This window comes from Falco rusticolus, chromosome 4, assembly GCF_015220075.1.
Source record: "Falco rusticolus isolate bFalRus1 chromosome 4, bFalRus1.pri, whole genome shotgun sequence".
In the NCBI taxonomy this organism is placed as follows: Eukaryota; Metazoa; Chordata; class Aves; order Falconiformes; family Falconidae; genus Falco; species Falco rusticolus.
Genome location: NC_051190.1, coordinates 107,441,379 through 107,585,557, shown reverse-complemented (window position 1 = coordinate 107,585,557; position 144,179 = coordinate 107,441,379). Strand labels below are relative to the sequence as shown.

The 144,179-nt window shown below is 39.5% G+C and overlaps 1 protein-coding gene across 4 annotated transcripts; it reads left to right on the top strand.

Moving 5' to 3' along the window:
• The first annotated feature begins 35,258 nt into the window (after window positions 1-35,258).
• Window positions 35,259-140,294, top strand: PLCL2 (phospholipase C like 2). 4 transcript variants are annotated; one of them, XM_037385672.1, is made up of 7 exons: window positions 35,268-35,666; window positions 36,329-36,852; window positions 90,807-93,293; window positions 96,731-96,934; window positions 113,698-113,773; window positions 128,294-128,403; window positions 137,733-140,294. In XM_037385672.1, the coding sequence occupies exons 2-7, from the start codon at window positions 36,538-36,540 to the stop codon at window positions 137,910-137,912; spliced, it is 3,372 nt and encodes a 1,123-aa protein (XP_037241569.1). In that variant the 5' UTR covers window positions 35,268-35,666; window positions 36,329-36,537; the 3' UTR covers window positions 137,913-140,294. The 4 variants fall into 4 exon arrangements, 3 of the variants coding, with proteins under 3 accessions (XP_037241571.1, XP_037241570.1, XP_037241569.1); XR_005103948.1 differs by lacking the exons at window positions 128,294-128,403; window positions 137,733-140,294 and having other exon boundaries at window positions 35,261-35,666; window positions 96,777-96,934; XM_037385673.1 differs by lacking the exons at window positions 113,698-113,773; window positions 128,294-128,403; window positions 137,733-140,294 and adding an exon at window positions 100,079-100,185 and having other exon boundaries at window positions 35,261-35,666.
• The last annotated feature ends 3,885 nt before the right edge of the window (window positions 140,295-144,179 follow it).

Sequence of the window (144,179 nt, the reverse complement as noted above, 5' to 3'; positions counted from 1 at the left end):
AATTGGATGACAATAGAAGGTTTTGGAGAGAATTCAGATAATTTAGTTTCATTATTTAATCAGAGCATGACAGGCATATGCATTTATTGATGTAATACTGCTGACTAGAAGAGTCAATGCGTGCAGAAAGACCGTTGCAAGCAGCAGCTGCCACTGTCAACAGATTAAAGTCAAGGGAGAATTTTAAGCATGTTTCTATTAATTGAATATGTAATCATTTTAGTTAGAAGGATTTTAATTACACTCAATCTCAGGGTCCTCATTATGCACTTACATGGACTAGATATCTGTGATCCTGGAATAAAATACACTTAGAAAGAGAAGAAAATGGGACAATAGCAGAAAAGACAGAGCACTTCTGTAGCTCATGTTCCTTGAGAGAGTTGTTTTTATTAACTTGTTTCAGAGAAAAAAAAAGTTAAAAATCAATTAAAAAATCACACGCTGAGTGAAACAGATTTCTGTTTTATTCCATGGCTTTGATTGAACTCTGGGGCGGCAGAAAAAACACTGAGTGGAAACAAAGCAGTATGAGAGAAAGCAATGCTTGCGAGTGATCTAAGGCAGGAAAGCCAGTTTGCAACTAAGGACAGGGGACAGAGATCCTATTAAAAGAGCCCAGATTGTGGCTGGGACACCACAGGGAGAGACTGCTTCCAGACAGGGAAATAAATCTTGTAGGCAGCTTCAAACCATGCACAGTCTGGGCAGTGCCGCAGACAGCAACCCTTCCCAGAACTACTGGAGAGCATTGCTGCAGAAACCGAGCGGGCTGTCATTTGCCAAGCAAATAGAAAGTGCTTTGTTAATTTTAAGCAGGAGCCAAGTGCACCAGTCGCTGCTGCAGCTGTAACAGCCGCCTTAGCTTGGGAAGAAAAGCCACTGTCAGCAGAAGGTAAACGGGTGAAACTTGAGTCTTATTTTTGAAGTTGAGAAGATGTGCAGACGAAGAGGGGAAATGTTTGCCTCGTCTCACTGCCACCATGGAAGGAAGCTGTCTTGCTGCAGAGGTGTGAAATCTGGAGTGCAGCACTTGAGCATCATAGTCGATACTAAAAAGTGAAAGCCGGTAGGCACGCAGCAGGGCTGCAGGCTCTGACAGGCATCTGCAGGCAGAAAGGCCTTCTGTCTTTGTGTGTGAGAGGTTAACATTAGGCAGGGCTGGTCATAAACTGTTCATGTCAAAAAGACCTTGCTGAAAACCTCCCTAAGAATGCAGGGGACCTGTTTTCATCTACAAATACATGTTTACAAGCAGACCGCACCTCCAGAATAAACTTCAGTGGCGGCAAACACTCTGTCTTCAGCATTGGATAGCAGTTCAGTGGAATAAACTGCTTTATAGACTCGTTAATACATACATTAATCTGAAAAGAAAAAAAACAATCAAATAAACCTGGCTGGACATAGGTGAAATGTGGAGTCTAGTTAACTAAATTACTTGTGAAGTCCTAAAGATTTGTCCTATAGGTATTATTGTGGAGTGACCAGAACAGTGTTACACAGCTCCGACTTGACAATTAAAGGGGCAGGTTTCAATTTTATCCATGTTTTGAAGGAAAAAGGACAGAGATTCATAAGGTGTTACATTAAAATACATTAAAATGGATACATGAAGTAGAGACAAGCAAAAGAGTCCAAGCTGGTAGCAGGGAAATTGCTGGCCTCTTAAAGCAAAACAGGTATAGATTTATTGAGACAGGTTGAAAAAATAATCTAGCCTCATTTGTCGCGCACTAGCAGCAGACTGCTGCCGTTCCGCAGTCCATCCAGACAATTAAAGGAAGATTTTCAGTCCACTCACCAGCTGGTTTTTAAAAGGAAGAGGGCGAGGGAATCCCTTGTGATGCTCGATATTGATACTCCTCCGTAAGGGTGAATAGCAGTTCCATCTTGCCACACCACTTCAAAGGAAAAGCAGAGATGGAGTGACATACTGTGTCCCCTGAGGTGTGAACTGATTGCCAGCAGCTGAAGGCTACATCAAATTGACACTCTGCCTACTCCAGATCAGAAAATCTGTGGGTGAGATTTGATCGGACCTTACACATCTTATGCACCTGGATTCTTCTGTTCCTTGCATCCTGGAGGACGGGATGGTATTTGGGCCAGGTCCTTCTTTTCCGTTTTCTCCTCTCCATTTCACACCCATCAGTCACTCTTTACACCTGCCAGGGAAGGCTGTTCCTTGGGGACTGGGGCACCAGGAGCGGGGGATCCCCTCAGAGGGCCAACAGGGCAGGTGCGGGGGGCAGCTGAAGTCAGCCCAGAGTCCCCATCGCCAGGCATATCCCCGCTAGCACGCAGGGACAAGCTCAATCCACAGGGTCAGGATTGGGATCCAGGTAGGTGGGTCCCTGGCCAGGCACAGAGGCAGCTGTGACACAGCTCAGGCAGGAACCGAGGGCAGGAGCCTCAGCTTCCTGGGAAGCAGGACAGCCCTTGCTGAGGTTTCTTCTCTTTCTCTCAAGACCACCAGCTGCACTATCTCAAAACTGGCCTTGAGCCCAGGAGGCTGAACGCGCAGGAGCTCCTGGGTGCTCCGCAGAACTCATTTCATCTATTTGGTGAGGGACTCTATCCTACCTGCCGCTGACGGCTGGCCTGGCTTTCATCGCTTTGTCCTTGCTGCGGTCTTCAGAACTGCCTCACCTGCTCCATGCTACCGCTGAACTGGGTTCAAGGCAAGTTAACGCTTTCTTTGCTGCAAGGTCAGCTTTTCCCCAGTCATTTTCTTGCCCGTTTATCTAGTCAGGTGGCTCTTTGAGCCTGCAGCACCACAAGAATAACAGTGCTTTCTGTTGAATCTATAACGTGTGTGTACAACTTCAATTGCAGATACATCTTTGAGGAAATCTGTCTACAAAGTAAGTATATTCTGGTTTGCCACAAGCTACGGTTTATTGGGCGTGAATTTAAGTAGTTTGCAGAGGAGTTCAGTTGAGCTGTACAAATATGGGTTACCCTGATTGTCAATATTATGGGTTGGTGGGAATGTCAAACAAACAATTAAAAATATGTGAAGTTAAACTTTGAATCATATTTAGCAGGACCGAGTTAGAGAACAGGAGGAGTGAAACCTAGATTTTCAGTACTTACAATTCATTCAGCGTTTGGGTTCATAAACCAAATGTGACCATATGATTGGGAACCGGTGTCAGAAATGCCAGGGACTCACAGAAAGATGGAGACAGGTAGATGGAGCAAACCACCAGTCTGATTTGGCGCTTGAAGCCTGCCATTTCCTTGTGAAAATGACACCCTGCGCATACCTACTGTAGAAAAGAATGTTTGAAAAAGCAGTGCTACCACAAGAAACAGCCAATGGCTACATCGTTGTTTTTACATCAGAAGGATGCAGATTATGGAGATCTAGTGTCTTATTTAAATACCAGGAAGGAGGGAGATAAGGGCATCGATTCAAGGATTTTGTATGAGAAAGTCGCAGGCAGCAAGTCCAGTTATGGAGCAGCCTTAACAGCAAGAGGTGACTGTTCCTAAACACAGCAGCAGCGGATTCAGGGCCACCTGACAAAGCTGGTGTTGATGCTTCAAGGCAGCACCTGTAGGCTCAGGCAGCATTTCAAAGTGATGGAAATATCATGAGCTAATATATCAACCAGTATGTGAAATTCTGAAGTATGTTAATGTTGTCTGTTAGCATTGCTCTGGTTAGGAAAGGAAGTTATGAGTAACTGTCTCCCAAAGGGGCTTTCCTATAAACCCCTTGGCTTTACTATAAATGCCTTGGGTTTGCTATAAACCCCTTGGGAACAGATTTTATTCAGAATTTCATATGGAGGACTGGAACTGAAACTATGAAAGAAATAGATCTCTTTCATTTTCTCTTTCTTTAAAGCATCATAACTAAACAGACCCTGTACAAAGAAAAGTCTAGGCAAGGTGGGATTTGGAGTCTCGTGCTCTCTATGCAATTTAAATGGTTTTGAAAATCCTACTTATTGCAAAATACATATATTAATGGATATCAGAAAGACTGATAAAATGAACAGAACTTAAAGGAACCGCTTTGGGGCTTAGCTGGGTAACTTCTGTTTTGCAGAGTAGGAGGTGTGGTGTATTGAGTCAGAGAGAACAACATTACCAAGGCTACAGCCTCTGGCAAGTGCAAGGTCATGTTCTTGTGTCCACCATGCATATCTGTGTGCACCGTGGACATACATGAGTCTTCATAGAAGATCGATGTCTCAATCTACTGGCTGAGAATAGGTACCTATTTGCAACTTCTTTCAGTAGTTTTTTAAATAGATTTTCCCTCCAGATGACTAGGCTACGACACTGTCTGTGCCATGGACACATTTTAACCAGTACCATTTGTGAGTGCAATTGGAAATACCGGCTAACTTGGAATTTCAATGCTGTGCATGATGAAGGATGCTTGGGTGCTAGATGGCACAGTTCTTTATGTGTACTGAAGATGACTTCCCTGTCATGTATTTTGCACTTTAAAAATACTAATGGATGTAAATAAAACCACGATTAGCAATTAAAATAACATTTTCAAAATCAAGTAAAGCCCTTATCTGTTAAATCAATAAGTAGTGATTTGATTCATCTGATTCTGAGGATTAATTCTGTAAGCCAGCTTACTGTTCAGATCTGTAGAGAAAAAGGAAACTTGAATGCTATATTAAGGTAAGTTCCACTCAGAGCAATAAATGTGTTTTAAAACTTGTCTGCATCAGAAAAGCAAGTTTAGCTGGCCTGAAATTTTTCAAGCTTTTGGTCTATTAGGTTATACTGGTGGCAAAAGAATTAGTATTCAATTTAGGAAGCAAATGCTACAAATCCTAATACTTCTTTGACTGAAATACAAGTGAATACAAAATGCAAGTTTATGTAACAGGAAAAGTAACCAAAATTCTTCTTTGCATATGAAAGGAAACAACCTCGCTCAGTAAAGATCTTTCCTTTAAGTTATGGGATAACATCTGCAATTATTATAAGTTTTGGCCAGACATTTGTTTTTAAAAGGGCTATTTGTCCTTCTCAAACTGAGACAGGAGAGCAGCTCTGTTGTTAGAAGATATTCTCTGAATGAATGAGGTGAGTTATTCCAGCAGACAGAGAGCAGATGTACTGCAGATGAAATCATTGCCCTGCAGAAAAACTGAGGAATGTTACACGGTACGTAATGCGTTGTACTGGGGCTTGTACGGGGTGAGTGAGCTCTTGTGTTACTCGTAACGTCCAAGGGTTGGTCCGCTCTGGATGCAGACACTGATGAATAGTTTCCTGCTAGGAAGACACATATGCAAAAAGTTTCAAGTGACTGAGCACCTAACTTTGGATAAGCGTTCATATTACTGAAATCAGATCTGTAAAGATGCATATACATATTTCAAAATCCATTTGTATGTTGCTTTGGTTAGAGTATTTAGAGGTGAAAATATAATGTAAATTCTTTATTCCTTTCAAATGCCTAGTGAGTCCTTGGGCTGTGAAGTGCTATATTCCAGCAGTGACCTCTGCCCAGGGAAAGCTGCTGTCCTTCTCTGCCACTGTGATGGCTTTTCTATACGCTGCTAGGGCTTTGTGTTCAATCAAGGTATCTGACTCTTGAAAATTGTCTGGATATTTTTCTCTTCAAAAAATAACCGTAGGTGAGTCAATAATAGGTTGATTAGCTTTCTCTAGAGATGTACCTTTTTAGTGTCTCTTTATTGATTTCTTCTTCTAGCTACAGCACAATAAAATAAAATGACAGAAACAATATGCCCAATTTGCTGATTCCCACTTAAGCAGTACACAAAAAAGGAATTAATTTTTCCTCTCTATCATTGAAATCAGACAGTACATGAAGGACGTTCACATTTTAGAACTACTCCTTATACCAATCCTGAAGTCTTTCATGTTCATTTGGCCATGTATTCATGTTATCACTGGGCAACACAGAGGGGAAAAAATCAATCAATTTAAAACCTTTTTTTCATACAGTCCCATTACTCCAGCTTCATCTTCCCGACTGTGCTTGCCACAAGTTGCTGTATACAGACTTTTTGTATTTCTGCCATTACACTGTTGCCTAATTATAAGGGGAAAAAAACCCCAAAGTGAAACTCAAACAACCCTGCGTCTCATCCAGGCCTTTCGTTAGTCCACCAAATAACTTCTTTGCCCATCAACAACCAAAAGAAAGTTTGGATCCTTTGTGGCTTGGGTGGTTGCTATGTGCCACCCTGCAAAGTAGCAAATAGTCCAGAGGTGATTTTTTTTCTTGCGGCCGGTCAGTTACACAGACAACACCCAGTTCTTGGCTGTGGGGGCCACCTCCAAGAAATGGTGTTTTCCCCAGTCCTCTGACGGGAAGGTGCTTGTGGGCGAGATGTCTGTCTGACATGAGCACTGGTTGCCTGGGGAGAAGGCACGGGAGGCCTGGGAGCCCCTGCTGGGCTTCCCCTCAGGTATGTCCTTCCAGGCAACATCTTCCTGGTCCTCCAGCAGCAGTCAGACCTACGGGAAGGCTTGCTGGGGAACACCATGTGGGAAGTGTGCGGAGGAGAACGGGGAGGTCCTCACCCTGCTGAGCTGCGTCTTTAGTGGTCCACCCTCATTATTTGTGTTGTATATTGTTGTGCTACTCTATTTCTTTTTCCACTTTTCTTCCCAGCTTGATGGACTTTCAACAAGCTACTTTCCCACCAAAGAACTTGTTTCCCAATTTGCCGACTGGTTTTACTTATATGAAGTCTCTTCTGAGCTCATCTAGGTTCACTTCACAGAAAGGGTGTTGATGTGCTGTAAATGCTATCAAATGCTTCCTGGACAAGTCTCAGCATCTCATTTGTCCACCCTGTGTAATTTTTTAATTTATCTTTTCTCTCTTTGTGATGTAAAATGCATTTGTGGCTTTTCCTTAGTCCACAGAAATCCCAGAATTTACTTTCCTTTTCTCCTGATTGATGCAGCTTTTAGACTGGTGTAGGACTTGTGGCTGAAGTTGACCCACTCCAGACTTATTCTAGCATAATCAACATCAAATTTGGACACGCTATTCACTTGCTGTGAGGCTGTTATGCTTCTAATCCTGTTTTTCTCTTCCTCCTGTTTGTTTTTATTATTTATAAGCAACAGTAGACTGAAGTTCTTTGCAACAAAAAGCATTTCCTCGTATGTATTTGTACAACCTCTGACATAAAGGTACCTTGTCTTAGGATCTTTGTGTAATGCCTGTGGTACTATGTAATACACTACAAAACCAATAAAAATACAATAAAAACAATAAAATACAACTGGTGGTAAATAAAATTGGGTACACTAGGGAGGCAAAGTTTTCATTTAATTTCTGAACAAGATTTTAGGGAGTCTTGTTTTGATCTCCCATCCCCTGACCTAGGTAAAGATACAGGCTCAGCTTTAAAAAGGGGTCAGCAGACCTCGTATGCAGGCAGCCAGGAGAGCTGTGGTTCTACCTGTCACACCTACATCATCTCATCCCTTTTGGCACCGAGCATTTCTGAAGAGCATTTCAGTGCCATCCACCCTCTACCTCTGCTCAGCGTATATATGTATATATAAGCCCAGAAAACATTCCTCACATACTTTTTCCCCTCTTCTCTTGAGGCATTTCATGTAAAAGCTTGGCAGAGTCTTGCCCAAATTACCTGAAGTCATACAAAACAAACAGCTGGAAGGTGGAGAAATACAAATCGTGGTTTCGGTTTTCTTGCTTATTTATACTGAGTGAACTGAGTTGAGGGCAATTCTGCAGTAGGTCAAGATGGGAATTTGATAGTAGCAATTGTAACTCCTGGTACACTGCTCAGAGTTTTATTTGGTCTTGTGGGCTTTGATTTGTTCCATGTAGAGCTTCAAAACTCTCAAAAAAATTGTTATTCTTTTCTGCCTTCCTTAGCTTAAGTTTAGCTTAGTTCAAGTTTGTAGCACTAGTGGTCCACATTAAAGTTTTGTTGTTGTTGGTGGTGGTGTTGGTGTTGTTGGTGGTGGTTTTTTGGGTGTTTTTTGTTGTTGTTTCTTGCTTGGGTTTGTTTTGGTTTTGTTTTTGTTTTTTTTTTAAATGCAGGCAAAAAGCTGGATATAGGCTTTTTCACAAAGTAAGTGAAACTGATCTTTTTTTCCCCTGTAGTTTCTACCTATGCTAACCCAGATTTTCACCAAAATCAAAACATTAACCTGTCTATATTATTTCACAGCCTACATTTCTAGGGACGAGGCATTATGTCTGACCTGGGATGTCAATCAAGCCTTGTCCTTCTATTTGAAAAGGAATAAATCTTTCCTTTTTTTGTCTGTGCCTGTGGCCTACAACGAGCATGGCAGTCTGTGCACAGATCCGCTCTGTAAACAGGAATCTTGAAGATACATTGTCTATATGCACTTCCATAATTTACTTTCCATCCTCTCAGGGTCTCTAATTCCTTGGGATTCTGCAAGTGAGCAGGCGTAATGCACACTAGATACCTGTGCTTGCTGCAGAAGGAGAGACAATATGTGTATACATCCTAAAGATACTGCTAACTGAAAAGCACTTGACCTTCAATGTCTATGGCAACGAGCTTGAGGACGACATGCCTGAAAGAATTCCAGATACCTTTTTTCTCTCTAATTGCACCTCACAAATTTTATTCCTCGAAGTCTACACCAGCCACGCATCCTGAAATGTCAAATTTCAGCTATATTTTAACTTTTTTAGCAGATTCCCAGACACAACACAATGGAACAAGTGGAATTTCAGAAACTCTGGACAACCACAAAACCATATTCTTCCCACTTACACAGACATTTCTCAGACATTGAGAATAATTAGAGGTAAAATTGCTGCAAGTATTAACCAAGCGCAGTTTAACCCTGAATGCGCTTCATCTCCAGCTGCTGGAAGAATGGGTGGTATTCCCTCCCTTGTAGTTTCAGATTACCATATTCCTCAAAATAGAACTATAAAACCCAAATTGTAACCAGAGTAACATCCAAGCTAGTAAAAATGGCTTTTAATTGGAAGGGCACTTTTGAAATCCCTGTCCTGAAAAGCCTGAAATCATTTATGGGTGTCTTGGAGGGGAGGGAAGGAGGAAATGTTTCCAAGCAGAGCACACTTTTTCCAATAATAAAATATAATCAAACCTACTGTTTAACATTTAGAATTTACAAGCTGGCAGTGGCATGCTACATGCTATATAGACAGTAATGAAAGTAATTGGTCAGGCTCTTTAATGCAGAACAACCACTTTGTGCTATAAAATAATGCAAGTAGCTGCCCCCCGACAGAGTCACTGGCACAGGGGGATCACTTCACTGGAAGTGCCTGTGAGCTGCACAGACCATCTAGCAATGTCACTGCTTCCCTCTCCTCGTGGTTGGTATATCAAAGCAAGGGAAGGGGGCTGAAGGAAAGGAATTCTCTGGCCGGGTTTATTTGGAGACTTTTCCATTTTCTGTGACCTACAAGAAGCTTCCTTTAAGATAAGAGGGGTAGCCCTTAGCAACAAGGAGCAGCGGCGATCACAAGTGCAAATGATGTGCAGGTTTAATCTTCAGGTTCCTATCCTAACTTTAGAATTGGCAGCACTGAAAAACAGTGGAGGGTGCATCCCTGGTTATTGTCGCAGACACATTTCGAAGAAGTTGAGATGAATATCTGTCTATAGTGAAGGCAGTTTGGATAAGACCTTTTCAGCAATTGTTAGGGGAAAATGCAGAATTTGCCTTCATTGAGAAGTAACGTCTTAACATTAATATACTAGATATGATGTGACCGGACTTTCTAATCACTGGGTTTGGGGTTTTTTATTTGTTTGTTTGTTTGGTTTTTTTTTTTATTTTGTTTTAGCCTACTTGCTGATCATGAATCATAACTTTGTTCCAAGAGGAAAGGCAGATTCCAAACTTTTTGCTTTTCAGATACTTTTGCAGTGACTTTCAGGGTAAGAGCCCTCAGGACCGGTGCTTACTGAATCTCATAAATACAGTTTGACTTTGAAGTCTAGACTAGAGGAGTTACCTGTAAACCCAAGTGAAATGTTTTTTTTTCTCCTTGAACATGAAAGGTTATGATCAAAATTATGTATAAGGCAGTGACCTTATAAGCAGAAGTGACCAAAACAGCAGTTATCACCTAAAAGATCTTTGATATTTACAAGGAACATTGACATATGAATGAGGAAATGAGGGAAAAACAAGATATACAGAGAAAATAACTACTAGTTCTTTGAGGATTTTAATGGGGCCAACATGCTAATGCAAATTTCTGTTATTGGTTTAAATGCAAAACACTGCAGAACACCAAACTTCATTGAATAGGATTTTCAAGTGTACCTTGGAGAGTTAGTGATTTCCATACAGAGGAAAACGTCAGTCATTATTCTACAGTGAAACTTGACCTATAAATAATTTCTCTAGCAAGAACTGTGTCTCACTAAATCTGTACTCTGGGAGGAGTTTGAGGTAAGTTGGTTATCTGTATTTGATGTTGGATTAGTTATACATAAAAAAGGCAGCTATACATTAAGGGTAAATGATGCTGTGATACCTGAACCTCTAAATGACAGAAAGCAAGGCAGAAATTTAAGAACTGCTAGGACTGGTGAGCAACAAAAGTGGAATATAAAAGAGAGACATTTGATGGTGAAATTGTATCCAGGAAGTGAGACAGGAGATGGAGATTGTTTCCTTGCCCAGGAATATGAGAACTAGATCATTTTCTGGCAGCAGAAATAGCCAGAGTATAGAGCAGAATCTGGATGGGCTTCAAGAGCTTGAATGAATAGTGGAAGGGATAATAGGAGAAGATTGCAGGGTATGCATGTACAGAAAGCGTTCTGAGGAATAGGGGACAGGGGGAGGCTCTGAGAAGGGAGTGAAAGATGCAGGCAGACATTTATGGTATTTCTGATACTGTGTGGAGGTAGGGAATAACGAACAGTACAGAAGGAATGATTTTGTTTAGGGTGGTAGTACCCATGAAGTTCCCGGATGTCAAAAGAAAGAACAAAGATAACAAAAACAGTGCAAAAAGCTGGGGAAATGGAGACTGGAGGGAGGGAGGGAGAGCATGGGGGCCAGGAAATGTGGGAGGTATTTAAAAATACGGAAAGGAGTGGAAAAGGCAAATAAGGACAGTAGGGAGAAGGGGGAGGAGAAATTTTACAATTATTTACTTCATACCTGTAAGTATGAATCCACTGAAAAAAGCAATTTGTCTCAAAAAATTGTATCAAATACAATATCAATATACAATACAATATACAATTTATTACATCTTTTATCAGCTACTCCCTAAGCAGCCCTTTGCAGGGCTGGAATGCATAGGATTTGAATTCTCTGCAGTATAAACTGTCTTAGAGAGGTAGGCAATAAATTAACCATTTAAACAATAATCCCGCTCTATTAATTCAAATCCCAGTTTTTGGAGTTTGTGTGATATGGCATTTAGTTAGTTGTAACATCTGTGTAGATAGACTCCACTCCAGTAAAATGCACTGCTTCTCTTTGTGGCTTGTGGTAAATTTTAAAGCTATGCTACTATTTATTATTATATTTTAAAATTATGTAATAAAGGGGAAAAAAAATCAAATGCAATCTCTCAGTTGATGGACCCCACCGGCAAGGAAATGAGTCACACGGCTCCTGTGTCCTTAGCATTACAAATTATTTCAGCCTGCTGGAGAAGAAGAAAAGAGGAGGGGAAGAGCACTAAAACTAGAGTGAAGAACTAGTATCTTTGTTGGACATAACCCAAAAAGAGTATCCAGGCTTGATGCATAGATGGCTGTGTAAGGTTCTCTGACCTGTCATGCCTGTGGTCAGACTAAACAGACTCGCCCAATACATTCAGTAGAAGATAACATGGAAGATAAGAAGGCAAACAGTGAGAAATGGGATACATGAAAGAGTAATAGGATGAAAAACTGATACTAGGACTTATCTGTTAAAAAAGTCCCTTCAATTAATAGATTTGAAATAACTTTTCCAAAAAATTATTGAAAACTTTCATTATTCTCATTACAAACGGGAAAACTACGCTGAATATTTGATTCTTTTATAAATCGCTAGGTAGAATCATAGAAACATAGAATTGCTTAGGCTGGAAAACACCTTTAAGATCATCAAGTCCAACTGTAAACCAAGCACTGCCAAGTCCACCACTAAACCATGTCCCTAAGTGCCACATCTACACCTTTTTTAAATACCTCCAGGGCTGGTGACTCAACCACTTCCATGGGCAGCCCGTTCCAATGCTTGACAGCCCTTTTGGTGAAGAAATTTTCCTAATATCCAATTTAAGCCACGCCTGGTGCAACTGGAGGCCATTTCTTCTTGTCCCATCCCTTGTTACTTGGAGAAGAAATGGACACCACCTCGCTACAACCTCCTTTCAAGTAGTTGTAAAAAGCAATAATGTCCCCCCCGAGTCTTCTCCAGACTAAACAACCCCAGTTCCCCCAGCCGCTCCTCACAGGACTTGTGCTCTAGACCCTTCACCAGCTTCATTGCCCTTTGGACATGCTCCAGCATCTCGATGTCTGTCTTGTAGTGAGGGGCCCAAAACTGAACACAGAATTCGAGGTGTGGCCTCACCAGTGCCGAGTACTGGGGGGATGATTGCCACCCTAGTCCTGCTGGCCACACTGTTTTGGATACAAACCAGGATGCTGTTGGCCTTGGCCACCTGGGCACACTGCTGGCTCATGTTCAGCCGGCTGCTGACCAGCACCCCCAGGTCCTTTTCCACCAGGCACTTTCCAGCCACCCTTTCCCAAGCCTGCAGCACTGCATGGGGTCATTGTGACCCAGGTGGAGGACCCAGCACTTTGCCTTCTTGAACCTCATACAGTTGGCCTTGGCCCATTGATCCTGCCTGTCCAAATCCCCTCTGTAGACCCTTCTTACGCTCAAGCAGATCAACACTCCCCCACAACTTGGTGTTTTCTGCAGACTTACTGGACCCTCATCCAGATCATTGATAAAGATATTAAACTGAATTGGCCCCAGCACTGAGCCCTGGGGAGCACCACTTGTGACAGGCCACACACTGGATGTAACTCCATCCACCACCATTCTTCCAGCACAGCCACCCAGCCAATTTTTCACTCAGCAAAGTGCATGCCCATCTAAGCCATGAGTCACCAGTTTCTCCAGGAGAATGCTGAGGGAAAGTGTCAAAGGCTTTTGACACTAAGGTCCAGGTAGACAACATCCACAGCCCTTCCCTCATCCACTAAGAAGGTCACGTAGAAGGAGATCAGGTTTGTCAAGCAGGACCTGCCTTTCATAAACCCACACTGGCTGGGCCTGATCCCCTGGTTGATTCTGCATGTGCTGTGTGATGGTGCTCAGGATGATCTGCTCCATAACCTCTCTGGCACTGAGATCAGGCTGACACGCCTGTAGTTCCCCAGGTTCTTCTTCTGGCCATTCTTGTGGATGGGTGTCACATTTGCAAATCTTCAGTCACCTGGGATCTCCTGGGTTAGCAGGACTGCTGGTAAATTGTAGAGGAATGAAGCTGGTTAATTAGCATTGACAATATACAGCTGTGGGTGGGCTTCAGGGGCGGCGGGTTGGTGGATGTAGATAAGGTGCAGGTGAGGCTGGTTCTGTTAAATGGTTGAGAGCCGATGAAGAGGGAGCAGCTGAGGAAGGGAAGAAGAGAGAGAGGCAGAAGCAAGAGAAGAGAGACCGGGCTCTGGATGAGGCAAGATGAGGAGAAGGCAGCAGAGGGACTGGCATGAAGAGTGTGCTGGTATGAGATGGTAGAGAACTTGTTTCGGCTTGATAGTTTGGAGAGTGCTGCGACAATAAGTGATGGAAAGCGGCTCATTGAGCACTTCTGCCAGCTCCCTCAGTACCCTTGGGTGATCCCAGCCAGCCCCACAGACCTGTGTGTGTCTGAAGTGGAACAGCAGGTCACTGGCCATTTCCCCTTGGTTTGTGGGGCTTCATTCTGCTGCCTGTCCCTGTCTTCCAGCTCGGGGGCTGGGTACCCCAAGAACGACTGGTCTTACTGTTACGGACTGAGGCAAAGCTGGCATCAAGTACCTCAGCCTTTCCCTCATCCTTTGTCACTATGTTGCCCCCACATCCAATACGGGATGGAGATTCTCCTTAGCTCTCCTTTTGTGGCCAGTGTGTTTACAGAAACATTTTTTTTTTATTGTCTTTGATGGCAGCAACCACATGAAGTTCTAGTTGGGCCTTTGCCCTTCTAATTTTCTCCCTGCATAACCTCGTGACATCCTTGTAGTCCTTCTGGGTTGCCTGCCCCTTCTTCCAAACTTTATAAACTCTCCCTTTTTGTCCTGAGTTCCAGCCAAAGCTCTCTGTTCAACCAGGCTGATGGTCTTCCCTGATACCTTGTCTTTGGGCATGTGGGGACAGCCTGATCCTGCGCCTTAAGATTTCCTTCCTGAGGAATGTCCAGCCTTCCTGCACTCCTTTGCCCTTCAGGACTGTGTCCTTCTGAGGGACTTTGCCAACCAATCTCCTAAACAGGCCATAGTCTGCCCTCTGGAAGGCCAAGGCAGCAGCTCTGCTGACCCCTCTCCTTCTCCAAGAACTGAAAACTCTGTTATTTTGCGATCACTATGCCCAGGACGGCCTCCAGCCAACACATCACCCACCAGTCCTTCTCTGTTTGCAAACAACAGGTCCGGCGGGGCACCTTTCCTAGTTGGCTTACCAACCAGCTGTGTCAGGAAGGTATCTTCCACACATTCCAGGAACCTCGTAGGCTGTTTCCTCTCTGCTGTACTGTATTTCTAGCAGTCGTGTGGTAAGTTGAAGTCCCCCATAAGAGGAAGGGCTGGCGATTGGGAGATTCTCCCAGCTGCTCGTAGAATGTTTCATCTGCCTCTTCATCCTGGTTGGGCAGTCTGTAACAGGCTCCCAGGAGGATATCTGCCTTGTTGGCTTTCCTGCTGAGTCTTATCTAGAAACACTCAACCTGATGATCACCATCATTAAGCTCTGGACCGTTAAAACACTCCCTTACGGAACTACCTCACCTCCTCTCCTTCCCTGCCCATCCCTTCCGAAAAATTTAGGGCCATCCACTGCAGCACTCTAGTTGTGTGAGTCATCTCACCATGTTTCTGTGATGGCAACTGTGTCAGGGTTTTACTGCTGTGCAAAGGCTTCCAGCTCCTCCATGTGGCATTCATTGGTGTAGATGCAATTCAGCTGGGCTATTGATCCTGCCACCTTTTTTGGGGGAGAAGCCCTAATTCCTACATGACCATTCTCAGACGCTTCCATGGTTTCTAACACATCGATAAGCCCTGTGTCTTTGCTGCCGCATGGATCTCCATCCCCTACCTCCTTTGAGATGGCAGACTGAAAGACCTTGCTAGCACACTGTCCCTCAAACATTGGCATGCTGCCCTGAGGTTTATCTGTAGCCAGCCTGGTTTCATCCTCTTCCCCTTCAAATCTCCATCGGGTGATACTAGGGATATTCTTCAGCATCAGGATGTGTAGTGATACTGACATCTCACAGCTCCTTTGCGACTCCTAATGTATGTAAGTCTTGGGCCAGTGCTCACTATACACAGGGGGAAGATTCACCCTAACTTTGCTGGTGTTACAGAATCATGTCCTGGTTGCAGAAGTCTTTTCTATCTCAACAAAAATAAAAGGAATACTGTGGTTTCTACCTTTGCCTTATTCAAATCCAAACTTACTGGTAACACAGTAATTTTGTTGAATCATAGACAAACAAAATAGCTTCACCAAGTTACAGAAGCACAAGATGTTAGAGGAATACCATCAGGGTAGATTTTGATAGCTCGATTCTTTCTAGTCTTTTATGGTGACATCTCCAGCCATATGTTTGTTGGCTTGTTTATCTATCGATTACATCTATTGGGGATTAAAGCATTATCAACAGATTTTCTTTAACAGATTATATTTGTTCTTGGCATCTGTTTGAATACTGGCTGGGACTGTTTCCTGGTTAGCTTTGGAGCACAAACTGCTTGGGGAGATAGGGGGTAGGTGTAATTTCTCATGACCGTTTTGTCCTCAAAATGCTTCACAAAGCAAGGATTTCCAAACTGTCAGTCATAAATTTCTCTCTCTTCCTTTACCAGGGAGAAAAAAACCACATTTTGAAATAATAGAGGTTCAAAAGTTCAGTAGGAAAATACTGGTTTTCATTGCTCATTGAAAAAGCTTTTAATAATATGTAACTGTAATTCAGCATCATGTTAACGTCATCAGGGTCCATCACACAGTAAATGCTTGCATGTTTTAACTAAAACTCCAGCTAATTCTAAGCTAATTAGTAAAATATGTTGATGGTTTCTATGGCATTCTACATCATGTTCTTGCCGGTTTGCTCAGGCTTCTCCAAGTCATTTTTGTTTGGATTAGGATGCTGGTATTTTTCCTTGAAATACCCCTGTCCAGAGTGACTGTATTAGCTGACTGTGACAGCTAAGAGTCTCAGTTTCTTGGCAGTGTAATTCCAAAAAATGCATCTGGAAATTTTCATGGTCCTGTAATCAAATAAAAAAGATTCTAAGTAGGCTATTTTTAAAAAGGTTTGGGACATACTGCTGGAGTTTAGGCTTCTGATTGTGAAACTAAGAGGGAGAATAATAACTGCTAGAGTAAGGGAAAGATCTGACATATACGTTTGTAAAAAGCATATTAGATTTCTCTAGTATGAAAATGCAAATTCTGAGCAGGTTTCCTTCCCACATGGACACTGCCCCTTCCTAGTGCCTTCTGCTAAGCTTTGATTTTGCTCTCCGATTGGAAATAAACCTTCCCTTGAACATTAGTGTTATTCCCAAGCCTGGATTCTTTCTCTCTCTGCTCTGCTGTTCCACTCTGCATCTTCTGTCACAGAAGCCAGCAGTTGTGACATTTAGGGAAACATAGCTCTTATATAGTGTGTATTGCTCCATTCCTTTGCCTCCATTCCTGCTTCTCGCTACAGTGTGACAGTGCACGGTGTTAGGCTCCCTAACTGATGCAAGACATCCAGCCGAAACCTCTCCCTGCAGCTGCAGGGAATGGAAGCCTCTCCTGAGCCAGCTCCTGAGCCTTGCTGTCCTTGGGGTGGTCTGGCTGTGGCTGGGACAGCCTGGTTGTGGCTGTGCTTGAAATGCACAGATAGAGCTCCAGAAGTGCTGTAGGCTCCTGGGAGTGTGCTCACTGTGAAGACGGATGTTTTGAGAGGGTGGCAGGTGTCTGCTTCTTCCTAAAAATCCTAAAACTGGGATGGGGGGGAAGGGAGGAAGAACACAGTACTTAGCTAGAAAGAGGGTTTTTTTTCTCTTTCTTCAGCTTATAGTTTTCTTTCTCTCAGTGCAATGCTCTGCAGCCTTCCTGCTGCTGCAGTCTTCCTGAGACACCTCTATGTCTCCCGGCTCTGTGCCTCCAGGGCTATGGCTTCTCTGCTCAGCACCAGCAGCCCACAGCTCGGAAGAAGCCTTTGGAGAAGGCAGCCAGGCCCCCAGGGCGTTTGCTGGCAGTGATCATCCCCTCAGGCTCTACCAGCCTCCAGCTGGCAGCTGTGTGCTCCTGGGAGCATTCAGTGAAGCCACCAAAATACAGATGCTGCAGAGCCATCAGGCTGTAAAAATCCCACAGGAGTTAACTATGCTGTTGCTCTTTTGCCCCACTAGGCAAGCCTGCCCAATATGTCTGAATCAGTCACTACTGGGATCTTTGCATTTTCCCCAATATAGTAGAAATCCAGATTATAACCAGTAGCTGAAAAATAGCCAAACTGTTGGTTTGACTGCAGTGCTCAAACCAACTCCTCTATTAATCCACTAAGAGAAGACATTAATCTACAAGAAAAGCTCTCAATGTTTTTAACCTTTCTCTGTGCCCTAGTCTTTGCTAAAATACCCTGTTTCTCCTTCTCCCTGGTGTTCAGGGCTACGGACAGGAGTAAATGATACCTGACTTTTCCTTCCTGGACCTGAAAAATGAGTGGAGAACCTACGTAAGTGCAGGTGGCCAGAGATGGACAGTGGACAAGATAGGATGATGAAGCTCATTATAGGCTACAGGTACTAATGCTGGGAGAGACCAGTATGAACTATAGGACTGGTATGTATGATTGCAGCTATCACCATAAAAGACAGTTTGAGTTCAAGATGAAGTGTGTCAGTGTGAATTATGAGGCACTGTAATTATTGTCAGGCTGAAAGGGCCAAAATAATTTATGGGACTGAGAAGGTACAGGGTTGAGAAGCATACAGTTAATTAATGTTGAGATGGTAGGCATGTGAGAACCTCTGAGTGAGGATAAGTGATCCAGAATTAGCTATTTGGAATTTAGGGAAAAAAATGAGGCTTTTGTGTAACCAAACAGATGTCTGTGCAAGTATATGTAATTTATGTGAGTTATAAGATATTTGTCATTGTTGCAAAATATTGCCTGTTTTGAAATGCTAATGGCATCTTGCATCACTTGGCCAAATTCTGCTTCATTTACACTACTGTGCTGATAAATTCACCAGAACTGCTCAGACAAGAGAGTGAAATGTAAGCAATTGACTTTTTAATTTTTGGAGTCATGTTGCCTAGCAGTCATTGAGAGCATGTTAAAAACATCTACATTGCAGTTATTTAATCAGTATTTTTTCCAAGCTACAGAAAACTTGTGAAAATTCCTACTGTCTGACTCTGAAATCACTTCCATGCATTTCACGCTAACGTAGAACTAAAGATGCCCCAAAAGTTACTGCAGAATTATATGATAAAGGGGAACTATTCTCTATACAACCATATTATGCAAAATCAAATGCAAAGGAAATGTCGACTATTTAATAACCGCAGGTACCTCACAAAGATATTTGAATCCTTACTACATGAATGTAAATGGAAAGAGGTACTATTTACAGTTGAAAAGACATGCATCCATAGTTTTCCATGTAAAAACTCGTGCTGCCCACTATCTCTAGGACCTCGTGCAGCAGCACATCTAGCAAACACTATTGCAGAAACAGGAAACGCAGTGGTGTGGGATGGGGCAATGGCAGCCCCATCTCAGATCTCCAAGGCCAAGCTGCCTGCTGCTGCTCTCGAACCTACCAGGGAGGATCTGCCTAGGACCTGTCTTCTAGGGCAGCATATGGTTTGCTAAACATTTTTGCAACTGTAGGATGGAACACATCCAGGCGGCTTTCATTCCCTGCCAGAATTTTAAAGAAATGTTAACAATGTTTACACTTTTCAGTTTTGACAGTCTCTAAAAATTACCTTTTTAAACCTTCTCTCTCTCTCTCTCTGACAACACAAGATCCAGCTCCTCCTTCAGATGCGAAGTACCACAGTACTTACTCAGTTCTCACTGCAGGACTCACAGGAGAGGAATCCTGTCAGCAGCGCCGCTCCCCCTCTGCCACACCAGTGGAGCTTTGGTCAGTGCTCGGGCTGCAGGAGAGCCTGTGCCCGTGCCACCCACAACTGAGAAATGGGAACATTTCTGCACTCAACAAATTCTGTGCCTCAGATCTCTTTGGGGGAGCAGCAGTGAGTTTTTAACAGCTGAGGGGTTTGTGTATTGTTCAGCCTTCTGTTTCTCAAAAAAAGGATGATCAGTTTTAGAAGGAGATCCATCCGTAATATAGGTGCAAAAGAGAAGCATGCTTGCTTGACCAGGGTGTGAGTCTTGACAGTCAACTCTCTTTAAAGATAAGTAACTGCCCCTCATTGCTAAGTCAGGAACTTTCCCCTCATCCCCTTCTGAATAAACTCTCAAATAAATAAATAAGTAAAATCTCTACTGTCAGAACGACGAAGGCTGTATGATGTGGGGTGGACTAATGAAAGCCATGGAAAGTACCTCCCTCACTATGTTTGGTAAAGGAAGGTAACGAGGCTTCGGGGAGATGCTGTTAGTGGAATATTACAGCACACCAGGGGACGTTTAAATGAAATGTAAAGACCAATAGTTTTTGTGAGGTTAAGGACAGAGACCATAGCCAGAATGTTTTGTTTCCAAATGGACATCTGGCGGATATTGATCTACAATTGTATTTAGTGTGGAATGGAAAGTACAGGTTGTGACATGAGCAGTCAATAGTTTTTTAGACTATTGATCCTTACAGTGGCTATTGATTGGTTTTTAGGAGATAGCACAATTTATTTTTTTCATTTAGCTTAGCTTAAAATAATTGGATTGCAAGTGTGTGTCTGTATGTGTGGAAAAAGACTCAATATGCAAATATTGTTTCTCATCATTGGCAAAGTAAAAAAAATAAATACTCATTTTTAAGTGTTTTTTTTTTCTCCCCTGTTATTTAGTAAGACTACTCAAATATAACTTTGATAAGATAAAAAGTGAAGTTGGCTTCAGGGGAGTCCAGATGCCATCATCTCCCCTCTGCTGTCTCTCTTGAACTTCTTTCTCAAAAAAATTGTACTTCCATGAATAAAATCAACTGTTAGAATGAACACGTAAGGGATCTAGCTGATTTCTGTAGACACATCATCTTTTCAGTCGCTCTCATCCCATCTAATTTAATTGTTTGCTTTCTTCTGCAGAGAAAATATGCTGTTGCCTACCACTTGGGGATTTTATATAAGGTTCAGTAAGTACTCTGGAGTGTACTGGATTTTACGAATTGTAAAATAAGCTGATGATATTTTTTGTTCAGTTAAAAGAAGCTGTACATGGGGAAGGACTGGCATACAAGAAACGGCAGTAAACTACAAGCCAGGTCATGCCTTGAGGTGTTAGTTCTTGTGATTGCTATTTATATTTCAGTCCAGACTGGAGTCTTTCTTTTGACCAAGGCATAACATTCCTACTACAGGCAATAGCCAGCTAATGCTCCAGCCATTCTGTAAATAAGTTAGTAAACCAGCGTTTGCATTTGGTCCCTCTTGTGAGAGCTAGAAACAGAACTGACATGTTTATTGTACAGACTCAATGCTCATCTATGCTGACTTTTGGAGTAAATAAAGTGTCAAATGTATGCATTGAGCAATGCTATTTCTGTTATCTAGACAAGCTGACAATGCATCATTATGCTGTACTGCACATTCCCAAATCCAAGAAAGCAAACCACAAATCTTTCTGCTGTTACCTAGCAAGTAGTTGTATACCACCTCTACATCAACAGCAGTAGGAATGGAACTATTTTTTTCAGGTGTGATACATATATTCTGACGCACTGCCTGTCCTGAAGGTCATGATTCAAATCACTCTGGTAACAGATTTTTTTCTAGTCTGAAAACATTAATCACTTACAGTTTTACATCTAATATAAAGCAAACAAAAAAAAGTCTAATAGAAGTGTAACAAAAATGAAAGCTACCCTTATAAATTTGAATAAAAAATGTCTTATAAAATGATGCAATTTCACCACTGCAGAATCAAAAACCAGGCTGTTGAGTATTCTGAGACTTCACCCTTGACATCATTTTAAGACGACTTTGTGTAACACCTGTGAGGGCTATTCACTAACACTGCTGCATACCTTTTTAGTATTTGAGAATTAGGGATTAAGAATACAGTACATTGCATATTTTGATGGGATTACATGGGATATTTGTTTGTAATTACAGACTTCTGTTTTGAGAGTGAAAAAGTTGCAAAGGCCTTTAATTTCTTATCTTAGTATTAAATAAAGGTGAATTTGACCTACAATGTGAAATCTGAAACTGAATCACACAAATGGACCTAGAGTTACTTAGGTCAGGACCTAGAATCAGATCTTTCTTGAATGCAACTTAATTCCAGATGAAGGGCTGCAAACCATGCCTCCATCTCAGTGATGATTTGGGTTAAGGGAAGGTGTGTGGTTAGATTGGATCTGGGCCGATCTTTCATAACTGGTATAAAACTCATAGATTTTTAGGCAAACTGCTGCACTCTTTTGACTTTTATCAACAGCAAACAAAACAGGTGAAAAAAGAGCTTTGTCATACAGGCAGCATTTTAGTCTTTTGGACACTGAAAAGAACTTTAACTTGATGTCTTAGCTGCTTTTTTTTTAAATTAGTTTTGCCTTGATTATAAGATAAGGGTTTGCTCAAGTGGCTGTAGAACCTAAAGGTTGTTAATTGTCTGAAATAATTACTGAAGCAGCAATCTTCTGCAGTGTGGTCTGTTTTAGTGTTACACATTCACTTCGCATGGGAGTTCCTCTATTAGGAAAGTTGGGTGGATTTTTTTTTTCCAATCTCTGCATTTCTATGATGAAAGAAATCAGCATTTTAAGCATTTAAATGTCTTCTGGGCAGTGGCTATTTATCACATAAGAGTACTTCAGGACATCTTTATTTTCTTTGAGAAACTCTGCAGAAATACAGTATAATGTCAGTTATTGCTGGATGTGCATGCAGAGCAATATTGTTCTGTTGCCTGGTAACCAGTGAGAGGGAGGCACTTTGGAAACACTGATAGAAAAAGAGAAAGAGAAAGCTTGACTGCACACACTTGAGCAGAAGACTTATAAAACTGCTATTTGTTTCCATGTAGGTTTGAAGAGGAGTTTGGGTCCAGATTCTCATTGGGTTTTGTGAGGCTTTTTCCCATTAAAAAAATCCAGTAGGTTATTTTCTTGTGCTAGAATTTAATGACTAGGATTGTTTTTTCAAACCATGTTTAAAATTTGCATACTTTGGAAAGAGGAATGTTCCTTTTTCTTGACACACATTCTTGAATACTTTTGGAAGGTGTGTTCTCCTTAGAATAGTACACTGATAGTGTAACAAAACAAATACACAGAAGTGTTTCGAACTGATACTGTTAACGACTCTGAATGATCATGAATGTATTTTCAAAGCTCTGACAGTTCCTGGATTACGGAAGTGCTAGGTATTGTAGTAAAAACAATTTAACAAACAATAGATTTGCTGAGTCAAACAAACAGAGAAAGAAAAACAGAAAATACTTTAGCTGGAATTCAGTCTGGCCATTGCTTCCTGTTTTACTTTCAACAGAAAGTCAGCATAAAATCAAGGCAGAGATTAGCTCATAGGAACCAGTTTAACCTTTAGCCAAGCTCAGACAAAGTGCTTGTGAGGACTTTACCAGGCTGGGTTATGGTGTTTTTCTCTGATGCCTCCCTGACTTCCTGCTTCTGCCCCGTGTCAGAGGCAGACGGGCTGTTCGGTGTGGTCTTTCGTATCATAGAGCCAGCAGGAAGTGCTCAATGCCTGCGAGGCAGTTTATTGCTGCAAGATTTACAACACTGTTTTGAGAAGTTCAAAGGGTTGTGTAGCCCAAGTGTGATTCGAGATAGTCTTCGAATTTCAGGGTGTTACTTTGAATGGAACCGAATGAAACATTTATTTTTTCCGGGAGCTAGTTAAACTCAACAGCTTTGTAAACTTTGCTGGTTTTACCCATGGAATAATGTTTTACTTCATGCTGAACATCGGTATACTATGAAGGAGTGACACATCTTTAGATGTTGATCAGTCCACTGATTATTGTGTAGCAGAAAAATTAAGGTCAGAGATCAACACCTCCGTAATAACCTTCTGTGGCATTCAGCTGGTGGCAGAGAATTCAAGTGCAGGATGAAGAACGCATGAAGAAGATGATACCCTTCAAAGCAGTGTGTTAGCTTTTCATTTTTCCTCTTCCAGAACAACTGGGATATCAGAAAAAAAATAAAAGTACACAAGCACTGGGACATTCTTACTTAGGATGCCACTGATTAGTATTTCCTGATTACTTATATAGGTAATGTATACATATCAGGACCAAGAAGAAATTTTGCTCTAATAGAAGGCCTTGGAATTTTTGCTAAATTGATTGATCTAAGTAATTTGATGAAAGTCTGAAGGAAGCTGAAAGATGAGCACTGTTGTTCTGACTCCATGATTGTGTCACTTGTTAACAAATTAATTCCCTCTGATAGAGTAGTTCACTGAGCCCTTCAAGCCTTGTGCCCTGCACCCTTTGCAGCAGAAACAAGCAGCACTGGAGAGGACTGTCAGGGCCAGATGTGGCTGGACTTCCCTGTCAGGCCTCATAAAAGGTGCAGACTTTTTCCCTTCTGTGCTTGGTACCTCAAAGAGAGAACTGGTAGGTGACCACAAAACCTCATTCTTTGTGAATTTCTGCTAATGATGCTACACAGGAAAAATGTAACGGTAATGAGGGCAGCCAGCCATTCAGTTACTGTAGAGGAAGAACAGAAAACTAAATCTAAGCTATGATTTACACTGAATAGTCGACTTGCTGGATTATAGGGCAAAGAGCCAACATTCAGCTGCCATCCTACAATACTAGTTTATGATTAGACAGGCAACATAATGCTGGGGTATCTTGATGTTCTGTTTCCATCAAAAATGTTAGCAAGTTTGGGGTCTAGACATTTGCTTTGTTTTAAAAAAAGCTCCCTCACATGCAGGAACTAGCACTGCTGTAAGCATTTGCCAGAGAGCAAACTAGGGGTGACAGAGACTTAGCCAGTCCTATCCTTTCAATCTCCACACCTCACAACACAGCAGAAATACAGAATGACAATTAGAAACACCTTATACTTATTGGAAGTAATCACATACGTTTTCCATGGGACTGGATTGAAACTTGATGCAGTAATTGTACACTCAATTGTTCACTGACATATTTCAAACAATTTGGAAGGCAATTGTTATTGCATGAAGTGTTTGTGCAGTAATAATTGTGTGTGATCTCATGAAGGGTTCAATCACTCAAAGTGCTGAGTAGTCTGCGTCCATCAAACAAAATATTTAAGGACAGGTTTAGCTTTACACAAGTAAGTAGTCCAGTTGACCTCACTAAGGCCACTCATCTACTTAAATGTCAACATGCATCTAAGTGCTTTCCTGGATTAGGGCCAGAACATTTTGTCTTTTGTAAGACAAGGCCCTAAGAAGACCTGTTGCAAATGGCTGTAGTCTGCAGAGCCCTGGAAAGGTGAAGTAAAATAAAAAGGACAGCATCACATTACAACATAGCTGTTCATTTATTTAAGGAATGTAGTTTATCGTTAATGATTGGCATTACTGCAAAGAAGACTATTACTCTATAAAGACAGCGATACTAGGGAATGGAGAGGTAACATCATTAGGTATTTGAAATGTGGAGTATGCCTGGAAAGCAGAGGGACTTGGGCTGACGATGATTATTTTGTTAGTGACTCAGAGTTACAGGGTTCTTTGGCACCCATTTTGCAGTGAGGGACTATTTTGTGCATTACTGCTTCTGGAGTCCCAGCAGTTATTATTACAGCTTCAAAATTGGCTTGCCTGAAGGATTGACTACACCCTTTTGCTCCTGATCCTTAGTTTTCTGAAGGGTCTGAAGCCCTTGAACTGCAGTCCATAAAGGTTCAGCTGAGTGCTCTTTGCCCCATTAAAAAATGGATAAATCTAAATACAAGCTATCCTCTACCTTGATCAAATTGAATATAATGTGAGACCCGGCATGTCACTATGAATCAAATAGAATTCCCTTCAAGGTAGCTAAATGTAGCTGTGGAATGTAAGAAGGTCATACTCTCAGATGGTGTAGCCAACCTAACTTAATGTATGTAGACAGGCATATGTTCATGTATGTAGACAGACAGTCTTCAATTTATGTGTTGAATTTCTCAACTGCTGCCTTTTTACAAGAAAATAAAATCCTGCATGTAATTCATTTTAGTTGAAAGCATGATAAAGAATACCCTGAGAGTAGGTTACAGAACAAAATACAGATATTCAGGTAATTTCTGTAAGTTTTAACTAAGCAATCACTTGCAACGTGTAAACTATGTAATGTCAAGCTGCCGCTCAGCACTTTTTGCTTCCCTGGGAACAACTGTCATCCTGTTTGTATTATACCAACTTTTTTGCCAGTCTGACAACCAAGGAACCCATATATCAACTTAGCTAGCACTCCTCTTTTAGGCTAAGGTAGAGCAGAAGGGAGGCTATAGCTAATTATAGTCTGCATTTGAAAGAAAAGCAGCTCCGTATGTAGAACAGTATGTTTTAATACTTGGTGGATTTGTAATGTTCAAAGTGTTGTATTAAAGTGTACTATCAAGATGGAAGCTTTGCTTTACCTAGCAGATATTTAAGAGAAAGTTGTGCTAGTGAACTGAAAGGTCAGTCTAACTACAAGGAAAAGGAAAAACTACTATGCAGTTTGTATATCTTACATTACTCCTATTTAAATTTAAGAATATACTAGGCAATTTCAGGAAAACTAGTTCATATATAATGGAACAATCTCAGTGCCTTAGGGTAAAGACCTTTTTTGCTGAATTAATTGTGGATTCCCATTGGATTTGTAAGTCATTCACATATTAAAATCTTAAGTTGATTCCAAAACCCAGAAATTCAAATAAAGTACCTATTTATGGAATCTACTGTTTTTCTGGCCATTTTTTCTCTTTTCCTTTGGCAACTCATGTTTACATTTACAACCAGTATTTGTGATGTGATTCCCATGCTTGGTGCTGGAGAACAATGCTGTGTGTTATTCTTAAGCTTTATTTGGTTCTTTCACATAGTTTGTCTTGCTGGAAACCTGTATTTCATCTGCTTCATCTAACTTTTTCTGGTTTTTTTCCAGAGCACAACTTTGTTTTTTATTGGGAAAAACAAAGGATACTCACCACAGAATGTGGTAACAAAGAAAATAGTCATAAACATGTGTGTGTGTGCATAGTCATCATCCAGAAACCATGCTGATAAACAATGTGAAACAAAGCATTATTAATAATTCAACAAACTAGATTAAAAAAAAACCAAACAAAGAAACTGGTTTTTTTCCAGTTGAATTATATTTAAACATTTTAAGTGGTATCTCCTCAGTCAGAAGTAATGACTGAAATCAGCAGAATTGAAAGTTCTGAGATAATTGGTCAGAAAAAGAGCTGAGCTTAGTTCTGAGGAGTTGGAATAAACACACCTGCATTTCTAAATGCCCAGGGTACCTTTGTGAGGCTTTAAAAGATAGGAAGTAAATCAGTCCCTGAAATTCATTGCCTATCCTATGATAAAATGCTGCACTTAATGAAGATTAATCAAGATCATTTTCCTTTCATTGACACCACCCCCCTTTGCACTTGTACAGAATCACTTCTGTAAAATGGCTGGTATTATTATAGCGCCTCTTACTTGAGACTTCGAATAAGCTTAGTGTATGAGCTGCCTAAAAATAATTAAACCAAATGAAAATACAAAGATGCAGACTGATAGAAATCAGTGAAGCCCATTGATGTACACTGGTGGATCCTTTGGGCACACACAGTGCTTCAGTTCTTCACTGCTCTTTGTTCTAAATGCCTTCTAGCTACACATGTATGCACCAGAAGACATTTTTCTCCAGAGGAAAAAGATGATCAAGTGCTTAGAAAGGGAGTCAGGAATTTTGGAGGTCTTGGATCCATTTTCAACTGTTAGACATTTACTAAATTACCCAAAGAGTGTTTGTGGTCTTTTGTGAGCAGATGCAAGATCACACTGTCTGTGTTCCAAGCTGGATGGCTAGGTGCCAGCTCTGAACTGGATGATGCCATGTATTTATCCAGTGTCAGTGTCAGTAAGCCTCGATCTTGACTGGGGCCCTGAGTCTTCTCTGTAACACAGATATAAATACCATTAATTTAAAAAAGATTAAAATCAGTAATCTGATTGTATTCTTTGTAGATATGCAAATTCATGTTCTGTTTCTTGCTTAGGAAGAACTTAGGAACTGACGTGGGAAAAAAGAGGAATTTTAAATGGAGCAAAACCCCAACATCCCCTTGTCCCAGAAAGTGACTTTATTAAGTACTGAAATGACTAATGTAAAATAGTCAAGTAGCGTGCATTTAGGCCTCAGCTGCTTCTGCTGGACAAAATGCATACGGAACATATTAATGTATGCAGTCTGAAAGAGAAAATCCCTACTTCAGCCTGTGTCTGTTACTTCCTGATTGCATCTGAATGTAAGGAGCTCTTGCATTCATAATTATTTCATGAGATTGGTCTGGTTTTCTTCTTCCCCTGTACAGTCATAACCCTTGACAACTACGCTTGTTCTTTGAATTTTATTGTAATATTGGATCTCAAGACAGTCTTTGCATTAGTATGTTTTTCTTCCAACTGATCAACTTTTTATTATTTCCCCCTCTTGTCTTCTGTCTTCCAGTCTATTTTCCAATTCCAGTGGCTAGCAGTTCTTGTTCCCTTTGTTCTACCATAGCTTTCCATTTACAAATTCCTTGGCTTCATTTCCCTCTCCAGTTTTGGTTTGTCCTTTACCTTACAGTTCACTCTTTTCTTTCTCCCTGTCGCTATATTAGTGCTATGGAATATGATGACAGGAATCCTAAAAATTGCTATAAGTAAATGTTAATAGTTTCTACCATAATCTACTTTTATTCTTCCCTGCTGTCCCTTTTCATTAGTTTTCTTCATTCATCCTCTTCCCCTATATACTATTTTCCTAACTTTTCTGGGGTTTCTTCTTTCTGTCCTTGAGCAGTGCCTTAGGAATGCTTAGGGGATCAAACTTGGCGGTAGATTCTTAGACGAAGGAGGAAGCAGCACTTTGTACAATGAGTTTCAAGAAAAGTGAAATGTATAGATCCCTAACAAAAAGGAGGAGCTGGATGGGAGGATGAAGTATGGAAGTATTTTTTCTGTACAAAAAGGAGTTAGAGGAGTGCCAGCTGGAACAGCTTTGTTTTCCAGACTCCTGATGCAGGCAAAAAGGTGAGAGAAATAGAAATTCTTTAAGTACTGCTTAGACTTAACCATCGTCCCACTAGAGATTCCCCTTCCTGGTGACTCTTCTTCCAGGAGTACATTGTCATAGCAAAGAACAGAAGCAGAGAATTTCCCTTCTGTTTTTTTGGCAGAAGTGGTGCTTTCCCCTTACTTGAGCTGCTGTTTACTCAGAAAACGAAGTTGCCATATATTAACAGTGAGATTTTGTATATATACATTGATCTGAAAATCCAGAGAATATAGGAAAAGTGACATTAAAAGTCAAGACCCTGATGTTCATGGGTGGTTTATGCAAAATGTAAATGTTTCAGAGAAATTAAGAAGAGTATTTTCTGCCTACTGCACTCCTATCAGTTTGTGGTAATAGTACAGTAGATGCTTAGTTAAGGTCTTCTGACCAGATGTTTCAACCATAAAGCTATTTCTAGTAAAGTTTTGAATATGCATGTGAAATCATCTATAAATACTGTAACTTCTTAGCATTTTTTGAGCTAAAAATAAAGAAAACAAATATGACTGTTGACTTATGCTTCAGAAGTTGAAAGACTAGGTAATAAATTAAATGGTGGAATTGACTTCTGTTAAGACCTGTGCTGGTTAGTGCAACATACGCAAGCCTACCATCCCTACGGGACAAGAACTGATGTTAATTTTATGTATGTGAACAATATGAAAGAAATTAATGGGATTAAGGAACTACACTGCAAGCTTTAGGACAGGATACAATCTCACCAGCTGTTGTGATGCAGTCTACTAGTCTCTGTGTCAAACAGCAGGAAAACCTATGTTCCACCATGTGTTTAGTAACCTTTTTAAAAACTGTTTCAAATAATTTGTGCTGTGTGATTTTTCTCAAATGACTAAAAGGAAATGCATTGGTGTCATGGGGTATGATGAACTTAATCAACTCCTGTTCTCCCTCCACCTCTTTTGTGGGCATATACTAAGAATACCATATGATTTCTTGTAATTCAGAAAAGCTACTAGGCTAAAGTGAATAATGTGGGTTTTGCCTGCCATTCATTAAAAGAACTTCATTCCTCTTTTGTACATATCTTTTCCTTTTTCTGTGGTATTGCATGTCCTAAGCTTTCTAACAATAGAAACTGATACCCACATGCAGTTAACTGTTTATCAGCAGAAATGTGTATGTGTTAACTTTCCTATTATGTCTTCACAGTGAAGACATAACACACTGCAATTCCTGCTAAGCACGTGTAGACCCAGTGTTTATCCTCATGGACATGATAAAATGAAGACAATATTAGAAGGAATCCGGCTGACAAAAATCAACCTTTTTTATTTACTTACTCTTCTATAATGGAAGAGATGCAATTTTCCACAAAGCAGTGAAAGTGTTTAATATTGTACTATGAAGAGGATTTTCAAAACGTATCATCCTGAAATTACAAAATAAAAGCTTTATGTTTTTTCTGTTTGAGAATTTAATGAAAGGTTTTGATCAGTATTAACACTTTGGATAGTTTGTAAGAGGAAAGTTTAGGTTTGAAGAAGTTATAAAAGCTCATTGTGGGCTATTTTATTTGCATGCTCCTTTAATAATAGAGTCAGATGCCTCAAATTACAAAAATAGATGACTTATGAAATGCCTTATGTCCCAGAAGTCAAATGCCTCTGTATATAACCGATAGTTACTAACAAATATAAGGAGGGACGAAATGAAATCCAATCCTTTGCAGGATTCTGGCTCTCAGCCCATTTTGTAGCTCTGTAACTTCTCCTTAGAGGGCAGAGTACAACCCCAGGAGATGGCAAACACTGTTTGTATGCTCTTTTTAATGATACACCAGAAACACTTCAAGAACAGGTTTGTTGTTGCAGTCTCTCTGGTAAAACATATGTGCCTCAGCTGAAACGCGCATGATACAAGTCTTATCCACTGTGTCTGTCTTTCCTAGTAGAAGAAAATACATATTTTGCTCCACGGAATCCTTACCCAATATAACCTCAAATATTATTGTGACAAAATAAGTTTTTCCAAATGGTGATACTACAATCAAACAAAAAAGATATAATTTTCAGCCTTTTACAAAGCGGCAAACAGAACACAATGAAATCTCTTTTCCAGTTAAGATAACTTCAGGATCCTCAACAGAGTTACTCAAAATTAGTGCCTAGGTCAAGACTTCCAAAAGACACTTAATTTCTAGTTCACAAACTGAGGCCTTGAGGAAACCTCATTTCCATAAAGTCCTTCGTGTTTGCTCTTTAACTTTCCATTAAAGTGTCTATTTCGCTGTTTTAAAAGGCAGGGGATACTGTTGTTTATTTTTGAAAGATCTTGATCTTTATTAAACATATAAACAAAGAGTCTTATTTTCAAAACAATGTGATGTAAAGCTACATTGTAACCAGCTAGCCCCACAGATTGATAGTTTTAATAACATAGTTTAGAGAAGACCTTTTGAATGATTTTAATTTGGGAAAACGCTCCTTCTGGATTCAATAGTCAGTAAGGGAAGAGTTGATTTACTGTTACACTCTTGTTAGTCCTCAACTGTCAATTTAGCAGGCTGGTAGCCAAACTAATTGGTATGATAGGTAGGATACAGAGTAATCATTCCTTAGGCTGCAATTAATAGGCTAAAATGGTTGATCTGCTTAATAAAAAAAATAATCTTCATACTTACTACTAGTATGATGAACTTTGCAAAATTATAAACATAATTAATTTCAAGTACACAATGTTAACGAATGCTTTCCAGTAAACAAATCTGTCAATTTAGCCTATGTTTGTTTACCTACATTTTTGCTGCCTTCAGTGCACATCCTTTCGTATCTCCCCACTTGTACTGTCTGCTCTTTTTATGTGCATACGACACACCTGCACTTTACAGATGTTGTATACAATAATGCATTATTTATAGCTAAACTTTGCTTTGGATTAATTATGGATTAGATTCTGACTGTAATGGGACTGCTTAAACATGTATTCTTAATTATAAACAAGTATAATAAACAAGTACTTGCAAGACTGGGACCTGAACAATCAAGTCAGGCAATTTAAAACATTATCACTGGAATTGTAGAGATCCTTATAATAATGAAAAAAACATATTCCAAGCAGAGATGTCAGAAAAGCAACATTTAAACAAGATAATTGCTAATTAAAGTTTTTCATGTTTGGAATAAGAGGCATTTAGGATATTAGTAATAATCTTTTATCCAGCTTATTTAAATACTGGTCATTTAGTCACTGGTTAGGGGTTTAAACATCGCCTGTTTCTTGGCAGGTTTCTACTGCTGCATTATTTGTTAGAAAAGTTCAATGGGTAATATTAGCTTAGCTGTGGAACTCTGATATTTAATAGGATTTTATGAATATAACTAATATGTGCATATGACAGTCAGTTCTCACAGTTAAATATTGTCGTAGAGGTGTCTTGATTCCGTTATAATCCTTGTTTCATTTAACAATTAAACAAATAGAGCCTGCTGAGGCCACTATTGAATAATGTTAATGGGAAAGTTTCTTCACCCCACGATCTTCAAAAAATTGTGGCACAGAAAGTATGTGGTTTATGTTGAACTACTTTGGAAACCTGAGGTCACTAGGATAAACAAGGTCTCTATAGAGTAGCCCAATCTCGGTGGCCATTTCTGGGACCTTTGGTTTATCAGAAATGTTTCATTTATCACATGGAAGTATTTTACAACTTAATGCATTCAAAATGCATCTGAACAAACACTTTGCTAATGTAAAGGAATTCTGTAAAACAGAATGGGGCAATAATAAAAATCAGTGAATCGTCATCAGAAGAAATCTCAGATTTGGAGAAATATTTGCTACCTCCACCTTTCTAGCACAGCCATTCTAGTTGAGTGTCTGGTACCATGTTTTTATCAGTAATTAAATTTCAGTAATTAGAATAAGCATAATGCTGGTGCTATTACATTGACTTGCAGGCATGTGCCCTTAAAATGAAGTTTACAAGTTTTACTTGTTCCTTTGTAAATCATCACTTTTACAGCCAAAAATCTGGCAGTGTCTGCAGGTCTTGATACCATTCATCACAGAATTGCCAAGGCTAAAGTTAAATGTTTTCGTTTCCGGTGGTGTTATCTTGTTTCTATACAGGTTGGTTAGATAAGCAGTGTTGAAAAGGGGGAGATTTTTTCTTTTTTTCTCTGAGACAGGACTGATCAAATTTTGCTAAAGGCCTTAAAACTTGGTGTTTTAGTATGTGCATCTTAAGTAGCAAAATGACAGAAAGCACACATCTTCCTCACCAGTTTAGTGCCAACACTCTGTGACAAATGATTCTAATAACATTGTGTACCTGTTGCATGTAAATCTCCTCCTCTGGAAGAAACAGCGATGATCCAAACAACAAAGTGTCTCCTGTAGGGATGATTTGTCATGTGCACATCTGCAGGTACAATGCTGAACGTTCCTTTAATATTAAAGGCTGCCTTTTCCTCTTTAAATGGCAAGGCAAGATGTTCAGGCAAGATATGTTCAGATATGGGCAAATGGCAAAATCACTGTATCTCCAGCTAATGAAAAACACAAACTTTGCCTAGCTCAAATTTTAAATTTTATATTAGCGTCCCTCTGTGTTTACAGCCTAACTCCTGCAAATGTCTATGTTTTCGTTTAAACTTAAGCATTGTTAATAGTTTTATTAAAATTGGGGCCATATATATGAGTGATGTAGCAGTGTCAGGTTCTGAATTTCCTTGACCCACTGGAAACGGTACTGAGTAAGTAATATCCTCCAAATAGGTTCATACTTTCCTCCAAGCTGGGTCATACTTCGTGGTCCCTTTTTATCACAGTGATGAACACCATTGTCCAGACTTGCAGGCAGAATATTGCCTGCGATTCATGGCCTAGAGATTAATGACTTATCGTACGTAATTATTATGCATCTGAAGCAAATTTATTCTGTGGGAGTGGTGCGGCACTTCCCTCATACAAAACCAAGTGGGCTCCTGTATCATAGTTACTGGACCTCTCACCCCAAAGGTGAGTTGTTTGGGTCCTTTCCTTGCTACCAAGACGATTATTTAATAACACCCATGAGCGGATCACTGCTAAACTGCAGTTACTTTCCCACTTGTCCGCTGTCGTCTTTCTGGTCTAGTGTCTCTTGCTGTCCTTTCTCTAGTGCAGCACAGCTTTGTGAGGAGAACGCTCTCACTACAACCAGTCTGTAAGCTGGCAGCCATCTAATGGCAGTGGGGACAAGGATGTGAATCCCTTCAGGATGAGGGGGGATCGAAATAAGGGCTGTCACGCTCCAAGAGATCTAATCAGTAAACACAGACAGGAGAAGGCATCACCCCCCCGCGGCTCTCAGGTGTTTTGGAGGAGTGAGCTGCCCCTTGGTGTTCCAGAGGAGAAGATGGAGGTGCTTTCCCTTTGGAGGCAGCTCAAGCCGGTGGGCCACCAACGGAGGGAAGCATTGCTCTCCAGTCCGTGGCAAGGCCCTGGAGCTGGGGGACAGGACTGAAAACGTACCCTTCACTCCAGTGTTTCCACCGTGTGACTTTGCACCAGCACACAGGGTATTTGTGCTGCCTTATTCTAGGCACTGATGATAGGTATCTGGTCTCTGGTGCCAAGACTCCAGGCACCGTCAGCGATCTCCAGGGGGCAACTAGGGGAACCTAAATTAAAAGCATAGCGCTTTCGTTTGACTATAATCCGGGTCTAGCTCCTGCATTAAGCCCTTCAGCCAAATGCCGAAGGTCAGATGACGTGGGCCGTCTTAGGTGTCGCTTCGCTGAGCGTGATTCTTCGCACTCCTATTTCTGCGATTCCTAATTTTGCCCGTGCTCTCGATGCAGCGCCTCCCCGTCTGACTCAGCTCCTGAATCTCAAGCAGAGGGCCAAGCGCCTCAGCTGTGGCATTTCGTTTCCTTTTATTCAGCTTGATCGTGAAATACCAAGCTCTTGCAGCCATGTCAAGAGGTAAAAATAAACGTGTGGCTCTGTGGATTATCCCTCATACACAAAGTCACTCGTGTTTGCCCCACAGCAAACGTCAACACGTGCATATGGAGCGCGTATGGGCACGCTGGCCGCGCTCGCCTCATCACAGACGCACTTCGTAGGGTAACCGGCGAGTTACAGCTTCCATTAAGCTTCTAATATTCCCGCACTCCACCACCTTCGCTTCTTTATTGATTAATTAACGGATGCGACTGGCCTCAGCAGCGAGGACGCTGCGAGCCCCGGCGCAGCCCCGGCGGCAGGGCCAGGCCACCCCCCGGCGGCGGCCGCGGGCCCCCTCACGCCGCGCGGGAAGGACCGTTGGGCCGCGCCCCCGCGCCGTTCCCGCGTGCCCCGCCGGCCGTGGCCCCGCGCGCGACGGGCAGGGGCGCGGCCGCCGGGCGGGGCGGGCGGAGGGCGCGGGGGCCCCGACGGGAGGGGCGGGAAGGGCTCGCGGCGCGGCGGGGCCGCCGTCGGGTGGGTGCGGGCGGCGCTGCGCCGGCCGCCGGGCGGAGGGGAGCGGAGGGCGGAGGACGCGGGCGGGCGCGGGGCGCCGCCGAAGAGCGGGCTTGTCTGCGTTAGCCGGCAGCGTCTGCGCGGGGCCGGAGCGTGTGGAGGAATCCGCCGGCAGCCCCGGGGCGAGGGCAGGGGCCGGCGGCCGGTCGTGCCCTGCGGCGGAGCGCCCGGGAGCCGCCGGAGGGGGGTGCTAGCGGCGGGGCCGCCCAATCCGCGCGGGGCCGGCCCCTGTGATTGGCAGCGGCGGCGGGGGGGCGAGCCCGGCTCGCTCGCTCTGCCTTCCCCGGAGAGTTTCCCAGCGGGGGCGGCCGGGGCTGCCTCACCCCTCGGCGCTGCCGGCATTTCCCCCCTCGGGGCTGCTGCCGAGCGCTGAGCCGGGGGAGACGGCGGCGGCTGCAGCGGCAGAGAGCGAGGGAAGCAACCACATGAATCGGTTTCTCTCTGTATCCGGCTCCGGGCAGAGGCGGCGACCATAGCGGGGAGGAGGGGAGAGGGGGGAAAGCGGCTACTGCAGCGGTAGCGGCGGCAGCAGGGGGGCTCCCCTTGCCACCTTGCCGCCGAGGTGGGTAGCGGGGGCGCAGCGTGCGGGAGGGGCCCGGCCGCGGGCGGGAGGCACGGCGGGTAGCGGCTCGGTAGCCGGGCGGGCTGGGGGTGCCGCTGCCCGGGCCGCGGCGGCGGGCGCTGCGAGGCGGCTGGATGCCGGCAGACAGCGGGGAGAGGAGAAAAGTTGCCGATGGCGCCCGGGAGGGTGCCCCGCGGGGCGGCGGCGTTGTTGCTCGTGCTCCGCCGCTTCGCGCGGGGCCGCCCCCGCTGTGCGTGGAACGGGCTTTCGCCGGGGCCGGGACCGGGGGCTTTGGGGCGTGTTGTTCAAGTTCTCTTTTCGCTCCCGCTTCGCTGCTCTGCCATTGTCGGTTTCACCGTGCGGGCTGCAGATACCGCCGTCGCTCGTCTCCCGGGCTCAGCAGCCCGAGGGGTGCAGTTCCTCCCGCCCCCCCCGGCCCCTCTCCCCTCCGCGCTCGGTTCCCGCGCTGCGCTGCACCAGACCCGCCGGGGCGCGCGTGTGCGTGGCGCCTCACGCGGACCTCGCGCGGTCCCTCCCCTCCCACTCGCGCGTGTCTCCGTGGGGCGGGGGGGGGGGTGTGCGCGCCGCGGTGCAACGCGCCCCCGCCTGCGCCGTCTCGCGTGGGGGGCGGCCGTCACGTTTGGTTTCTTTTCCTTCCCCAGGTGCTCAGGGACTGGTGCTCGCCGAGGCGTTTGTCCCCCCCGCCTGGAGTGACGCGGCCTCGGCTGCCAAATGTGCGGAGGGGAGAGACTTTTGCTCAAAATCCCCCGATCGTAAATACACAGAAAGCGGAAGAAGAGCCACCGCCGAGCAGCTGCGGGAGGAGGGGAGGGGGACGGCAATATCGTTTCTGCTGTAGGCAGGGAGGCTGATGGCGGAGTTTGGCAGCGGTGGCGGCACCGGCGGCGGGGGGCTTCCGTCCTCCCCGGGGCCGGCCCAGGGGAAGGTGGCCTTCAAGGCAGGAGATGGGGAAGGAGGAGGAGGCGGCGGCGGCGGCGGGAGATCCCGCTTTGACAGCGCAGGCAGCCGGGTCTCCAACGGGGACTGTGCCCTGCCGGGAGCCGGCGACGAGCCGGGATCAGCTGCTCCTGCCAGCCCGGGGAGCAGCAGCAAAGAGAAAGGATTTACCACCGGCCAACAACGGGAAGGCAAACCCGGCATCCCCCGGAGGAGCAGCATAATTAAGGTAAGAGCACTTGCTCCTCCCCATCGGGGTCTTGGCTCCTTCCCTGTGACACAGGCAGGGCGACAGATTTGGCTCACGGAGCCTTGGCCCTAGCTGAAAGGATAGGGGGCTTTTTTCTTTCTTCCTTTTTCTTTTCTTTTTTTTTTTTTTTTTTTTTTTTATTCCTGTGGCGAGGGGACTTGATTTTTGCTTTGTCGGAACTAGATGACAGAGGGTGGCTTTATACACATCCACGCTTGGGGGTTAGGGAGAGCATCGTGTCTTGAGGTTTATTACAACAGAAGGCTCTAACTCCTGGTGGAGAAGGGGAGAGAAACTGGCTGGTGGGAAGACAACATGGGCACCAGCCTGGCAGGGAAAGAGACGTGGATTACACAGTATCCTTGGTGTTTGGGATGCACCTGTGCAGAGCAGTTTTGTGGCTCCATTGGCTTGTGTGTATGACGGGCGCACGGCAGGTGATGAGAGACGTGGGATCTCATTGGGCTGGGGGTGGGAGAAGGTGGAATAGGAGCATTCTTCTTGTTAGAAGTGACAGCTCATTTAACAGTAGGCTGCGTTGTACTTCACCTATAGAAACATCTTTGTTTATACTTAGCTCTGCATATTCGGAATGTGACAGTTTCAGCTTGAAAAGTAGGGGGAGCATCGACAGTAGAATGTAGGTAGGGCAAAAAGGAATGGGAGTGTGTTTATAATACAGTTCTTTATACAAATAAACTTGTTCTATTTTCTTAAATCCACGGCTCCTGACAGATGACGCTGTCTTGGGTTAGCTTTCCCAACTCCAGTGAGACGGTTGAGAGAACAGAGAGAAATGACTCCACTGGTATAACAGCTGTACTAGCTGTAAAATGAAGCACAACTTCAAGCACTTAACAACTGAGTTTGCTCAAGATCAGCTAGATCAAAATCAAGCTACATTTGTTGTTGTCTTAGATATTTATATGCCGCCACAATCAGCTGTGGTAGGTTGACCTTGGCTGGATGCCAGGTGCCCACCAAAGCCACTCTGTCTCTCCCTTACTCAGCTGGGCGAGGGAGAGAAAATATAATAAAAGGGTTGTGGGTTGAGATAAAGACGGGGACAGATCACTCACCGATTACCATCACGGGCAAAACAGACTTGACTGGAAGAAATTAGTTTAATTTATTACCAATTAGTTTAATTTATATACCAAGGGTAAGGTAATGAGAAATAAACCCAAATCTTAGAAGTGCCTTCCCCCCACCCATCCCTTCTCCCTGGGCTTAACTTTACTCCCCAGTTCTCTGCATCCTCCCACCAAGCAGTGCAGGAGGACGGGGAGTGGGCATTGTAGTCACTTCATCACACACTGTCTCTGCTGCTTCTTCCTCCTCGGGGGGAGGCTTCTCACACCCTTCCACTCCTCCAGTGTGGGGTCCCTCCCATGGGAGACGGTCCTTCATGAACTTCTCTAATGTGGGTCCTTCCACAGGTGGTGGTTCTTCATGAACTGCTGCAGCATGGGTCCCTTCTATGGGGTGCAGTCCTTCAGGAACAGACTGTTCCAGCGTGGGTCCCCCCTGGGGTCACAAGCCCTGCCAGCAAACCTGCTCCAGCCTGGGCTCCTCTCTCCATGGGTCCTGCCAGGAGCCTGCTCCAGCACAGCTTCCCACAGGTCACAGCCTCCTTTGGGTATCCACCTGCTCTGGCATGGGGTCCTCCACGGGCTGTAGGTGGGGATCTGCTCCACCTCCATGGGCTGAGGCGGGACAGCCTGCCTTGCCCGTAGTCTTCACCACAGGCTGTAAGGGAATCTTTGCTCTGGTGCCTGGAGCACCTCCTCCCCCTCCTTCTGCACTGACCTTGGTGTCTGCAGAGCTGTGTCTCTCACATTTTATCGCTCCTTTCTCTCTGGCTGCATTGCTCTTGGCCAGTCCCATCCCACCCCTTCTTAAGTATGTTATCCCAGATTGCTACCACCATTGCTGATGGGCTTGACCTTGGCCAGTGGCAGGTCTGTTTTGGAGCCAGCTGGTGTTGGCTCTGTCGGACGCAGGGGAAGTTTCTAGCAGCTTCTCACAGAAGCCCCCCCTGTAGCCTGCCCCCCCCCTCCCTTGTCATACAAACCCAATAGATTCTACCCCTCACCTCTGTGAATCACTTAAATTTAAGAATTATTGTTAAAATCCACATTCATCACACAATCTTCACAAACTTCAGTCACATCAACAGAAAAAGAATTCCCTGCACCAGAATCAAAATCACACCATTACAACACTGAACGAAGTGAACAATTTACACACACAATCCACCCTTCATCCCTTCACCACGATTAAAGCCACAGAAATACCCCACAATCATTCCACTCTCTGACATCGTTCAGTCCGTCTTTTGCCCATCACCTCTGTTGTTCTTTTGGCTGGAAGATAGAAAAACCTGTGTGGAAATGCAAGACTAGGTATCTCAAGTTGTGTTACAGTCTCCTGGACCTTGTTATAAAAACCAAGGGGAGAGCAAGGGCAGTCAGCAGTGGAACACATCTGACAGGCTGCACCCACCCTTCCTGTTCCAGCAGTGATGCTGGGTGTGTACGTTTGAGAGTGTGTTAAAGAAATAACAATAGACAAGGGGCAACTGAGCTTGGTGTTGGAATAGCTTGCTTTTTTTTTTTTTTTAACTGGATTTGCCAGTGATTTTTTTTTTTTTTTTACAGATCTGCTATTTCCTAACACTGTTTGGTTTCTTCTGTGGTAGCCCAAGAAAGATACTAGCATTGTTTGCAGTGTGTGTCATGCCATCAGACTGTTTTGTAGTGTATGATTTGATCATCCAGCAACCTTCTGTCTCTCTGGGGACCAAACAAGGATACAATACCTAGGGATTTGTGATGTGTTAAGATCAAGAAGCATGAGATAAAGAAATACGTTTTGGATTACATTTCATGAATACCTAAGTCAAGGTTCTTAGTTTCTACAGAAATGACAGCACTTTGAAATATAAAGTTATTCAACTTTCTGCTGTTATTATTGATGAATACCGTTTTGCAAATGTGAACAGTAATCTGTTTAGCTGCCAAGAACTGATTACTACAACTTTGTGTTACTGTTTGAATAATTATGATGAGTGGAAAAATCTGTCAATGTTACATTTAAAGTTATGTGGTACATATTTATTTTAGGTATGACTGTTTTAATGCTGGGAAAAATCGTTTGTTGTCATATATACTGAATATTCTTCTGCCTGCTTAGTTCAGCAGTTCATTTTGAACCTGGTTGCATAGGTGCCTAGTTTTCGATATGAAACCTTCTGGAAAATCTGGCACGAGTAGGAAACTTAAGATACTTCTTGTCCGCTCTTGCAGAACAAAAGTCTGTAAAACAGAGTGGGAAAAGTAAAATGTTACCCATTTTCCAAAATGTTCCTGGAGTTTTTGTAACATATCAATGATTTAAAACTGCTCTTAAAGAATATATGGAGTAACCCCAGGAAACAGGTCTGTCCCATGCAGATGCAGGTTTCATACTTTCAAGCAAAACAAACATTGCTAGTTGATCTGTAAAATGCATGTTTATGGAATATCTAATACTTTAAATGTTTTGCCTGCCGATTACTGTGTAGGCTTTTGAGTCACAAACAGAAAATTGCCATTTGAATAATAGTTCCAGTTGAGATTAAAGTCTTTAGAACTGCATGTTTGCGCATGAAAATCAGGAGCACAGAAATGTATTTTGTTTTGGTTTTAATCTGTGCTTCCATTGGTTGTCTGGCTTTCATAACTTACTCTCAGAGCAGTTGCTGACTTTTTTTCCTTTCCTTCCTTATGTGCAGTCTCTGTTCTTTCTCTTTTTTCACGGGTTCCACATTTTTATTTATTTTGTGCACCTGTGTAATTTTTTCTTGTTTGTTACAAGAGGATATATACTTTTTGAGGTTGAAGTGTTATCGGGGACGATGACAGGTAGTAGGGCCTGTGTTACTGGAAGAACTAATGTGATCTTCATACCATGGTAGGTTACTTGGCCTTTCACTCATATAAAAGCTATGTTTAGGCTGAAAGTGTTAAAGGTTGTACCCTCCAACTGGAGCAAATTTTGTGGAATAGCCTATTTCATTGCTTACCTTTGCTGAACCAAATTTGGGGTCTAGGGACTGCGTATCTGTATTTATGGAGACTTTGCCACTTTCTGTTTCTTACTCTCCATATTTATGATATTCTGATTTGTCAGAGGTGATGGTGACAACAGGTCATTCATTCATGGGATTCAGGCTCTTCGAATACCTGATTTGTGAACTAATTTATGTACCACTTAGTTGTATGTAGTAGTTTTTTTGGTCACTATTTTGTTTTTCCATATTCTCATTGGTGCAACTAACTATGGTTTCCTGTAATGCAATTTCCTACAACAGTTCCTATAATACTCTGTAAAATGATATTCCACTGAGTCCATCTTGCAGTTCAAAGTGTATTTAAGCATCCTGTGAACGTCTCTTAGCTCAAAGAAAACAGCCATATAGAGGAAAGAAGGAGAAACCCAGCATCTACTTTCTTTCTCCACACCTTTTCCCCTTTGGAAACAAAACCCTACAGTGTGAGCTGAATTCTTGCTAATTACAGAAGGTCTGTGCGGAAGACACAAATGCCCTAACAACAGAAGATCCTTTGCTCAGAGGTGTGCTAATTGACACCGAAATTGACACAACAAAACAAGCATGTATTTAGGAAACAAGGCTGTGATAGATAACCTACTCCTCCATCTTACCTTGGGCAGGCTTTCAAAGCACAGATTTTTCTGAGGAGCTCTTTCTGGGTTTATTTTGTTTGTTTGCTTCTTAGTTTCTTCTTGTTGATTTATTGTAGATCTAACTGATCTCTGGTTTGTCAGTTCTGAACTGCTAACCTGCAGCTCCATAAATCCTGGAGCTTGCTTTTAGAGAATACTTTCTCTGGTTTCTTGGACTCTCTGCTAGTGCACGGAAAGTTACTGGCACCTACCGGTATTTGTATTCCTCCTTCCTCCTCTACTGCTTACTTCTTGTGTACTGACTGCCTAATTTCAAAAAATATAATCTGTATTTTAAAACAGTACTTAACATCATATAGTAGTTTTTCCTGAATAATTTTCTGTCATACCAAAGACGTAATTAGGCATATATATAAGGCAGTTTATTGTTAACTGTGACATTGGACCGAGTTATGTCACAGCCACTGAGTGGGTATGTTGTGCATTGCATTTGGTATATATTTTAATTTGCATTAGTACTTTTTGTGGACCACTGTAATCAAAATTTTATTTGGATATGTGTAACACAATTAAAAAATATAAATATGTTTGTATAAATGTATGTGTGAGGATACTCACTTTACCCAAATTAATTGTGTAATTTAGTTAGCTTATGTACTATAGCCCACGAAGAGAAAGTATTGTTTCCAAAATATGACTTGGAGTGAGAGCTTAATTTGGATGAATTTAACTTCTCTGACTTCTCTTCTGGAAGAGCTTATCTCTCTTATTTCTGTTGACTGAGTGAAGAGAGCTTGGCTAGCGTGAATAATAGGAACTCCTTCACTCCGTCCACCCTCAAAGCCTTAGAGTACGCACAAAACATGTTCAGCGTGTTCAGTGGTGAAAAATCAATTAATGGAATTTAAAAATTATTATGAATACCTGATGAGATTTTCTTATGCCTATTATCAGGCTTGATCAAAGATATGACTATTAGTTTAGACTTTTTATAAACTAGGAGTTAGAGCAGTGGACTCCTACCCGTGGTTCACAGATAATACGTTGCTCCCATGGTTTGATTGCATTCATGGAAGATTAAAAATTTTAAACTGAGACTGACAGGACAAGTTAATTGCATAGTTTCCCAGCCTTTGCAGGTCCACGGGAGATACTGATGATGATGTTTGTATTATTCCCACTGACTCGATTAAAAAAACCCTGTTAAATAAAATTTGCCAATTGTCTAAGGGCTAGATTAAGTTAAAATGTAATACTAGGACATTGATTCTAAAAAACTTATCTTTGCACACAAATGTGGGATTGTGTTCACAGTTCAGAAATCTAAATAGACTAGCTGGTAGATTTTGAAGGAAGAAAGGTGTATAGTGATTTGTTCAACATACATGGAGAAGAGGGAAATATGATAAAAAGCAGCAGCATATGTGTATTAAAGAATGTTGAAAAATAGGGCTGGAAGAGACCTCAAGAGGTCAGTCTGCTCTGTTTCACTGTTCTGCTACAGGATCAACTGTTAGTAAATTTCAGTATGATGTTCTTTGTCTTTTAATCACCTTTTGTTTGTGATCCTTCTATGCAAACATTCCTCTTTGTATAGGGGCAAAAGCAATCATCTGCAGAGTTTAAAAGCTTGTAGTTGTCCTGTTGACTGCATTCTAGTTATTTAGGTCATATCTTCAATTTGTCAGGTTCTTTCTGATTTTAACTTACCTTCTAATATGCATGCAGCTCTTCTGTCTTCAGGGGCACGGCCAGTTTTAACTATGCTGTCATTTCCATCATGCAATGATACATGATTTTTTTGTTGTTAAATAATTGTAGTTTATGGGTTTTAAATACAAGTTCAAATTCGATACTCCACAGTTAAAATAAAAATCAAGTTATTTTTACTCTTTACTGCCTGTAAACTGGGCAATATGATGTTGCAGAATCTAGTTGAGAAATACAAGTTATGAGAAAAGGTCTTTCCTTCTAAATATATTAAAATAATAGGCAGTAAGTACAAATTTATAATATACTTGCTAGATTGTAGCATTGGCATAAAGAAGGGTGCATTGAAAGAGGATGGTTTGTTTGTCTTTATGGAGAGCAAGTAACAAGTGTCATCTTTCTCTTTTTCTATTGCGTTTAGAAAGACTGTCATTATTGTTTTACAGTTGATTTTAACATCTGGCATGCCTTTTAATCATGGGGTAGTGCTATCACTGTACTTCCTTCTCCCTGTTGTAGGAGAATATGTATGGAGCGATCCTTTGGAAGGATGTGTCGCCCATCCTCTTGACCGCAGTACATGTCTTAATTTCTACTTAAATAGTTTCTTTTCAAGAACAGTCAGTATATGACTCATCTATCCCTTGCTTCTGAAGAGGAGCATGCCTGAGTTCACCCACTGTTTCCCTCCTAGACCTTGACCTTGCAAAACACCAAAGTTCGGGACAGTGAAGAGTGCAATATAGCACGTGACTGGAAGTCAGCAGTACTGAGGCTCACAGTGTTAAGTGGTACAGCCTTGGGAAAGTTAAATAGATGTGATTCATTTCTGCCTCTCCTGGGATTCCTTTTAGTGTCATTTGACCCTTTGGAATAAATACTAAAATATCCCAGAGTACCTCAGATTGTGTACTGTGTTCAGGGATCTTTGCGGATACCAAATCCTCATGTTCTGGAAATTGTAGTACGTAGTTCATAAGCACAGGCAGGCAGGAAGCGCCTTTGAACAAACAAACAAACAAAGAAAGCCCTTTTCAGAATAGCGTCTGAGAGTTTTATAAAATGAAAAATATAAAATAACGAGATATTAAGCCAGATTTTCATATTTACTGTAAAAATATTTAATCAAATTTATTTGTGGGTTTTATTTTGGTATGAGAAATAGGTACCTTACAAATACGTAGCAGATAATTGATAATATGCATATTAGTGTCAGGACTATCCTAATGCCTGTGCTAAAACTGCTGGAAATTATTTGATATTTCCTCTAAATTATGAGATGATCAGTACTGCAGAAGGAAAAGACCTGTTGCTCCTTTGTTAGAAAGCACTTCCACAGAATTTTCAAGTTCTTTTTATAGTTGAGCTTCTGTGACTGTAACTTCTTTTTTATTTCCTTATTCTGGGTTTTTTTTGTCCTTTCCTCTTATGAACATTATTATTTTGCCTTCACTAAAAAAGGCAGAGCATTTTAAGGTTCTGTGTGTGCTTTGATGTGTTACCATCCATGTATGAGAACATATCCCTGTTCTTAACTGCCCTTTTTAGTCTAGGGTAGGAGAGGAAGAATGTGAAATTCTGCAGCATCAGAACTGTCTGTGTGGGTTGTTTTATGAAGCACCTCTTACGATGGAAAACCCTGGATGCTTTATGTATTTCATTATCTAGTTCCCGATGGTAAAAATGTTTGACATTGTCATCTGTTTACTTTTAACTGCATTCCTTAAAATAAAGTGTAAATTTATACAAATAATTCTTTGTATTATTAAAGTGTAATTTGGACTAAAAGGACAATAATACAGTTCACTGTAAAAGCTTTAGTTTAGATTGTTTTCTTCCTACGAGTTATTGTTGGTGTTTTTAGGATAGGCAGTTGTTTATTGAGTTTAGGTGACTCCTGTTAATGGTACAGGAACAGTTACCATGCTTCTTCCTTCAGTAAATTAGGAACAGAATCTTTCATGTACATATTGTGAGAAAAGCTAGTTTCTGAGTTGCTGAAATAATACTTCTATTCACTGCACTATTTATGTGTTTACAAATGCATACATTTTTGCTACATAAGGCAGGAAAAACTCAGTAGTAGTTGGAAATAAGTTGCTTCAGGAGATAGCTTGGATTGACTGAAATGTATTTTGCCATTACAGGGAATGCTCACTAAATCAGGTTTTTTAGATAAGCTGATAGCCGATTGTTGCAAAAAGCAATTCCAGTCTGAATCCTAGAGTTAAAAGACTAATATTTATGTGAGATGAGAATGTATTTAGTCATGGCACATTACTACCACATAGTGGAGAAAGCTAGGGCAGACATAAGTAGTTTGAGTTCGGATAGTACTATGTTTTTCTTGCTTTTGAAGAGCCCCCAGAAGCATTTTATGCCTTATTGCATGGGTTTTATTTGTTAAAGTCCAACTCTCCTTTATTTTCTCTTTTTTTCTCCCCAGTAGTAGTAGTTGCAGTGATGCATCTCACAAGCATTGTTTGAGGTTGACCTTTTTCAGCTTTATTTCTCATCTGAAATAACGCATACCGTGTGCCTCATGCTTGGTCCTTCTTCAGCGAGTGGCCAGCCTGAATCAGAATTTGCTCTGAGAGAGGTGGTATAGTGTGAAGGCACTGAGTGCTTTTAGTTGTGTTGTCTTTTGGTGTGTTGTAGATTCAGAAGTAAAGCTGCGGAAGAATTCATAACGTTACTCTTTTACCACCCTGCTTGGTCTGGTTCCAGTTTGTGTCACCCTGTCTGTTCCCTCCCCTTCTTTGATCTCTCCCCATCCCTCCTACAGCTTGGCTTGTCTGCTTCAGCAGAAGGGAGAGGGCAGATTCTCTGCTTTGCTTCTTTAATAGCTAGTGGAGATCCTTCGATTCCCAGCGGAGTGCTAGAACAGAGCAGAGCTCTCTGTCTGGTCTGTGCAGCGCTGCAATAGTTCATGTCTGCTGGTGAATCCCCAAAAAGGAGTAACAAAAAGGGAGTGCTGACTCCAGTGCAAGGCTGTCAACCTTCACGGGGGGTTTGAGTTCCACAGGGTTTTCAGCCTGAGCTTACGATGAAGGCTGACTGCACAGCTTAGGGTAGATGCATCTGTTACCCCAGTTTTCAAAAGCTGCCAGCCCTTGTGAATTTGAGAAATTCTGCCAGGGTCAGACCCAAGGTCCGTTTGGCTCGTCAGCTTGCCTCCAACAGCAACTGCTATGGGGTAGAAGAACAGAAAAAGCCTCCTTTCCTGACATCTGCTCCCAGCCTTAAGTGATTTGGAGCTAAGATATCTTTGTGTTTAATAATCCTCATGACGTTTATTCCCCTGTAATTGTCAGAGGCCAGTTTGACTTGTGGAAGCTTTTCATCACTGTAACGTCCTGTGGCAGTTTCTTAACTATGTGCTGTGTGAAGAAGTCCTCTTCTGCCTGGTTTTACCTGGCAGCTACTTACCTGTTTACCTGCTGTCCCCTGGTCCTTGTGTTGGAAGAGTACTTTCTCTGTTCCACAGATGAGTTCAAAGGTGTTCATCATGTTTGCTTTACGTCATCTTTTTTTTTTTTTTTTTTTTTCCCCAGGCTAAAGAATCTTAATGTATTGAGTTGTTCCACCAATTTGAAGCTTTTCTGTGATGGTGGTTTTTTTTTTCCTTTCCTTTTTTTCGTTCTGGTCCATTTTATCTATTTTTTCCTTCCATTTTGTTAGTTTTTTGCAGTGTGGAACTGAAATAGTATTCCAAATGTGCCGGTCAGATGTATAAATCAATGGCATTATGAAGGTTTAGCAATATTGTGATACTAAGTTGAACTGTAATTTATTTATTTTTAGTGTTGTCCTCGTCAAATATTTAAACGGTATCACTGTCGCTAATTGGCAATGGGAGAGTGCTGTTAAAACCTTTTACTAAATATTTAAAACCACCTCTTTGAAGAACTGTGTAAGAATGTCTGTGCCGGTGATGATGCTTGTGTTGGAAGTGCCTGGCATTAACATTGCAGGAGGCTGAATTTCTGTTAGAAATCTTTCAACATGGTATAAAGTCGTTTTATGGTGCTGGTGGCAGAAAACGTTGCTGATTAGCACATCTAGCTTCTGGCTATGGTTAAGTGCATTTGTTTGCCCAGTAACAGAATAAAATGGCGTGGACATTGTATAAAGCTGAAAGATATAGTACTAATAAAAGTGCTTTCATTTTATAGTAAGCTGTTAAATGTGAAAGAAAGAGGAAGGACCTTGTTTTTGTAAATGCAATCTGATAGTATTTTGGATGTCCTAGATTTCTGAGTTTTAAGGTTCTTGCCCAACACTCATGTTAAGGGATTATTTTATTCAGCCTTTTTATTTCTTTTACATTTATTATGTGTGAAGCTCTTCAGGACACTTATGTCAGAGTCCAGAAGAACCAAGAAGGTATTTCTGGACTTCAGGAAACTCATACAAAGTATTAACAATGAGATCATATAGCTTCCTGACAACAGGAGAGCATCTAGCGTTTCACCCTCAGAGAATAATTCCTTTGAGGATTAAAAAGGTTGCTAAATGGTTACAGTAAGCAATGAAGGATAAAAATAACTGGAAGTTTTTAGGTTCCACAAGGTTATACAACAGCATTACTTTGGAAGGAAATCCCAACACTTTGTCACTTGAGCTGTTGAAAGTAGAAATGGTGTGAGGTGTCTGTTAGGACACCGTCCTGAGTTTTTCTTGGGATTATCTACACACACCCATGCACCCACCCACTCCTTCCCTCCCCCTCTATTTCTCTTTTGAGGAGGGAAATTGCTTTGTTTTCTTTTTCCCTTCAGAACTTGGTGGCTGCTGAGAAGCAGAGTAGTTCCTGTGAGCCTGTTCCTTCTCAGCTGGGCTGCCGTGTTGAGACAGGAGAAGACACCGTTGTTATTTGTGAGGATTCTTGAATCCTCATGCTTTTGTGCGTGCACTTTGTGACCAGGTCCAGTGCCTGACTCATAATTTCTGAGCATCGCTGTCAGCAATGTTTTCTTTATGCAATTCTTAAATTTCAAGAGCTTCAGATAATTCTGCTGCTTGTTTTCAAATGTTTGATTATGTGTTATTTTTCTTCTGGTTCAAAGTGACACACACTCGGCTGGAATAATAGGAATAGAGTATGACATGGGTTTACATTGTTTTATGTGTGGAAATTAATATTTCTGTCCACAAATACCGAACTTAACCTCCCAAAATAGTAGTTTAGGAGTTCCTGCCTTGCCAGGAGAAAACTTAACTTTTTTTGTCATGGTAATTGCTGATGGATTTTGATATTGACCAGAAATCATAGCTTAAATGTATACTTTCAGTGTAGTCAGCTGCAGCAAATATGTATTTTTTTTCTTCCAAGTCTGATCCCAAATTCAGCTCTGTCCTCAGTGGGTATATAAAATTCACTGCCATCATTTGTGGGGGTGAGGTAAGGGGAATAAAAAAGAGCCTTGTGATTAAGGCTTTGGCCTCTAAAAAAAGATTTGCAAAATTAACAACTTGCCACAGACCTAAGAAATTAGAATTAATTTTATTTTTTAAAAAATTAGATTCTAATGTTTAGATTTGTAGTACAGTCTACAAACAATCCCTGCATGTATTGGAAATATTCTGACGTGAATAAGTAATTAATTTATTTCAGGTCTTTCTCACTTTTTCTGGTGAATTTAGTAAAATTACAGTATGGAATACCATCAGCTAAATGTATCTTTTGACAAGAAAACATACCACTTTATGATTTAACATGGTACCTAATTGTCCACCATGAAACAGGTTTTATCTCAATTCTGTAGATGCTCAGAGTACTTTATCAAATGGTACTTGTGGCTGAGGTGATGGAGAAGTAAAATTTTTCTGATGTGTTCTGTTAAAATATAGCACAGCTGTTAAATGTGTAAAAGGTTTTTGTATAAAACAAACACAAGTGAAATTCTTTAGTGTATAAACCAGAAATGAAGAGCAACATTACAGTTCTTTTTTCTGTTTGGTTCAGAACCTTACCTCTATCTGCCATGTCACTAAATTTTGTAAGAGTCAAAATTAGTCATAGTGAAAGCTACTCCTTACTTTTCTTTTTTCTTTTGCTTACTACTTAAAATATTTAGAATATAGTTCTGTGCTCTAGAAATGCACATCTGCTAACCCTTACTTATTCTATGTGTCTGATCTGCACCATTTACAACGCTTGGTGGGAGTAAGTCATGGGCTCCTACTGCAAACTTCTGTTTGCTGCTTTGATTGTAAGCTCAGTGGGCTCTTGTGTTTCGTTTCTTTATTCCAGGATTTTTCGAAAATACAGTAGAGTGAACTCTTGGTCCATTGATTTAAAAATCTTATATAATTGTTAACAATAAACCTGTATGAACCTTCCTCTTTTTACTTGCCTAGAATTCATCATGAACAAACTTTTGTTTGTTCATGGACAATGTAAATGGTATTGGTCTTGCACTGATCAGCTGATGATGCAGTTTAAAGTCCTTCATAACCTTCCCTTTCCTTGGATTCTGATTGTATTCAGGATAAAACTGATATTACTGAATATCCCTGTCCATGAAATTGGCTTGCAGGAAGTCCTCATGAAAAGAGAGCTCATAAGCATCGTAGTAACGCCTTCAGCGTGGTCCTTGAACTTTTTGGGACTCCCCAGCTGAATTTTCTTCCTTTGTTGCTTTAGGTCCCCCTGTTGCTTTAGACAGTGCGTACTCTTTTGCTTACTTTGATTGTCCTTTTCTTTGGTTAAACTGTACTGCAGCCCTTGGAGATGAAGTGTATGAAGTACATGCTTTGTGTTCCTGTTATGTTTGCCTACAGTACTGTCTAACCCTAACATTCAAAAATTACAAGTCAATTCCTCAAACTAGGATTTTTTTCAAAAATCAGAAGACATGAGAATTAAGGTATTAGCTTCCTTTTAGCGGTCCTTTGATTTAAGCCATTCTGCGTGTGCACCGTATTTTCCAAGTCTTGGCATAGGAATGTGTGAATACGTAGAAAATTTATGTTAATTTGGAGATCCTAAGATCTAAGTATTCGTAAGGATTTTAAGAAAACACCAAATATCATCAGATTTGCCTTAACATTTGGAAGACCATTTGATTATTATACAGACGGCTGTTATGTTGGGCAGATAACATTAGGTAACTGAATATAATACTGATAAACCGTTTTCATTTTACTTTTTATCAATTTACATACTTTGTCTTACTCTTTTGTGTTTTTTGTTTTTTTTTTATTATTAGCAAGACTACCAAGGTGCCAGTGTATATTTTAAGTAGTTTCAAACTCCTTTCAGCAAGGATTTCACGAGTTTTGTAGTTAATTGTCTGATGTGTAGTTATGTTTAGGAAGAATGCTAACTGTTCTTTAAATTGTTCCTATATTTAAACTACTTGAGCAATTTGAGAGCAATTACCATATATTTCTGAATTGTGTTAGAATAGAGGCCCTGCAAGCTTCATCCACATACTGTGGTGGTAATAGGAATCAGATGTTCACAAGGTTCTGTTTAGCTGACTGTTTATGAAAATTTCTGTAGAGGAAGAGAAATTGGAATAAACAGCTCTACGAAGCTCTCAAAACTTACAACTGGTTGCAAAAATCCGAGGACCTAAAGTATACCAGTTAAAAAAACAAAAGACGTTCTGATAGTTAAAAATTGTTAAAATGCTGTTCTTGACAGGCAAATCTTCAGAAGAAAGAGTGAGGCCTCAACTTAAAGCTCTTAAATTGTTATACTAGAAAGGAAAAAAAGTATTTCTGTCTTATTTCAGGCCAACAACTTGGCAAGAATTTGAATCTGAGTCCAAGGTTTCTGAAATGAGAGGCTTGAGAATGTTAGCCGATTTCAGGGCTGGTAATGAAGGGGAAATACAATGATTTCAGAGACAGCTGAGAGATAAATCAAAGTCGCAATGTTTAAAGGAGTAACTTGGAAAATGTAGAATTATCTATGATAACAAACAGAAGGAGGTGTGTTAAGTGTTGGTATTGTATATGTTCCTTGTTGCGAAGTAGTAGAGCGGTTTTTGAGAGCCAGGGAAAAAAATAAGGGATTTCTGGTTGTGGATCAGGATGAGTTTTATGCCAAGAATAATGTGACTGAGTGAGGCAAAATATTTTTGATTCCTTTACCTACAACTTTGGTAGCTCATAAATGATTTCAGCATGGTATAGCGCAGTGGAAAGCTACGCTTACTAGTTTTTTATGGTAGTGGTTTTTTTCTTTCTTTCTGGGATGCCAGTTAATTTCTTGCTGGAAAGTGTCTTGGGAGATCTTATTGTGAGAGGCAGTTGCTGAGCAGCAGCAAAACCCGTCTGTGACTTGTCAGATCATCTTCTCTCAGCATTACAGTGTATGAAATTAATGTGACATTTCTTAACTCCCCTTCTGGAAACACAGCTCTTTTTATGATGGCTCTTAGTTTGTAAGATTTCTTTTCTTAATACAGGTGGAATAAAATTTTGTGTCTAATGTATTTTTATTTTGTTTCTACCCTGCTTTTAATGAGAGCCATGGTCACCTCAGGGAGGAAGCTGCATTTTCTCTCCTATGTTCCAGTGGGAAAACGAACATGACCGCCATTCTTGCATCTGCTACACTGAGGAAAGGGAGACAACACTTTAGAGAAAATAAAACATGTTTGGACTTCTGTCTTACATTGCACTACTGCTCAGGAGTGAGAAATGTTCTCATCCAGCTATGGTTATGTACATGGTAGGAAAATTCTCTTCACTATGTCTGTGGTCATTCTGTGTGTTAGACTAGCTGCAGTTCTGCGAGGCAGAAATTCTGCTGTTTGAAACTTCCTCATTTCTGTCTCTGTTGTTTTTGTAGCTTGCCAAACTCATTACTTGTTCTAAATCAGCAGTGAAAAGCCATTTCTCCTTGCCTCCAGGAAATCTTTGTTTTAACGTAATTTGTTACTGTAAAACACGATGAGAAATGTGCTAAAACTGTAGGAGACTTTGAACTGAACTGTTACTAAAAAATGCAGTTATTTCACATTTTAAATTTTCTTTTGGTGTTCACAATAACTGATTGGGAGAAGATGACACCTGCTAGAATTTTATAACCCTGTTTTGTTTACATGTCAGAATTTTTTTAGAAAGAAAAATCTGGTTTTAAGCTGTAATTTCAACCATGAACACTTGAAACATTTCGAAGTATATGGGCATCTCTTCTCCAGTTCCTTGACCAAATCATTTTGAGATGGCTTACTAAAGGTATTTGTTATGCTCAACTTTTCACAATATATTTTCGTCCAGTTACTTACTGCAAAGCTTATTAGGGCTGAGACATTTGTTTGCACTTGTATATCATAAAGAAACAAGGTCTCAGAAATCAATGTAAAGAACAGAGCCATAATCAAGACAATGTTTCTTAACAAATACTTTGGAATGAAATCTGGCAGTTTTTCAAATAGAAGGAAAAACTTGAAAACTTGATGCCAAAAGCCATCTTTTAAAGTGGCATCATGTATCCTTCACTTCTAATTCTATCCACACATTACCTTTCCCTCCCCCCCTTCTCCCGTGTTCCCCCCCCCCCCCTTCTTAAGTCTTTTGTTAAGAATGACCTTTTTGCATCTAGCCCATCTCCTATCCTGTCTCCACTGAAGTAGGCGTGCAGAAGAATGCTTGAATGCAGGGTTTGAGAAGCATGCAAGGAAGGCAAAACTGTAGGTCATCTAGGCAAAGGATGAGCAACAGGGCAAAATAAGCTGATGGCCGAGTGCCCCATTAATGGATACTAGTCGGGGACAGTCCACTCAGAAAAGTACGGGGAGTGGAGTTGCATGGCTTGGCAAAGGCTGAACTCTTAATAACTAAAAAAGACAACTCAGTCCTGAATGTCCAGGCTGCCCTGGCCCTGATCTATGCGCGCTGGCTGGATTCTAGCACAGGGAAGGACAAGGTACGGAAGAACCACACTGGAGCCCCTCTAGCAACCCAGGTGCTTCACAACAAAGTCACTTGGAGGATATGGTCACGCTATGGCTAGTGCAGCCATCACTGCTGCCTTCGCCTGCTGGGCTGCTTTGCCCTTGGCAGCAGTCAAGGCTGCCAGCCTAGGGAAGCTGGGTGAGAGCTGCAGCAAAGCAGCTTTGGGAAGCCAAGCATCCAGCTGTGCGGCCTCATCACCTCTGTGGAGATTGGGAGGCCTCAGGGAGGTGCACAGGTGCTGTAACAACCTCTCAAGTTCCACAGTGCTTGGGAGCAAGGACGGCATCCTCCATCGTCTCAGAAACCTCAGTGTGGAAGGAGGAGGAGGCAGGCAGTGAAGCTCTGGTCTGTGCTTTGACTTTAATAATAACAAAGTTCAGTGCTTCCCCCCCCACCCCCGCCCCATGCCACTTTTTGCAGAGAGAAGTGCAAGGATGAAGTAAATATGTATCATTATCCCTCAATATGGACCTTGTGTTTTTCAGTGACCTATTGCACAAGGTTTTTCTGAGTCGGATGTGGTATTCTCATATTTAGTACCTGTATTTAAACAACAGGTTTTGCTCCCATTATTTTTCAAAGTTTCTTTTTGAACCCTGTACACTTTGGCATCTGTAGCATATCCTGTGGCTCAGAGTTCCATGTCTCAAACGTGTTTGTAAGAAAAAGGTACCTTCTTTATTTTGAATCTGCCAGTTGCTAGTTTAATTTGATGTCTCCTTAATTCTTTTTGTAGGGTGAGATAGTGAGCAATCATTCCTTATTCATGTTCTTTATTTCACTTTGTATTTAATATTGTGATGTCACATTTGCTATCCTATAGAGAGTTTGATGTACAACTTACAAGATACTGGAATAATATTTTTAACACAACAGCTGTCCAGTCTACTTGCAAAGAATTCAAGTCTTTTATTAAGAACGTGCTGTGTCCCTCAGCCTCTTTTTCCTTAGAATGCGAAAGTGTCTTGGCCACACCTGGAGTTGCAATGCATGTGAATCTTGTGACGTGTTGACAGTGAGTTTATCTGATTTAACTGTAAGTCACCTTTCACCTGTAGCAGAACTATTCCACAATAGCAGCTTATTTTGACTTCGTGAACTTGAGTGCTGGTAGTAATTTCCCACTGATAGTTTTGGTTACATTGAGCTTCTGAAACATCTGTCATATTAACATCCTCATTTAAAGTTTGGCATTCCTGTTTCTGCATCTTGGCTGTCTGCATTGTTTAAATGTCTCTTCTATTTTATCCTCATTCACTACTAAAGTGTAGTTACTTTCTGTCCTTTCTTATTTGAGTATACAGTGTTACTGTGATTATACAACAAAGGATTAATCTTAAATTGTGTGCTGTTGAATCCTTAATAGCTTTTCTCCACTATTAAAATTTTAAAGATCACAGAAAAGTATTGAAATAAATTGCTGACGCTGTTCCTTCTTGGTTTAGATGAAGCCTTCTTCCAGCACATGCTCACTCTGTTTCTTCTAGTTTTGGCAAATGTGCTGAGAATTATTCTTCCCAGGATTAGCCTCTCTAGGGAGATACAAGCTTTATATTCTTTTATTTATTCTCCTCCCCTTCCATTTACCTCTTTCACCCAAATAAAAAAGAAAACCCTTCTTAGTTCTGAAAATGATTGGAATGATTTGATGACTTCTGCTTGTGGGAAAGAGGAAGGTTATTTCTTCATTCTTGATGCTTTTTTCCTCTTTTTAAGGAGTTCAAGCTGGCCTTTTGTTAACAGAAATTGCTTGCTGATTGAATCCATTAACAAAGTTCTTGCATTGAACTTAAGATATCTGTGTCTGTCTCATGGTGGGTACTGGAATTACTTCATCATGCTCAGCGGGGGCAGGAAGTGTGTGTATGAGAGATGAAAATGAACAGAAAACTGTTCAGTGATTGTCCATAGCGTTTAGTAATATACTGATGGGAACTGGTAAAGTCCAGTTCATCTGGAGGGTCCTTAGCAGGTCAATCTGAATCATTTGGAACCGGAGAATATTCTGCAGATATGAAAATGACAGTTCTCAGTGTTCATCCCTAAAAGCTGAGGCTACAAGAGAATTTCTTCCACAACTCCTGATTAGGATTCAAGCTTTACTGCTGCCATATTTTTATTACCGATTAATAGAAAGTAAGATAAAACCTATTTGTATTATTTCCGTGCTTTTCTATTTTATTTATTTATTTTTTAAAAATTGTAGATCCAAGTTAGGATGTAGATTTATATACAAACCCCAAAAACTTAAGGAAGATGACCTTGTAAATCTGGTTGCTTAGACTGGCAGAATCTCTGCCTGGAGGGTTAACAGGAATTGTGGTTTTGTTTTCAAGTGAGGATTCTTATGTTACTTTTGATACTAGTTGGAGGCTTTGAACTCTGCTGTCTGTCAAGACTTTTGGGAGAAATCTCCTTTTCTCCCAAGGGAAATAACAGAGAATGGTTAGTTCCTCAGACGATGGTTGGACACATTTTCTGTCTAGAGTACTAGAAGCCATAGATAATTTGGAAGTAGAATTGAGAAAAAACAATCTGGACTGTGACTGGTTAGACTAAACAAATGGCAGTTTCTGGGCTACTGAGAAAAAAATTTGGAAACACTTTGGCAACACAGCTGTTGAACAACATGGTAGAATGACTCCAACTTCAGAATCTAAAATTATTTCTGTGACTTATAGAAGTGTATACAGGTTTAGTATCAATGTAATGAGAATACAACCCCAGAAGAAACTGAATCGGTAAGTTTTCTTAGTCAGAAATTTACTCATTTTATTGCTTGCTCTGCAGTATTTTTATTTTTCTTGGCTATTTTTTCTCCATATTCCCCCCCCCCCCCTTCCCGATACTGATCTTTTAAATAAAACAAGGCCAGTGTTATTAATCCTAAGAAGGTGCTAGTGATGATCCTTTTAGCAGAAAACGGGGCTGGGAAGGATCTTGAAGTTACCATGTGTAGCGGGGTTGATGTTGGCCATCAGCCAAGCACCCACACAGCCGCTTGCTTGCCCTCCTCTCCCACACCCAGAGGAGAGAGTAGGAACAGCAAAAGCAAGAAAATTCGTTCAGTCTAAAGACAGTTGAATATGTGGAGAGGAAAGAAAAACAAGCGATGCAAAGGAAATCACTCAGTACCTCCAACAAGCAGACCAATGACCGGCGAAGTCTCTGAGCAACAGCCACATTGGAACATAAATCATCCCCTTCTGCTGCCTGAGTTTTATTGCTCAGCATGTTGTTATGCAGTATGGAAATATCCCTTTGACCAGTTCAGGTCATTTGTCCTGGCTATATCCCATCCCATCTTCCTGTTCACCCCTAGCCTGTTTGCTGGAGTGATAGAAAAAGAGCCTTAACGCTGCAAGCACTAACCAGCAGCAGCCAAAACATTGGTGTCTTGTCCACACTCTTCTAGTCACAAATCCAAAATTCAGCTCCGTACAGGGTGCTGTGGAGAAAGCTGACTCCATCCCAGCCAGACCGTGGTTTTGACATGTCCCAAATCATCAGAGTAATAGATTTCTCCCAAATAAATACATTATGTATGGTCTAGAGTTCCTCTGTGTGTGTATTTCGGTTTGATATGCTGATGTCTTTTAAAGAAACCACTTTTGTGGTTTAGTGTCGATGAATGTACAGAATATGATAGATTTGTGATCAGAAAACTTGCTTACAGCTAGTACAGCTTTGCAACGTGATTTTTCAATGCTTAACAGCTCTTTAGAGTACTTAATTTTTTAAATATTACATACATTAATTAAAAATTTTGGCTCAGTCTGTGTTAGAGATTGAATCATTACAAAGCTGGCATAGCACACAGGCCATCAAGACTGGCTTTACAAGTGCTGTCTTCAAATTTCCCTGGCTGCTGCTAATACCAGTTTCTCTCTTTTCTGCAATTGTACATCTCTTCCTGTAATTTCACCGACTGAAAATAGAGTGGTGTTAATAAAAAAATCTTGAGGCTATCATGTATTTTTATTGACAACAAAAAAAGACAGGTCCTGGTCATTTGGAAAAGGGTGACAACTTACTCCTCTCGGTGCCAGAGAGCTGAAATCTTAGTGAGTTTTTCAAAGTGTAAAGTTTAATTTTAGTAACAGGCAGAGACTTTGATCAATTCTAATTTTCATCTCACGATCTACCCAGTGCATCAAACTTCCTTATAATTTCAGTAATTCTATTTCAGTTTTTAGGAATGATCTAGTACATGTAGGTCAAAAAGTCTGATAAGATGATAATATTTCAATAAAGTTTTAAAACAATTGCTTCTGAGCTGTCAAAAACTTGTCTTGAATTCAAAGAGAAAGTGCTGTGGCTTATGATCTACAGTACTCATGTATTTAGGAAAAGGAAGTTTGTTTTTCACATAAAAACTGTTACACAGAAACCGTAGAGAAAAGACCATAGTTATTGTTCCATTGTTCAGACTGTTTCTTCTATTATACAGGTGAGTAGCTTAGCAGGAGTTAGTTTGAGAAATAGGTCATAGATTTTTTTTATCTCCTCTTCTTCGTTTTCTTTGTGTAGGTATTTAGAACAGGACCTTAATTTAACTGCTTTTGAAAATCCCTGTGTATTTTTCTTTATAGAAAAAAATTGGTTTAGATGGTTGATATAATTTATAGATAAAATTTGAAGTTATTATATTTGCATAAACAAAATCAAAGTTTTTTGATTCTCTTAGTTGTTTCTCAGTGTATGTGGGATTTTAAAAAAAGTATTAAAAGCTTACAGAAAATGCAGAGCTTCACTTGAGGTGTTTTCCTGTAACTGACTACATTGGCACAAATAGGTGAAATTTTATACATCAGTGGTTTTGAATTAAATGAGAGATACATCAAGTGTGTAATTAGAATTAAATAAATTGGCATACATATATTACTACTTCCTGTAGCCATCGGAATATTGCCAGCTGAAGTGCTTTTTGGTTGTCGTGTGAACATATATTGTACATTCTCTGACTAAAGTTTCTTTGAATATTTTACAAACCAAGTCAGCATTGGTTTTACTTCTGTATTGTTACAGAGCTCGGTATGTGAGTGCCCTTAGTATCTCGGGCTCTTGTGGTTTTATGCAACACAAACGGGGGAATTGGAAAGAAAGCCCTTTTGCTGCAGAACTTGCAGATTGGTTTACCATCCAGTGTACTGGCCTTGCTGGTTTACCGTCCAGTGTACTGGCCTTGCGTGCAGCAGCTGACCAGGCTCCCAACAGGTCATCAGAAGGCTTGAGAAGCAGACAGCTGGGAAGGCAGCCACAGGCTGAACTGTACCGACGGAAAAATACATTCCCGAGCTTTGGCATCCGAGTCTGCCACTGCCCAAAATATCTGTGAACGGTCTGTTCTGAAACACTTTAGGGAGAAAAGGTTAAAAAGAAGCACAATATTAGTGCTACCAACATACCAACAGGAGGAAGCCGTGCCAAGGTAGTGCTGGATTTATCCTCTGGCCAGTTTTCTTTCTGGATGCAGTGTGGTAGAATGCCAGAGTCAGAGTTGCAGACTGTTTCATTTACACCATACAGAAGTTGCAGAGAAGGGATTGCTGGGCAAACATCCACTATCAAAAAAGTTTTGGTCATCTGTTACTGAAACACAAATAGTTCAGGTTTTTGTTTGTGCATTGTTGGGGAAAGTTCATGGGTCCTATTAAAGCACAGTAGTTGTATTAAAGTTGGTATCTTCAAACAGGAGTGAGAAACCACTATTGCTTTAGCATCTAGGGATAGAAGAGTACTAGAATTGTTAATGCTGGAACAAGGATATTATCCTATTAGAAACACTTGTTTGAAGTGGATGTTTTTACTTGTTTTTTTTCTTAGCAGTCTTACACTCCTTAGTTATTGTAATTTAACCTACAAAACTTGCTGAAGTTAAATAGAATGCGGGAAGAACATGTTCTTAATTAGCATTTAGCAGCTGGGGAAGGGTGGTAGGGGAAAAAAGACACTTTGTAGAATCTATCTGTTACTATGTTCTTAGTCTTTGAAATATAAAAGCTTTTTTTTTAAATGTTTTAAAGCTTAAGAAAAAGATAGTGTTTAATAGATGAAGGTAGAAAGGAAATGTGAAATGTCATGGAGTGTTCAAGAGCCAGTTGGCATTTTTTTGGTGCAGTGCTGAAATGAAGAAGCCAAACCATACTGATACCGCACTTTGCACTCATTAAAGTAGAAGTAAGCAGCTGTTACGTAGCTCAGTGTTAAACACAGGAGTGCAAGGGTCATACCAGTAAAAGCAAAAAATTAACTTCCCATGTTATGTTGGAGAATTTTTGCATGTGCTGTTCTCAAATGAAGACTTGACCTGAAATATAGTGTTTGCTGATTCTGAGATAATTGTCACACTTTGCTGCATTGCCTCCGAAGGTACAATTCTGAGTAACTGGCTCCCCCGCCACCCTCCCGAACCCCACTTTGTTAAATTTACCAATGGAAGGAAACTTTTATCTAGATTCTGTGGTCAGCTGAACAGCATTGCTTTCTCGACTTGAAGTCAGAAACAGTAAGAAAACTGCAGATGGGTTTCAGTATTTTTGATATCAAAGAAAATGGCATGACCAAAAATATTTCTCTAAATTGCAGGCGTATGTAGTTTGAAGACACTTGAAATCAAAAATGTAAATTTCCATTTGATTTGAACCTTTATCAGAGTGCTTGTAATATTTAGGCAGGACAGTGTGTTAATAAAACACAGTAAAATAATAGAAAAATCACTCAAGCTTGAAGATAAATAGATGATTCTTAAGGTGCTTGGGTATAATTAATAAAAGTAAGACACCAGTAATACACAAATGGGCTGACCACTTTCAGGATCTTTTTGTAAATATGTTTTTTCGCTTGTAGAGACAGTAGCAGGCCACAGCAGCCAAGTGACTGCCCTGATATTGTCTGTTCTTGGTCACAGTATAATGTACCTTGGAAAAGAGTAAGAAGGAAATTGCAGTCTTCTATAGTTGCAGAATTACTTCGCTAAGATGCAGATGTTCAGAACTACTGATTATTAATGAATACTTATTCCAAGGAGTAGGAGTGGACATAGTTCTATATTGCCATTTATAAACATGCCTGCACAGCACCATTCTAATGCTGGTGCGTTTACCTTGCAAGGGACTTGTGTGCTGGGAAAGGGCATTCATTATCTCTGTTCTACGAACATAGGTTCTAGAGATGGGGTTTCATTCCACTGTGGTGTTTTCGGGGAAAAGCAGCCCAAAGGTTAGTTTAGTTACCATGTGAAACATTGCTGAGAGGTTGCCACATCCTCCCTTTCTTCCCCTCTTCTCCTTGTGAAGACTTCTTAGGCTGCCTTTGCCTTTTCCTCCAATTACGTGGTCTGGCAGATCAAGCAGAACTGCTTTCCCATCTTCATCAAGTTGCACAAAATAGTCTTAATGCCGTAAAAAAAAAAATGGCCATTCAAAATGAATATGGCATTTGCCATCTACTTCACCAGTGCTGTTTGTTTCCTCTGGTTGCCCTCACATGACAAGCTGTGGTGATACAATACCTTCTTGCTTCCGGTTTCTCCATACATAATTTTCCTTTTATTTTATTTTTTTTATAATTTTTTTATAAATTTTTATTTTCCTATTTATTTTATTTATGATTTCATGACATGAATTTTTAATTTATTCATGATTTCATGACAACAAAAAAAGCTCATTCTGTATGCCCCATCAGCAATGAGAAGGAGCACACCTGTACGTGATTTAATACTGAAGGATCTAGTAGCATAATGTGTGATAAAATTCCTGATCTTGAATGACACCTTCAACTGTATTGTGTAGCACTATGCTGAGTAGTACTATAGAGCGCAGAACAAAACCTACGGATTTGTTTTCATAAATTCTGGGACTGGCAGTTTTTAATAACTGCATTCAGGTGCCTCTCCAAATTGTGCATCTAGGCATTATCACAACATATTAAAGTAATTGCTTAACCGACAAAGTTTTGTATCCACTTCTGTTTAAACTTTGGAGGACAGTGTAGAGGTTATGTCCCTTCCTACTGCTGGCCTTCAGGAGTTAGCCAAATGTGTGCAAACATTTGTAATCTCTCACCCAAGAGCAGAATAAATTCGCTGAGATAATTCTGTAGTCAGTATGCCTGCAGTAGCTGTTAGTATTTGCTTAGATTTTATAGTATGGCAGCTAGAAATGGGAGTATGTAACTAACAAATCAATTGCAAAGCAGCAGCCTGTACCAGCTGTAAATAATGATAGGCATAAAATGCAGCATTAGCATTAGCAGCTTGTTTTTTGTAAAATGTTTATTCAAGTATACTATCCAGATTTTGTAATTCAGTAAAGCTTAAAAAATATTTACATTGGCCCTTCTGACTTCTCAGGTTTCTTGTGTTTATTTCAGTGTGTGTATGGTTAAAACAAAACTGCAAATATGATTTGAAAATACTCTTATTCTGTTAAATTATATAATGGATAAGGCAGTGTTTTGAAAGCTACCCCTGCTATGCATATAGAATATCCTCCTTCACTGGGGACTTGAAGTGGAGAATTCTAGTGGGATATATTACAAGCTATTACTATTAAGGACATGAATTTGACAAGGTAATATACAGTAATGACAGAAAAATGGGTAGGAAATTTACTTTCAAGTTTCCAGGTATAAACGAATGAATGTACATCAGTGTTGCCTGTTGTTATTAAGGTCTGTAATAGAAAACTTCCAAATCAATACAGATAACTTAAATAGATTAATTAAAAATTAGAACTTGAAAATTGTTGGTTTTTTTTTTTTCTGATGTTAACATTTTAAGGTATATCAGGATACGTCTAACCATTTATGCCGTGTTGTGACAGATTCTCACTAAAAAGTGGGGTTCAGGTGCTCACTGCTCCACTAAGGAGCAGCAAGATTTCTTTTGTTTGTCAGTAGTCTCAGGAAATAATTTCTTCCTCCCCTGATGAAAGCAATTGAAAGTTGGCTGAATTGCTCCAATATCTCAAAGACTTGCATAACCTTTGATATTGAATCCTTTTTTGTCTATCAGATCATTAGGATCTATATCACTAGAAAAAAAAAAAAGGATATAATTGTTTTCACTCATTGATTGTGGCTGCTGCCCTTGTGTCAGTATAGATCGGTAGGGTAATACCGAAAGTGGAACGTGTGAACTACTGATTTCTTAACGAGCATTATTACTTCAGTTACTTACATTTATCTGGGTACTTGACTGTGTGTGCTGCTGATGCAATCAGAAGTTTCAAATAGCTAAATCTGCTGACATTGTAAGTAGATCTCTGAAAAAGGTTGTATAAAGGAGTTGCTAATGCAGTTCTTATAAAAATCACTATAAAAATGTGTGGGAGTTAAAACTGTCAGATTAGGGTTCACTTGGTTCTAAAGTATTTTGGAAGTATGCTGAAGCAGTTCATGTGATGATAAAGTATTGATAGGTAGGGCATTCTGCTGCGACAATCAAATCCTGTTGGACTCAGTTGTCTGAGGAAATTTTTTACAGATGGAAACATATACCGTATACATCTTCCATAACATGTATATATAAAAACATATATAACATATACATCTTTTGGTGTATGATGTATATATACCAAAAGATGAGCCTGCGTTTTTTTGATGTTTCAAGAAATAAGGTTCTGGTAAACAAGAAATCTTGCTACTGATGTTCTTATTTGGTAAAGTTTTATAACCTCATGTAAGAATAGGTGAAAATAAAAAGTCCATTTTGGCCCTGCAGCCAAGGAAATCCTAGAACTTGCAGCTTGTTGCCAGAAGAGGTAATGACTGTTGACTTTGCCAAAATCAGAAAGCAATTAAAAATAACTTTTTTTCCTAGATTTTCAGAGCATGATGTCCTCAGTTGCAAATTAATTTTAAAGGGAAGAAATAAATGCTACTTTTTGATATTTGGAAAGTAAAATTGAGAGAGCATTTCATAGTGTTGTGGTGGGAGTTTTGGTTTCAGCTTTTATTTTTTAGAAGCACTGGACACTTAAGGCTTCTATACACACTCGTGTGCACAAGAATAGATAGAAATTAATAGAAAATATGTAAAAGGTATAGAAATATGTAAAAGCTATAGTCCATATAATGACTGTTACTAGCTGAGAAGAATCTAATGTTTGGAGTGAGGGCCCCCCCCCCACCCCCCAGATTAAAGTCAGGAATAATAATGCTTGATTATTTGTTAAGGGACTCATGCTGGACTGTTGAAGATGTCTAGAAACAAAACAGAACATGTAATTGGTTTTAATGTGTCTTGTTACCTATAAACAGTGATCAAACCTCAGATGTACCATTTTCTGCCTTGAGTAAGTAGCACTAGCTCTTAAACGCATAGAGCTAATTTATTCTGCAAACCAAATCAGATCATTAGTTTTCAATATTTTCATTCTTAGCTGACTACAATTCTGTAAAACTCAAAATACGCCCATGATAGCAGCACAGCAGTAAGACAAAACATGCTTTAAAAACTGCACTTGCAAATTAGAAATTCTAGTGTAAAATTGCAATTGCATGTCTGACATTTTTGAAAACTGCATTAACTTCATCCTAAAAATACCCCACACCAAAACTATGAGATGTAAGCCATCGCAGCATAGTGTCTTTCTGAGATTTCTATAATCCAGAGAAACTTGTGATATTCCATAATCAGTTCTACAGCCCAGGGGGAATGGGATATGCTTTATTTATAGGATGATATACCATGAGGATATTCTGGGGCTGATGAGAGATTTCTGATTACCATCTGCTGCAGCTACTCCAGTTTCAGAGTGGATTAACTATGTATACGGAAACCGTCAGATCCTAAATCCAGCTGTAGGCTGTTTATCAGTAGTGGTAGACTTTGTGAAACCTCCTTGGGTAGAATGTCTGAGCCCTTGTGTACTGCAAAAGACACCAGTCAAACCACAGATTTTTCTTCATTAAAAGCTACTTTTCCATTTTGGAAAAGATGAAATTAGAAATGGAATCCCTTGGCTCTAAAGGTGAGACAGTGGCCAAAATGGCTTGGTACAGGTTTGCCAAATCAGCAGCTACGGTGTTGCTGTCTGAAGGAGCTGAAGATGAGGGTAGGATGTACTTTTGTTTGAAATTTGGAATTTGAATCTAAGACATGATTAAATGCAGATCTTAAGATTCTTAAACACCAGACTTCTGTGCATCTTTCTGGATAGGAGCACAAGGTGTTTTATGGGTAATAAAAAAAAAAAAGAGGCTTTACAATAATAATTGTGAAGTCTGATACCTATCTTTAGAAAACTAATGACGGGAGAACTTCATAATTACTGTTGTAAAGACTTATTCTTGAAGAGGCAGCTGTATAGATAGCTATAGTATAGATATGCCAACTGGGTGATGGGTTTTGATGAGCAGCTTAATTTTGCCCAGTTTTTCTAGTGAGAAATACTAATTTGAGCCTCCCTCTTTCTCACATCAATTTCTAGGAAATATACTGCAATAAAATGTTGTTAGCGGATGACTGTCTCCTTTTTCAAATTTAAGATAGACAAATACATTTAAAAGCTATGAGTAGGGGACTGTAAGAGGGAAAGACAGACAACTAGGTGAATATTTAAAGTATTTACATAATCTGTGTGTTCTTAGGGAAGTTACAATATAGACTATCTGTTTTTGAAGGAAGAAAACTAATTACATCAATAAGGATGAAAAACCTTTTTTAAAAGAATGCAAAGACCTTATGTAACTTTTGTTGTGCTTCGGTTGTCGGACTGTTGTAATTTTCCTGCTTGACAGTCTTGTATGGGAATTTGTTTTTAGGGAAGCTTTTTACTATTGATAAGATAGCAATGTAACTGAGATACTAGTGAAGCTATGTATTTTTTTAATGAACCGTAGTTCATAACTGTAGCTGAACCGAAGTAGTTTCTTGCTTGAATAGATTTTGCCATCCTGCAGTCTGCTGCCTGTGTCCTTACTAACTCCTGATGCCTGGTTACTCTGTTAGTAGAACCCTACAGCCTGGAAAGGGAGCAGGGAAGCATCTTCCTTATTCTTAAAACAGCTGCAACAGGAAAGAGAATAAACTATGTTTAAACTCTTTTTGGCCAAGTGCTTTTCCAAGCTAATTGTAGTAAACATGTTTTGTAAAGGCTGTAAAATTAAAATACATGTTTTGAGGGCTGTCTTTTTTTTGTATTTTTTATTGCAGTGGTTGATTAATCAATGTTTGTGGTACGATCAATGGCCTTATGAGTGGTAGTTAGAGGCTCTTGTGGTTGAGGACTTGGCAACTACTTCTAAATGAAAAACACTGGCTAGTTTTTGCAAAATGGGTGGTAATCTTTCTGACAAGCTAAAGTAGCATTAGTGGAGGAAGAAACATTTTTGCTGTTGACTAAAGAACTTGCTTTCTAACCTCATGTCACTGATTTAGTAAAAAGTTCTTTTCACTCTTTCTTGTCCTCGTAGTTGCCTAGGAGCAATTGGTTTACAATATTGGAAAGTACAGAATGGTAGATTTTCACAAATCAGATGGTACTGGGTTCAAGAAAAGATGAATATTTTTGGCTTCTTCCAGCATTGTGGTTGTTGTTGGGATGCATACTATACTATGAAGATTTCTGTAGCTTCTGCAAGGAAAAAAAGATTACTCATGAAATAAAACTCGTAGATAATAAAGTAGATTTCCTATGAAGTTATATGAGGATGACCATGGAGACTGTGAACAACGGGTTCACCAGCTAAATTTAAAAAAATGGCCAGAACAAGCTAGTTCTAGTGTAATTTTAAGGCTGTTGAGTCAAATTCTGCTTAGTTGCACTGCACTGAAAATCCAGAACGTTTGATTTTAACTTTTGATATGAAAGCAAAACAACAAACATCTAGTAGTTAGAGAGTGGTTAAGCAAATAAATAGTTTCTGTTGGAATTAGAGACAGGGTGGAATATAAATGCCAGCAATTTTGGAACCAAAAGTTCTTATTCAAAAATTGTTAGAAATTGTAAATTTTTTTTTAAAAACTTCAGTTTTTGCTTGGAATAGTTTCATGTGCTTTGCAGTAACTCCTAGAAGACCTCAGATGGGGTTTCATTTTGCAAATTGCTAGCACTTCCATGAGAAATTTAGTTGAAGGCAAATAATATATGCAGTAAGAAAGAAGTAATAGATAATTCAGTTTGAATCGTATCTGAAAATGTGGTAATACATTTTATTATAAATGCAACCTTTATTTGCCTTGTAACTGGTAATTTTTCCCCACATATAATCATTCTTACAAAAGGAATCCTTTCTTACTCCACTGTAGTTTCTGCTTATTTGTGGATGTTGACTTTACAGGATTAGAATCAGTTGCAAAGATTGGTTGCAGGGCAGACATGATCTTCACATTAAATAGTTTTGTCATTGTTTGTTTTATGTGAACTAGGTTAACTTATTTTTAATCATCACTGATTTCCTTTTTGCCTGTTTTTACAGACCAAGTTCTTTGAGGTTGAACTTAAGAGAATCATGTGTTAACCAAGTTCACATACAGAATTCAAAAATTATTTATGTCACGTAAGTTCCAGATCAGTCACTTATGTTCATGTCTGTGTATACTCTATGGCTTTCTAAATGCAACCCCTTCTAGAGGATGTTAGAATACAATTGTGATTCTCAAGTAGATGGATCAAAATATCTCTCCCTCTTCCCAGTCAGAATATATAGCTAATACCCTTGCAAATGTTTGTTCCAAAAGTAAACGACATTGGGATTATTCTGCTGCTCACTTTATAGTAATTAAATATGCCTACAGATATTTACGTTGAAAAGTGAAGATGTAGCCCTCTTGGGGGGAACGGTGAAAAATTAGAGAATGTTGGGAATGTCACTTTATACAACAACAGAGTTTCTGCTTCCAGTCTATAGCTATGATCACTTGACTGTATGTTTAGAAATGCCTGGAAAAGTTTTCTGACTCTTACTCTTGTGTGTTAGTGGGAACAATATTGCATATCTTTGTTATTATAAAATGTACAGAATATATTGTACAGATGTAAAGACGTAGAGAATGTATTGGGTAATACTTTGAGCCCAATCTAAATAAACATTTGCAATTCAATTTTATTTTTTCATTCCTTTTCGGTATATTTCACTGAGCTTTCAGAATTAATACAACTATTCTGTTTCTTTCCCATTTATCTGGTACTCTGATACTATGTGCATCATTTGGGCCTCAGATGTTGTAGGTGGACCTTATAATTCAAATAGCATTTTTAATTGGAATGAAAAATACTGTGTTTCTAGAAATTCTTGTAAACTGTTTTTCACAGAGCTTCCATCTATAAATTATTGAATGCACTCAAACTGCCCAGAATCTGCCGATCTGGGTAATTCTTGGTAATTGTAAAGCACTGAAAAATCTGCTTGAAGTGTGTTTTGATTAAGTTTTGAAAGCCTGTTGCTCTGAAGTCAGGGCACTACTGCATGTGACAAAATGTATGCAAACATTCTATAAAATCCTGATGCAATCATATTCGTATCATTAATGCTAATGAGAAGAAAGCACATAGTACAGGAGACATAATACAGGTGGCAATACTTGGAAGGATGCAGTGTCTTGTGCTTCTCTTCGAAGTAGAAACCATGTGAGGCTGGAATATAGCTATTCCCTATTTTTTTTTTTTTTTTTGTGTGTGTGTGTGTGTGTTTACATGTATGTACATGTACAGACCCCAAAGCCCCGTAATTTCTCTCTCCTCCCAGGCAGAATCATGGCGATTTTGTTACATTGTTTTATTCATTTAGCATAGAGCATGGTCTGCTATGCTTGAGGGTCATGGTTTGGTCCTGGTGTAAAAACAGGTCTTTTTAAGAAAATTGAACCCGTGCTGTGAAGTGTTTTTAAGTCTAATAAATAAGATGTGAATAAAAGATTATTTTAATACTGAAAATGAAAATACAGGAAAACCAGATTAGTTTGCCCTTTTTTTTTAACTTTTAAAAAGCATATTACTTCTTTCTGAATTAATGGAAAAACTTGCAAAGAATCTTCACTTTTTTGTATCAGTTTTTAATTTTTAATATTGCATTTTTAAAAAAATATCAGTTATTTGAGACTGTGATGATGATTTTGTTCTCTGGTACTGCTGTGCTGAAGAGGAATACGGTTAGCTATTTTGAAAGTTGTTCCAGAGCTGTGCTTTCCCCTGTCTGCAGCCCTGAGCTTGGAGAATGATGCCAAAACTCTTACTGACCATCTCAGTGTGTTTTGTGGAAAGTTTTTATAATTAAAAAAACTCCACTGGATTTCTCTACTCATCTGACGGCATTTTCTACAAATGAGCTTTTCCTTTATGCTACAGGCTTGCTTGGCTAGTCTCCTTCCAAAACCAAGGCATAATAAAGGGGAGATACTGTCAATATTGCTGGTTTAAGGTCTTAGCAAAGGCTTGTAAATGAAACTAAATACAAAGCTGTGATTCTTTCAGAGAATAGTGCAAGTTAGTTTGAAACGTTAAGAGTAGCTATAGTGAAGTAAAGAAATTAGGAAGTTTTGTGTGGCAGTGTGACTTACTACTAAAATATTTTTGATAAAACCCTGGGTGTTTTCTCATTTACTGTGTTTTCTCCAAGTCTGTAGTCTTTTTTTCCTCCTATAAAAGCTATTAACTGGTTTTTATAAAAAGAGGATTGGCAGGATACCAATCTTTTGTATGTGCTTCCTGTCTGGACTGTTCAGACAATGGAAAAATACTTGATTTGTAAGATTCTAAGATGCTAAAATAAACCCTTAAGAAGATTTTTTTTTGTTTTCCAAGAGGCAAATGATAATTGCTATGTCTTTCCCATATAATGTGTTTTCCCTTTAATGATTGGGAGATCCAGACAGATCACACCTCCTCACTTACCTGGAAAAAAAAAAAAGCTGAAAGACAGTGAAGTGTATAATAAACTAGTAACCTTGATACCAGAGTTTAATCCAAAGATTTCCATATGTATTTATAAAAGTTAGATTATAATTCTATGAGAATATAATTTTTCCAGCCAAGTTTCCTGAGGAAGTAAGTTATTCCATCTGCCTGCCACCAGTTAATTTCTACTGAATAAGAGTAAAGGATAGAGGTCTCTGATATAATTCATAATTAAGTTTTTGTAAATTTCACGAACGCTGTCAGCTGGGCAGAGAAAATAGGTACTGTTTATTTTTCATTACAGTAACTCGGGGAAAGTGGTGTCGCTGCCTGTTCCTTTAGTAGTGGCTTACTGAGCAGGCAGCATGCCCGTGTTGCCCGGCCTTTCAGCACGGGTGTCGTTCCAAATGAGCTGCAACATACGCTGTCCCTCGGCTGTCCTGCGAGCCGTGTAAGCATGCACGAGAGGGAAGGATCCGGATTCACGTGAGGAGGGTAGGAGCATTGCTGGCGTTGGGAGCGAACCATTAAAGATGGGAAGAAGTAACGGAGAGGCTGTGCGTGATTGGGAAGATGAGGGGTGTGACTGAAAATGAGACTATGCTGTAGCAGTTAGGGGATCTGGCAGTGGAGAGGACATGGCTTCAGGCTGTGTGCAGGTCAGGTTGAGAATGACTGTTTTGCTCCCTGTGTCAGCCTTGTTAAGAGGAGGTCTCTGAACCACCTTCTGGGCTTGGGCTGTCTTCTACTGCTGCACCAGCTGTACTGGTGTGGTGTGGTGCAGTGGGTTGGGTTCATGCATGGCACATTCCGTTTTAACAAATTGTTGTTTCTTGAAACTTGCGTAGTTTCAGTTAGTTGATGGTGACCTCAGAGGTTGCCCCGGTAACTGGTGTCCCAGGGGACCTCTGTAAATATACATTAAAAGTGGCCTAAAGTCTACGTGCCAGTGCAATGTCTAAAAATATTGAGTAACTGTGTTTATATTTAAAACTGTTTATATTAAGGTGGTTTTAGCAGAAGTCCTGCCCAAATATAAAATTCAGAAGAACCTTTAAGATAGCATGCGCTTTGAAATTACGTGGTTGAAAATTCCTAAAAGACATCAGCGAGCACTTTCCCAAAATATAAGCAGTTATTCGATGATGCTTTCTACTTTTACCACGATGACATAATTAATGAATAAAGTTCATTTAGTAAGAATTATATTTAAGTCATTAGAAAAATGACTTCTGCCTTCATACAACGTAAAAGGAAGAGGTGTGGATCTCTAACTAGGAGACACAAACGATACTGCTGTAGGTGGTTCTTTTAGAAAAGCTTCGGTGGAAAACAATTACGCAGTGGTGAGATGTTCAACTGAACAAGTCTCTCCATGTCTTAATTATCCAGAATTCAAGTACATTATATAATGGTCAAATTCATTAATAAAATCAGTGAATTCACATATAATAAATGATAAAATTAATTAACTTGCAAAACTGTTTCTTTCCCCTATGGAAAATCCATATGGATTAGTATTACCAATTGATCATTTGATAGTTTAGTAGAGTTTTGGTAAATACAACTTCTAGTAAAGGAATAACTTTCTTCATTGTATGTGTTTCCTTTCTTTTCCTCCCTTTTGGTTGTGAACCCTGAACAGGATGCGGCTTTGTCATGTTGGCACCTTGCATATGTTTATGCAGTCCATAGGAAGGATGAGCTGCATCACCACTAGCTTTTAGTTGGAAGATGCATAGTATTGCACAAATCATAGAATGCCTATTCTCTTGTAGTTACCTTGGCTTCTGAAACGCTTTTTCTTTCGTTTTGTGGATTTTCATGACGAGGTATAAATAGAAATTGCAGAAAGCCGTCTAGTTGATGCTGTTTAAGAAAAAGTGGGACTTGTGAATCCTTATTTAAATCTTGACATGTGGTACATATTTAAATTTAGTAGCCGTACAGCTTGGTTTCAAAACATGCCTCAATGGAATTTTCCTAGTAAAACAAGAATTCAGACCAGTGTCATGAAGACTTCTTGAGTCTACTGTAGTTTTACTAAATTAAGAAAATCAGAAATGTATACACTGGTGACACAATTATTGGATGGTGAATAATATCAGTGAAGAAGAATGTATTAAAATATCAAAAGCTATAGCACTGTATACAGTTGCTTTGGTTGTGTGTTCTGTGGTAAAGTGAGAGCGGTCCATTCCTGAAGGAAATGCTGATTTATTCTTCAAAGGGAATCAAAGTGATAGTCCTTAAACTGGTTTGTGGTTACAGGAGTAATTTATCTAAATACTTTATTTCAATAAAGAAAAAAAGATTACCGGGTGAACTTCATGACCATATCAAGCAAACGTCAGAAGGTCACAGATTCTATAAATACTGGCCTGCTATGGCAACATACAAATAAACCAAAGAAAAACATATAAAAGTACTACTAATCTCTGTTGCTATGTATTAGGGAGCTGACTGTGAGGTAAAGAATATATGATCGAGCCCAGTGTCTTTTATGCTCCTGAATCTTAGTCTTTTATCATCTTCATGTTCTTTATCGTTCTTTATCTGATGATGGCAAATGAGCCTATCCATTTTCCTCAGACTTTGGACCACATTTCTAACATTTAAAGTCAGTTAAAACAAATTAACGTTACACAGTGAGTCAGCGTTGCAGTCTGAATTTGGAACAAATTCTTGCAAGTTGTTAAAAGTCCTTAGATGAAAAGCACCCAAAAGATTCACTGTTGTTTACTGTTCAGGTTCAGCTGTTCAGTTTGTTTCTGGGACCTGCCAAGGACAGATGTGTGTGCACTCTTACTGTTAGCACTCATTGCCATCCTGTTACTTGTTTTTATGACTTCTCACATGCTGCAGGATTCAGACCTGTGAGAAATCTCAGTTTTTCTTGTGGAATCTTGCACTGCTAGCATGTATGTTGTTCAGTTGTGTCCACGACAGAAGACTGTGTATGGCAGACTTGCAATTCATAAATTTATGTATATACCTAGAGTCTGCTTTTGGATATAGCAATTTACTTTTAATCTCAAGTAGAATTGCAGTCCTGTTACTATACAGCATAGAATTTTAGGAAAGTTGCCCATGTAAACATTTCTTTTTAGCTGCCAATGTCTTATAAATCAGTGAATAATACACTTGTGTGCATCCATAAAATGTATCTATTTTCTCCACATAACATTTTTTCAATCTGGCATATGGGAACAAAACTAGAATCGTAATTCTGTAGCTGTGATGCATTCACAGCAAAGTGCAGTGAACAGCTAAATGGAGTAGAAAATTTTGGATATGTTTTCATGCATCTGGAAATATAATATTGGTGTTATGATACTGCTTCAGTAACAATTTATTAGTTAGGAACTAAAGAAGGATTACAGGCCTCCAAGATTTCCCTAAGGTTGAAGATACTCACATTAACGTAGGTAGTGTTGCTGACGCTGGACTGTTCATTTTGGGGTGCCTGACTTCCAGCACCCCCTTTAAAGGAGTGACTGATTTTTGCTAAGGATCTGGGAAATAGATCACTTACAAAGGTTTGCTGAAAGCACCTGAAAGTTGAGCTCGAAAAATCAAGAGCTGCTCCAGAAAGTTTGGGGATATAAAAACATTTCATAATTTTTTGAACTTTGTGGGTATTTTAACCTTGTTTAGTTTATAGACCCCCACATGTCATAATTTTTGAACTTTGTGGGTATTTTAACCTTGTTTAGTTTATAGACCCCCCGAGTTAATCTAGTAGTCTTGTAACAGGGAAAGTGTCTTAACAGCGCTCTTGCTTTGAGTTACCTTTCATGTGTCACTTAGAAATGATCCGGCAACTCCAAGAAAACCATAGACTATGAGTCATAAATCTTGAAATCATAGAAGATACTATCTTGATATTTTTCAGAATCTTTATAATCACTATTAACAAGCTAAACAGCGAGCTGTGGTATGTATAATATTGTTTTGAAGCATTTTCAACACAAGTTCATTCTCATTAACCAGTGGGTAGGTTGCGCGCTCAAATGGTGTCTTTTCTCCTAATTTGCAGAACTTTGAAAGGTGTGTGACTCAATTGATCATTAGGTGGGCCCAAAGAGCTGCAGTGAATGGAGTTTGCGGAAGACACCAAGTTGGGCCGGTGTATTGATGTGCTTTTGGGTAGAAGGGGTTTACAGAGGGATCTGGACAGGCTGGACTGATGGACTGAGGCCAACTATATGAGGTTCAAGAAGGCAAAGTGCCAGGTCCTCCACCTGGGTCACAACAACCCCACACAATGCTGCAGGCTTGGGGAAGAGTGGCTGGAAAGCTGCCCATCAGAAAAAGACCTGGGGGTGCTGGTCAGCAGCCGGCTGAACACGAGCCAGCAGTGTGCCCAGGTGGCCACAGACGCCAACAGCATCCTGGCTTGTATCAAACAGTGTGGCCAGCAGGACTAGGGCAGTGATCATCCCCCCGGTACCCGGCACTGGTGAGGCTGCACCTCGAATTCTGTGTTCAGTTTTGGGTCCCTCACTGTAAGAAAGACATGGAGGTGCTGGAGTGTGTCCGAAGAAGGACAGCAAAGCTGGTGAAGGGTCTGGAGCACAAGTCCTGTGAAGAGCACCTGAGGGAACTGTGTTGTTTAGCCTGGAGAACAGGAGGCTCAGGGGGGGACTTTATCCCTCTGTACAGCTCCCTGAAAGGAGGTTGTAGCGAGGTGGTGTCCATCTCTTCTCCAAGTAACAAGGTATGGGACAAGAAGAAATGGCCTCCAGTTGCACCAGGGGTGGCTTAGATTGGATATTAGGAAAAATTTCTTCACCAAAGGAGCTGTCAAGCACTGGAGCGGGCTGCCCAGGGAAATGGTTGAGTCACCAGCCCTGGAGGTATTTAAAAAAGGTGTAGATGTGGCACTTAGGGACATGGTTTAGTGGTGGACTTGGCAGTCCTGACTTAACAGTTGGAGTTGATGGTCTTAAAGGTCTTTTCCAACCTAAATGAGTCTGTGATTCTATGATTTTTAGAATATACTTGTGTATGTGATTTTGTTAGAATAAAATGCACGGTGTCCTGTAAAGGTATACTATAAAACAAAATACTGTGTTAGCTGCATAAATACTGTGAAGATAAAGAAGTTTCTACACTGTTTATTAGTCAAACTGATAGAACCATAGCTAGTTGCTTTCTCAACATGGTTTCCTAAAGGGAAGGCAGTAATTGGAATGCTAGTGAGAGAAGCAATTTTCCCTGTAAGAGTTAATGTGATGGAAGAGGGGTGTCTTTCCCTCTCCCACCGCTGTATATCCTGTCCTTGAAATTGTAAAGGGTTTTGTTAAGTCTTGGTGAGTTTGATGTATTCAGCTGTTTCATCTCTGAGGCTGATAATGGTGAGTGGGAGAGGCAATTGAGCAAAGGAGTTCCTAACAATGGGTAAAGAAGCCATAGACAGCATTGTCACCTTCTTGAGAACTCATGTAGCTGCTAAATTATACTGAAATTTTCGTAGGTTGCAGCCAATATGAACCTTCTGCATAATGAATTTTCATTCCATTTTTTTTTTTTTTCACTGAGTACACCACTACCTTTAGGAGCAAAGCTCCTAAAATGGGTAGTGTTTAAAAGCAAGCAAATACACAGAAATGGTTCTTGTGGTAAAAATTATTAAGAGTATACATACCAATGCTTCATTAACTCAACTTTTCTTTTTCCTCATGAAAGACATTTAACTATTTTTGTCCTTTAAGGCACCTATTAATGAAACATGAAAATATTTATACTTTGTCGAGAAGGACCTTGGGGTTCCGGTGAAGGAGAAGCTGCCCACGAGCCAGCAATGCTCCCTTGTGGCAAAAAAGGCCAACAGTATCCTGGGATGCTTTTGGAAGAACGTTGCCTGCAGCTGGAAGGAGGTGATTCACCCCCTTTACTCAGTGCTCCTGAGGCCATATCTGTAAAGAGAGGTAGTTCAGCTGTGTAGGTCTGAGCATTGTGTATCAGTTTAATTTATGCAAAGCCAGGATGAAAAAAATGAAGGGGAAAAATTATTCTTTGGGCTAAAATTTTACTTGCCTCTGGGAGATGTTGTGGAAAGAGGCAAGATCTTTTCTTTACTTTGGACTCAGTTTCTGCCACAAGGTTAGTGACGTGCACTCTAGCAGCGTTGTGTCTTCTTGGTTGACTTGAAGATCTAAGGAACTCTTGATCTATGCTTTTTATTATAATCTGAATTTTATTGATTTTTTTTTTTTCCCCTGGCTTCTTGGTTTTGGAAAACTTGTGAGGTCTAGTTGTCCTTAATCTCTGCTTTTGTCAGATTTAGCTGAAATCAAGAAATAAATTCTAAAGTTAGGAGGAGGGACACATTCAGGCGCGCACATAGACAATGTGATCCTTAGGATTATTTTCCTAGGAAACCATCTAAACCATAATATATGGTTCACTGGTAGTCCTGGAAACAGCCTGCTTCTCTCTCAATCACTTTTATCATCATGAAGCTTACTCTGCCATGATTTCCTTCTCATAAATCTGTAGCTTGCTTTTAGGAAACAGCTTTTATTGTAACTAAATGCCATTGTGAGAAGTATGCAAATACTGTGGTAGGGAAAACGAGTTAAAGGTTCTATGTAAACTGGGATATGTTCCTGCCGTATTTGAGTGCAGATCATTGAACAGAGGTTTCTGAAGGTTGAGCTCCTTAATGTTCTGGAAATAATATTGTGCTGGATGGGACCTGCAGGATATGAAGGGTATTTAAGCAAAAGGTATTTAGAGTAAATTACTGAGCCCCAAATAAATCCTTTATGATATAGTGCATACAACTGCAACATTCTTAAAAAATGCTGAAGCAAATAATCTGGTGCAGAAAGCTGGGACCAAATTGTTGTTGATTTTCCAAATTTGTGAAATTTGTATACTCCTCTATTGTGAAGTTATTTTGTTTCCTATTACTGCAGGTTCAAATAGCTAACTTATACTTTGGCAAATGATTGAAATAGAGTTGCAGCATAGAGCAAGTTACTGATAGAAGATTCCAACGTATCTTGAATGAGAAGTTACCAACCATCAGTGAAATAGTTATACCACTTACTGTTTTTTCTTTCCTTCTAAACTATGCTGACAGTTAAAATCCAGTGTTAAAAATTGTCCAGCAACAAGTTACTACAGATACGAACAGACAGTTCTGTTAATATTGCCAGACTGCTTTTGCTGTGTTCAGTTAACTTTGTACCTCAGCGAATTGGTTGATTTATAACATTTTCAATTATAGTATGAAATTTTTAGTTCAGAATGAGAAGTGGTTAATAGATGATGAATTCTATATTCAAATGTATAAATATGCAAGGTGCAGTATTCAAATAGTTCAATATTTTTTTAACTTTTTAGTTAACCATTGCATCACATTAATTCTGCATATTATTTTCCCTTACATGTATTTTTTATACTCTGTCTTATTACAGAAATCTAAATCTTCTAAAGCAGCATTCCACTAATGGTGCATCTCCTTCCTCTCAGTTTTTATGCTTCCCTTTGGCTCTGTCATTTCAGACTTAAATTTCTGTTGAGTCTGACAGGGCAAGTCATATTGCATCATGAATTCACCAAAATGTGTGGAAATCTGGGTAAAGTTGGTTAAAGGTGTGCTTTTAAAATGTTTTACATACAACCTATTTTTAAAGGAAAATAAAAAAAAAAGCAGAGCGTGTTTAATGTCAGTGCTTTTCATTTTTTCTAATCTAATAATTCCTTTGGCTTTGTAAGAAGTTAGAAGATGTACTATTTTAGTCTGTGTATGAGTTAAACTATTCTGAGAGTTGTTAATATACAAAATGTGGTTCCTTCATTTTTTTTTTATTATAGCACTTGAATGCTTGCCTTTATTCCCAGGGTTCGAAAGTATTAATACTGAAAGCTTGTCTGCTTTTTACTAGATTTATTGGTATAAGTGACATGAAGGGCAGCTCTATTTTTAGGGACTACGCAGATTCCAAGAGCAGGCTTCTTTTGGTGGTGTATAACTACTGAAAGGAGTAAGCTAGGTAACCAGGAGATGCATTTGCAGATACTAGTTTTGTCCAACCTTTCTTGTACACTGATGTAATTTAAAAATGGGATTTTCATTACATTACTGTCCACTGTACAGGCAAACTTTAAAATATAATCTAAATATACTCTCCAGCACATATAGATTAGACTATCTGCATATGCTTTATGTACAAAAGTGGTTACTCTGATTTATTTTCAGCTCTGATTAACAGTATTAGGAAAAGAAAATGTATTTTGCCCAAATGTTTCTGTGTTGAAGATGAATGTTTAAATGATTTTGAAATAATGAAATGCGAACTATTGAAATATTAAAATGTGTTTGGAAAGTTTTGTTAAATTAGTAATTATAACAAAATAGAAAATAAATGGTTCAGTCTGGGAAGCTGGGAGAGTGAGCAGGATGACTGTAATGGAACAGTTCTACTTTCCATCTCTGCTACGCTGAACAAGAACAAAACTTCTCCTCCTCCTTAATAACTGTGAGGTTGCATCGTAGGTGGCTACAAGGTTGAGATAAGGAAGATTAATACAGTTTCTAAGCATTATCTACACTTCTCTTCAACCTTTCCTTGACCACCCAAGCCATGCTAGTTTTATCCCATTGGTTTAGGCAGATGGGTCTTTGTGGTGGGACACTGGCCTGATTTCCAAGGACAGGGATCTGACTCTTGTGCTGTGAGCAGAATCAGTGCAGGCCCTTGGTTTCAGAGTGAGCAGTCAGTAATTCCCGGTGAAGTAAATAGATGAGAAAATTACATTGCTTCTGTGATTGGTTTTAGGGTTTAGTTGTCATTTTGAGTTAATTTTTGTGGTCTACAGCGTGACTTTTTGACTTTGTGACGTGTAAGGCACTCAGAAAGCTGCATACAGTGTACTGAGATAGGTACGTGAATATTTTAATGGAAGGTTGGTACTTCCCTGGTACTTCTTAGAGAGTTTAAAAAAACTGTGTTCCTCCACAGAACACAATTACAATATTACTTTATTTTCGTTATTACCCTTACCAAGTGTTAAATACTATGAACTCTGAAAATTGAAAGTAGGATCATTTTTACCTGCCATATTATACTGAAGTTTGAGTGCTTACTGGATCCCTAGCCCCCTTCCACATTTAGAAAGGTTGTAAACTTTGTTTTAAGATCTTTAAAATTCTTACATACTCTTTTGCCACCTGAAGTGCTACAATTCTAATTTGTGTTGGGAATTTCTGTTGACATCATCAGCTGCTTGCTCAGATGCTGCTGTTGTAGATGGGATTTCAGGAAGTATCTTCAATGCGCTTTATTTTGGCTCTTGCATCCTTCAACCGTTTGAAACTAATGTCCTGCAATGTTGCTTGTTTAGCATTCCTCACGAGGTAATATTGTAGCAAAGGATCAAATAATAAACGTCTGGAGAAAACAGCTGTATCTGGTAATTTTTATTTGTTTAATTGTAATTGTTCGGCAAAGCATACAGATCACTTACTACTTCTGGTTTGTCAAAGCTATGAACATTGTTACAAATTTAAAATCTAAACAGTGTATGCCTTGCTTATTGTTTGTTGGCTTCAGATAAACAAATACTTTATACTGTTTGATTTTTGTAGTGTCTCTCATGTCTGTCTGTTACAGGCATCTTGTATTAAATATTTATGGTTCTCTGTTCTTTTCTAAGTGCTTGTAACTGTTATGAATAATTAAAGAGCAGAGTTAAGGAGGAAGGGCATTCATGTAGCATTTAAAATGAGAATTGCCTATAATTGTTCGACAACTGTAAATTACATAAATCTGAAAATCAACAAGGAAAACATGAGAAGCAGCAGTATGTGGTTAGCAAAGGTACTTCATGTCTTCTCTGCCTGTGTGATCGCTGAGCAGTGGTAACCTAATACATATTTTTTGTCATATTCATAAGAACCATCTTCCTTTAAAATAAAGTTAATTATCGGTTTAATTATCGTTGCCATCTAAGTAATGAGGCTGAAGTACCAGCTCAAAGAACAATTTGCAAGATAACCTTTTCTTAGTAGGTAGTAAGTTTTAAAAAGTTCCAACTTTTGTGCATAATACTGAATTATGTGCATGAACTCTTCATGGCACTGAAGAGTTATTGGTAATGGTCACTCCCCTACTTGATAAAATGTAACTTACCTCAAATGCATAAGCAGAACAATTCAGCTTGTGAAGTTCCATCTCTTTCTTTAGAGGTATGTTACGAAACTTACTAGTTCAATTGCCATTAGTCAAGGAGAAGATTTGAAGACGCCATTCATCAGTCACTAGAATGAAGCAAATCAGTTGATGAATAGAAAGTTGCAGGGCAGAGTTAATGATAGTTTTTAGAATAATAATAAAAAAACCCTCTCCATTTTATTCTTCGTAAGCCTGAAAGTTTTACTTGGATAAAAAAACCCTTTAGGCAATAATTTTACACCTGTGTTGTTCCTGGAAAACATTCAGTGACAGGAAAGGGCAGAAAAAGATACCAGGAACTTTCCAAGAGAGCAGATGATACTTGGATTGAAATTTGGACAAAATATATGAATTTGCTTACAGGTGGAAATTAACATTTTGCCACTTCAGTGAAATTGCATGATTTAGCCATAACCTTGTGCTGAGAGGTTGGGTGGGATGGCCTGTATATGGATGTGTGAAAAAGTCAGTCCTTTAAATTGTCTAACACATCCACGGTCAATCTGCTGCTCATCTTTTATGAGCAAGAGTTGTTTGGCAGTTAAGGGAATATCATGCAGGCTACTTAGTAGAGGAGAGAGCCAGTGTACTTTTCTGACTAAATTACTCATTGATAACAAACGCAATTATATTTATTTGTTGACTGCATTTGTAGCACTGAGAAATATGAATGTTGCCTGCATGGAGTAAGGTGTCATCTTCCATATCATTGTTTTTTAGTATTTAAATTTATGTAACTTCAGTAGCATCACCTGTGATGGCACCCTAACATGCATACTCCACAAGCTTGGTTTTGTCAGGTGGTTTGCCCTTGTCTCCTTTAGCTCTGGGTAACACGCAGAACATAGGAATGTCGATATTCATAAAATGAAACAATACAGTTAATTGCAGAAGGACTTGGGCACTCCATCTCTCACTGAAAATAACTTAGCTCATGGCATTGAAAATGTCCTTCGGCATGATCCCCTCAGAATGATTCCTTGCTTGTCTTCTGTAACTCTACCATGTGAAATCGTGTAAGTATGAAATATATCATGTACACACAAATAAATACAATTATGTTGCTTTTAATAATTGAAACTTCAGTTCTTCAGGAGTTTAGTTTGCTAGGAATGCTGCTGAGTTAGGTGTGTGAACTGATTCTTCAAAGGTAACAATTGAGAGGCTGACGCGTTAGAAGTTTCCCTATTTTGTGAACAGAGGACTGCCACCTCCACCTTCATGTTTTAAAACACATTCAGTGAATCTTGCATTTTTTGCACCATTGTCAAATTCTTAAAAACCTCTTTTAATTCTGCTTTGCTTATTTGGATGTAATGTAGAAACAGCAGTCTAACTTACGAGCAGCACAAATCTGCACAGAAATGGCTTTGTGGGTTGTGAATCAGATAGATAGCGTCTGGGCCTGCTAGGTAGGAAAGTTTGTAAAAACCCAAACAAACAAAAAACCCAGCCCAAACCACAACCAGCCCTTATGTCTGTGGGAAGTTTTGAAAAAGCTGCTGAAGGCTTTACCAGCAGAAGCAGGAAAAGGGTAGGGAGGCGTGAACTAGTGCTTGGGCTCACCTCTTGCTGGTCCTGCTGTTGGCTTCTCTTCTTTCATGCTGAAGAGGAGCAGCACAGAGAGAAGTAAAGCAGCTTTCTGCAGAGCCTGTGCTGCATCCAAAATTAAAAAAAATCTTAAACGCAGTTGTTGTGTTATCTTTATAAGTCACCCACATGCTGTATTTTCGCTTTAGACTGTGAAGCCTGACAGCTGTGTTATGGAAGTTACTTATTTTGCCAATTCAGTCAAATTGTTGTTTATGCCTGAAATGTGAAATGGAAAAATGCTGTGCTTTCTACCAGTGGAACTGACTTGCAGCTATGAATATTTGAAAAAAATCTGAGATTCAACTTCAGAATGATTGCCATAGTATTCTGCATATTAAGCCTTGTTGATAGGTTTCAATTAAAATGCTGGTGAATTGTGTGTCTTTGCTATGACACTTGAACAGAAAATGAAAATGCTGTGAGTTTAGATAGTGCATTTATGCAGAAAGAGTGTCTTGCTGGTTTCAAGGGTAACAGCAAAGCCTCACAGGCTTCTTTGCTCCTGAGCTGTATTGAAACCTTCTGAGCCAGCTTGCTTGTATGAATTGTCCAGTACCTTCATCTGCAGTGTCAGCTTTGTCACCTGCAGTTATTTATTCTTCAGGCGAAAAGCATATATAACTCTTATTCCTTTTTCTGATTATTGATGGCTGAAAAAATAAATGCTTATAATAAACATCAGTTTCTCTGTAGTCTGTTTGTCAAAAGTTAGTTCTTTGTACATGAGAAATTACGAGTCTAAAATGCTTTCTGTGTACTTGTCTAGGCTTTTTATTCTTCATGCCATCAAGTAATTTTTAATAACTTTCCATCAATGCAGCTTCTTCAGTTTAAGACTGAACAGGACATAGTAACTGCTGGTTTTCATAAATAATTATTGTAGTTTATATGAATTTGGTTAAAATACTGCTTGTGTGGATCCAAAATGTACATGTTTTACTTTTATCGAGTTCATGAAAACTGGATGCTTCTTTTGCTCCATTGGAAATGCTACCCAGAAGCCTGAACTGTAGCTGACTCAAATCAGACACTTGGATGTTCATGCCAAGCGTAACTCAGGTTTTTGCTCTCCCGGTGCTCACAGCAGTCTGGGTAGTTTTCTTAGATGCTTCCTATTTATTTTCTTTTGAGATTAGACTTTTCCCCTTTCCCCTGCTCATCTGTGTTGTAAATTAACCCCCGGGCCCAAATGCCCTTTTATTTTAGTATCATAACTATGCAGATATACTTACATATGACAGCATGCCTATGTGGTGTTTGAATGCCATTTTTGGTACTGCATTTTAATATTCAGATATAATATTATCAAGTTCTCTCATCATGTGTATTGCTTTATAAACATCACCACATTTCTGTAAGTTAACAGTAGTTGCTGCCAGAAGGCAAATGTACTTGGCAGCATGAAACTGCAGAATGGAGAAGCCTTAGTTACTATTCTTTAAATTTAGGTCAAAATCAAACATAGTGTAAATAGTTACAACTTCTTTATTTTCAGCAGAGTGAGCAGCATCAGATTGTTTACTTTCTTTTGAGAAGCATGTGGAATGGATTTATATGTGCTGAATTAATATGGTGAAATACCACTGTGATTTAATGTTTTGTTTTAAAAAACCTAATTAATTGATCCTCAAGAGATCAACTGAGCTGTCATTTCTTTCTTAGTTCTCTTTGTAAAATTTACAAAAATTACTTTCAAACACAAACATTGAGGAATGTAATACGGTTAACATTTTGAGACGTGAAATGTGTTCATGCTGCTTTACGTCGGAGTTAGGATATTCTCTTACTTTTCTTGTATCTTAAGCGCTGAGCAAGAGTGAGCAAGCGGCAGCATGCTTGTGGATGTTTTGGGCATCTTGGTAGAAGAAGTGTCTGCCTGGTGTCAGAGGGTCGTGGAAAGCTCTCTGGTGATGTACTGCAAGAGCATTAGAATGTCGAAGAACCTAAGGATACTTAAGAGAGCAACAGAAAAAATAAATAAAAAATTGTTTCTTTACTCTCAGTAAACGGATCAAATGACTAAATAAGATCTTCAGTAAGAAGTTTTACAAAGAAAGCCTTAGTCTAGACTTTATTTGCAAAACCATATCCTATTATTTCCCTGCTCATCACAGTCACAGTCTTTGACCGAGTTAAATTTGCCTGCTCTAAAAGCAACAAAAACACAGGCTACCATTTTTTTCTGCTCTTACTAATAGCTAGCGTAGTAGTGAATGATTCTCATATAATATACTCATAAATTTTCTGGTGTCTTGTTTTCTTGAAGCAAGGCAGAACAAAATGAGCCAAAGGAGCCCCGAGAACCTCAATTCTGTTATTTTATCATGTTGTTAGTTCTTTTTTATACCTTGGCATTACGCTCAGTATGTTTACAAAATTGTTGATGTACATTCTGTGAGATGGACCAAGATGAGAGGTTTTGTTTTCCCTAATGACATAAAGTTCTTTTGTCAGGTCATGTAGGATCTGATTTCAACACAAGTTTCAACTACATTGATTTTAATTGAATTAATTTATTGATAAAAGTAAGTGATTCTGTTCTTTCCTCCCATTTGTCATCAATTCCCTGTTTTCTAGTGGTTATTTTGAACCGGCTGTAATACCTCGTCACGTGGCAAATTGTTCCAGCACATGAAAACTGCAGAAAACTAATTCAGCAAAAAAAAAAGATTTTTCATTTTCTGAGGGTAGTGAGGTAAATTAATTTACTGTGTGTCAGACAGGTGCTAATGCAGCTCTGAGGATCTGGGATGCGGAGAAGGGAGTTGCAGCTAGGTGAGGAGGAGGAGAGAGGGCAGAGAACTAATGTTTTGAAGATGATTTGGAGCGGGAATCGGTTTCACTGTATCATGAACCACACAGTTACCTGATCTGAAATAATATAGATCGGTTTTGTTCGAATGCTAGGCTAAAACTTGCCCCTGTGTCCATACTCCTTTAATAATATAGTTTTATTTTATTAAATTTATTTTTTATGTTTTTATATATCTATCAATTTAATCTATACAATTTAAATCTTTATATTGATTTTTGAGATTTTAATGGATAATTTATCAAAAATTATTAAAAATCAATTTATGTATTATAAGAATAAATATATTTTTATAATAATAATAATAACAGAACTCCCTTAATAAAGAAAGATTAAAAAAAACCCAGGAATTGTTACTTGAGCAGCTGATCTTCGTATTTTCCTTTCTTCCTCACTGTTACTTACTGTGTAACCGGGTCTGGCTGGGGTCAACCCACCACACGTTGAAAAAATACATGTATCTTAAAAAGATTTCCGCAAACAGCAGATACGCCATGAATACCAGTCTGGAAAAGTATTTAAATGTTGAGCTCAAATGTAGTGATTCATGGTGAGTGGGAGGCCCTGTGTTTGCCAAAGAGCTGATGTTTTGTCTCCCCCCAGATGCCTGTTATTTCAGTTGAGGACTCTACTTCATCTTAAATGCAACTGCTCAGTCCTGCGTGCTGTTAAACGGTGGCTACAGCTCTATCCAGAAAGAAAAAAAGAAAAACATGATGTGATAGAATATGTGGCATTTCTGAAGTGTTAGGGATTCTGTCAGCTGAACTGCTAATCACTTGGAGAGTTTTTTCTTTTTTTTTTTTTTTTCTTTTCATATGCTCTGAAAGCTTTGGACAGCTGTGTTAAAACATGAAGTGTGTGCTTTTTAGTGAGTGTGGGTCACTGTGTTAGTAAGAATCTCCTAGTAATGGCAAAGTAGAAGGTACGGATGAGGAACGTGGGTACTTGTCTGGAGGACAGAGGCTGGGTGGTGGCTGTCAGCAGATCCTTCTCTGAGGGGTTATTCCAGGGGAGTTAGGCTGAGAGAGGGTACACCGCGGACGTAGAGCTGCTGCCTTCGAGTACCTGGCTTGTAACGGTGAGATGCCTTTCCTGCCTGACCTTCTCTCTTCCTCCCCTCTGCCTTTCTCCCTTTTTCTCACCCTCTTGCAAAGACGACTCTCACTCTGCCTTTAACTGCACGTAATTTTTGAAATCAATGTTAAATTTTATGTAACAAAGATGAAACGTTGCTGATTTTAGTTACCTGTTATTTTCCTTCCTTTTTTCTACCGACCTTTTCATACAAAAACTTGCTTAGCTTCTTTTATAATGTTGCATGTTTGGTTCTAGAATGAGCTGGTAGCTGTACGTAGGCAACCTATACATAATAATTATTTTTTTTGTGTTTGAAAAGATACAGAAATAATAAACAGGACCACGTATCGGTTAAAGATTTTTTCAAAGATGAAATATTTTTAAGATGAAAATGTAAAGAGAAGGATAACATGAGACACTGCATTTTTAACTCATTTGTTGATCTGTGTCTGCATTTATAGCTCTAAAACCACAGGTGAAACCTTGGAAAAGAACAAATTAATGATAATATCATATTATATTAAAATGCATTTAGAAATTTTACGTTTTAAAATACTGTCTTAAATATCTGTGTTTTTTTCCTTTGAATAGACTTAACTATATATAGACATACCTGAATGCCTTCTTAAGTATAAAGAAAATCTATAACATTCAGGATTTTTGTTTTGCAAGGTTCTTAAGAAAAATGCTTAGGAATCTTAAGTAAACAAAGCTTTCTTTTTAACTAACCACTTCCTGAAATAGGCTTATGCTCTACACCATGTTGTTAAGCGAGGCGATTTTGCAATTTCTTCTGAATTGTGTTTGATGAAGACAGGCAGTTTTCATCCTCAAATTGGCTACTGAAGTATCACATGTGATATAAATGCAAGTAATCAATGAGTTGTATAGTGTCAGAAGAGTAGTTCACTCTATGTTCATCACGAAGATCATTAGACTGTTCTAGTCATAAAATAGTGAATTGTATTGCAGCTGTTGGCTACAGATGTACATTAAATTACTTCTAAAACAGCTTTTACACTATATGACATTAAATAGTAGTGCGATTTAAAAAAACCAAACTAACCAAACTTAGGCATGGTATGTGTTCTCGCCTACTCACCAGTAATTGCTCAGAGTATTGCCGCAACACCGACTCTCAGATTCACAAACCTGTCACTTAAATTACAATCTACATGAAAAAAAAAAAAAAAAGACTTATTTAAAAGCTCGTGACGTATACTGTATGTGGTTGCAGTCTTGTTACTGCTACACATCGGTGCAGACATTGCTGCCTTTGCTGGGCTGAGTGGCTCAGTGTCCACCTTGTTGCTCAGCCTGTTTGGGATTAAGTTTTCCTGGGACTGTGGTGGCTCCTGTAGACTGTGTACCATCATTGCCACAAGGTGTGCGCGTTTCTTCACATGTTGTCAAAGCTCAGGCATTAACAAAAAGCCTGCAGTGAGGTTGCTGCGGTTGAGGGGAGGTGTCTTGTGCTCTTCTTTTTATGTAATTGCTTTGTTGGCAGAGCACTCACCTGCTCGCTGAGTGGTGGGGCTCTAGGGCATCCTCAAATGCGCAGCTCCTCTTATGAATGCTCTCTAGACCAGGATGGAGCTGCCTTCCACACTTCTGATGAACCAATGGTCTACAAACATGAGTGGAAATTTTTTATGGTTAGAGCTTAAACAAGAAGCAGCAGGATCTGGTCACCTGGGAAGGTGGGTATTCCTCTGAGAGGGCAAAATTCAGTGTTCAGGTCTCTGCTGCATGGACTGTTCGTACATTCAGCATGCAGGGTCACCAAGTGAAGTGTTTATGGAGTAATGACATGAGGGACTTTCACTTCCCAGATGAGTGCTCTAAAAATGTGTCACTCTGCCACTTCCTCTTGTTACTGTTGTCTTCTTTGTAAAGTCCTCTGTCCCAGAAGGAGTACCTGAGTTGGGTAGATGCAGATAGAGGCCTTAATCTTCAAATTCCAGTTGGCATCAAAGCTGCAGGTGGCTTCTTTAGCTGTGGAGAGAGGCAGGATCGCAGACACCCACCTCCCAGGTTTGCACTGGCGAGTGTAAGGACCATTCTGTACTGGCAGAGGGAAGGACTGTCCTGCACCCTGCTCTGGTTGCAGCCCCTAGCTTCCCACCTCGTGGGTGACAAGCCCCTGCCTTGGGCTGTGAGTTCTAGATTCCACTGTACCAAGCAGTACCTAAACTTCTCAGTAACGCTGGGATTGAGTGCTTTTTGAAGTATGGCTTTCCCCATGTACACATCAGAGAGTTCATGCTCTACATCCTTTCCTATAGTAGGTATTTACAAACCTTGCACTATTCATTGTTTCCTCTACCATCCTGGTCTGTTACGCTAGCCAATCTCCGTTTGAACTCCACCACTCTCCCTGTCAGTACCTGTGGTTATTGCAACTGCTCTTGAAGTACTTATTATCATAAAGTTGCATGTATTAAAAGCTTTGCTGTTCAGGAATGATGTGCTGTCTCTCAGCGTCCAAGATTCTATGTCATGCCCAGAATTCTGTTTTGTAGATTGTGCTGTCTTACACAACCATTTCTTTGCCAGTACCGTGAGAGGAATAAAAGAAAAATTTATCATGGAGATGCTCTTCCCTGTTTGCTCTTTTAAGCCATTTTCTGCAACTGTCTCTGTCTCTTAAGTGCCATAGATGACAGCTGAAATTATTTCTGTTTTTTTAAACTGCTAGATCCTTTACTTTCTGTAGCTATGAAATCCTGGATAAATTAAACTCTTTGTGTTGTCACTTGTAGGTATTAGCAGAGTTTCACAACAGTTTTATCTGTAGTCTGGTCTGTTTCTCAAAATGTCTTGTAATGACCTTGGATGTGGCACACATGAATTTAGGAGATGTATTGATGAGGTGGTCATCCTGGTTTCAATTATAAAGTCTTCTGAAGAGCTGGCAGTCTTTAGGGGAGATCCTGAGTTACAATGACAGTACCTGTTATAATCTGAAAATTGACATGGTCTTCATTGTCTGAGAGATCCTGGAATGACTCTGAAAGTTTTTTCAGTAAAAATTGTAGCTTCTACTTTGGACAGAATTATGGATCTGCACTGTAGAGCCAGTCTTGGTTCGAGCATCTTGAACAGCAAGAACACTAAGTCTCATGAATGCCAAGAAGTGACTCCTGTGTTTGTGCAGGTCATACATATGGTTTCCTGCTGTGTCAGTCTCTTTGGTTCAAGACAGACTTAAGGCCTCGAAAGACCTAACCTGGTTCATGAATGCCACCCCCCTTTCACAGTGATATTCTCTACATCATATAGCAGAACGTATCTGCCTCCTCCTCCATGCCAGTCTGTCTTGGAGGCTCAGAAACCTGTTTCATACGCTTTGTGCACACTACGCAATCACATTCTCAGTTTACGAGTGAAACTTTCTTTTCTGCTTCTTTTCAGACAGGTGGATAATTCTGGCCAGTGTCTTTGGGAAAATATAAGTTCTGTTTATGTGGACTGATTGTGATAGCCATGTCTCTGTCAGGATGGGGACTAGCACAGGCAATTTGGTAGCTCCAGGATCATTGATCTGTGGATGTTCTGGAGCTCAGAACTTTGGGAAACTCGCAAGAATATTTTAAAATTTGTTTTCATGGTTGTCACGTTCAGGCAGTGACGTCTGCTGCCAGCAGGCTTGATATGAATAAGCCAAATGGTGAGATTGCTTTACCCTGCAGAAATGCAGAATACTGTCAAAATAGCTTCAAATTCGGCTGGCCGGCAAGCAAAATAGTCTTGCAGGTGGTAGATTGAATTATTCCTCTGCATGTATAAACTCAAATTCAGTCTTTTGGGTAACTAGGGTTGGGAATAGGCTTGCCTTGAGGTGGACCTATTCACATCAGATGGCATCAAGAAATGGCAGATTTTTTTTTTTTTTTTCCTCCCTTACCGTTCAGGGTCTTGGATCAGACACAACCGTGATCATAGTGAAAGGCACAGACCTTCCTTCTGCTTGGTAAATACTGATCACGGTCAGGCAGGTAATACTTCCCAGGCCTTGATGGTTGCGGTGTCAGGGTGTTAACTGTCAGCTGCCTGTCACTGGAGCGTTCAAGAAATAGATTCCCCTCCCAGATCAGTGACTGGGAAATCTGGAGCATAAAGCAGTTTCACCAGGCTTCATTCCAAGCCCTAAACTACTGGACAGGAATGTTATTGCTGGTTTTTTGTGGGGCTGTCCTTTTTCAGGCTAGGCTTAAAACAGAACAAAAATATCTGTAAACAAAAATCACATTTGTAATTTATTATCTTTTTAAATTAAGGAAATTTGCTTTTCTTTGAAAGCAATCCTTATGCCCAAATACACGTGATGAGATTCCAAGCGTCAACCCTGTGTGGTATTCATTGCAGGTGTTTGATCTGGGGTTGGAAATAAAAGTCCTCTGTAGGGGTATTCACTTTTACTGATCTCCTGAGAACTTGCATAAACCAAATTCTGCTGTCATTAAAGGTGCAAGAATTGTATGGTTGATTAATTTTCTCAAACGTGGAACAGCAAATATTAAGTCTGCTTACTTTACTAATTGTTTTCAATGAAAGGCTTTTCAGATACTTATACATTAAATTACAAAAACAGAATTCTGCATTTTTAATTTAATGAAATTAAATATATGGCACATATGCCCCAAAGTGGAAATGCATTCTGTAATGGATGGTTTTTACTTGAACATCTGCTCAGAAGCAGTCATTAAAAGTTTTCTTTTCCTCTTCATTCTGCCATATAGGCAATGTTCATTTGCACTGGAACATACTTCAAATGGAAAGCTATTAGAGGGAAAATCAACGTTCTTTTTGTATAAAGCAGGAAAAGTAATTTTTTGAGCTGTGCTGGAATATTAGAAGAACAGTTCTACATAGGGTATCTAACATAAAAAGATTATTTCAGGGAAGTGTTATTTCAGACTAGAAGTTAGTTTATGGTGACACATGACGCTTTTATTAAAAAGCTAAACACAGCATTTTTTCCAGTCTCAGAAAATGCAGATAATGAAAATGCATAGGTTTCTTAAATTCAGTTCTTCATCATGAAAGTGCTTGTACTTAAGTTATGTTACTGATTTAGTTGCACTTGTTTGAATTAATACAAACAGCAAATAGAGGCAGCTAAATGACTCTCCGCCCCCCAGTTTTTCTAATACCAAATTTTCTACCCAAGCTTTCCCTAGTAAACTAGAGTCCTCTGGGTTATTTCATTGTTTTAAGAGCAAAGGTGAGTGACATTTGCTTCCCTTCCTGACCAGGTCTTGCATTTTCCATTCGGGTTCTTTCTAATGATACGCAGCTTTAGACCCAGTTTAACTTTGATCCTCTCGGGCAGTTCCCCCCTGAGTCACTATCTTCTCTCCTGAAACTCAGTACTTCTCGTTAATCGTGTCTGCTCCAATCCAGTCACTTGTGTTTCAGTGTAGCTTTTTAAGACTCATGTGTATGTTTTCCTAGTGTAGAGAAGAGATGTATGTGTCAGTGCTGTGGGCAGCCTGTGGGAAGAGCATGGATGGGTGCGGTAGAGAAGCTACGGGTAGTAAGTGCTGTTACCATCGTCTATGCTTAGATTAGGATCGTGTCCTGTGGATTTTATGTAGTTAATTGTGTATTCATGTTTCTTGGGTGTTCACGAGGATCCTGTCAGCATGGTATTAAACCATTGTATTCTATACTGACAAAGCTCAGCAAGTATCTGTAGGACTGTGTAAAGACTCTGAGGAAAGCTTGCTTCCTGCTGCCTTGGCTGTAGAATCTCTTATCTAAGTTATTACTGATAAAATAAAATGCATGTGCACAGCACTATTACTTCACTAGCCTTCAAAACTTGCTTTGTTTAATGTAGTGTTCATACAAAATATTGGGGGGGGGAGGGGAGAGACCGTGGAAGATTACTTATATAGCCAAGAACAATAAGCCATTATTAGTATTTTCATTTGTGATGATTCCAGTAAGAATTTCCATCTTACTGGTCATTACACAAATGCTAGACCTTTTTGAACTGCTTTATGAACTTTCAGCTTTAAGTTGCAACCTGTTTCAATGTTGAGCAAAACCATACTGATAGATGTTTTCTTTCCCCCTCCCCTTGTTTACCAGGATGGTACGAAACAGAAGCGAGAACGGAAAAAGACTGTGTCGTTTAGCAGTATGCCAACTGAGAAAAAGATCAGCAGTGCAAGTGACTGTATAAACGCAATGGTTGAAGGCTCTGAGCTCAAAAAGATTCGATCCAACTCTAGGGTGTATCACCGATATTTTCTTTTAGATGCGGATATGCAATCTCTACGCTGGGAACCTTCAAAAAAGGATTCTGAAAAAGCAAAGATTGATATTAAATCAATCAAAGAAGTAAGAACGGGAAAAAATACAGATATTTTTCGCAGCAATGGAATATATGACCAGATATCAGAAGACTGTGCATTTTCAATTATATATGGAGAAAACTATGAGTCACTAGATCTTGTTGCTAACTCAGCAGACATTGCAAATATTTGGGTTACTGGCTTAAGATACCTGATTTCTTATGGGAAACATACTCTAGATATGATAGAAAGTACCCAAGATAATATGCGGACTTCATGGCTTTCACAAATGTTCAGTGAATCAGATGTAGATAATTTGGGACATATACCCCTGTGTAATGCTGTACAGTTTATAAAAGACTTAAATCCTGGTTTAAAAACTAATAAAATAGAGCTAAAATTCAAGGAGTTACATAGATCCAAGGAAAAAACTGGTACAGAAGTAACAAAAGAAGAGTTTATTGAAGTTTTTCATGAACTTTGTACCAGACCTGAAATCTATTTCCTGTTAGTTCAGTTTTCAAGCAATAAAGAATTCCTAGATACCAAGGACCTCATGATGTTTTTAGAAGCAGAGCAGGGTATGGCACACGTCACGGAAGAAATAAGCCTTGAAATTATTCAGAAATACGAGCCAGCCAAAGAGGGCCAGGAAAGGGGTTTTCTTTCTATAGATGGATTTACGAATTATCTTACTTCACCAGACTGCCACATATTTGATCCAGAACATAAAAAAGTTTGTCAAGACATGAAACAACCCTTATCCCATTATTTTATAAACTCATCTCATAATACATACTTGATAGAGGATCAGTTTCGAGGGCCTTCTGACATCACAGGTTACATTCGCGCTCTTAAAATGGGTTGTCGAAGTGTTGAACTGGATGTATGGGATGGTCCAGATAATGAGCCTGTGATTTACACAGGGCATACAATGACATCACAGATTGTTTTCCGTAGTGTGATTGACATTATTAACAAGTATGCCTTTTTTGCTTCAGAATACCCTCTTATTTTGTGTTTAGAAAATCATTGTTCTATTAAGCAGCAGAAAGTGATGGTACAACACATGAAGAAAATTTTGGGGGACAAACTCCATACACAGTCTCCAAACATCGAAGAGTCTTATCTCCCATCACCGGAATCACTTAAAGGGAAAATACTAGTTAAAGCAAAGAAGCTTTCCTCTAATTGTTCCGGGCTAGAGGGAGATGTTACAGATGAAGATGAAGGAGCAGAAATGTCACAGAGAGTGGGGAAGGAGGGTGTAGAACAGCAAAACTTGATGACAGGGAAAAGATTTCAGCTCTGCAAAGAACTCTCCGAGTTGGTAAGCATATGTAAATCGGTTCAGTTCAAAGAGTTTCAAGTTTCATTTCAGCTCCAGAAGTACTGGGAAGTGTGCTCGTTTAACGAAGTGCTTGCTAGCAAATATGCCAATGAGAACCCGGGAGACTTTGTAAATTATAACAAACGTTTTCTTGCAAGAGTATTCCCCAGTCCTATGAGGATTGACTCTAGTAATATGAATCCCCAGGACTTCTGGAAGTGTGGTTGTCAGATAGTAGCAATGAACTTTCAAACGCCTGGCTTAATGATGGATCTTAACATTGGCTGGTTTCGACAGAATGGAAACTGTGGCTATGTCCTTCGTCCTGCTATCATGAGAGAAGAAGTATCCTTCTTTAGTGCGAATACGAAAGACACCGTGCCTGGAGTTTCACCTCAGCTGCTTCATATTAAAATCATTAGCGGGCAAAACTTCCCTAAACCCAAAGGATCAGGTGCCAAAGGTGATGTTGTGGATCCTTACGTCTATGTTGAAATACATGGAATCCCTGCCGACTGTGCAGAGCAAAGGACGAAAACTATGCATCAGAATGGGGATAACCCAATTTTTGATGAAAGCTTTGAATTTCAAATAAATTTACCAGAACTAGCAATGGTGCGTTTCGTAGTTCTGGATGACGATTACATTGGGGATGAGTTTATCGGGCAGTACACTATTCCCTTTGAATGTCTACAGACTGGTTATCGGCACGTTCCTCTGCAGTCTTTAACTGGTGAAATTTTAGCACATGCTTCCTTGTTTGTGCATGTGGCGATTACTAATCGAAGGGGTGGTGGGAAACCTCATAAGCGTGGCCTCTCTGTGAGGAAGGGCAAGAAATCAAGGGAATATGCGTCTATGAGAACATTATGGATTAAAACAATAGATGAAGTGTTCAAGAACGCTCTCCAACCTATTCGGGATGCCACGGATTTGAGAGAAAACATGCAGGTACTGTTTTTACCGTGAATTCATTGGTTGTTATGTGTGTTTTTGTAATGTGATGCATACAGAATATATGTTTTTAAGGGTCTTGCTGCATTTTGTAGGTTACATTATTTTGGTCTAATGCTGAACAGCTTTAAAAATGGTATTATGTCAGAGCAGCCTTTTAGGTGATACCATCTACTGAGGTAACCTTGGGTGCATCTGTATTTTGTTGAATGTGAACTGGAAATATGACTCCAGTGTTAGAAGTCAAGTCTCTTGACTTGTCCTCTGCCTTTGAACGAATGTTAGATATACACTAGAGGAAAGTATATAAATATTTTAAATTTAGAAAGGATAAATAGAAATGCAGGATGAAAATACAGCTGATAGAAAAAGGAGGCTTTACTGCTAATTAGAAGACTTCTTGTATGTGAAAGTATGTTTAGTATAGCTTTGCTAAGGTTTTGTTTCTTCCTTCTTCCGAAATAGAAGGCAATACTTTCAGAAGGACCATATGCTTTCCGTGATTCTTCCTAGCAACAATGTTAGAAATACATGGAATTAGTGCTGAGGTGTTAGAAGGCATCCACTAAAGTAAATTACCTTACCTTAAAGGTCACGTATAGTAAACACATCGAATTTCAGGAAAAAGTACAGGCTGAGGTGCTTGTTTTTGTGGAAGCCAAGAGATCCCCCTTCAAAAATGCATTGTTTGGAGATTCCAGTAAAGATTCCAGGTAAATAAACCCTTTTAGACATAGATTAAAGTGAGTTGTACAGTTACATTCTATTTAATAAAACTTTTAAATATCTATAAACTTCTGATGGAACACTAGCGGTGATCAAAGCAGTTAAGCGTAGTCATTTCAAATGAAGTGACCTATTAAATCCTCTTATGTAATGTTAAGGGGAAACTGTTTAAAATAAATGTCTGAGACTTGATTCTGAATTTAAAGGCACATCAGTGTAGATAAATGTTCTTCACGAATAATCTTCTATCGAAGAGATTTTAATAGTAATACAGTTTTAAAACTGATTTTTCTTCAGGTGAAAGAAGAAATTAGTACAGCATTATGAAACACTCCCATTCAACTTGGTATATAGAACTGCTATACAGAAAGGTTGTTTAAAAAATATGGGGATGATATTTTGACTCATAAATGTTTCACATTATGGGCTATATATAAAGTGAACTTGTATTTAACGTGTTGAAGGCTAGAATTCTGTCATATAAAGGACACTGGATTTTAAAATACCTTTCACGGAAGAGCCGAACCCAAGATTCGAGGGAACAGTGAAAACATACAGTTTTTGTAGCTACTTTAAACTCCTTCCTGTGCATGCTGCAGTATTTTGCAGAACTGATATAATTGAAAACAGGCTCAACAGTGTGGTTTCTTTGAACATGAGATACTGAAAGGTATTTTATGTATTTTATTCTGTCAGTTTGAAAGTTGTGCTATCAGCTAAATTCATCATTATCATCTCTCAAAATGCTATCAAGAAGATATTTTAGGTACATGAGGGAATATTAGTTTTGCATAGCTTTACTGACAGATTATATAAAGTGCACATTTAAACTGCGTAACTAAGGTTTTACAGCTAATAAAAATAAATAAACCACTCTAAGTATCAACTTAGGGAATGTGAGATTTGTTTAATTTCTATATTACTGACATTTTGTGTTATAGGTTGTTACGATTTTTATGATACAGAAATAATGTCCCCACAAGCCAGATTATAAAGAGCAAAATTGTTTTGTTTTATTTTGTTTGGTTGGGTTTTTTTTAATATAAGATGGAAGAAGAGGGAAAAAAGTGTGCAGCAGTGCGTTAAACTGTTTCTCAAAATCTGTATAAAAATAGCTAGCTTTTTTTCTTCCTTGTTAGGTACCACATTACTGTGACAAAACCTAAGGTCATGACATTACATACTAATCACTGATAAAAGTATAACATGAGTGATTAAGCTGGATATGATGGTGCATGTTTAAATTGCTTGACAGTACGAGGGATAGTCTCCGGATGTAGGGTTGGAAGTCCAAAGGGAAGGGTTACAGCCATGGTTCTGTCCTGCCTGCCCTTAGTTAATATATACGTTCCCTGGGTCCTTGTTAACCTCTCTGTAAAATTGTTGTTCATAATGGCTTACCCATGATGTTTATCTCAAACAAAATCTGTTTGAATGGATTTCCCAATGTCTTTGTCTTTTCAGCTATGTAACTATTCTGTCATTAAGGTGCAGTCCAGTTAATAAAAGTAGTATCTGTTTCCTGGACATTTACTAGATAGTAGTAAACGTTTACTTAAAGTACACTGTAAATGACTGTAGTAGATGTAATTTAGTATTGATGTAGTTTTGTATGAATATACTATATATAAGTATTTTGAAGTCTACTTTGAGTATTTTGTCTTGTAAAGGGGCAGCAAAATATTCCTGTTTGCATTAAGGTTGGCATTATGTGTCTCTACGAAACGTGTCCACAAATGAGTCTTACCGTGCCAGCAAGATGGAAAGCGATTTTGCTTAAAATGAAAATCTGTGTCAGATACCCTGCTTGGGTAAGGCAGAGAATGGAGCACTGAGCACATCTGTAACTTAAATATACCATGTTTTTGTTTTTGTTTCCTACAGGAACACAAACTCCAGACTTGCCATAGATCACCAGCTCCCACTTGGTACAAAAATCCTAAATTCATTACAGTGCTGAGAATATTCCCATCATGGAATTTCAGTGGCTACTTGGAGTCACGTTGTATTTCTAATAGTGGAAATTTTCTCCAAGTTTAAACATACGGTTTTATGTTCTACCATATTGGATATAAAATACAACTATAATACATTTTAGAGAAAGGTACAAAATTGGTGTTTATATTAAAGTACCTTAAAAGATTCACTTAAGTGTGATTCTGTGATAGGAATGACATCTCTAGGGGAGTGCTGGATTTGTGAATCACACCAAATGGGAGCCAGCAGATCCACAGCACGTCTGGACTATAGTTCAGGTATGTTTAAAGTTACAAATGGGCTGAATTCCTCCTTCCGCTCCACTTTGCCTGTGGGGCATTCGGCACTTAATATTTTGTTTCTCTTGGTGGCATAAAAAAATTACTTTGAAATGTCTTTTATATTTTTTCAAAATATATAACCAGTAAGTTTTAGAATTCATCTATTGACATGGTTTAGTAGTGATAGAGACCAGACATACTTGTTCTAAACAGATACTATTTTTTTTCTATACTGTGGCAAGTATTAAATTCTGTTTGATTTTTTAAATGTTTTTGGTAAAATACATGTTTAATACTGGTTGCTTTGGAAAACTGCCAGTTCTTCAGAGAAAAGCTGCGGTAATTCCACATTGTAGCTCAACTTATGACAGTGAAGTATTTTATCCTGAAAGAACGAGAATTAAAATTCATACTTAACTGTAAAGGAAACTCTTTCTTTCCTTTTTGCAGAATGCAGTAGTTTCATTCAAAGAATTATGTGGCCTCTCTCCTGTAGCAAATCTTATGCAGTGCATTTTGGCAGTGTCGATGCGCTTGGTTGGACCTGATAATGCACCCTTGGTAGTGCTGAATCTCAATGATCAGTATCCAACTATGGAGCTCCAAGGGATTGTTCCAGAGGTCTTGAAAAAGATTGTAACGGCATATGACATGGTGAGTAGTCCTTTGTGGTTATTTTATATGGTATTTGAAAGACTTCCTTTTTATAATGCACAGTACTGTGCCTGTTTTGAAAGGTCATTTTTAACCTGTGACTTCCTATTTCATGCTTCATTACATGTGCTTGAAAGTCGTTCCCGTGAATGTACAGCAACTGGTGGTGTTTTCATACTGAGTAAAACACAGAGATTAATATACTGCATGCAAATACGTGTTTGTACACTTCAGAAGGCAAAGTGGTTATCATCAAGAGGGTTTAACATGAAAAGGATGTACCTCTGTTTTGCAGCAACTTGAAACTTTATACATATCTATAAGCCTCTTAAATTAATTTGCTACCTCACATTTTCCAGTTTGTGGGCTTCGATTTCTTTTGGCTTTGATTCAACACACGATAGAAGAACATCAGGAACTGCTTTTAGGAACTGTAGTTTTATGAGCACCTTGCAGTGTTAAATTCTACACATGCTTTTTCATTTTCCTTTGCTATGTCTTTCTTACAGATCTCATTTGATTAGGCTTTTTTATGTCTGTAAGCGGCTGTAATGTTAACATCGGTCCTTAGACTTCAGTAAATATGTAAATTCTGTCTTTAGAGGCTGGAAATTAAACATTTTGCAAGAAGGAGGGAAGGGCTAATACACTGAGAAATATGGGTTTACCTCTGCCTTGCATTAATTTAAAGCATGGAAAAAAGATCCAAATGAGTGTGACTTGAAATGTCTTCTTTCTACTGAAGTAATCTGGGACAGAGTAATTGAGCCTTTATTTATTTGTTTAATGATTTCTTTGATTTAATATATAGTCTGACAATAAGTAAACGTTTCTAGGATAATCCTGCATTAATTTTGTGCACTAAAATGAGAAAACTCATCTGACAAGATCAAGTCACTGTTTTAAAAAACAGTCCTTGCTATTTAAAGAGAGAAAACGAAGGAAAAGAAACCCATAGCCAGTTTCATATACATCTTTTGAACTGCTTTCTAAAGAAAAAGTAGCTTTAGAATAAGCTATACCAAGGTCCAAAAAGCACTCATTGGTAATTAGCAGTTTAGGTAGGAGTTTATGTAGTTCAGTGATGATGTAACTACAACAGAATTTGATTGAAATGGTAGCACAGCTACAAGAAGATAGTAGTATATCCTCTTAGTGGTAGCTTATAGTATATCACTATAATTAGGATGCAGACAAGTTTGATTGTTGGGATTACATCTGTAATACGTTTGTAATTAAGTTCTGTCTTGTTGGTGGAGATGCCTCTACCTGCAGTTTGTTCTGATGTGGTGATGCTGCTTGTTAGGTATTAAGCTATTCCAGATACTTAGTATCTTTCTTTAAGTCTACGTTAAATTTTTTGTTTGAATGCCACTTAGATAGAGGTGACTCATGACTCCAAAAATCTTTACAGTCCAGGCTTCGTTTGCTCTTTGTCTTTCACGTAGTTTCCCCCCCCCTGCATCCTGTAGTCTACGTATGATTTGAATATCTGTGTACTTCAGAAATCTATACTTCATTTTCATAAGTAAGAATAATAGAATATTTATTTAGTGGCACGTTCAAACCATTTCCCATCTCCTGTTCCCAAAAGGATAACGACTCAATTTCAAAGACAGAGGCTATGACAGTGCTTCTAGCTCTAAATGACATTGAAGAGAAGTAAAAATAAAGGTTGTTTTTGTCAAATTAAACTTACAGATTAAAATAATGGGATGTGTTTCAATTTGTGAATCTTTTGTCTGCCGATGCTCTGTCCAGTTTGACAAATGATCAAGCAATTAAAATCTGTAGGGTATACTGGAAAATGAAGTCAGCCATGGGAGATGCTTGTTTCTGAAGGTACATTGTGAAACAGCTGGAGGCATCCATAGCATCCTTTCCTCAAGGGCAGGAGGAGAGATGTAAAGCTATTTAGCTAATATATTGATATTTCCTATAGTAGCAGATGTTTTATAGAGTCTGATACTGTCATGGTGTTCTTTGTGGTTTTGGTGTAAATTCATATAGTGAGCCCTCAAAATGATGCTTTTTATCTCAATGGTTGATTTTGGCTTAGGGATTTTTCTGACATGATTAACTAACAGGTGGATGTAAAATTCAGCTTAATAATGAGAATTATTCATAATTAAGACAGGATAAATATGCTGTCGAGGTAATGATGACCTACTAGTCTTATTTTCTGCTGGCTTAGACCTCAAGATAGGTCAAAATTCTGTAACTGTGTTCTTCCAGTGTGTCAAGTACTGTACGCATGAGATGATGTTGATAACAGAGATTGAGTTGGATGTTATTAAACAAAACTTGGTTAGCATAAATGCGCAGGCTGTCATTTACCTTGTGTGCATTCTCAGTTTGGTACACATAATGATATTCTCAAAGTACTGTTGTTTCAAGATGACAATATTTTTGGCTAATGAAGGGATTCTTATTTGTCAGAAATACCCTTCTTTTTATAAAATGATAATAAACATAGAAAGCAATATTCAGCCAAGGTTTTTAATTATTCAGAATTTGTTTACATTGGGAGTACTTAAAGGACTCATTGTTGCTTTGTAAAGGGAGAAAGGATGTAAGACCTTTTCCAGTGGCACAGTCAGTCCACACTGAAATAATTATGGGAGAGTGCAAATACTGCAGGGACACATGGGACGGTGAGAATATTTTCTATGTGGGCAGGTACTTATATTTTTTAAATAAACAATGAGGCAAATGGTAAGTTAATTAGTATATCACTAGATACTTGGGTTTTTTATATGTAAACAAATAGCACATCATGCTTTCTTAAATTGTCAGCATTCATTGCTACATTAATGGAGGAGCTGTAAGTGATAGAGGCTAGTACTGTACACAGACTAAAGTACTGTATTTTTGAACGTAATGAGTAATTTATCACCAGCATTATTGGAACCAGAATTTTAGCCAGGAAATAAAGGGATATTTTGCTTTTATTCACATTATAGGAGCTTTTGTATCTTTTCAGAATAATGAAAACCCAAAAGAACTAGGAATTTTTGGGAAAAACAAAAGTTTAAATTGTGTATTTTTCTCTAGCTTCTCCATGCTCCTGAGTATTTTTTTTACCCTAACATCTTTTCACTGTTTAACAATATTTTATTTTTCCCTCTTGTTCATGAACTTCAGCTTCCTTTATGTGATACTTCAGCATGCATTCTGTTGGTGTCATCACACCCATCACTGATCAGTGCTGCAGACTGAAGCTTGGAGTTAAGGCAAGTGCCTCTTCCACACCATTGCATGTTTGTTTTTTTAAAATGTCTTATAACCTTTAATACGTAAACCTGAAAAAAGTTACACTGTGGCAAGAGAAAAAAATAATAATGATCTTGTCCCAAGTCTGCAGCATTATTCAGTGATGAGTATAATAGCACTGCAAATAGATGCTAGAGGATCATACAGATGAAGCCAGGTATTGTTGAGAACTTGACTGGCTCTGTGTGCCCTTAGAGGAGGATAAAGTGTCCCATCTGATAAAGATGAGGTTTTCTGAACTTTGCGAGCAGGTGTTTACTTCTAAGAGAACTGCAGAAAAGGCAGAGAACTATACCTGTGTGAAAGAAGAGAAAGTAATGCTGCTACAATAATTAGGATTAAATGTTATTAAATCCTAATTAGGTAATGCTGCTAGATTAATTTTTCCACAATTTCTGGTGGTGTTTGGTGTTTTGTTTTCTTTTTTTTTGTTTAATGTTGAGGTTATGTTGTAATTCAAAATGTCTGCAGACTACAGTGTAGGAAGTCTATGTCTAATTTGAATGAAATCAAACAAAATGAACAGTTTTGTATATACATCCTAGGGATAGGCTCAGGAGCAGGGCTGCGTTTATTGGTGGTGGGAATTGTGAGATGATGAAAATGAGAGGTATTAAAATATGGCAAAGCTTGTAAACTGGAAAACACCATATGACTAGTGATTAGTAGCTCTATAGTAAGTTTAAATCTGGTTACCTTATTGTTGGCTCATTTCAACTACTGACTCTACCACAGATTGCATATGCAATCACATGGAAGTTAACTTCATGTTATAGAATTACAGATTTGGCTGATGACATGAATTAAATATAATAGCCCTTATTTTGAACTTGAACATGTCCATCCCGTTGGGAAGTAGGTGGTTTGACACTATACCTTGAAGTGTTATAGGCTGCACTGCTACTAGTAGGGCTTATCAAAAGACTATTTAAAAAGGACTGATTGTTAAGGTTTTGGTCAAATGTTAATAGTCCTTTCATACTTTGGCTACTGCTCAACCCCCTAAATATTCTTTACTTTTAAAACTCACCTTGATATCAATATAGATGAATTGAGTGGAGCACTTCTGTATTGGGTATGTTGGATTGAAGCTCATAATTCTGAAGGAAGCAAAGGCTCTTTCACAGGGCCTAAAAAAATGATTAGCAGATCTGTTTTGAGTTATGCTTAGCTCATAAAGTCTGTGTTAGTTATTTTGTTGTTGATGCAGGTCCTTGGTTACAATTAAGTTGCCATTCCGCTGTAGTTTTAGAATTGTATCCTGAGAGAACAAGTAGATGAATACTTCTCTACTTCATCTCAGTTTAATAATGTTCCAGTTGCTCAGTTAAGAAGCCTTTGTTCCACAAATCACCCTCTGAGGCTGCAAACTTTTGGGGTAACCAAAAAATACTAGATCCAGTGCTGGTAATTACCAGTTAATCTCCTAAAACAGAGTGAGTGAATAGGTTACGTTAACTCTTGCATAACTTTCTTTTGATCTAAATACTCTGTTTCTGATTGTGGCAGAGAAGCCTGAGTTCAAGATGATCACCCATCTTCTGCAATTGAACTCAATCTTTGGATCTCATGTATTTTTAAATCATGTGGTAGCATCTGACCACTCTCTGCTTTGTGCACCTGAAGAAAATCCAGATTTTTCCATCTGGTACCTTTTCTGAGGAATACATGAATGGTATCGACTGAGTTCTGTTTCCTTGGTGGTTCAGAATGTTGTTCTTGAGCCCATGTCTTCTGGTGTCCAGCTCCATGGGTGTTCCTGGTACAGTTTAACTCTTAGCATCATCTGGCATATAAAGCAAAGAACTTAGGCTTTGAAGATGGAAAAGCTATTATTCCTTGTTTTTATACTTTAGAGCGTAACTATGTAAAAATAAGAAACCTTGTTAAAACAAAAAAGTAAGAGAAGTAGTCGAAAGAGCAGACATCATAGACATTCTAAAGATACCACACAGGGGGCATGAAGTAAATATGTGCCACTTACCAAAAAACACTTGAGATGGACAAAAAGGAGGAGGTGCTGTTCAAAGAAAGAAGGCGTTTTCCAGAAAGCTGAAGTCACATGCAAATGAGAAGGATAGGATAGATATTTAACCTTGCCATGGTTAAATAAAAAATAAAAGAAAGCCAACAGTGAAGAATTCCAGGAACAACCTGCACAGACTTAAAATTAACAGTAACTTATTTTCTGAAAATACCAAAACCTGGAAGCCTGTCAAAGAGAGTGCATGACCACTAGTTGATCAAAGTATAAAAGAAAGCCCAGGAAAAGAAATAAAGCCACACCACTAAATTAATTTTTGCGTCCGTTTACCTGTGGCGATTAAGGTTTCACATGAAACATTTCTTTGTGAAGGACTCACTGGAGAATTCATCTTGAATTTAAAAGCTGATAGAAGATATTACACAGGAAAGGCAAAATGAATGAGAAAAAAAATACAAGGAAGAGGTGATACTCATTCAAGGCTTCTGAAAGATCTCAAGAGTTAATATATCCAAACTGCTAATTGTGTGTATCCTCTCACTTGAAACTGACTATTGAAGTTGTTAGTGTGGTGCCAGTACTTTAAGAGGTTTCCAGGGAAGATCATGAAATTACAGATCAGACAGGCTGACATCTGTACTGTGAAAATGGGTAGAAACTGTTTTGAAGAAGAAAATTAGAGGAAATATGGAGAAACATGTCATGTTGGGGGAAAGTCAATACAGCTTTCATAAAGTGAAGGGCTCATTAATCTCTTGGAGTACTTTGAAGCCAAGAAGCATCCAGACATGGAAGATTAGTCTGGTTGGATTTTCCAAAAGCATTTGACAAAGTGCCCTTTCAAATGCTCATGCTGAAATGAAGTAACTATTAAATTTTTAGCCTTTTAAAATTTTTAGCTCTTCTCTGATAGCTGTCGTAAATGCTGAACTTAACCTGATGTTCCAACAGGAAAAAACTATTAAAGACAGTTGCTTGTGTTGATTTTTACATTAGGGTATGTTTTCCCGGTAAGTGGATTAGAGATAGTAGGTATAGCTCCAACAGCTTTGATCTAGCTAAACCAGCTAAATACTCTTGAAGATGTATGACTTAATGATGCTCCCAGATTTGGGATGATCGTCAAGGTGTGAAGTACGTGGGTTCTTAGAGTTTGAACAACTTTCTCAGTGTTAGTGGTGGATTGTTAGCGTGTGTGTTATAACAGTGTTTCAGAGTTGGCAATATAAATGTAATATGTAAATACCAGTAACACACACTGTCTCAGTATTTCCATTATTGCCTCTGGCTTTGTACGGTATGTTTACTTTCATTATCAAGTCTCTGCAGAGTTAGAACCGTCTTTATTTAGGTAATAAATGGATACAGTTCAGTGGTGAAGAGATCTAAGGAAAAACATACATCATTCATTGCAATTTAATATTGCAAATAGCCCAGGTAAGGATTTTTGCCATGCTTAATAAATTATAATTGTAGATCCTGTTTTTTGAAATGAATTTAAAGTTACTGGTTGTGTAGTTGTTAGTCTGTCACAAAAACTGATGGAAAAGCATCAGAAAAAAAGTGAATAGCTTGGGCAGTTTCTTCAAAAAGAGTTGTGTTGCTTATTATCAGTTTTTATTTTCCTGTTTTATAACAAGACAGTCATTTTAAACTGAGGGTTGCTATTATGCTTCCAAAAATAGAGCTACAGATGATACCCTCAGCTTATGTTGGGCTTTTCAGTCCACAAGGGCAGAAACAAACATCTAATTTTGGATATTCAGACTCCATTGCCAAACGCTGTGAAATATGAGCTGGTTTACATTGATTGAAAAGCTCTGATAATGACAACTTGGTGCTTCTGGGAAGTCAAGATTTCTTCATTTTGTGTTAAGAGCATGAATGGTGAAGCTTTTTGTGTCCTCTTACTAATTCCGTTTTGGCTAATGGCTGACTCAGTATTCATAAAAGCGTAAAATAATATGACTACTTAAGAAGAGGAGTTCATCTAGCTTCCTGTCCTTTTTCTAATGTAGTCCAATGGAATGTTTATGGAAGAGCATAAAAATAGGTCAGATGCATTGCAGCTTCTCTTAAATGTAGTCCATAATTCCAGCAGCAGGTCTCCTTTTCTTCCTTGATAAATTTGTAATCTTCTGTTTGTCTTTTTGACTCATTCTGTGTGAAAAAAAATGTTGTTATTGGAACTGTTACCGATAGTTTTAGTTTCAAAAATAACACGGCCTCTTAATTTTTTCACAAGGATGATAAATTTGTGCTTCTCTTTACAGATACAGGATATTTTCTTTTCATATATATGTGCTTCCTTCTTGTCCATGTTGTACATAGTGTTTTCATTCTGTTCATTGTAGCTTAAAAGCAATGAAAAGAATTTTGCTGTAAACAGAGTGTCAGGAAAACAAGGAGAAATGACTGTTGGATTAAATGAGTTTAATGTCATTGTGTGCATAGTTTAGAAGAGAGTTTCTGATTATTTTATTTACTCTGCTTCAGCCTAGTCTTTCTGAAATACTTACTTATGAGGAAGAAAGAACGTAAGACTTTTTAATGGAGAACTTGTGGACTGTTTGTTCCTTTGGTAAATTTTCTGGAACTGTGGGAAATCTAATTCATTTTGGGCTACTGCAGAATTAAGAACAGATGATGTCCTATTTTTTCTCGGGTCTACAAGAATTAGTTTTCCTAAGTGGATTTTGTCTCTTATACTCCTGCACTGCATTATGGCATAATCTCAGCTTGCTTCTTTCTGAGGACAAAAAAACCCTGTTCCATGTATGTGTTTCTTAGAGTACAAAACATCTTAAAAAGAGGTGAGAGAGAAAAGGAAGGCTGAAAAGGTGAAGCCGTAAGTCTGTTCCCATGTTTTTACCACTAATGGGGATATACTGCCACTGTCAATTAGGTACGGCATTATGTTTCTATTATAATACGCCGGTGAGTTCAGGAAGCATAATGGAAATTTCCTCTGCATTTGTTTTGGAAGAAGATGGAATTTTGAAGTTTAAAAGGAAGTGTAATACTTAATGATAGCATAATACATGGTATGTGTTATGGTCAAGGGAGGTGATCCTTCCCCTCTATTCGGCATTGGTGAGGCCACACCTGGTGTACTGTGTCCAGTGCTGGGCTCCCTGATATGAGAGAGATGGGGAACTGCTGGACGGAGTCCAACAAAGGGCCAGGAAGGTGATCAGTGGGCTGGAGCATCTCTCCTATGGGGAAAGGCTGAGAGAGCTGGGACTGTTCACTTTGGAGAAGGGAAGGCTTGGGGGGATCGCATCAGTGTGTATAAATGGCTGAAGGGATGGTGCAAAGAGGACAGAGCCAGGACCTTTTCAGTGGTGCCCAGTGACAGGAGAAGAGGCACAAACTAAAACACAGGAGGCTCTGTTGGAACATCAGGAAACACTTTTTTTTACTGAGCACTGGCGCAGATTGCCCAGGGAGTGCAGTCTGTATCCTTGGAGATATTCAAAAGCTGTCTGGACATAGTCCTGGGCAGCTTGTTCTAGGTGGTCCTTCTCGAGCAGGGGGAGTTGGACCACATGACCTCCAGAGGTCCCTTCCAATGTCAGTGACTATGTGTTTGTGTGCTCATTTTATTTTCTTGCATAGTTGGAAAAATAATTTCTGATGTAAAAAATACGTTTGCTAAAAACCTTATTGCTTTAAGGCAAATTTAATTTGATGTGAGGAGTCCTCTGTGTGTACAGAAGTAGCTGTTACCAACTTTGTTTTCTCACCTTGGCGCTTTGGACTGTGCTTGGATAGTGGGATCAGTTTTCTTCTTTATAGAGCAGATTTGGAGTGTCTGGGCAAAACTACACCTGATTTTTATCTATAACGAAGTTATTATTGATTGTTGCCTTGAGCCAGAAAGCTCAGTTCTAAAAATTTCTTTCCATTAGAGATGTCAACTTTACTAAAATCCTTATTTACATAGAATCACTGAGGTTGGAAGGCGCCTCTGGAGATCGTCTAGTCCAACCTCCTTGCTCAAAGCAGGCTGAGGTAGAGCAGGTTGCCTAGAACTGGGTCCCACTGGGTGCTGAATAGCACCAAGGATGGAGACTTGGCAACCTCTTCCAGTGTTTGACTAGCCAAGGTCCGAGGCGAGCCCTCTCTGCTCCAGCCTGGAGAATCCCAACTCTCTCAGCCTCTCACACAAAAGATGCTCCACTCCCCTAAATGCTCTTTGTGACCCTACGCTGGACAGTAAGTCCATACCTTTCCTGTACAGGAAAACCCCAAACTGGACTGAACGCTCCAGTTGAGGCCTCCCCAACGTGGAGCAGAGGACAAGGGTCACCTCCCTCGGTCTTCCGGCGCTGCACTTCCTTAGCTATGTTCAACTTCTTGTCCACCAGGACACCCGGGTCCTTTTCTCTGAAGCTGCTTTCCAGCCAGTCAGCCTCCGGCCCGTACTGGTGCGTGCAGGGGGTCATTCCTCTCCAGGTACAGGGCCTGGCACTTCCCTTTGCTCGACCCTTTCCATGGGGTTCCTGTCACCCATGTCTCCACCTGCCAAAGTCCCTCTGAGGAGCAGCACAACCATCTGCTCTATCTACCCTCCACCGAGTTTGGTGTCTTCTGCCAACGTGCTGAGGATGCGCTCTGCCCCGTCATCCTGCTGAAGACACTGAAACAGTAGTAGCTCCGGTATCAACCCCTGGGGCACACCGCTAGCGACTGTCCTCCAGGCAGACTTCATGCTGCTGATCACAATGTTTTGAGCTTGGCTGGTCCGTGACTTCTCGGCCCACCTCACTGCCCGCCTGTGTGGCCTCCACTTACTTCATCAGTTTGTCTGTGAGGACGTTACAAGAGACAGCGCTGAAGGTCTCAATGCATTCAAATCAAAGACACCCACTGCTCTGCTCTCCACCGGGCTGTCAGGTTGGTTAGGTCTGATTGCCCCTTTGGAAGTCCATGCTGACTTTCCCCAATCATTTTCTCATGTCCTTCATGTGTCTGGAAGTGTGTTAAGAAGTCTGGTCACCCCTGCACCACCACAAGTAAGGGCTAGCTGACAGAAGACGTACAATTTCCTAAGTGCTTGCACAATAAAGACACTTCCATTTTTCATAATCTGATTCAAGCCTTCCATGTTAAAGACCAGCTTTTCAGCGAAATGTTCAGCCCAACTGTTGCAAATCATGTAAATACACTGTAATAAATGTAACAAAATAGCAATACCATGATTCAACAGTTGGGTCAATCCCAGGGATTGAAGTGAGGCTGACTGGCCTGTAGTTCCTTGATCCTCCTTTTTACTTTTGGAGGTAGGAGTGAAATTTGCTTTCTTCCGCTCCAGGAACATCCTCCAATTGCCATGGCCTTGCAGAGATAACTGCGAGTTGCCTTGCAATGGATGTCGGTCCAACCCCTCAGGACTCATTGGTGCATCCCACATACATGTCTCTGCGTTTGATGAAATTGTCGTTAAAGAAGGCTCAGTGTAACTATTCCCAATCAGTACCTGCTTTGCATAACATGCATTGCTCAACTTACAGCTAGATTTAATCTTTATGTCTTAATTTCTAAAATTTCTCTGGGTTTTGAAGAAAAACTTTGAAAGAAAAATAATAAAAATCTATTCTGCTGGGGCCTATGCAGGTGTTTTGGTGTTTCATCACTTGACAGTGGTAGTTGTCAGAATGTTGTAGTCTCTGAAAACTGTTCAGCTATCTTTTTAAAGTTATCCTTTCCATGGAACTTAGCGAAGTATTCAGATATTTTAAAGTTCGGCTAAGTGGTCGTCTGAAAGAGTGTAACTTGAGCTTGGGAGAAATTTATGTTGTCCCTTCTGTGTAGATGCTGCTTTGCAATCACTTCAACATGTTTCTTTGCTGTGTATCACTCCTGTTTGAACTTGGGGACCCTTTACTCTTGAAAACTGAGCAGCACTGATCTAGTGGTGGTAGCGGTCTCAGGGGTGGTAGATGTAAGGTTTTTATCGCTGCTTACTGAGTTTTGAATTGAGCTCAGTAATGTGAACACAAGTCACCTGCTTATTAGAAGTCTACTTCTCTTGTTTTGTGGTGGTGCTGGTGTAAAGGTTGGACATTTCAGAATGCTTTCATTGTGGTGCCTACACCATTAGAACGATTCATTTGAGTTCTGAGGTTTAATATGAATTTATTATCTGATTTTCCAGTCATTTCCTTCCTTATTGCTATAACACCATTCTTCTCCAGTGGAAAATCAAAGGCAGTATATATAGTTCAAAACAACTCTCTACGCAGCTTCAGAGCAAGGTAACCCTGGCAGTTGTCACTGAAAGGACTAAGGACAATTATTTTGCTTGTTCCAGTGCCACAACAAAAATGCCTTGTGGTGTATTGGCATTGAATGCTGGACTGGATGGGCACGGTTTATACATATATTTAATTAAACTGACCATAGTTCCTGGTAGGTATAGTGGTTCTTGAGAATGGAAGTGTTTATATGCTCTCTACCAGAGTCCCTTTCCTTGCTGTTATTGCTTGGGGCAGTGGTAGCAACTTCTGACCTTCTCTGGATCACACATATCTTTTGAAATGGTGTGGATACTATTAGCGGTTTATGTATTGTAGTTTGAGATGATCTGTTTTGGTTTCCTTTTTTTATGACGTGCTGTTTGCTGTTGGTGCTATTTGTACTATTGTGGACTTAAATTTTCTGGAAAATGCAAATGACATTTTTATTACTACTGGTAAGAGCACTTGTTTGGCCACCGAATACTAAACTTATTTCAGAAATAGTATAGTTTGTGGTTTCAGAAGTATCATCTAATATGCTGAGATTTGAGATGAAAGGAGAATGTCAGCAGCATTTTGTGGAGAAAACCATTTAAATAAAGATTTCGTTTATTCCTACTGTAAGTATGGTTTCAATTCTACTGTTGGAATGTAGGTCTAAGAGTACTGGCAACACATGTTCATAGCTTCCAAAATGTGAATGTGTAGTGTGCTTTACTTGCGAAAAATAAAGGTAATCCTTGGTGTTGCAGCTCTGTCAGTGAAGTTATTTTCTCTCCCTGAGTTTCATCAACCAGACAGTTTATCATTGGCTGTTTCTTCCGTTTTAAAATGCAGCTGATGTCTCTCGTTGTGTGCTACCAACCAGCTTTGCATGCAGAGGAATTAATAAATCCTGGCTTTTTAAAAAGATTTCTTTCTCAAGGTCTATATTCTTTGTTGAATGTGATGTTAAAAGTATTAAGGTTGAGTTAAATCTGTCTTTTCCCTAGGCTGGGGGCATAAACAGGGTAAAAGTAGATCTTCGCTTGTTCAAGTTCAGCTGAAATTGCATGAATGGTCTCAAATACATACATGTGTATGTGTGTGTGATTGCTTATATACATGCATAGACATACACAGTCTTAGTTCATAGCTCTTAGCTCTTTCATAAAACAACAAAACAGACCTACAAAGCTTTGCAACATAGAAAATAAGCCTAAAGGGTAGTCTAGACATGTATATCGTTTCTTTAAATTTCTGTAACTCTCTTTTAATGAGAGTTCTGTTTTGCAGAGGAAGAGGATAGATATATTTTTAAAGTATATTACTTTTTCATTTGTGAAGGCACAGTTATATAAGTGATGAATGGTACTCCTAGCAACATGGTTCCATCAGTCTGAAGCAAGATTTTTTTTTTATTTCTAACCATCGTCATCATGCATTTTAAGGCAGGGACAATATATAATAATAGAGATCTCTAATCCTCACTGAGAACTCTGAACATTTAGTGTTTCTTTTTAAAACCCTTTAAAAATATTTTTTTTTTTTACATCTTTCTTGACATTTGTCTTTTTGTTAGAATTAATGACATTTTTTTCTGGTAACTAGGTAAACTGCATGATTTAACAAACAGAGTTTGATGAATAGGTCAAGCTGTCAGCCTGGCCTCTGCAAAAATGTGATGACTTCAAGGCTCATAAAGCATTCCATTCTGCATTTCCCATTTTCCATTGACCAAAAAAATAAAGGAAGATAGTCCAGTCTGCAGTGAGTTCCAGAGCAGTTCTCTGGTCATATTAAGGTTGGGGTAGGGAGGGCAGGAATTGAAAGGGGAGTTGAAGCAATTACAGCGTTCAACATTCTGTATTTAAAGTATATTTGTTGGAAATTCTGAATCTTTAATTCCAGAAAAAAGCAACAGAAGTTAGAGATAGGAATTAATATTGTGGAAGACTTGCTAGAAAGTATAGCTACTAGACTTCATATTATATTTCTCTTCGTTTCTTAGAATAGCCATGGATAATTTTCAATACATTTTAAATGATCAGCTGGTAACTGGTTGTTCCCTATTAAGTTTGCTTTGCATTTCACTTTCCAGTTTTGTCACTGATAATATTCTCAGAGCTGGCTGTGATTAGCAAATACCTGCTTGTTCACTGGCTTGTTCAGTACAGACTAGTTTTAGTATATACTAGCCTTTGTCTTTTTCCTCACTTTTCGTAATTTTTCCTTGACAATTTAATTTCTCATTCTGCTGCAGGCATACTGTTTTCACGCTGAAGCTTTTACTTACTCAGCATTTTCTACTCCACTTTTGTACCAAGCACACACATGCACATATAATTTGGATCGAGCTAATTTTCTGTGTAGATATAACCATTTATACTCAGTTGCTCCGTATGCTGTGTCTACCAAAAGTCTTTCAGTCCCTTTTAATATCTACATGAATGATTTAATGATTTTATAATTTTGGCTTGAATACCGGAAAGAATTTATATGTTCAAACACCCCTTAAGAGTCATTTAACAAATAGCTGAACGCATACTAAAAGGTGACTGCATGGTGAGGAGCAATATAAGAATAAAATTATATTGAATTAATCAAACACAACAAAAAGGTGACACCTGCTCATGCACACAGCATAATGCTCCATTATTTCCCTCATGAAGGACATCAACAAAATTGGGGTGTAGCATAATATTGATTGAATGGTCAACCTCTGAATTATTGCTAGCCCAGCCAGTATTGCTTAGTGGCGCTGTTAATCTTAAATACAGCTTTGTATGTAGTTTAGAGACCAAAGATAAAGAAAGTAACTGTTACTGGCCTTGGTAATATAAAAATTATATTAGAATAATTTGTCACATGAAAAGCATTGGAATTTTTCTTCAGAAGTTGCAAAGAGGGCATTGCTTTTGATCTGAGAGTATTTAGGCAAAGCAACTTTACATACCAAAATTCTGCAATATGAAATCTGCACATTATTATAATTTCTTTTTCAACGTTATCCTTGTTGTGATGGAGCACTACTACAGTGATTAATTTCATCTGCAGAACTAGTACAACTTTCTTGCTTTGTCAATACAGAAAGTAAACAAAGAAACAGTGATGTAAGCATTTTTATTCGACATAGGGCAGTTGCAGTATTTCTTACAGTTCCTTCAGAACGAATACTAAGAGCCAGCTGGTCTCCTTTTTTTTTATGAACTCTGGTCAAAAGGGTTCTCAGGTGAAAGGTTTCTTACTAACAGAGAATCCTACTGCAGTCCTTATTATTATGTATTAGCATACACAAATCTGACAAAACAAGAGCCATACATGCTCAGCATTTCATTTTTCAAGGTGATTCTCCGTGCAGCAGAATCTCAGTGGAGGATGCTTTACATCATCCTTTCAGCTAGTAAGCAAAATAACATCAGTTATTGCAAGTACATTTGAGGCTGAATGCGGCTGTTTTCGTTCTCTTCATTTAAGTGCATTACAGAAGCAAATGTGTTACATGACATACGTATTGAAACACGTAAAATCCTTGCCTTTTAGAAAGCAAATTTATGGTGGCTGCATTTAAATTTCTGAATACTGTTTCAAAAACCGAATGGTAATGAAACATAGTGAAATGCAGCTTTCTCCTTGACGGATCAGGAGCAGTCAGGTTGCAGTGCTCCCTATAGAAGCCTATCTGGGTGAAATACAGTATTCTCTCATTTAAGTATAGTTCTCTCTAAAAACGTCGTCTTCAAGTTGTTACACCTAATTATTAATCAGCATAAATCTACTTATAGGCAGTCTTTGCTTGAGTAAACATTGACATATATATTTGAAGAACAATCCAGTTTAAAATGAGTGAACTAAAGTATTTCACTTGCAGCTTAGTGACCTGATCAAGTTATTTTTTCCTCATATGCTATAATTCACAATTTTTTTAAACCGACATAATACAAATCAAGACAAATAGATACTTTGAAATTAAATACAGATTAATCTGGATGTGAAGATTAAATTTTCCAGTATGATGACCTCCATATACTCTACAGTTGCTTGTTCACGTGTTTTTTATATGTAGCATAATTTTCTTTATCATTTTATATTGAAATGATAGAAACGGAGGTAGAAGGATTTTTAAATGCTTTGTTATTTACTTAAATCAGATTTTTGTGTAGCTGAAAATAAGTCCTTCGGGTAGTTTACATCTCTGCAGCTGTTCTTCTTCCTCGCTTGCACACTTGCCATGATAAAAACCTGAGGCTTACCTGCCTGCTTTTCCAAATTGATTTACACCTCACTTAGAGCAGCGTTCACAAAAACAGCTTCAGTGTCACTCAGCTGGAGAAGGCTCCTTCTAATTTGTGTGAGGAAGGGCTACTGCAGTCCTGCCTCTTAGAGTAATGTTTCTCTGAGGAAGAGCATTAAGAGAGGTTTGGGTTTTTTTCGCTGTAACAAGGCACATTCCTGCTCATAATAGCAACTGTGGTCTGCTAAGGAAAAGAAAGTTCCACATGAACACCCACATAAATAACATGTCAAACTTAAGTGATTGTTTTAGTGGCAAGAAAACTGCATGAGTGGATACCAGAGACATCAGCGGGTAAGGTGTGAAGCGAAGGTGTTACCTCTCAGTACATACCCTAGGCTGAAAAGTCTGCAGAGTTCCATCTGAATTGGTGTGCTTTAGCTGAGCTTCCATGAAAAGGCTTTTTGTTTGGAAGGATCAGGTAAAGCACTAATTTAGTTTCCTTATCCTCCAGTACCAGCCTTGAGTGATGTGTTTTCCTCCATAGAGTGCTGTCTCATACATACATACGGGTCAAGCCACAAAAAGGGAAAATGTAGAAGGAGCAAATCTGGAAGAGCAGTGGGATGATCCCTAGGAAAAAGGAAGCACTGGGTGGTGAGTGGTCATCATCCTGAATGGCAGAGAGAGTGAGGAAGAGGAAACCTGCCTCCAGGTTATCTCACTCAAGCCGCCAAAACTTAATTACCTGGTATATAGTTGTATAATTTTCACTTTTTTTGGTAGGCGATGAATTATGGATGAGACATTTTACTTCAGTGTTCACACATCCCAGCCCAAAACCATCGTATTTTTCCTGTCTTTATGCTGCATTTAGAGCACTTCTCTGCGTGGTCATGACCAGGAAAATGAATATATTCATTATGTTAACAAGAAACACTAGATTATTGTTTCGAGTTCAAATTTAAGCATCTTGTACAGATTAAAAATTTTCCAATAAAAATTGAGTTTTACTGATATTTCTGTATATTGTAATTTATTTTCTCTACAGATGATTCAGACCATCAGGACTGTAGTTGAAAATACAGATAGCTTATATGAGAAGATTGTACAGTGTCAGAAAGCAGGTAAGTACAAGCTGTTCTTTAAAGATTTTATCAAGAACTTGCTGTATGTTTCTTAATTTCCCAAAACTTGTAATTGGGTTTGTTTATTCAACCATAGCAAAAAAAAACCCCAAACCAAACAACCAAACAACAACAAAAAAACTCAAAAAAAGAGATTCTTGTAATTTGGGCATATACAGTAACAGTGAAAAGGACATTTTAAATCATAGAAATCAAAGAACCATAGAATTGCCTCTTGACTTTGGAAATGGTGAACATTTTATATATGGATAGTAGCTTGTCAATGCAGTGATTTCCACAAATGCAAACACAGGATTGCAGGAAAGAAAGAGAATGATCTTCCTTTAGGATGAAATTTTTTAACCATTTGCTCCTATCTCCTCTTCTTCCTTTTTTGTCATGGTAGCATAATGTTTTCAAGAGCCTTGGGGAAGTACCTTGCCTTCTGATAATTACATGACAGTAGTTCTGATTTTTCTTCCCTGTGTTTCTCTAGATCTGTTGGGTGGATACCCTCTGGTTCTGTTGATTCGTTACTATTTTATCTTTTCAGAGTAAAACTGGTTTTACAGGCACATCTTCTGTGGCAGGCTTTTCATACCACATGTGCTCATAAAGTCTGTTTTTTAAACTTTGTAATGACCTCTTGGTCCCATAGATTCTCTGAAAGTTTTCCTGTTTTGATAACTAACTTTACAATCTGTTTCAAATATTTCTTAATCCCTTCACAAATTCCCCCTTTTTCACCTGATACACTGTAATGGAGGTTACCTTCTATTTTGGATAGCATGTCTGACCTTGCTGTTTAATCACGCTTGATCTTTTGATCTTTCTTAAGGATTTTTTAAACAAGGTTATAAATTTGCTCAGAGTAATGATGCATTGCGTTTCACATCAGAAACAGAAGTCTGACGGGGTTAAAGTGTCTACAACTATGTCTTGCATGACTCAATTGGGACAAAAGCTTTTTATATACAAATATGTTTTTACCTATCTGATATTCAGCATCCTGCAGCTCCCATCATCTTCCATGATTTGCTTCCATTCTTTGAGCCACTTCTCTGTTGTCCTGTAAATTTCAGTCTTGTCTCTTCATTCTCTTTTCCTGCAAAGAAAAAAGTCATATTCTTCTACCCTCACTCTTCCGTTACAAACTCTTTTCTGCTAGCAGTACCTTCAAACTCACATGAGCAGCAGGAAGGCTTGGAATATCTCGATCTAAGCTTTATTCACAGCGCACGTTCCTTAGACTCCGTGAACTTTAGTCAAACCACAGAACTGTCAAAATACTTGAAAATTTGAGTTTGTTCTATTTACTTCAAGCTGTCAAACATAAATCGTTATAAATACCGTGTGTGAGAAAATAGTATTTCACATAGATTGTTGGTAAATACAGGCGGTTGTCTGAAATACTGAACGTGAAATCCATCATGCTGCCATAAGGACATTGTCTTCTAGACTTGTACGCTTACTTCTTGAATCATCTCCCATTTTTGTGGTGATAGTGTGCCGTATTTTTTTAGATTAATCAGTGTCTCTAGCAGTTCAGATCCTTGGTTAGAGGTAAGGCAAAAGCTAATTGCCTATTTTACCTCTTTTTTTAGAATTGTTGCCGTATGTCTGATTTTCTCAAGTCTTACAACCTTGTTTTACATGATGTGCAGCTGGGTTCAAGAGTCCTTTGTTTAAGAATGTTAAAGACTTTAAGCCTACGCTAAACAGCAGAGATTTTGATCTCATTTAAATGAGAAACCTCCAGTATGGTCACATAAGCCTAAGTATGGATTATGTAATAGATCCTGCTATTTAGGGCAGGTTCAAGGTACTTTTTAAGATGAATGAGCTGAATTGAAATACCTTTTAATACCAATAGTTTTCAAAGATTTTCTTAAGATTAATTGATCTCATGATCTCAGTAGATGCTACTCTGTTTAATTCTGAGTAAAAGTTTATGTGTTTTCCTGTGTAGTTTGTTGATAAGGAAAAAACAAAATTATGCCCTTGTCTGGGCTTTTTTGTTCTGTGCCTCAGAGAGTGAAAAAGCTGCTAAGATAAGAAGAAATACTGAAGCTGCCAATAAGCAGTATATTTTTGTTGTCATGAACAGGCTTATAAGAGAATTCTGTTAAATAGACAAAGTGGACTTGCTCTGTTAAACTGTTTTCTAACTTGAGTTTAATAATAAGACTTATAGTCTCCTTTAAAATTCAAAACTAACTTTAAAATAAATGCACCATTACTTCTTACTTAGGTTGATGGCTTTTTTAAATAAGCCATCTGATTCTTGAGAGGACTCTTTTCAGAATTCAAGTTCTTTGCTATTAATATTCTCTCAGAACATTTAACTGTAAACTTTTTTCCTCATTTTGGTTCTTAAAAATGAAAGCATATCAAAACCTCTCAGTTTTCTTCGTATCAATGTATTATTTTCAGCTCAGCATGTTCTGGTTTTATTTAAGTAGTTACTGAAAGCATTTTAGATACATTAATTAATTAAAAGATATGGGAGCATAATATTGCTTTGGTTCCCACTGTACCTGTCATTCTTTAAGAGAATTAAGAAAAAAATCTGCATAACTTCAAGTTGATTGCAGTGCTATTTATTTTGTTGCTATTAAGCCAGCTAAAGGTCCTGTGAGAAAATAGAATGTAGGCACTAAAGGGCATTTAAAGATAATCCAGACCATCTCCTTAATCTGTTAAAAGACCTAAAGTGCTCCTGTATCTTCTCCAGAGTAAAGGATTTGAGTGTCCAGGTCAGCTTACCCCATTCCTAGCCTCCTTGTACCCAACTCACATAATTCTTGTGCTTCTCTTTTGAATCTTCTATTGCATTCTTTTGCTTTATAATTTAACTACTGCCTGAGCTCTTCAGTGGTTAAAAGAGAACCACAGCTTAGGAATTCATTTTGGTGTTCAGCAGTGGGAGCTCAAAAGGACATGTGATAATCCAAGTATTCATTAAATGATCAGGGGGGCAAACAATGAGTGAACACAGCTGGCTGGTGGCAAAGAATTATTGAACGTCATCATATGTAGGTATGGCTGTGGAACAGTAAGGCGGATCTTGTGACACTGAGAATTATAAAACAGTGTGTGAAATGTAACATTAGTAAGGGTCAATTAATGTGTGTAGGTGAAAAAGTAGCTTTGACTTGAGAAATGGTCTGTAAGATTTCTGTTTCCATTCAGGAGATGAAGTCACTGTGCAGTTCTAACAGTGTCAGCTCATTGCTGGTATCATGTATAAATATGTGTTCCAGCATAACTCAAACCACTTTTTTTTCTGTATTTTAGAGGTGTAACCTTCCCTAGTCATCTGTGCAGCCAGAACCCTTGTTCAGGTTCTTACCTTCTGGGATCTCAGCTACACTGTGCTTTTCCCTGAGTTTGACCATTATAGTTTTGCTTTATGTATGTTATTTTCCTGGCTGTCATTTTGATGATGTCTGTCCCTGTGTTCGTTTCTACACTTGCTGCTCATCGTACGTTAGGACTGAGCTGCTTTCACTTCCCTTGTGTTGGCTCATTTGGTAGCAAGAGTTTGCACAGCCTGATGGATTGTCAGCCATCGTCATGCTCTCTGTCATGTTGTCCCACAGGCTCACTGTAAACATCCACCAGGCTACTTCCTTTGAATTGCTTTTAAAAGTTATCCCACAAATATAGCTAGATTGACACATGTCCTCCTACCACCTTAACCAAAATAGTTTTCATGGCTTCCTTGTACTCCCCACTCTTTCTTTATCCATCTGTCCTCATTTTTGCCTCGTCCTTTGATTCTAAGTTGTTGGAGCAGGGACTGTCTTACTTATTCCATCCGTACAGTGACTGGAACAGCAGGGTCTTAGTTTATTAAATAATGCAAGTAGTAAAAGACAAAAAATGAGTACATTTTCTAACACGTACTCCAAAGCAGTCCTTGAACAGTGTCAGAAACAGGATACAGTTTCAAGAAAGGGAATGCCCAGCCATTCTGGCTGCTGTCAAAGATGAACAAGATGCACAATATCCATTGGGAAAAGGCATGTCTGAGCTGCATACAGAAAAAGGTTAGGGTGATGGCCGTTCAAGCACTCCAAATACTTCTTGTAGTTGAGAATTAAAAGTAATAAAATCATTTTTGTTCAAATAGCTGTTACTCATTTCCCCACTGTTACTGCTGAAGGTTTTCAGCAAAGTGATAGTTTCTTTTACTATTTGTTCCTTTTATTTTGCATTCTAAGTCAGTTTTTGAATTGGCATCCAACAAAACAAAGCATGTAAGAGGCAGAAAAAGTCATATTCTGTGTTATGTGTTATGTACAGATTAGATGATGTTAATAGAGGAAAAGAAAATTTATATAATTAGATCCTGAGGAGCACTTTCAACTGCGTGTGTAGGCATGCAGTTGAGTTTTTATTTGAACACTGAAAGGGAATGACTAAATCGTTTGTTCCCAACATTTTTGTAGTTATCCCCGATTTGAAAGGAATTTGCAGTGTTCGTGGTCTGGTACTGTAGAGTTTGCTCAAGTTCAGCAAAACTTGTTAATCCATGTCTGCTGAAATACTGCCTCTCATCAGGAAGTCTTTGCATTTAATCTGTGGCTTCGTCTGTAGGGAGTGAAGAAATGCTGCTTTATCCGTTACCACTGGACTTTCTAACTGTGCAATATTTAATGTGTTTGACTGCATCTGTAGGACATGGTGATCTTCAAGTTTAATCTTAAGAATTGCGTCCTTTACTATATTTTTCATGAGGTTCACTGTTAAAAGTAAACAATGTACAGTACTTAACACCTTTACATAAACTCAAACATCATCTGCTGTGACTAAAACAGCACTTTGAAGCCCCTCACAGCCAGTCTCCATTCTTCTGAAATACCTTCTTTTTCCTGTTTTCTCCTTGTTCACATATTTTCTAAGCCAGGTATCGAATTGTTCTAGCTCCTTTCTCCACACATGTCTCCACACAACATAATTTTGAAGCTTTATTTAGCACGATAGGCTGTCTCCAGTAGTTAAGGAAAGGTGTCAATAAAGGGCATATTCAGGGAAGTCCTTCTCTTTATATGTCTTAACTTTCTTTATGTATTCAGTCCATCATTTTTATCTGTTTTATTCTTTCCTATTTACTCTGTCAGCTCCATTATTATTTTTTTTTCCTTATTTCCTTCCTATTTGTCCTTCCTCGGATAATTCCACTAAGAATCTCCAGGTACATCTCCACAGCAGCTCAGGTTATATGTCATTGCATATAGTCCATGGCCCTGTAATCCTGTTCCTCTCCTATGTCTTGAATAATCTTGAAGCGACATTCTACTAAGGGGAGGCAGGGAGTGAGGAGTTGCACTTAGATCAACTTAGGTAGCATTGTTTGAATAGATGATCAAGTTTTTTTTCTTTATGCTCAACTCTCTCTCCATTGTTATTCACACTAGTCATACACCATACTTTTCATATTTTGCTCCTCGTACATAGCTTACCATAATACCTTTGATGGTGGTGTTCTTTTTGGCGGTCTGATCTATTTTGCACAAGGGTGGATGATTCCTAGGATACATCTCCCATACTTCTAGGTGTTCTTAACGATATCACTTGCTGCTCCTAGGGCAAACACTTAAAGTAACACAGACCTGTATTGTTCTCCTGGGTTTGCCCCTTCACATGAAGTCTTTTTTTTCCCCTACTGTTAATGCAATTCTAGCCCAGTAAAAGATCAGATTGTATCAGTGATGACTATGTAGAGTCACATGTTCAACTTTCAGCAACCTCAGTGATCGAAAGACTAAAAAATTTTGTGTGCTGGAAATCAGAATAACATTGTAAGAGGCTCAAATAGAATTCTTGATTTTAAGTAGCCTTTCCCAGTACAGAAATATTTACAAAATCAATGTTATGTTAGCTTGTAGCTCATATTTTTAGCAGTTGCCTTCTACTTGCAAAAATGACTGAAGAGACAAGATTAATTATATCTCTTTAAGATATAGAGAAGTATACTGTAGTGCACCAATACAGCAAACATTTTATGTACTAAGAACTGCTCAAAGGCTACATAGTTATTCTAACTACAGTCTAATCCAAAATGGTAGGAAAGTACGAGGAGTCCGTTTATTCCCGTGTGTTTTCTGTATCTACATGTGACAAAATAACTAGTACAACAGCTGTTGACTAAGACTAACCAACAGTTCCAACCTATCCATAGACAGGGGTTAAGAAAAAGCAGAGGTGTTATAATCAGTATGGTTGAAGACAGATTTTGTGACATGCTATATAAGCTGAAGTGCTGAGAAGTTGAATGGGTTTTCTGATACACAGTCCTCTTCTTTATATTTTAAACAGTAACAACAAATCCCAAGTTAAATACAGATGGGGAAATGGCTCTGGGTTTGAATTAATTGTATTAATCAGGCAATTTCTAAGAAAAAGGTACCCAGTTTCTCCGGTGTAGAAGGTGGGGAAATTACATTCCTGTGTAAGCAGAAGAGATAGTAGTTACTATTGCCAGTGGAACAGTGTGGGCTTAGTGGGATCTGAAGACTGGGAGAAATTATAATGTGCCATAAATCAATGTCTTTATTAAGGCTGCTTTCAAGCATTCAATAAAATCAAGGTGGTTTTTTTCCTTAGACTTCGAGATCTCTTGAGGATCAAGGCTGATAAATAAAAGATGGAAATGGCAGTCTGTGGAAAAAAATCCTCTCCTTTGTAGCTCTATGTTTCTGCCCTTTATTGACAGCATTAAGGTCCATTCTCATATGTGGTAGTGACTTAACTTCACCTACATTCAGAAATGTAGCCCATCTTAATGGAGGACTGTCCTTGTGGAATAAAGTTTTCCATACATTGGGGGTGGAGTATAATGAGTCCTCTTCTCAGAACAAACGTTTTAATATTTGAGGGCCTGGTTTTCTGTGTATTTTGTCGGACTGCTGTTTTGAGGGTTCAGAAAAAGTGGGGTGTGTGTGTGTGTTTTATGTGTTTTGTAGCTTGATACTTCTTCTGTTGACTTTGGTGCCCAAGGTTAATGTTACATAGGAGTGTTTTTAAAAGTGTTTGAAGAAGGTGGGGCTGGTTACTTAATTCTTGGAAGTAACCCGAGTCTTAATTAAATCAAGGCCAGATGTCACAGATGTCCTCTTGGTAACTTCAGAACAGTGTAAGCTTGATGCTGCAACTACTTTGAGTCTCTTCTGACAGTGGTTCGTAAAGAAGTTGGCGATCATCTTGTGTCATAAGTGATTTTCCAGCATGGAAGTGTCTTACATTGAAAACTGAATTACTGTGATTGCGCATGGAACTGGATGAGTCTTGACTGGAAGAGTAAATACTAATACAGTCCTTGTAGAGAGGATTGCTTTCAGCAGGCTGCAATGCCATTGTTGTTTGGGATGTTGGGATAAGAAGGTTATCTCAGGCATAGAATTTGTCATTGCTATTTTTAAAGAATTAACAGGGCAGCAGGCACCAAAATGTGTTTTTAGCCAGCTAAGTAGAGGCAGTACATGGCTGGCTGTGTTTGGGGAACATTTCCACTTGCTACAGAGATACTGCACATTGCCAAAAAAGTTGAAATAATTAAAAAATACTGGACAACTAATTTAGTTAATGTGTTATTTCGTCAAGTATTAATCTAAATATTTGGAATGCAAATAATTCAGACCTGGAGCTTCCTGAAGCTGAGGCACAGCACACTCAGAATCTGCAAAGAAATTCTCTAGTTTTGATGTAAAATATTGTGGGTGACTTCAGTGGGAAGCAGGTGCTTGGAAGTACTTGTGGATCTACTCCTTGTTCCTGTTAAGACGCAGCTTTTGCAGTTAGTAGTGATACTTAGATAATACAGAAGTGCTCTAAGGATTAAATTATTAAGGTTTATTTTAAATCTTTGTGTGTTCTGTAAGCAAAATATGTGAGAATTTAGAAGTTTAGTGACTTCTGTTGCTTCTCTACCATGACTTACTTGAATTATTTTTGATGTGATCTTGAAGCCAGACTTCTTTCCCAATCACTTTTCTGATAAACTTCATTTTAAAAGGAAATTGTGAGGTTGAAACACCTTAATGCTCAGGAATATGATCTGAAATAAAAATATTAAGAAACTTATTTAATGATGTAAAAAATTAATGCCCCCTGGCTTTCAAAGATGTGGCCAAATGTAGCAGTTGTATGTGCGGATTAAATACTTACACGTGGAAATGAGTAGTTAAAGCTTAAGTTTTTTCCTAGAATTCTTTCCTTTCCTATATTAATATTCCTATATTATATATTTCCTATATTAACCTACACAGTGTAAGAGGAAACATTTTAATATATAAAGTGCTTTCTTGGATTTTTTTTTTCTTGTAAAGAACAAATCGGTGTATGCAAATTATTCACAAAAACTTTGTAATGATTCAAGATGAGCATACATAGTAATTGAGCTGCATTATGTGATAATCTAATCAAAAGCTGTATAGTATTTTCCCTTTGCATTTTAAAAATATTTAATGTTTATTTCTTTTTTCTTATTTACTTACTACTCTTTTGAAAAGTATTCTGTTTGCTTTTAAATCATGCTCTGCCAAGAATCAAATAAAATATATTTGGCTTGACTGAATTTAAGTGCTGACCCGCAGTATTATCAGTGTGTACTTTGGATTGGTGTAGACGTAAATGTTCCATCAGAATATGCTAAGCATAAATTAATGAGGGTTTGAGGTCTGACATACAATACTGTTGAGAGAGGTCATTATGCAGCTGGTTGAGGAAACACAGGACTGGAAGGTCCTGAAGTCTACTTCCAGGTACAGTTTTTGAAATTGATCATATCAAGCTCTATTGTAAAATGAATATGAGTCTTTGATTTGAGTAATTTTCTCCTTTTCAAGGCTGCTTACAGAACCACATCCAAAATGGTTATAAATTTTACATAAATTCCAATTTTACTGATGGACATTCATCTTAATATTGTCCTCTAGCTGAAATGATTCTTTGATGTCCAAGGCCTTACCTGACTGATGTGTATCTAGAGAGCAATTACTCCTCTCTTGGTTTTCTTTTTGCTAGACTAACCAAGCAAATTTTTATTAGTCTCCTCACATCGTGATGTAGGGATCCTACTGCATTGAGCAGCTTTATAGCACTTGTCCTCATGCTGTTTGAAGTTATTGAAAATGGGACGAAAGAATTGTATGTAACATTTCAGAGGAGCATCTCGGATGGTAAGGTATTCCCAGGAGGTATGGAAGTGTTAAAGCCATCTAATCATTCCAGGGTTGGGGGAGAGAGAGGGGAAAGCTGAGACAGCCATGAAACTCGAACTAATCTAATCAGCAGTGGGGAACAAGAAAGTTATTCAGCACTGAACCTGCTGTTAAATCATGGTATTGCTATTTTGTTACATTTATTACAGTGTATTTACATGATTTGCAACAGTTGGGCTGAACATTTCGCTGAAAAGCTGGTCTTTAACATGGAAGGCTTGAATCAGATTATGAAAAATGGAAGTGTCTTTATTGTGCAAGCACTTAGGAAATTGTACGTCTTCTGTCAGCTAGCCCTTACTTGTGGTGGTGCAGGGGTGACCAGACTTCTTAACACACTTCCAGACACATGAAGGACATGAGAAAATGATTGGGGAAAGTCAGCATGGACTTCCAAAGGGGCAATCAGACCTAACCAACCTGACAGCCCGGTGGAGAGCAGAGCAGTGGGTGTCTTTGATTTGAATGCATTGAGACCTTCAGCGCTGTCTCTTGTAACGTCCTCACAGACAAACTGATGAAGTAAGTGGAGGCCACACAGGCGGGCAGTGAGGTGGGCCGAGAAGTCACGGACCAGCCAAGCTCAAAACATTGTGATCAGCAGCATGAAGTCTGCCTGGAGGACAGTCGCTAGCGGTGTGCCCCAGGGGTTGATACCGGAGCTACTACTGTTTCAGTGTCTTCAGCAGGATGACGGGGCAGAGCGCATCCTCAGCACGTTGGCAGAAGACACCAAACTCGGTGGAGGGTAGATAGAGCAGATGGTTGTGCTGCTCCTCAGAGGGACTTTGGCAGGTGGAGACATGGGTGACAGGAACCCCATGGAAAGGGTCGAGCAAAGGGAAGTGCCAGGCCCTGTACCTGGAGAGGAATGACCCCCTGCACGCACCAGTACGGGCCGGAGGCTGACTGGCTGGAAAGCAGCTTCAGAGAAAAGGACCCGGGTGTCCTGGTGGACAAGAAGTTGAACATAGCTAAGGAAGTGCAGCGCCGGAAGACCGAGGGAGGTGACCCTTGTCCTCTGCTCCACGTTGGGGAGGCCTCAACTGGAGCGTTCAGTCCAGTTTGGGGTTTTCCTGTACAGGAAAGGTATGGACTTACTGTCCAGCGTAGGGTCACAAAGAGCATTTAGGGGAGTGGAGCATCTTTTGTGTGAGAGGCTGAGAGAGTTGGGATTCTCCAGGCTGGAGCAGAGAGGGCTCGCCTCGGACCTTGGCTAGTCAAACACTGGAAGAGGTTGCCGAGTCTCCATCCTTGGTGCTATTCAGCACCCAGTGGGACCCAGTTCTAGGCAACCTGCTCTACCTCAGCCTGCTTTGAGCAAGGAGGTTGGACTAGACGATCTCCAGAGGCGCCTTCCAACCTCAGTGATTCTATGTAAATCTTTAATGGAAAGAAATTTTTATAACTGAGCTTTCTGACTCAAGACAACTGTCAGTGATCACTTCGTTATAGTTGAATACATTTGTGCAATGGACTCAAATTAAAACCCAGGAAATCCCATCTGAACAGAATAACATACATCGTATATACTCTTCATGATCACTCAGAAACTTGTGGATGATATCCTTTCTAAGATCTGCCAGTATAAATGGAAAACATAAGTAACTTGCTTTTTTGATCAAACAGGTGGTACATGGAGAAATACATTAGGAGTGATAAATCAAGTTAGTAGTATGGCTGTTATCATCCAAGAACTCTTGGACAGCTCAAAATTACTAATACTATTAGATGTAATTAAATGTTATAAAAGTGATTTCTTTTCTGTATCTTAATGAGAGCAAGAGCTGGATTTTTACTTGAAAGGAGATAGAAGATTCTCTGTATTTATTAGGAAAATTCATTTAACATCCAGTTTTCTTTGCAAGCATGTCTTAAAGGCATGTTTACATGAGTTTATGTGGACATATTTTTTATTTTATTAGTTTAGCTGTAAATTAAAAGCTTTTTCCTCTTTTATCTGTTATCTTTGAACTAGTCAGTTTCATTTTGGAATCTGATGTGTTATTACTTTGCCACTATTAATGTATGAAATAGTTCCAAGGCAAAATGCAAGAAAACCAAGCAGGGACATAGAAGAGGATGATGTATTCATCAAGAGATATGTATTCAACAGTTAAATACTGCGCTGCATTCATACTCTAAAATTAAGTTGTCCGTATACTCTGTAGTGAATGCCATTCATTCCATTCCATTAAGCAGGTGGAGAAACTGAAACTGAGAGGTGAAATAATCCAATTCAATTTATCAGGCAACCTAGTAATAGGAACAGAAATAAAATTCAAATCTACTTGGTTCTATGTTTAGGCTTAGAGTAGGATAGCTTTAGTTTAGCATGATGATGATGAGGAGTTGGCCTATTCAGTACATAAGAGATCATAGAATCACAGAATGGTTTGGGTTGGAAGGGACCTTAAAGATCACCTAGTTCCAGCCCCCCTGCCATGGGCAGGACACCTTCCACCAGACCAGGCTGCTCAAAGCCCCATCCACACTGGCCTTGAGCACTGCCAGGGATGGGGCATCCACAGCTTCTCTGGGCAACTTGTTCCAGCATCTAGCCACCCTCACAGTAAAGAATTTCTTCCTAATAGCTAATCTAAATCTACCCTCTTTTAGTTTAAAATTGTTACCCCTTGTCCTATCACTGCAGGCCCTACTACGAAGTCTGTCCCCATCTTTCTTATAAGCCCCCTTTAAGTACTGGAAGGCTGCTGTAAGGTCTCCCCGGTGCCTTCTCTTCTCCAGGCTGAACAACCCCAACTCTCTCAGCCTGTCTTCATGGGAGAGAGACTCCAGTCTGCTGATCTTTGTGACCTTCCTCTGAACTTGTTCCATAAGGTCCATGTCCTTCTTACACCGGGGCCCAAGGGCTGAACGCAGCGCTACAGGTGGGGTCTCACAAGAGCGGAGCAGAGGGAGAGATTCACCTCCCTTGACCTGTTGGTCACCCTGCTTTTGATGCAGCCCAGGATTTGTTTTTTCTGGGCTGCAAGTGCACATTGCTGGGTCATGATTGAGTCCACCAACACCCCCGAGTCCTTCTCCTCAGAACTACTCTCAGTCCTTTTTCCATCCAACCTGTATTGATACTGGGGGTTGCACTTGCACGTGCACGTGCACTTGGCCTTGTAGAACTTCATGAGGTTTTCTCGGTGTTGAGGATAGTGGGGTGATTAGTGCTATTTAAGCAGGAGGTGCTTGTTTGTTGAGGGTTTACATGTGTGTGCCTGGTAGGATGACCTGACTTGGTTTCATCTTCTGGAAAGGGGCAGTGGGATTTTGTTGCTAACCGCCAGGTGTGTTTAGCTGGAGTGCAGTGGCTTTGGCAGGACAGAAATGTAGTGTACGAGTGTAAAGAAGGAAGAGACTCACGGCGGAAGGCAGTCAGCGAGCCAGAAAGGAGCTTTTCTGGCTAGCACAATAGATGGTCACCGCTGCCTGCGTTTAGGGTACTCGTGACTTTGGATATGTAAAAGTAATCTGAAATCTGCAAAGCACCAATTTCACATCGATCATGCAGACCCTCGGCGTTATTCTTAATCTCTCTGGCTGGCTTCGTTCCAAGGTTATTATCGATCACTAATGCCCACGGATTTGAAGAGCAGTTCTAAAGATGGAAATGAGGCACAGAACTCCAGAAGTTTAGCAGTGTAGTCTCATAAGTCATGGTACAGATCAGAAAATGTGTATTTTCATGGTGGCTTTAGGAACTTCTGTCATAAATACGGATCTGCGCATAATTTTCCCATGATCCTATTGGGAGTTTATTGTTTTGGATGATGTGGACAGGAAATGGATACTTAGAAACTGATGGATGAAGAAACTTTTAATTCCTCACCTGATTAGAAATCTGTTTTGGGGAAAAATAATATGAGTGGTTTACTTGAGGCTGTACTCTAAAGGCAGAGGCAGAGCTATGAAGCGTTTGAAATAAAAATGATACAATATTTTAATTCAGGGAAAATACTTGTTGTTTATTTTCCTTGTAGTAAAATTGAAAATAGTAAGAAAAGCTGAAAAGGACAATGATGTCTTTCAAATGAATTTATGAACAATTTTTAAAGTGTACAGATACATATTTATGGGAGTAAGGTAAGGAATATACAAATAAAACATTCAGTCATATTTCTTTCTTGTAATGAGGCATGAGTGTGGGGTAGAGAGATTATGAAGAACAGGTAGCATAATGTCCCTAAAAGTCAGTCTACTCTAGGACCGGCAGCCAACAAAAGTTCGTATGCTTATTCCATGATAATTACATGTATATTTTGAAGCACAGATCCTCACTGGGCAAATAGAAGATCTCAATCAACACAGTCAAAATTACAATGTCTACTTAAGGTATAACTTGGTTTTAATTTCATAGGTGTAAGTCAAAACCACTTGCCAGCTTTTGCCCTCAAAATACCCTTTAAATTATTCTGAATGAGATCCTGAGAGCACAATTGAATGTATGACTTCTATAGGAGATTTGCTGTAATCCATGTTGGGTTGATGTGTGTACCTGTGGAAGGACATTTTACTTCCCCTCTAGGAAAGAGACTGTTCAAATTTATTTTTCTGTGACTTGTAACAGCAGCATGGAAAGCAAATTATTGTTCTTATATCTGTGCAGTGTGCTGGGTTAAAACTAAAGTTTTGGTCACCCTTCTCAGTGTTTAGATCAAGCTAATCTGAATTTTGCCAGAAATTTTTGGTCTGGAGTTGGTCGGATACAGGTTTTGTGGACACAGTAGTTCACGCAGGAGTGGTAAAAGGTCTTTGGTGGTTTACTTGGCACTCCTCCTTCACAGTTACGCCTCTTCTTGTCAGGGGTAAGGGGAGAAGGTTATTTTCTGGGCTGGCCCCAGCATATAAGCCATTAGCTGGACAACTGTGATGTAAATTCAGTGCATAAAAGAGCAAGGAACAAAACAAATTTGTTGGGATAGACTATTTCATGAAATTACTGTTTCCCTCCTATAGCAACGCACAAAAAGGTTTTTACATATGGTGCAACAAATACAGGTGTGCTTAAAGAAAATTTTTATATAGTAAATATTTGCTTGGCTCCATCTTTGTGTGGCAGTGACCCAAGAAGAACCTCAGTGTGCATTTTGGCTTAGAGAGATTTTATATATTGGCATGTTGTATAATGTCACACATTATTAGATCAGATACATTTTTGCTTGAAGAATAAGATTTCTTCAGACTATTTCACTGGCCTTTTTCCTTATTAGATTCAAATCACTATTTCTGTGATCACAAAAATGCATTAAAATAGATTCTATATTCCTCTTATTCTCCACAGCGATGGAGTTTCATGAAAACCTGCACAATATAGGAGCAAGAGAAGGCTTAAAAGAAAGAAAACTGCAAAAATCAGTAGAAAGTTTTACGTGGAACATTACAATTTTAAAGGTAATGTGCCTTCCTTTGTTGGTTAGTTACTGTATCTTTCCATTCATAACTGACATTCTAATATTGTTACTTTTCATTATTCTGTGTCACAGTGCAACTGGATTTATTCACTTCTGTAACCATATTCAGTTTAATTTATATAACTTGAAAACACAGCAGGCTTTCAATGTGAATTTTTCTTCTTTTCTTTTGTTGGGGGGGTTGTTTAATTTAGTTTGTCTGACATTTTCTTCTTGAAACCTTCTAACGTTAACAGGATCTGCTGTAATCTTGAATACAGGGTTGAAATAATGACTATTGATTCTGTGAAGCAACTGGGGCTGCGAGGATGCTATGCCACTGTTTAAACCCTGATTTGAAAGGGAGTAAGAGTGTTAAGGTTAATGCAGTTATTGAAAAACAAAAGGGAAGCTATTGCTACCGCAGTCAATGATGAATGGTACATACAAATTATGTTATTAATCCAGATTGAAGTTGCATGTTTGTGAGCTGGAGATTTTCTTTGCATTTTGTCAAGTGCATTTGCTTATGTTTTGACACAACAGTAAGTGGTGAAGCATGAAAAAGCTTTTAGCATGTCGTGGTTTAACCCCAGCCAGCGACTAAGCAACATGCAGCTGCTCACTCACTCCCCCCGTAGCGGGATGGGGGAGAGGGTCGGAAGAGTAAAAGTGAGAAAACTCCTGCATTGGGTTAGAGGCAGTTTAATTGGTAAAGCAGAAGCCGTGCACGCAAGCAAAGCAATACAAGGAACTCATTCACCACTGTCCATGGGCAGGCGGGTGTCCAGCCAATCCCCAGGAAAGCCGAGCGCCATCATGCGCAGCGGTTACTTGGGAAGCCAAACGCCATAATGCCAAATGTCCCCCCTTCCTCCTTCTTCCCCCAGTTTATGTACTCAGCGTGATGCCATATGGTACGGAATATCCCTTTGGCTGGTTCGGGTCAGCTGCCCTGGCTGTGTCCCCTCCCCATTTCCCGTGTCCCTCCAGCCCTCTCGCTGGCAGGGCCCAGGGAACTGAAAAGTCCTTGATTTGGTATAAACATCCCCCAGCAACAACCAAACCCATCCGTGTGCTGTCGGCGCTGCTCTCACACCAGCGCCAAAACACAGCCCTGCACCAGCTACTGGGAAGAAAACTCTTATCCCAGCTGAAACAGGGACACAGCGAGAGACCCTCAGGAAACGAGAATGTAGAACACTTCAAGTTTCTTGCTGATGGTTTTTCATCTCAGCAAAGTATATAAAAATTTATAGAGAGCAAAACTGCCTCCCTTAATTTATTCCCTTGATACTGTCTTTCTAGCCCAAATTATTCAAGTTTTCTGTTTACATCCACTAATGAGTTCTTCTCTCCCACTCAAATATTTCATCAATACATTAAACTATAAAGTCTGTTTTAATTATAAAGAAAATTATTTTCTCCCGCATATTTTTTTTTGGTTTTAGTTCTTACTGAAAACAAATTCCCTGTCACCTCTTCTTACAGTGAACTACTACAGAAAAGCAGCAATACACATGTATTTCTCCTGCTTTCCGTGCTGCTTTCAGCTGTTGAGCTTTTCATGGTGTTGCTTGGTGCTCCAGTCCCCCTTGTGTTACACTGCACAAATCCCGTGCAGGGGCAAATCAAAACCAGGTGAAATTTACTACAGTGTGTACAGTTGATCCGTTCTAAAAAATATGCATTCAGGTTCTGCTTATAGGTAAAAGGACCAGATGGACTAAAAATGGACTAAAAAAAACCCAAACACTTTTCCTTTATTAGAGCGGAGTTTCTTGAAGACAGCGTATGGGGATGTGTCAAGTACCATTCCTGTGCTGCTTGAAGGATAGGAGGGGAGTCAGTTCAGCGGGTCTGGGCGAATGTCAAAGAAATAAATTCTTATCTCTTCTTTGCTTTTCTGTCAAAGGTTCCAGACATCAGCTTGGATAGGCAAATCTATTTTAATGCTGCCTGAAACAGCAGTACCTTTGCTGCATCTCTGCTTTCCATTCGGAGCATAATGGTTAGGGGGGGGAGAGGTTTGCAGTTGATAAGCGACTGAAATGTGAAGTCGTGATTTCTGTGTAATCAGAGAACCCACGTGGAAGATGTGGCTCTTCAGAACGCTGAATGGCTTTTGTGCATATCCTTAGGATTAACGTAATTATGAAGTTAGAATGCCTTCCTTTTGAAGAGATTACTGAGAAAATATCTTCAACATTGACTTGGATTTTTTTTCTACGTGCAGATTAAGGTCCTTTCTATAGGAGGTACAATTTGTCACATAGTTAAACACCTCACCAATCTTTTTGATAAAGTATTAACCAGTCTGTTGTCAAAACTTTGTCAGGAGGTATTAAAGAAAATGCTGGTAGGTTGTTACATCTTAAAAGTTATTTACAAGTATTACAGTTCACATAGGCATCCATCAAGTGCATTTAGATGTGCAGAAAGTTAGAGGTTGTCATTTATTTGAAGTAACGCATTGAGGTTTTTCACTCCAAACTCTTAATTATAGGCTATAACCACAGCTTCTCTTGCATTACACAGTTAAATAGAAAAAGTTTATCAGTTTCTAAGACACTGCTCTTCCTGTCTGAAGAAAAAGACTTGCAATCATAATTTTCTAATCCTATGTTTTTCAATTTCTGTTTTTCCAGTTCTCTAAAAACCATGGGAGGACAGGAAGTGAAGGCCTACATTTTTTAGAGTAAAAAACGATCAGGAGAGTGACAGTCTGAGCCGCTTTCTTTTTTATTTTTTTTTCCTGTTGAATTCCCTGCCTGTGCCAAAACAACTTCCCTCTTGAACAGCAGAAAAATAAACCCCTGTCTATTCAGTGGCTCCAAATTTTGTTGTTCAACAAGCAATATGGTTGAGCGACAAACACACCAAAAGCAGTGCCATGCATAGATGGATTAAACTTTCTATTCTTGTAATTAAGAACAGTAATTTACATGGTCTCTTGGCTATGATTCAGGAATTGCTGTGTGTGGCTCTGAACAGCATTACTAAATAAATCTGCATGAGCACCATCCTCAGCTCCCTCACAGAGGGATCACAGAATGCTCATATGGTGTGGCTGATGTATTTTCCAAACCAATTAAGCTGCATTTTACCCTCAAGGTACATATTGGTTTGGGTTTTTTTTTTCAATTGGGACATTTTGACTGTAGTTGATGCAATGGAAAGTTTGATAAAATAAAAAAATTGACAGCTTAATTCTAGGGGAACTTGTTTAGGACATCTGACATAGCTATTCAATATCTATATGAGAGTGTGTGGGCACACACGTTACAGTTACTATTTTAGAGGATTTTATTTTTCCTAACTTGAAGCCATGAGGCCAAATTTATTATTGGTATAGTATGTTTGAATTCAACTGAAATACCTCTAATTTGTGTATGTATATACGCACATGTTCCCATTATTATGCACCCCATATGTGCACATACAGATGTTTGTTTAACTTCAGAACATCACTTAGAGTAAATTTAGTCTGCTTTAGTGAACTTTGTTGCCTCTCAGAGAGATGTAGAGGTTGTACAGTGTTAAATATTCCTTTCTTTCAAATAGAGGGAGTTTGCGAGATCATTTGCTAGTAATTTATTTATTGTTATTACTCAGACTGATAGCGCTCATATTTTCTAAACTTACATAATCACATTTTCTGTCAGGAAGAGTACACAGTGGAATAAAGAAAATTGCTCTAAAGTGCTGTTGCAGCAAACTCCTACAAACAATCTAATGTAGCAATTTACAGACTTCTCTGACATAGCAAAACTTTGGAAAAAAACCTTTGTAGGCTCAGAATTTGAGCTGCTCATAGAAAGAGCATAATGGCATCTTTAAATTAGTCTTTGCAACAAAGAGCTGTCCTAAACATATAGGGAGGAGAGTTAAATGGGAAGTACTCTGATTCAAAGTGGGGCTCCTAACTCCAGAATTTGTTAGATGATGCTTGTCGGCTGTGAGTTTTTAGACATGTCACATTAGACATCACAAATTACTTTCTCTTGAAAGCAAGCCCAAGGCATGTAGTTCGTGGCGTCTGTTACCTCTGTAATGCCATTGGTTCTGCACCTACATTATTTTTATAAATGTATTTATAAATGGACTATTCAAGGTACTTAGAGGGGTGCAGCTGCTAGCTGCTGCCTAGTCCTGTAGGTACTCAGAAAACCTCCCACGTTGCAGTTCAATTTAAATATCTAAAACTACTAGTCTCTTGGTGTTGCTGGACTGGTGGGATTTTGGCTCCTAATTAAACCTATATTTAGAAGTTAGGAAGTTAAGTCCTTTTTGTCCTGATTCTGTAAAAGCTCCTGGAGCACACCAGCTGCGCATGGAGCACTGCAGTATATCCCACTGTCCCTAGCAGCCACTGCTCAGAGAAACAGTTTGAGAAAGGGGTACTGGCTTATTTTTTCTGATGCGAGCTTTGTGTCCCAGAAACTGAGCTAAAGCCCAGTAATTACTGTTGCAGTTTCTTGGGATTTGTGGGGGGAAAGGGTGCTTTTGCAGTTATTTCAAATGTCATCTCTACGGTTTTAATTTAATGCTCATGCACTCACTGAAGAACCCGATAACCAAAAATCATGAGTAAATACATACCAGATTATACAGGTAGCTGTGCTGAGACACAGTGTAGTTTACGCTATATCCTATTGTCTCTGAAATGATATAATTTCATGGGTATGAGAACTGATAGGAAGCATTTTGATTTTGTTTTTAATTACCTTTCAGGAGCTATGATGTAAAAAACACTGCCTCTTAGCCAAAAGCTTCAAAACAAACTGAAGATGTTTAATGTTGATTTAAAAAAAACAACAACCAAAACAGAGTAGTTGATGCAGGCATATTGGGACAGAGAGGTGTGAAGGATACTGAATTGGGCTTCCACATTAATTCACTTCCTTTGTTATTGTTTATTAAAAGCTTAGGAATGAATATCAGTGTTGTTCTTTGATGTTTCTTAAGGTCTTTTTCATGTCTGCCTGCAGAACAGCTTGGTGCTTCATTCTTTTTCTGAAGCTTGTAGACATCAATATGTGAAATAGGTATTTAAGTTACATAGTGCTCGGCGCTGTTTGTGATTTTTAACCGCAGGGAACAGAAGGGAGCAGCGTTTGCTGCCTGCTGCTGTGAGGACAGTGCTTTCTCGGTGCTCTGCACTTGGGATGTGCAAGACCTGTATCAGTCCTGTTCCCAGATGGGAATTACCACAAAGTGCTGGGAGTATATTTGAATTTTATGGTGTGTTTGCCAGACAACACTAAGGACTAAATTAATTTACATTTTGACTTATCTGAGGTGAAAGCCTGACATAGCAAGAAACGTTTGGGTGTGGTTGTGCAGCTGCTCCAGATTCCAGCATTGAGTTGTCTTCACGAAGCAGCTTTGTTTCTTTGAATGGAGGGTTTTTTTTTTTTAAACTTCCTGATGATAAATCTGATTGACTAAGGTTTGAGCTGTTGATAGGTTTCTTTTATCATTTTATCATAGGGCATTTTATCAGAGCGAGTAGCCTACAACCATTTGGGCCTGGTAAGAAGGTGAAAAGGCACCGAAGTAGTCCGTAGATCTGAGAGATTCCTGTGTTCCAGCTTGTAGTCAATGACTGTATTATTAACTGACTTTCAAAATCAATGGCACCTACTGTGAAAATCAGTATCTCAGGCAGCTACAGAATGCGTAGACTATAAAGAATTGAAACTTAATCTTGAGAACCCTTGGGCAAGAGACACTTGATATACAGCTAGAAGGAAGGTCTTTGCATTCTTTTGATTAAGTGCGTGGGGGCAACTTTTTCAGATCTGGATGACTTTTTAACTTTTCTGCCTTTTAGATGCATTGTATTACTGTTCAGCAGTGTTCACTGTGACTACAACTTGAATTTTTAAGATTCACGCTGCTTTTTTTCCCGCAGCATATGGCTTCACGATGGCACATCAACAGAGCTAGGTACCTTACATCAGTTGCACAGACATCTCTCACTTGAGCTTGTGCTGCATTTGGTAGTAGTGGTTGGCTCTTCTTTTATCTTTGGATGAAGGCATGCCAGCAGATAATGACAATGCAGTTGGTTGCACAGACATTTTTCTGAGTTCAGTGGCATTCAGAGATCGATTGCTTCATTCTAAGGGTTAGAGAGTCGTGTACACAGATTGATTTTTCTGTTTCACCCTGGTCTAAACTTGATCCCACTTGGCCAAATCTGTTTAGTCTGAACCCACTCTTGTCTGCAATAATCCAGCCCCTTATCCCAGATCCTCTCTTGTCTACAAAGTTCATCTTCCCTGATTAGTGTTGTCCAGACACTTCCAGTTATCTGCTGAAAATCCAGACATTCCCGCTAACCCCTGGCTTCCTCTTTTCCCTCTCTCTCTCGTTCAGTATTCTGTTCCCACCCTGCGACTAATTTTCTCTTCTGGCAGTTCTTGTCATTGCTTTCCAGGTCATACCGTCCCCACTTTGCCTCCTCTAGAGGTCCTTCCCAATGAGTGGTAATTTTAGTTTTCTCATCACCTTATCGGACTTCATTGTATTCTGCAGTCTTTTTCTGCTCTGCATTTTTTGTTTGTTTTTCTCTCTCACCAGCTTTTAGTCTCATTACCAAGCTCTCTCACTCCTTGTTAGTCCTTCTACTTGTCTGTCATTTTCAGGCTTCTTTCAAAATGGCGGGGTTTGTCAACCTGTTTTCTTTCTGTATTGTAATCCCAAATGTTGCCTCAGTCTTTTCTCTTTCTCCACTGACCCTGTGTGATCCAAATTCAGCCTTGTCGCGGTGTGTTTGGTTTTCATTATTTCACAATCTCCTCTTTCAGTAGGACCTAGTCTCTACTTTGTCCAGCAGTCCACTACAGTCCAACTTCCCTTTCTGCAGCCCTAGACTGATAGCCAGGTCGGTCCCAGAGATCACTCTTGCCCCTTCATCTTGTCCATCTGCCTCCTCACCGGAGTCCCTGTCCCAGGATCTTCTTCCCGCTCTCCAGTCAGCCTTTTGGACTGCCTGCGTTGGCAACCGAATGTTGGTGGCAAGAGAACTTGGAGAAGCCATGCAAGAAAACCCCAACTTTTTCCTCTAATGCATATTCATTATTGTGTGGGAATGGAACATGCATTGTCTTACCACATTGCTGGAGCTGTCAAGAGATGAAGAATGATTGAGAATGAAAGCCTGAGTGATTGTACTAACCACGTTCAAAATCTGATTTTTGTTTATTAAAAGCTCGTAACTTGGAACCACTACTCTGGGTCCCTGAAGTCATTTGAATTACAAGTCCCTACCTCAAGTGGGAGTGTGGAGGGAAGGATGGAAGATTGTTAAAAAATTCTGACAGCATTTTTCTGTCTGTTCACAGAACTCAATGAACCATATGGATGAGATTAAAGAATAATATTGAACTGTAATAATAATAAAATCTGCCAATGGCAGAAATCCTGCGTAGAAAGTGTCAGCTCAAGTAGTTAGTTTGGCAAGCATATAGGCAACTGAAAGCAAATTTTTTTTAGATGAGAAGTTTTGGGCAACCTTATTAATAGACTGTTGCTAGCAGCTCTGCCTATAATAAACAAATCGATTAAAATTCCAGAACTATATTCTACTAATCCATGTAAAGTGGAACTTGGGCTAGCAACAGATGCACTCCAGATATGACTCATTTAGTCTGCTGGAGTGTTTTAAATTAGCTTTTAGTTGTTTGTCAGTTTGGAAAAAAGTATGTGATTTAGAAAAAAAAAAAAAAAAAAAAGCCCTGGTTTTCTTTAGAAGAAAGTATTACCAAAGCTTGTGCTACCATTGGTGAATTTCTGGATTTTTCTCCTGTCTTGTAATCAGAAAAAAACCCCGCTTTGGCAGTCGTAATCTTGGACAAGGGGAGGGTGGGCACTATTTCTTTGAAGAAAGCAATATTTGTTTTCTATTTTTGTGCCTCAATTGCGTGGTTTATTACTTCATAGGATAGTAATTATGTTCTGAGTTGCTAAAGAAGTAAAGCTGAAGTATCACACCGAGTGCACACGTGGTTTTGTCTGACTGCTGTTCTACCTCTCCTTTATTTTTTAAATCAAAAAAAGTTGGATTTCAGCCTTATCTGGCAGAGGAGGAGAGTCAACATATCTGTTCTGTCTCCAGAAGAGATGTAAGCATCTCTTGAAGAGAAGCATCTGTCAGGAGCCAGAATCTACCCAGGACAGACAGGAGTACTCCAATTGCAGGAGAAGTTGCAGTCGGTTGTTCATAACCTTGTTAGACGTTACAGGAACTGACAGTCTCAAGGCACTACAGTACCTGGGGGTTTTTGTGTGTTTGTGTGTGTGTTTCATGAAATGAAAAAATAAACTTTATTTATTCTTTCATTTCAGTTGGAAATGACACTGTTTAAGATCTGCTACTTCTGAAGCTTTTACCTGCTTTCCTGTGAGCTGTGGGGCTGTTCTCTTTCAGGAGTGCACACACAGTGCGATCACTTTGGCCCTTACAGATTTCCTGCGTGTGTTTGCGAGCTTTTCTGCGCTCACCGTGTGCTACGGCACTGCTCGTTCCCTGCGTACGGGCAGGCAGGCAGGGGATGGCTGCGGGCAAGGCAGTCTGTAATCTGCTCATGACAGCTGTTGCTGTTCGAGGGCTTTAATCAATACAAAGAGATGGAGTAGCTAATACTGCAGGACAGAGCCAAGTCACCTGTCTGGGACAGTTTCTCTAACACCTTTACCGAAAACTTAATTACTCTGAAGTGTAAAAGTGCAAGTGAAGAGGGGTAGCAATAGCACTGAACTGCAAACAAGCCTGTGAAGTCTTTGTCATCACTGTCCTTTTTATGTGTTGCTTGCCAACCTGTATTTTTGTATTTCATGCTTTGATAAACATTGATCCTTTACCATGCTGCTGTTGAATGAATCACATTGCTAGGGAAAAAAATTTCTAAGAACCAAAAACCCCAAATGGTTTAATAGCTCCCTGAAGTATTAAAATCAGCCTTCACAGTTTTCTTTATGCAGAAACATGTATAGTCCCCATGGATTAAAATTACAGCACAGATTACTTTCCTGAAAACTGTTAGGTAGAGATGATCCCAACCCCTTTATTTATGCAGTGGGTTGGCTCCAGAGAAAGCAAAGAGCTTGATTCTTACTAGCATCAAATAATCCAATCTTGAGGGTTTTTTTGGCTTCTTAGGGAGAGGTGTTGGGGGTTGGGTTTTTTTTTGCGTTTTTTTTTTTGAGCGGGGCAACTCTACCATTAATGTGAAACAAACAGAACGGGGGTGGGGGGGTGGGGGGGTGTGAAGAAAATCCTAGCATCAGTTGTGTATTCTAACTACATTTTTCTTCTTACAGGGACAAGCTGATCTTCTCAAATATGCTAAAAATGAAGCACTGGAGAATCTGAAACAAATCCATTACGCCACTCTTTCGTGTGGACTCAATAAACCAGGCACTGAAAATGCAGAAATCTCAAAGCCCCGTCGAAGTCTGGAGGTCATACCTGAAAAAGCAGGTGATGAAAATGGAGAATGAGAGAACGCTGTTCTCGTAATTATGGAGTTTATAACTCTGTGACCAATCATAGCTGCGTAGGACATTTGCTTTGCACTTACTGTTGGAAAATATTTGGAATTTTTAAAGCACAACTGGAGAAGCTAATTACAATCTATTGAAACTGTGAATGTATGTAGCAGCTCTGCTTGTGAAGGCAATGATATTGTGTAACATGGAAATTACATTATTGGCCACAGTATAGTATATATGTAAAAGATACTGTAATTCAGTAATAGCGTGCTGAAAAGTTCATTATAGTGCCATAGGGAAATGGCTGTTTTTGAAATGAGCTATAACTAGACGGAAATCAGTGGACAAAATTTGACAAGATGCCTTGATTTTCAAGTAATTGGATGCACAGGTCCTTTATTTCTTTGCACAATTTGTGAATTGTGCTAGTGAAGTGAATTACTTTTTTGAAAATCAGGTCCAAAAAGGTAGAATCCATATGTTTCACACTATATGTAATTCAGCCGCTCGGATAGTTGGGTTTGACGTGGTACTGATTTTATTGTTGAGCCATAAATTAAGATGAGAATGTAATCAGACAGTGATCGCTGACTTCAGTGCACTATAGGAGAGCCATTATGTAAAAGGAAAATGTGCAATCAATCTGATAGCCTATGTCGGAAGAAGATACGTACCTATTTTGCCTAAGATCTTCTGCAAATGTGTGTAGATAATGTGACCAAACTGCAAGCAAAATGTTGTAAATAGTTTTTCATTTTGTGAAGTGAAGTGCTCATATAAAGAAGTTTTATGAGATTGCTCCCAGACAAGTAAAGCTTTTAACTAAATTTTAACTTTTTTATTTTTCAAGTATTTTCTTCCTCACAGAATAGGTGGTATGTCAATAACCAGGTTTGTCAAAAAAAAAAAAAAAAAAAAAAAAAAGAGATGTTCTGGTTCTGTTTTGTTTTTTTGACAACATTAGGTAAAGGTATTGTAGCTGATATGCCCATTGTAAAATGACTATACCAACCTAGAGTGTCCTCCTACTGTTTCTGATTTAACAATAAAATGGACTATATAATTACAGAAGCTAATAAATTGGAAGAAAACCAAGCAAAATCCTACAGAGATCAAAATACAGTTTTTGTTCAGTTGCGGGGGAAAAGGGGAAGATGGTGATGTCTGTTGAAAAGTATTGTTTTAATTAGAGGTCTTCCAAGACATGCGTTCGACACTTGATTTTTATTTGTTTCACCAATTCAGGGTCCAGTTTCTGCGTTCAGATTGTAACAACCATCTATGTGTATATAACACCCTGTAGAAGTCAATGGAGCTCTGACCCAGAACATCAGCATACTTGCACTTAATCTGAATTATTAGGGCCTTAACTTTGTAATGACTAGGAAATTAATTTAAAGAGGGGGAAAAAGATGAAAACTATTTGCATAGTAAATGTCATATATTGAGCCTGCACTTTTAAATGTCAAACTGCTTGGGTTAGGAGCAGTTTTAGAAGGTGCTAAGCTCTTTCAGTGTCTAGTGACAGATTGTATGCCTCAATATTACAATCTTGCCAGGAGCCAGTTCTGTTCTGTGTTGCACAAAATGAAACATTTAACCTGTGGTAAACACATGCAAGCGTTGTTTTTTGGACGGTCCTTCTCGGTGTTGCCAGCTGGAAGTCTTGCGATTGCACCTGGAGTTGATAGGAAGCAGTGTGAAGTTCACTGTTGCTAACTATATTCTTGAGCCATATGAAATTAGTCTTCCAGGGCCAAATCTATCAGATCTAAATCTGATTTATCTACAGCAAAATAACTGTGTTACATTAAGAATCAGCTGGGCCGTACATACACAAGGTCACTTCCACTTTATCGGAAAACCCCAAAAGTCAGCTGTTGGAACTTTAGTTCTTTTAGTCCTAATTGAAAGATGTAGACTGTGGAAAAATGTCGATACAGTTAGCATTATACTTCAAAGAGGCCTAAAACCCAGTAAAGCTCCATTTGCAGTCCTGGCCCACCACTGGTTTTGTGCCATTTACAGAATGACATAATTTATCTCACAAATGAAGCATTTCTGCACAGTCTCCAGCCAGGTTACCAGAATTGATGGCTTGGGTATTCTTAGCATTTATATATTTCTGTTTAGCACATTGCAACCTGGGAAGAGGTGAGGGAACATTGAAAGGATTAGACAGTTTGGTGGTTTTTTCTTCGTTTTAAGGTGAAAAAAGCTAAGTGAAAGATGAATATCACTTTATAAACTAGGGCTGACAGATTTTCTATGTCCAACTCTACAATATATATAACTCTGCTTACTCTGATCCTGTTCTATCTTGTTAGAAAGGAAGGTAATACTTCTTAAAAAAGTAATAACCTTACATAGTATCTGCTTTAAAAAAAAAAAGGAAAAAAGTTAAAATATATGCATTCAGCTAAGTGACTATTTAAATATATTTGGATTTGAGCGTAGTGCAGATTCCTTAATATGGAGGTCACTTTTGTGCATTATTCATATGCAGTCCAGATCTGTATGTACCATAAAGCCTTAAAATGAACTCAGTGGAGCAGATACTCTGGAAGATGATGTGTAGCTAAAAATCCTTTAGGGAGTTTACGTGTTGCATGTTAAAAGAATGCAGGGTAAACACCCGCAAGCAAAGTATCAGGCTCTATTGTTAACTCAGTGATGCTAATTTCAAAACAAATTCATTAGCGTATTTTTCTCAGTTGTATTTTCTTCAAACACTTTTTGCATCCATGATGCAATTTACTTGTATTATTAATCTACTTTGTACAGTCTGTATTTTAGAGTATATAGAAGAAGAAGCACCCAAGATCTGATGAAGTATTCCAAACAAAACCAAGCACAGGTTGACTTTACCCTTTTTTTTTTGGCCTTTATTTTCTTAAATGCGCTGTAATACAATTGAACTATTTACATAGATTTGAAGTGTGAAATGCGGAGCCAAAACACAGCTGACTATCTGACTGCCTGTTTTGCTTTTGTTTGGCTCCAGTACTCGGTGAGTATGGGTATGTATGGAGACCTAAATCAGCGTATTGCTCATTTTAAAATAAAATACTAATTGGCAAAGGAAAAGTTCACATACAGTTTAACCGTGTAGACACTAACAGTTAATTCTTGTTTTGAGCACAAGAAAAGGATGAACAGTGCCTGTAAAAGGAGCAACTCTAAGCCTCATCTGCATTCTTCCTGTTTACGCTGCCCTCCCCATCGGTTGTGCTTGGTGCGGTACGTAGCAGCCGTTGGATATTTAATTACGGAGCCCAGGACCATGCCCTCCATCCTCTGAACACACCGGCCAGCTACAGAAGACAACTCTGTTCTTCAGGAATTCCCCCAGCAGCACTTACTGAGGGGCACTGTTGAGCCTGTTGATGCCACCAAAACAGCAAAAGCCTTCCAAATAGAGCTGGGGCCCAAGCGCTGCTGGTGAAGTTGTGGCCCTTCTGCTGTGGGTGGTAGTCGGCTACTCAAGTCAGTAGGATCAAGATTTAAGTGCAGTGTTGCAAAATTTCCCCTTTATCTCAGGTCTTTTTGTTTCATTATCTTCTTTTTACATTCTTACGTTGCTGCAGGAAGGAGTACTAGACTGGTGCCCCGCACAATTTCACAAGCTTTCCCGTGCAGGCATGGTGAAAGATGCTCTATGAGTCAAGCTTTTCTCAGCTACTTTGTACAGCACAGGAATATTATTATAAGACTCCGCGGCTGGTTACTGTATTCACTTTTTCCTGTTTTGAAGTTGAAGCAGCAGAGAGAGATGATTCAGAGTTGCCAGCATGAAAAATGGAAGTGAGTTCCAAGCTGACAAAAATTTTTAACTCTGGTCTGCTAACCAGGTGAACTAATCTGAAAGGACCCAATCCTCCACTCTTGCAGTGCTTAAGTTTCCCTTCCATTTGTATGATTTCTTTGTTTTCTACTGCATGAATGTTATTTTATCAGTAACGCTGATCTTCTAGATGCATTATTTGCTGCACAGATCAAGGAAACTCCTGAACGTCCTATGGATGGTAAAATAATCTTTCATTAAGCCTTAGCCTACCTAGGTTTACAGTTGTGTTAACTGAAGGTCAAAATTAAGATAAAGAGCAAGATTTGCAAAAAAGGCAACGATACAGCTACATTCATGGTACAGTACGCACTGGCAATGGCATGTACTTCACTGTGAAAACATTTTATCCACATATAGCTAACAGCTGGAGCGCTGCTGTTGGAGGATGTCTGGCTCATGGGGTTTTAATACCGTGAGCAAAATTCTGAAACTGGTGAAGTCACCAGCTTGCTTCTTTTGACTGTCATGGGTGTAGGACTTCACTTTTTTTTTCTTTTTCTTCTCACACCTACTCACTCTGACCAATTAATCTTTCTAAATGGAATATTTAATAATGATTTGTATGTATCCTATAATGACCTTTGGTCTTTTGAACTCCTGTAAACATTTTTTAAAAAATAATTAAAAAAAAGATCTCCACAGTTCATACCACCCCCTGATTCCTTTTGCACTCGGTATTTTGAAAGCAGCTGTGGAACAGGTCAGTTTGATAATTTTAAAAACTCACCCACGTGATGTTCTTTATTCATTGCAACTTGTTTGTTCTCAGTAAGAAAGGCAGTAAAACTCTTGAGGTTTTCTGGTTGTTTCTGGACACTGTTAAACTTCCCTTTCTGACTCATCATCTCTGTTCTCTGGGTGGCTGTGGAAAGGGGAGCAAAAAGCAGCACAGCAGGAAGATTAGAAACAGGACTTGAGTACCAGAGCCAGCAGCAAGCCCTCATGGGCTTGGGGAGCATCCGTTGTAGTCAACAGAGTTGGAAAGGCAGTTAAGGACTTAAAGGCAGGACTTAAAGGCAACGGTGAGGAGGATGAAGATAGGATATGCAGGACTGGATGTAAAAAAAAGAATTTTAGCCCAAGAGTATGGGCACCCCTAGGATGGATGGTCCCAGTGCCATCCTGCAGCATCCCTAATGCTTCCTGGTGGTCCTAGAAGTGTTGTCAGTACCTTGGGACGAAAGAATAACGTTTCTTCCCTTGACAGTACTGTCTGGTGTGGCAAAGAGAGCAGCAATGCGCGGAGTGGTCAGGTGCGAACGCTGAACTCTGAATTTAGCTTGCTGTGCCACTGCAGCTCACATGAGTTCCTGCTCAATGTGACTTGGGCACAGCAAAATTGAAAGGAAAGGGGGGCGGGTGGGGTGTGTGTGTGTGTGTGTATTACTGGGAGAGGAGTGTTCAAGAGGCAGTGTGGAAGGGTTGTATGAAAGGAGGCAGCTTGAGCTGCAGCAGGAGCGGCATGAGCAAACAGAGAATTCAGCTGTCGCGAACCTCTCCAGCTTTGTCAAGAGCAATTCAGCCTTGCTAAGCCACCTGCAGTCTGTAGAAGAGCTTTCTGAATGAGGTGGGATGTTTTATTAATTCTCTTTTTCCAGGGAGATAAACATGGAGGAGTAGAGGGCCTTCCCAGCTGGATGCAGCATCGCCCGTGCGCTGGCGGCTGCTGGGAGAAGGAAAGCAGCAGGGCCAGGAAGCAGCGCAGGAACCCGAGGGCCTGGGCTTTGTTCTCTGCCCCTCAGCTTCCTCCATCGATAAATTGGAGGAAATGACACCTACCACTTTTTGAAGTAGCAGGAGAAACACACTGTGTAACTGCAGAAAAACAATAACCCCACCCCCCACCCACCCCGCAGAAGGCAGCTAGGCGCAAAATAAACAGACACGTAGAGGGTACGTGGTGAGAAGGCAGCACTGTTTATGTTTGAATGCCACGTACGTTAGGTGTCACCAGGCACTGTTCTACAACGTGCACTGATGCCTACGTAGCTTTCCAGTGGCGTGTGCTTAGCAGACTTCCTTAAATGTCTTCACTACTGATGGGTGAAGAGGGTTTTGAAGTAGAAATCCCATCAGTTGATTATAAAATACAAATCCTGTCAGCTGATTACAAACTAAGCTTGTCTTCTGTGGGGTCCCAAGTCCTGGGGAGTTCAATATTTTTACTGTCTAGAAAGAGAGTAAAGAAGATTTTGTTACACTCTTATAATATGGGCTTTATGCTGTGACTCACAGTGTGAGCACTTCTTTTTATCTCGGATGTTATTTTACGGATCAAAAAACCCCTTTCCAGAAATCTTATGAAAAAGCCTTAGGATTCAGCTGTAGATCTCAGTCTCTGTCCTGAATTCCAGATCTGATGATACCTGCTGTGATTTTGATGCGTCCTTAGCCAAATAATTATTAATTTTTTCCAGTCTGAATATGTA

Bases quoted from the DNA above. Each gene is read 5' to 3' on its own strand.
- PLCL2 (XM_037385672.1), top strand. From the start codon at position 36,538: ATGGCGGAGTTTGGCAGCGGTGGCGGCACCGGCGGCGGGGGGCTTCCG. The intron at 96,935-113,697 runs GTGAGTAGTCCT...TTTTCTCTACAG, and splicing joins TTGTAACGGCATATGACATG to ATGATTCAGACCATCAGGAC. The intron at 128,404-137,732 runs GTAATGTGCCTT...TTCTTCTTACAG, and splicing joins GGAACATTACAATTTTAAAG to GGACAAGCTGATCTTCTCAA.